The 144,179-nt window shown below is 36.2% G+C and overlaps 1 protein-coding gene across 1 annotated transcript; it reads left to right on the top strand.

Moving 5' to 3' along the window:
- Positions 1 to 25,303: 25,303 nt before the first annotated feature.
- RTKN2 (rhotekin 2) lies at positions 25,304 to 102,351 on the top strand (the record flags this gene model as incomplete). Its single annotated transcript, XM_082673000.1, has 12 exons — positions 25,304 to 25,363; positions 31,843 to 32,039; positions 47,921 to 47,979; positions 57,756 to 57,809; positions 59,060 to 59,177; positions 61,526 to 61,720; positions 72,226 to 72,320; positions 81,584 to 81,690; positions 82,656 to 82,787; positions 95,943 to 96,108; positions 100,229 to 100,336; positions 101,816 to 102,351. 12 exons carry the CDS (start codon positions 25,304 to 25,306, stop codon positions 102,349 to 102,351), a joined length of 1,827 nt encoding a protein of 608 aa, XP_082529126.1.
- Positions 102,352 to 144,179: the final 41,828 nt, after the last annotated feature.

Here is a 144,179-nt window from a genome sequence, read left to right as displayed (position 1 = left end):
GGATGTGACTATAAATAACCATCATACAATAAATGAATAAGCTATATATGTATATATATGTATATACATATATATGAATGCTGTGTACTGTATTATATATGAAAACATGATGGATGAAATGAAAACTATATACATATTAAAATATATATATTATATATCTAATTAAAGCAGATTTGAGAGCTACTTTAGATTGGGTGGTAAGAAGCCATCTCTAAAGAGGTGTCATTTAAGATGAAATCTAAGAAGCAGCCAGCCACAGAAAGGTCAGGAGATCTTCATTCCAGGAAGCGAGAACACCTAGGCCAAAGGCTCTAAGGGAGAATAAGGGACACACTTGAAGAACAGGAAGGTCAATGGCTAAAGCAGAAAGCAAGAGGGGGATGAAGTTGGTGAGGTGGGCAGGGCCAGGACCTTGTAAGCTGAGGTAAGGTATCTAGGCTTTATTCTACTCCTTGCCATACAGGATTCATTTTATTTATCCATTTGATTGTTGAGAGGCATTGAGGTGTTTCTGATGCTATGATAAAGGATTTTATAATGAAGGGGTATATCTACACCTTCCTATCTCCTTTGGAAACCCGTACCCTGCTAACACCTAACACACTCTTTGTTTAGATAATAAGAAAGTATATCTAGGACTTAATAGCACGTTTTTACATTTTAAAAGTAATATATGAAATAACATAACTATGAAAGGAAATGTGGAGGAAGAAACAAAAAAAGAAAATAATCATTTCTAGTATCCTATCACCTGATGTCCTAGATACACTCCCTTTGTCTCTGAAAATCCATTTTCCACCCTACTTTGAGCTCTGGAAGCCTGATCTGCATAGGCTGCATTAACCAGCCCCCTTTGGCTTCTGGACTCCTATTAGATTTGGCTAATGGGAAGCACCAGCCAGAGACTGGAAGGATGGAAAACAGAGAAATTGAGGCATTTATTCTCCTTGTTCACTTCCTGCTAGATCTCCATGGATTGGGTGTATCTTTCTATAAAAGGCCTCAGCTTCTGTTAGACGGCCCTCTCCACATAGCCACTTTCTGGGTTCTAACAACTATTCTCTTTAAATCCTTTCTACATCTTTGTAAATGGTCCCTTTATTAAATTCTCCTCAAAATACCTGCTCTGAGTGTGCCAATCGTAACTGTCAGGAACCTGACTGATAGACCAGAGATAATATTTTCTGTATTTATTCCAATATATTTCCAATAACTAACGCATAGTTTGGATCATTCTCCTGTCTCAATATTTTCCCATATTATTAACTATTATTTGAAAATATTACTTGCATGGTAATATTTTTCCATTTGTGATTTAAGCATTCAGTAATTATTGAACACTTAAATTATTTCCAATTTCTTGCTATCATGATGTGATGAAAAATATCAGTATTCCTACCTTTCTGATTAAAAAGCTCTTTCCTGGGCTTCCCTGATGGTGCCGTGGTTAAGAATCCACCTGCCAATGCAGGGGACAGGGGTCCAGGAAGATCCCACATGCCTCGGAGCAACTAAGCCCGTGCACCACAACTACTGAGCCTGCGCTCTAGAGCCCACGAGCCACAACTACTGAGCCCACATGCCACAACTACTAAAGCCCGCATGCCTAGAGCCTGTGCTCCGCAACAAGAGAAGCCACCGCAATGAGAAGCCCGTGCACCGCAACAAAGAGTAGCCCCCGCTCACCACAACTAGAGAAAGCCCGCATGCAGCAACGAAGACCCAACGCAGCCAAAAATTAATTAATTAATTAAAAAAAAAATAAAAAGCTCTTTCCTTACTCTGAGGTTATTAAAATATTCTCCTATATTATCATCTAAAGCTTTATTGTTTTGCCTCATATTTAGATCTACAATATAACTATAGTGGAATTTTCTTTCAGGACACCCAAGCTGTCCCAACACCATTGATTTGAGTGACCATCCTTTCTCCCTTGGATATGCAGGGCCACCGTTTTCATAAGTTATATGTCCATATATACGTAGGTTTATTTCTAGGCTTTAGTCTGTTCCATTGGTTTATTTATTCTTGTGTCAATAATACTATATTGTTTGAATTAACATGACTTCATAATAAGTCTTGATATCTAGTACAGTAAGTCCTTGTACCTCTTCTTCTAAATTGTCTTGGCTATTCTTTTTTTTTTTTTTTTTTGGCTATTCTTTTATTTTTAGGAAGAGGAGAGGTGCTGAAGGATTTCCTGTTTTGTTTTTAATTTTATTTTTTAAATGAACATACAATAACGTTGAATTTTTTGAGGGATACAGTTTTATGAATGTTAACACAACTATAGATTCATTTTATTACCACCCAAGTCCGGATATAGATGGCTTCATGACCCCAGAACTCTCTCATGCTGTTCCTTGGCAGCCACCTTCTTTCCCACCCCAGCCCCTGGCAATCACCGATCTCTTCTCTATTGGTAGCATTTTTCTTTTTCGAGAAATTCGTCTAAATGGAATCATACAGTATGTAACCTTTTGAAACTGCCTTCTTTCACTCAGGACAATGTCTTTGATATTTATCCAAGTTGTTGCATGTTCCTTTTTATTGCTGAGCAGTATTCCATTGTTTGGATGTGCCAAAGTTTGTTTAAATATTCGCCCTTTGGAAGACATTTTGGTTGTTTCCAGTTTTTACTGATTATGAAGAAAGCTGCTATAAACATTTGTGTATGGGTTTTTGTGTGAACATAGATGTTCATTTCATTAGGGTAAATATGTAGGAGTGCGACTGAGGGATAAGAACTGTATGTTAACCTTTGTAAGAAACTGTGAAACTGTTTGCCAGGGTGCTTCTACCATTTGGTATTCCCATTAGCAATGCTTGATGGTTCCAGTGGCAGAACACTTGACATTGTCTTTTCTTTTAAGCCACTCTAATAGTTTGAAGTGATGTGTCATTGTGGTTTTAATTGGCATTTCCAAGTGACTAATGATGTTGAACATCTTTTTATGTATATATTTGCCTTCTTCTCTTTGGTGAAGTGTCTATTCAAGTCTTCTGCTTTATTTATTTATTTTTTTGATTCACAGAGTTTATTTTCTTATTGTTGAGTTTAAGAAATTCTCCCTATATATTGGATACAAGTCTTTTTTGTAGGATATGTGATTTGAAAGTATGTCACGCTCATCTGTAACTTGTCTTTTCATCCTCTTAACTGTATCCTTCACAGAGCAAAAGTTTTTAATTTGAGAGAGAACTTGATGCTGGTGGTGCGCCAAAGATGACTGAAGCAATAGTTGTGGTAAAAATTCCTTGATGGCCTCAGGGCGATGTGGTGCCCGGGGTGTCTGTGATGGTGGTTGTAGGGGTCAGAAAAGGAAGGCCTGTGTGACCTTAAGTGGTCACCATCACGGTCTTGCCCTCCAGGTGCAGCCAAGCATGTGAATAGCAAGTAGTAGCAGCCAAGGTGGTGAGAGAAGAACAGATTAGAACAATACTGTCTGGGGTTTGCTGAGTGACATCTTAACAGACTTCCCTTAATGGAATTCAGAGGAGGGGGAGGTCCCTTTTGTGCAGAGTGGTAAATTAAAATGAGTTCTTTGATCCCAACACATATTAAATGGTAGTAATTTCTCCTTTTCCTGTCCTGGGTGTTCCACTTCACCAGCTGCAGCAAGTTGAGTATCCCATTAGCTTAGCACAACCGAAGAACACTCTGTCTTCCAAACTAATTACCTTGGGTTCATCTACAAAAGGCTGAAACTTTCCAATAAAAGTAAACACAAAGATATGCTTTAAACAAGCTGTGTGCGCCCTCTCGTAGTTTCCTGTCAGATTCCCAGAGAAAGTCCATTATTCCTCCAGATGAGTTTTTTGATCACTTAAACAAATAGAGCATTCCATTCCTCTCATGATTTGTCATAATGAATATTTTCAAATTAATGTATCACACAGTTAATAAGTATGGCATTATTGTTTTCTTATAAATTTGCTATCAAACTTTGGAATAAACAGGCCCATGGCAGCAGAATAGATCTATACAGTTTCGAATAGTTTCAAAGCTTATTTCTATTCCTACCATTCTAATTTCTGAAAGAATAACAGAAGCATAATAAATTCCTCCTTTCTTGAACATAATTTTTCGAAGCTAATGAGAAATATGACACTAAAAATGTTAAGGCTCAAAACTGAAATCTTTCAATATTTGTCCAACAAACATTAGCTTTTGTCCCATGTAATAGACAGTGGGATTTTCCATTGCTGTTCATGTTTTAGAGTAGTGAAAAGAAGGTGGGAAAGAGATGAGAATCTTCTTTATTTCTATAGAGGAAGATGTTTTCTATGATGAATTTAGATTGTATATAAATATAGGTCTATTCCAAGTTAATATTAACATTAAGACACATTTTAGAATAACATAAGTTTAAAAGGGGGGCTTGGGACTTCCCTGGAGTTCCAGTGGTTAAGACTCTGCGCTTCCACTGCAGGGGGCACAGGTTCAAAGATCCCGCATGCTGTGTGGTGTAGCCAAAAAAAAAACGGGGCGGGGGGGGTTATTTTGCAAAAGTCCTTCTTTGATAACATGGTCAAAGTTAATAGTCAAGATGAAGAATAAATCCGTATTTATTTTTTAATGATTTAAAAAAATTTTTAATTTATTTTTTGATTGCATTGGGTCTTCGTTGCTGCACGCGGGCTTTCTCTAGTTGTGGTGAGCGGGGGCTACTCTTCGTTGGCAGTGCGCGGGCTTCTCATTGCGGTGGCTTCTCTTGTCGCAGAGCACGGGCTCCAGGCGCACGGGCTTCAGTAGTTGTGGCTCACGGGCTCTAGAGCCCAGGCTCAGTAGTTGTGGCGCACGGGCTTAGTTGCTCCGCGGCATGTGGGGTCTTCCATACTAGGGATTGAACCCGTGTCCCCTCTATTGGCAGGAGAATTCCTAACCACTGCGCCACCAGGGAAGTTCCTAAATCCATATTTATTAAACAAAAGGTATTAAGAGATGAAATGCTCTCTCTCTTTTTTCCCTCTTTCTTTTTAAAGAATAAATAGGTGATAAATTCAGGATGATCAGTAATCTGACTGAGGTATTCTTAACCTGTCACCATAGGATCTGTCCCAGAAGAACTTTTCTTTCCTCAACTTTAACCTCCTTACGTTATTTCTGCTTCCTTACTTTCTCCTCTTCACTTTCTGAACTTTACTGTACTGCGCGGTGATGGTGCAATAGGGGCTTAGTAATTCAGCTTTTCACAGTAAGTATAGTAAACAGTTTCCAGCATGTAGGTAAATGAGTGTGAATGGATCCTTGAAGCCTCAAAGGAAAGCCAAGAGAATTTTAGCTTTCAGAATATGTACTATCAAAACAAAACAACTCAGGAAAGCACCAAATGAACTTTTGACTTTAACAACATAGCTTCTTGGAGAACTCACTTGAGAGAAAAACAGTAAAATGTATCCCTGGGAAATTAGTTGTTAACTATAAGGCAGTTAATTTTAGGGGAACATTTTCCAAATGTGATCATTTTAATTATGTTATTCAGTGTTTAAGTCTTTTTTTCTAGCAATAATTAGAAAACTGGGTAAGTTGTCATTTCATTTCATGATTGATCAAAATCAGTAATTCTTTGTTTTTAGGTCTTTATTGTATCAATTGGAGATATTTGTAACAAGAAGTTATAATAGAATAATCAGATTCTGAATCTGTAAAGAACCTTGGAAAAGTCCTATCCACCCTTTCCCTACTTCCCAGCCCACCCCCTGTTAATTTCCTGATGTGAATACAGAGAGGCTAGAACACTTGTCCAAGGCCACTGGCAGAGTTGGAAGTAGCCTAGAATTAGCCAAATGCATCAAGAGTTTAACTGCCCCTCTGACTTAGCTCATGGTGTTCTCATCATCTCAATTTTTTAAAACTTGGTTTTCATCTCACCCACTCTTGGAAAGTTTTTTGGCAGAAACCGATGCCTCTCCTTTGCCGTTCTCTTGTAAAACCATGACACGCAGAGCACATGGCATTTATCTTCTATGTTGTAATCACGGATTTCCCTTTATCTATCTCCCTCACTAGACTGGGATGACAGGTATTGTGTTCTGAAATTCTGTATCCTCAGCACCTATGTAATATCCTGGATTGTTCTAGGAAAGGATATAGAACTCAAGTCAGATTCATCTGACTAATCCTAGGACTGCTTTCAGAACTCTTTTGAAGGAAGTTATCCTTAGGCTGAAACCATAGCAGTAAATATGATGTTAGTCTGAACCTGCCTGGGGCCACTACCTGGAGCCTGATAATGAAGCCAACACTGAGGAAAACAAGAGTTGTGAAAAGAACAGATAAATATTTGTTAATATCCCTCAAGCTTCTGAACACTGCGATGCTTGAAATCAGCAGTATCAACTAGGATGCTTTTGGCTATAAATAAAGCATTCCATTACAATGAGCATTTCTTTTCCACATATAACAAAGAGTTCAGGTGTAGATTGTTCTAGCAATGACTCAATAGATCAAACTAGGGCTCTGGGCCCACACATCTTGTCCAATCACTGCAGCATCACATCTTCACACAACCATGTCCAAAGACAAGAAGGAAAAGTGGATTCTCCTTAAGGACTTCCTCTTTTTATAAAGAAGGAAAGTTTTTTAAGGGCCCTAAGTTGGCTTCTCCTTATGTCTCACTGGCCAGGATTGGGTCACATGCTCATATCTAGGTCAAGGGAGGCTGGGTAAGGGCAGATCTGTCATTTTTCACCTCCACAGTGAGAGACAGGCTCTTCCAGCAAGCAAAAAAAATGGTAGTAGGGGGAGGTAGACCACTAGCAGGGTCTAAAACACTGATTCTCCACGGGTTTTTCAGGTACATGAGGAAAAATATTTAATTTATTTAAGACTCTTTGAGTCAGTTTCTGTCCCTTACAACAAATCATGTATAACAAAATATTTCATTTTACACATTTATCTTTTTATTATAAATTTCTTAATATTTAAGATAAATTTCTTATAAATTATATACCATTTCCAAAGAAATAAAAAATTATGAAGATTATAAAGGCTATTTTTTTTTTGCTGTCCATATTTTCAGGAGACCCAAACATTCATGTATGTTAAGTAGAGCATTCATGCACTTACTGAGAAGATAATTGAGCTATTATCTCACAAATAGGGTTTTGGTACAATTTCAACATAAAATCAGTTAATATTTTATAGGATTACTCACTGTTATCTTGTTTTCAATCTCTGAGATTAGAATTTAAGATTAGTGTGCTCTTTTATCCACCACACATTCTGCAAATGCATGTCATTCCATTGCTCACTGTTTAAATTCACAGAAGAAGAACATAGAGTGTAAAGACATAAAAGCTGTACTCAGTTGACTGGCAGAATTGGGGCTCAGAAGTTTTCTGTACTTCACAAGAAAAAAAAAAAAAACTTGGCCACTTCCAGTAAAAAATATATTTCTTTAGTGTATTTTTCAGTGACTAACTTTTAAAGACTTGAACCATTTGTAAATTAGATATTCTTTCCAATTTTTTTCTTAATGATGTTGCTTTATTTTTTTCAAAAGCCAGGACAGATGGCTTTTTTATTTTCAAATTTAATTATAGCTGTACATATGAGAAGCAAACTTGTCACTGCCTTTTGCATGAATTTTCTCAAAATTTTGCAGACAATTTTATACATACTAAATTTTCTCAGGTTTCATAATGGGTTCAGAAAATAGATATCAGCAGGACAGCTGGACAAATTTGGAATGAGTAGTATTAAAAAATGTGCCTTGTACCCCAATCACAATTATATTGAGATATCGAACTCTTATGAGTATAATTATATTTTAGTGAATAAAAATATAATCTGATCAGGGAAGCAAGGTGAATGCTAATCCTAATTGCAGTTTTTTTTTTCCAAGAAACTTAATTTAATGGATGGACTATTTGTTTAGCTTCAAAACATGTTCATTTGGTTTGAGGCACACCCTGACAACAAAAAGAGTGGGTGATCATTTTTACCGAGGAGCTCTGAGAAATGGAAGAAAAAGAGACATCTAAAAGTCTATACACATAGACTTAATATAACTTGAAGCAGAATGACACTTCATGGGAAAAATCTGAGCTTTTTTTACCAGCTTCCATGAACCTTCAGGAGACCATGGCATGCAAATAATTGCAGTTTTGAACTCTCTTTAAAGTCATTCAAAATTTTTAAAAATCTATGGTATATCTCAAATCATGTTAAAAATCATTAAAATTGGGCTTCCCTGGTGGCGCAGTGGTTTAGAGTCCGCCTGCCGATGCAGGGGACACGGGTTCGTGCCCCGGTCTGGGAGGATCCCACATGCCGCGGAGTGGCTGGGCCCGTGAGCCATGGCCACAGAGCCTGCGCGTCCAGAGCCTGTGCTCCGCAACGGGAGAGGCCACAACAGTGAGAGGCCCGCGTACAGCAAAAAAAAAAAAAAAAAAAAAAAAAAAAAAAAATCATTAAAATTGATGTAATTAATGCCAACAATTACTGCCTAAAATGTGAAGACGATAAAAATATTTAGACAAACTGGAAAAAGTTGGGGAAAAAAAAATCAAGCTTGAACTTGACTGGGCCTCTAGAGTTTCTCAACCTTGGCACTATTGGCACTTTGAGCTAGATAATTCTTATTGGGGCAGGGGGCCTTTCCCATGTATTGTAGGATAGTTAGTAGTATCCCAGGTCTCTTCCCACTAGGTGCCAATAGCACTCACTTCCAGTGTGACAACAAAAATGTCTCCAGGCATTGACAAATGTCCCCTGGGGGCAAAATTGTCCCCCCTACCCCCGACTGAGTACCACTACTGTGGATCCAACTACCAATTTACAAGAAGTTCAGAGGACAGAGGAACAGGAGATGGAATCAACAAAATTTACTCTGTGGGAAATTCTGCAGATCAAATGACCTTGTTTTTTCTACAAATAAATTGCAAGAAAGAAAGAAAAAGAGGTTAAAAGAGACTTAAGAGGCATCAGCCAATTGCAATGTATGGAACGTATTTTTACCCTGATTCCTACAAAGTATAAAAATATTGTGCAACAATAAGAGAAGTAGGAACACACTGAATGGATATTTGATAATAGTATGGAATTACTGTAATTGTGAGATTGTGGCTATGTCCCTAAAAAAAGATTTTATCTTTTAGAGAGCCTACTGAAATACTTTCAGAAGACATGATATGGAATTTGGGATTTGCTTCAAGGTTGATCCAGGAGGGCTGGGGTTGGGAGGAGGGAGCAACTTAAATAAAACAAGACTGATTATGAGTTGATAGTGTTGAAGTCAGGTGATGGGTTCATGAGAATTCACTTAATTAGTTTCTTTTACTTCGGATTATGTTTAATATTTGCTATAATAAATAATTTAAAAATATTTAGACATGTGTTTTCGAATAGTTTTAGCCTCATACACTGTCCCTATAGTAACAGCTTAATTTTTGTACTGAGTTATTAATTAATAAGTTAATTGGCCAGAGAAAAACACAGTGCATTTGCTTTAATCTATATTGGTTGGCTCTATTGATCAACTTAAAATTATTGGTAAATCACTGTCTTATATTAGGTAGACAGAACAAAATCTGACACAATGCTCAGTATAGTAGTTTTCAGGTAATGCCCCCCTCAACCCTGGGGCCCCACAGAAGTACTTTCAGAAATATTTGATTCAAATTTCACTTTTTAAACACTTTTTCCAATTATTTTTTTTAAACTGTCATTTAAAATAATCCAACTTGGAGATTTACCTATCTGTTAGCATATAAGTAAAGTTAACTTGATTTTCCTGACACTGAAGAGTGAAGTTACGTCTGCCATCACTGTTTAATTGAGTAAAGAACATACTGCAATTGCAAGGTGAGTGGTTGAAAAGTAGTACAATTTCCATGACTAGTCTGTGTGAATTCAAAATTTCTCAGCGTTTTGTAACCCTCCCCAAATGCAAATATTTAAAGTACCTTATGACTGCAACTTGCAATACTAATATCCAAATATTAATTTTTTGTTATCCTTGATCATTGTATAATACTATAGAAATGTTTTCAATTATACTAAAATCATTGTGTGCCAATCAAATGCTGTATCATTTACTTTATACATTTGAAAAAATAATGCTAGAGCAAGAAGTTTGAATATCAATGTCCATGTGGAGAGAAAATCAGGAGACCTAGTGAGGCCTGGACATCAGGTTTGAGCAAACATACCAGATGCATCTGAGGCAGAACCACATTTCAAGAAATGAGGCCTTACATGTTAGAAATTTCATTCCAGTTAGAAGCCCCATAAGGTCAGGAATCACATCTGGGTTATTCACAACTGTATGCCCAAGCCATTACCAACAAATGGCTTGTGAGAGCTTTATTTCCCACCTGAATCTCCATTAGTTCCCACCAAGACACGCTAAATTCCAAATTAATTATTTGCAAAGTCTCTAATTCATAGTTTATATAAGTTTCTCGAAATGATTAAGTTATTATCTAAGCAAACAGACTCCAATTCCATTTTTAAATGTGGTAAATATTTAGAAAATGTAGAAAACACTTAGAAAAATGGCATGCTTTCCTAAGCATACCATTTATTCAGCATACTAAGGTCCATAGATACAATTTAAGAGTAGAAAAATAAGCCATGAAATCAAAGCCATTAGGAAAATATGTGCTACTTTTAGGTAATGTAGGTGAGAAAGGAATTGGCCCCAATTAACTTAAATGATAAACTTAACATTAAGAATAATTGGTTGGGGGACTTTCCTGGTGGCACAGTGGTTAAGAATCTGCCTGCCAATGCAGGGAATTGGCAGGCAACTCCATTCAAGCCCTGGTCCGGGAATATCCCACATGCCTCGGAGCAACTAAGCCCGAGCGCCACAACTACTGAGCCTGTGCTCTAGAGCCTGTGCTCCGCAACAAGAGAAGCCACTGCAGTGAGAAGCCCGTGCACTACAACCAAGAGTAGCCCCCGCTTGCCGCAGCTAGAGAAACCCCATGCCGGCAATGAAGACCCAATGCAGCCAAAAATAAATAAATTAATTAAAAAAAAAAAGAATAATTGGTTAGTAGAATTTTCAAAAAAGAATTGTGTTTTCAGGTTAATGATTCTGCTTATCTTTATCCTGCAATTATTTTCACAATTTTTTCCATTTTATTATTCATCTGTAACTTAGCAATTGCTAAATGAAGTGGTAAATTCTATAAGTACATAAAGGGAATGAACTTTCTCAAATATAGAAACTATGAAAGAGCTTAAGCCTCTGTCAAAAACCCAGCATTTCTTCAACATGCCTAAGATTCACAGGTTTAATTCTTATTCAACATTTCAGGTCTATATTATTTACTATAGCTTGTTAGATAATATGACTCTTGCTAGTATTATATCCTCTGCTAAAAGAAAATTCAAAGAGTTTGATCCTTAATCTCTTGGACTCTAGCCTAAATTAATGACAGATTTGTGTACCAAACATGAAGTCATAAAAATCCAAACCAGAGTACAAAATAATTTAAAAATTAAGGATGTTAATGTCCCCTTTTATACTTTTAGCTAAATATCTTGAAAATAAGTTTCCCCTAATCAATAGTGTAATAATGAGAATGATGTTTGTACTCTGAAGTCAAATATGATTAATTTTAGAGTAAATCAATTTTACAAAATTTATTAGAAGTAGAACTAATAAAATTACTGTGGTATTATCATATTAGTATATGATAATTAAAGAGAAAATGAGCATATCAAATTTAAAGGATCAAAACATGATTTATAATATCCATAAGGATTAATAACTTACAAGAGAATCACTCATTTCTTTAAACAGCTTTGGTTTATTAAAAACTAAAAGTGTGAAATGACTAGCACTCATTTCATGTTGACCTATTTTAGAAAAAAAGCAAGTTGATTATTAGGAAAGCAAATGAGAGCCAAGAGAAATAATCTATCCTAATTGATCATTAATTAATTTTGACTGGTTGTTCTTGCTAGACATTTGTATGAAATTATTAACATTGAAAGTACTTCAATAATTTAGCCAAGTATTTGACACAAGTTATTTTAATGATACATGAAAGACATCTTGTTAACATTCTGGAGTGAATAATGTTATTCATACAATCATAAATATGATGATCATAATAATAGATTCAGATTTGTAGTCTCATTTTTTAAATTGATTACCATGGCATCAGACCGACATTTTATCTAGTTTTGTATAAGCATTTGATATGAACCTTGTTAATTTGGGGTTTATAGCCACAGAAATAAATAATAATGATCCCGAGGAATTATTTAATTCCACATACAGAATTTTATAAAGTATATGGGAGAATTGAGACTGAGGGTGTAGGTGGCAAGGCTTTTTCTTATACTTTTCATCTGAAAAATCAACATAAAATTAAGGAGGTAAAATCCTATGTTGGTTATACTTCCAACAGAAACCTTTCTCTAATAAAACCTGAAAATGAATTCAACAACACTAAGGCTGACTCTTGACTTTAGAGAGAGATGTGACTACTGATCAAGAGCTCTATCTTAAAAGCTAGATTATGCTTTATTTTTCAAAAGAAAAATTGCTGCTACTGCTAGGAAGAAAAAAATTACTTTCTCAGTGGACAAATGAATATATTTGTTTTTTGGTTAGTGCAGCTGTACCATAGTGCAGTCAAGGAAGCGTTTTATTTAAAAGACATTACAGCTGTCACGACCCCTGAGCTCCTGGTGATTAATGAATCTTACATAAACTATGACAATTGGATATGGAAGACTGGAAAACAAGTGGCACAGCAGGATCTTCAATACTAGGCATCTTTTCCTTCTCACTCTTTTCTTTCCATTTAACTGTTTACATGTCCAGTAGGACATATAAACTTTTAGGCTCACAGCCTGAAAGAGAAACCATAGCAGGAGCCTTTCATATATTTCTGTTGATGTTGATGAACATGAGGAGATGGCCATTGGGGAAATCATAAATTGCTACCTGGGTGAAACCTTTACCAATACTGTAAGCAGTCATTTTAAAGTGATGGAAAAATATTGTGGTAGCCAACCATTAACAACCAATTCATGTCCTTCAGTAAATGTTATCATCAAAAAGGCCACATCAGAAAACCACTTTATGAAATGTTCTTTTGTCAGATATAGGAACTGCACCTTAAGATGCCTTATAGTATATATCAGTGTTTATACAAATACATAATAAATGAAAGCTAGCAATTTATCATATTACTAAAGATCTTTAGGAAGAGATTGCCAGTATGCCTCAGTAGCATATTAAAGGTATTTAATAAGAAGTAAATTCTTTGTTATTTTTATAACATTTTACAATCATTACATTGTTTCTATCCTCTTTTATAAAATTGTGGAATAGAACTAGATAGATAATCTCTAAGGCTTGTTCTAATTTCTAAAATTCTGTGATTGAATCTTTTTTGCTCTGAAAGTCCTATAGTACATTTTAGTAATAGTCACAAAAATTCTGACCTGATAAGCCATAAAGAATTGACATCAACCCAGATCTTTTTTTGCTAACATTGTCACACAATACATTTTATTCTATACCTTAGAAAAACATAGTATAGCACCTATCTTGTTCATCTGGTGATAATTAATAACCCATTCTCATATTCAAAATATGTATTGTAAGATCTTCTATTTATTTAATAAATTTAATCTGTTATTCTATTAAGATGAATTTTCTGGGACAACCTACATTTTTTCAGGGGGAAATATTTTGTTTGAATAATAAAAGGTGATTGACATTATCAGTTTGAATTAAAAAGGTGATTAACATGCTTAGTCAACAATTAGTTTGTTTCCCCTATTAATGAATTAAGGCATAGAAAAAAAAGATACACTAAGGGCTTTTAAGAATTCTTTTTTTTTTTTTTTTTTTTGCGGTACGCGGGCCTCTCACTGTTGTGGCCACTCCTGTTGCGGAGCACAGGCTCCGGACGCGCAGGCTCAGCGGCCATGGCTCACGGGCCCAGCCGCTCCGCGGCATGTGGGATTTTCCTGGACCGGGGCACGAACCTGTGTCCCCTGCATCGGCAGGCGGACTCTCAACCACTGCGCCACCAGGGAAGCACCAAGAATTTTGAAAATTCTACAGACATCTTCAACTTATAAAACTTATATTTGTTAAAACTGCAGTATGTTAAAAAGTAACTTATAGTAATCCCAATTTTGTTAACCATTATTTTAATTTTTTTAATTTTATGAATTTGAAACACAGTTAACAAAGGCAAATTTAGTTTCAGTAAATAAATATAATGTTCAAAAGAGGAAACTAATTTCACATTAGGTAATAAAATACATATCATTTTGTATGTAATTTCTATAATTAGCTTGAACATAAGAAACTATTAAGCAAAGATGCGAAGTAGAACTCAATTAAATAAAAACTATGCAGAAAAATAAGGTATTAGGCATTGGGAAGAAAATTCTTTCAACAGGGAAACTACCTCATCTTTTCTATTTAGTATAAATAGCCTTTCTCAGTACAGCAACATTTAAAAGAATATTTTGGTTAGATACTTTTCAAGTAAAAATCAAGTGTATGATTAGTACATAGAATTCTTCAAAGTATTTAGAGCTACACATTAAACCTGCATGTAAAATCTCGGGTTTTATTAATACTATGCTAGGGAGAAAGAGTGACATTGTTATACTAACATCTACAAAGCAACAAAATGAAACTCCAAAAGATGAAGATATTGTTAGGACATAAAAAATACAGATGTACATCTAATGACTATATGCTTTGGCATGCACAAATGTCCTTTCAAGAACTCAGAACCACATTATTTGAGTTACAAGTGACAAGTTTCTTGTTGATGCTATACTATATACTATTCTATATTTTACTTATTTCAACTAAAGAGTTTAGTGCATGTTTTACAAAATGAATATTTTTCTGTAAGTAGCAGAGAAATGATTTGAAGAAGTAACTCAGCATTTCATGTATAATTATTCATCACACATCATCATCATTACTGTGATAGCACCAGACAACCAAGCACTTTATAGAATTAGCATGGAGCCCCACCCTACCTGCCTGGCCATTCATAACACAGCAAATGGCAAGCCAAAAATAACATTCCCATAAGACCCAGAATTCTCTCTCACGGACAGCTCTAGTGAACAGTTTACGGTCGTCGTTAACCAATGAAGAAGAGCTCAACAGGCTCACACACTTTGCAAAGTGGTCAAAGGATTCTCCTGCCTCTAGGTTTTCAGAAAATAATAGAAACAGCATTTTTACAAGACTCTGTGATTCATTCTTTCCAATGTGAGGATCTCAATGGAAGACAGGGGTCAAGCCCTTGGAACTCAGAATGCGGGGGTGAAGGAAAGGCAGATGGAGTTTGAAAACAAAACAGTTTAATAAGCTTGACTCTGCAATTTGTGGTAAACAAGCCAACTCAGTGCTCACGTTGACATCACACAAAACAAAAATGTAATATTTTCTAAGGTCAAAATAAACTTTTTTCTTCTAAAATTACCTTTGGTTTTACTTTTGTTAGTCACAACTTTTTAACTTACAATAAAATTTCAAAAGCATTAAAGACTCTTTAAAGAAGTTTATGGTTGTAAAAGAAGGTGTGCATAGTTATTTAGCTACTTTAGATGGAAATATTACTACTTCATGCTGAAATTATCAAGTCATTCATTCCACTGTTATCTGATTTAAATCTAGAGTTTTCATAATTTCCCTAATGTTTTCTTCTTGGGATTAGGATTATATAGGGGAGAATAAACCAATTCAGTGTTGTTAATGATACTACTGGCATATATTTGCACATGCTTTACATTTTTCAAACATTTTCACAAATACTGGATACCAAAAAAAAAAAAAAAATCCAGTGACAAGGGAAGAATGATTAATCCTATATCACAAGTGATGAAACTTACACTTACAGATGTCAAGTGACTTGGTGCATAGATATTTGGTGGCAGGGCTAAGACTATAGTTTAAATACCATCTCTTAGTTTGGTACTTGTATCAATCAGGATGGGCTAGGTAATGCTGTAGTGACAAACAATCCCCAGATCCAGAGGCTCAAAACAACAAAGATATATTTCTTGCTCCTAATATATGTCCATCAATAGATGTCTGTGGGTTCTCCAGTTCTCTCACTCTGAAGCCCAGGATTTTGCACCATCCACTACCTGTAAGGTTGCCTGTCACTGGGACAGGGGGAAAGAAAATTATAGCAAATCACATACTTGCTCTTAAAGCTGCCGCACAGACACTTCTGCTCACGGTTCATCAGCCAAAGCATGGCTCATAGGCACAGTCAACTGCAAACAGGCAAACTTAGGAGCAAGGGAACCAAACCAAAACTATTTTGTGAATGTCACTGATTACAATAGTCAGTCCTATTAGGCACTAAACATTCAATTCACTCTTCTTCCTATAGGCAATATGTACTCACCTGTCCCTGAAGGAGAAAACCCAGAAGTGTCTTTCAATGAGAACATCAAGTTCAAAGAGCAGAATCTATGGGTGGTACAGTGTAGTCCCTACATCAGGAAGAAACATGCTTCATGTCTGAGTGTGGCTCTGCTTGATCCAAAAAACTTCTGAACTAAAAAGGCAAGTCATCAGTTCCCTAAACATCCAGTATACACTGGTAAACTTGTGTTCAGGGTAACCTCAATAACTATTCCCTGGAGAAAAATAGGAGACACAGCAGTTGCTGGTGTGTAGCAGGTGTGAAATCCCAGTAGGCAGATATTGTAAGGATCCTTTATCCCGAGACGAGAGAAATGTTCCTTGATTAGACCCGGATGGGGCTTCCCAGTCCAGTTATTCTCCATGGGTCTCTGTTCTAACCTTTGAAAAATGCTGTCTTTTCCATTTTCCTTTTTGGACACATTCAAAGTGAGCATCAGAATATGACCTTGTTAGGACACAGAGCAGCTTCTTCAGTGGCTACATGTGCAGAAGGAGAAAAGCAAAGATAATATGGTGAGTTTTCCTTAAAATCAAATATGTGCAATTTGACTGCTTTTTATTCTGTAATTATTTACTTCTTATATTTGTGGTGATCAAATACCCTTTCTTGTGGACTTTTATATCAGCAGCATGGTGGACTTCATGAATAATGGTTCCTCTCACTATTGAGTAATTTTGCATGAAACATAAATTTTGCATAAAATATAACTTTTGTAGCATTGCTGAGATCTCCAGAAAGAAGAAAAATCTCTAAGGGACTAAAATTAGAATAACAACAAAAATAACCAACCAAACAAAAAAACCTTGAGTTGAAACCAGAGCTGTAAGCTATATGTGCACACATGCATATGCACTCACACACAAAGCATTTTGCTTTGTCACTGGCAAGTAGGAGGATCTGTACCTGAGAACCTTATATTAAACTTAAGAATCTGGCCTGACTGGTCTTAGGTACCTAGAGCCTTTTGGCTCCAAGCAGAAGCATAGGCAAATTCTCTCTGGAAAAAAGTCGAGATTAGCTGAATTTGAACACAATAAATAAGACGATAGAATAAGGTTTAACCTCTGTCTAATTGTAGTCCCTGAATAACAGAATAGAGAGAACAGAGGAAAGGCAATTTTTGAAGAGTTAATGCTTAAGAATGGAGAAAATAAATCCAAAGTTACTAGGTGATCAATGTATATACTTAGTGAGATAAAGAGTTAAACATTAGAAACATTTCCTTTAAAATCGTGAAGAAAACAAATATACCCACTATCACCACATCATTTAACACTATAATGGCTGCCTGTCTCAGCCACTGCACTAAGTGAGATAAAAAGAATAAGGAAAATTAGAAAAGAAAGAAACAAAATTGTTATTATTCACACTGAGTCATTTACATAGAATACTCCCCCCCAAAACCTACAGACAATTTATTGGAAATAATAAGAGAATATAGCAAGGCATCTGGATATAAAACCAGCAGACGAAAATCGGTTTTATTTCTATATACTAACCACAAATCGAAGACATATTTTTAAAGCATTATTTCCAATAGCAAGAAGAGATACATGGAATCCAAAAATGGAACAAAAGATATGCGAGGCCTATGTGGAAAAAACTGTAAAACTTTAAAGACATTAAATAATCTAAATTTGCAACATATGTGATGTTCACGGATAGGAACGCCCAATAACCTAAATATATCATTTCCTTCTAAATTCAGTGCAATTCTAATAAAAATTCCAGTAGGCTTCTTTTTTATTTCTTTGGAACTTGAAAAGCTGATTCAAAATGTTATGTGAGAGTGCACAGGCCTAGTATGTTGGCTGGATACTCTTGAGACGGAGAAAACAATGGTGCATATCCATAAAGAGAACCTTAAAAGAACCAAAGCAGGAAGAGAAGGGTCTGTTTTTAGCCTAACTGATGGCATTAATGCGCCTAAAGAAAAAAGTTACCTAGAGAAGGAGCTGGGTTTGTCTTGGAAACGAGGGGTGCATATGAGAGGCTGTGAGGGAAGATGGGGAGTGGAAGAAGCAGAATTAGAAAAATTTGAGGAGGTGAGTCTGCAGGTATGCCCTCTGTTAAACATAGATGGGTCTGAGTATTGTAGCGTGATGCTATTAGATATGTAAGTCAGCGGTTTTCAAACATTTTCGTGCAAAACACCTAAAAGAATTTTTTTAAACTTTTTACCCCTTACATATTTTTAAGGCGGCATCTGTTATGTTTTAGCATACATCTAAATAGTTACAAAGGATGTAATTGCTGATGTATTAAAAAAATATAATTTAAAATTTAAAACATTTATTTAGTGTATCCAATGGAATCCAAAATGTCAAAGACCCAGCCACCATTTAAATATATGAACAACTTAATCTATAAGTTGGAAATTTTAGTGTTCCTTTTCCTACTTGAACTTGTATTTTTATTCCACTTCCTCCACAGAATTTTATGCTCATATAAAATATTTTTATGCTTGAGAGGTCTTTATTGCTCATCCTATCATGTTTCTCTGCAGCAAACATATGCATGTTAATTGGAATTTTATATTTAACTGTCAAGAGTTTTCTTTTGGGTTGCATTATTAAAATCATTAGTAGTACACAATTGATAAAAACAAAATAAGTATATTACAAATTATAATGGATCAATATTAAACATCAAAAGTGAAATTTTCCTGGCAATGAACCTCATAATGAGATGGATGAGCCCCTTCTTCCCTGCAATTAGTTTATGTATCCATGGGTGAATATTAAATAATGCTAGAATGAGCCAGCTTTCAACATCAAGTCCACATCTGGTTTTCATTTTTATAAATGTAAGCCCTAAGCTTGTGGTTCATTGCTTATAGCAACATCAATACCAATAAATTTAATTGTCCCTTTGGCTCCCAGATGGCTTTTATACCCTGGGGCATGCAGTAGGAATGGGTAAAAGTGATGCCTTTCTTTTGTCAAGTGGGAACAGGTGGCTGTGAAAAGGGGCCTTATGTGAAGCCTAGAGAGCAGGCAGGTCATAGGATGGGGAATATAAGTTGAAGATCATGATGATGATTCCTTTAAAACTGCCCAAGCCTATATAAACCCTGACAAGGTCTTTGTGTGCTATAGTTTGTGGCTCATTGATTCAAGTCCTAAAACCAATTCCTCTGGCTGATTTGCTTGCTCAGTATGGAGCCCTCTGATTTTAACGCCATTCGAATGTCCTTAGGCCTGTGTGTAATATGCATGGCACGTTAACAGTAATAACTCAAACTGCACTTAATTTCGTCCCCACCTGCTGACAGAACCTCTCATCCTTTGCAAATTCCACCCACCCAACCCCCCACCCAAGCTCCTAAACAGCGACTCTTAAGTGTTCACAGATAAACCCACATGGCCAGTTCTTGTCTCTCACTGGGCATGGGCACCAATGCATTACGGTTGTACTTTTAACTTTCACATAGTATAAAATGTACTGGAAATGAATTAAATGTAAATTAAATTTTGTAAGCCAAAAAATATGCTGTTATTTTGTCAAGTAAGTATCTGTTAAAATACCATACATTATTACCATTGTTTAACTTGTACAAGAATATTTTAAATGTTTTAGAAATATTTCTTATTATGAAATGTTTAAGACACACAAAAGAATATATGTAATATTTAGGTAAGTTACCAGGTAAACATTAAAATGAATACATGTGAACCCATCACCCAACATAAGAATTAAAGCATTACCATTACTAAAGCATGCCGGTTCCATCCCATCCCACTGCTTTTCTCCCAGAGAGTCACTATCCTGAGTTTTGTTTTTAGCACTCTCTTCCTTTTTAAATATAAACTTGTAAATACATATATAAGTATATGTATGTATTCCTAAGCAATGTATTGTTTAGATTCTCTTATTCATCTTTATAAAAATTATATATTTTATGTACTCTTCTTCAACTTGCTTTCTTCATTCAGTATTTCTAAGACTCAGGCATGATGTTACATGTATCTATGGTTCATTCATTTTTGTTGATATATAATATTCCATTGGGTAAATCACCACAATTTTTTTGCCCATTCTCCTGAAATGAACATTCGGATTGTCTTAATATTTTTGTTATTACAAGCAGTGTTGCTGGTGCACATTTGCAAGAGTTTATCTAAGGATATATAGATCTAAGAGTGGAATTGCTGGGTATTCCCATTTTCAACTCTGTTAAGATAGTTCTGATTTTTTTTCCAAAGTGATTGAACAAAGTTACATCCCCTCTACCAGTGTATAATATTTTCTTGATTTTCACTTTCACCAATCCTTAGTATTATCAAACTTATTGTTACCAATCTAGTGACTATAAAATATTATCTCAATTTTACAGGTTAAAGCTAATGATAAATTTGAACAACTTTTCACATTTTATTTGCCATTTGGATTTACTGTCCTGTAATATGTGCCTACCATAACTTTTGATCATTTTCCACTGGGACTTTTTTTGATTTGTAGGAATTCTCCCTATATAATCTAGGTATTATTTTTCAGTGGTGGGTAATATATCTTGAATATATCCAACCCTATTCACATAAGCTTTTCTCATTCAGTTCTCAGTGTTCCTCAGGTCCTGTACGTTAGCTCATAGGCACTGGTGTTTTCTTCCTGCAGTAGCAATGCCTCATGTTTATGTGGGATAGCCAGTTTACAAAGCACTCTCACAAATCTTATCTCATTTGAGTCTCTCAACAACTTCTAAAAGAGAAGTTGGGTATTATTATACTTGTTTTATAGATAAGGACACTGAGTGGCTTGCCCAAGGTCACAGGGCTAATAAGTCCTCAGACTCCGTATTCCATATCCCCCTTATGATTATATGACGCTTCGGCTGTTTATAGATGATGGCTTATTCATTTAAGCAAATGCTGCACTTCTGCTTAGCATCTTTACTTCAGTTCCTTCTTTTTTATGTTTATAATTCAAGATACAGCTCTAGTCTATGAAGTTCATTCTAAATTCATTACCGACAAGATAATGTAAGTATCCAGATGAGTAAAGGAAGCTCCAATATGATTATTTAATAAGGTTTTTAAAAAAAGAATGTCCAGGGCTTCCCTGGTGGCGCAGTGGTTGAGAGTCCACCTGCCGATACAGCAGACACGGGTTCGTGCCCCAGTCCGGGAAGATCCCACATGCCGCAGAGCGGCTGGGCCTGTGAGCCATGGCCACTGAGCCTGCGCGTCCGGAGCCTGTGCTCCGCAAACGGGAGAGGCCACAACAGTGAGAGGCCCGCGTACCGCAAAAAAAAAAAAAAAGAGAGAAAAAAAAAGAATGTCCAGGAGGATACCAGAAACCACAACAGTTACCTGTTCTGGGGCAAATCACATTTTTGAAAGTAATGGGTCTATTATGTAAGAAAGCTGATTTCAAATTCAGTATTTTTCTTTCTTTTGGCCTTTTAGAGAGTTAAAAAGAGGAATACGGTGAATAAAGAGAAGAAAAATGTACTTTAATATTTATTAGTATTATCTAAATTGGCTGTTCTATTTATGTCAAATACTGATTTTCTATTTATTTATTAATTACTAAATATTATTTATTTGTTGTATTAGCTATAATTAATACTTATAATTAGTATTAAATGTTGAACTTATAATGGGAAGTGATATTGATAGGACAGTAATTCCATCACTCAACCTCTGGCTGAAGCTCCTACACCTGGGCAGTTGAGTGAGAAACCACCTACTGTGCGAGCCCAAGTGGGTGGGCTGTTAGCTCTCAAATGAGAGATGCCCAAGTGTCACCTGTCAAGCATTTGAGACGGTGAAATGTAGTACTTCTTACTTTCTGGGAGTTGTTAAATTCGCTCATTCATTCACCCTCAAGCTGATCAAACCACTGCATGTGAAACCTTTAATCATTTGATAGTTTTCATAGATTATTCACTTTTTATGTACATCACATACACCAGAGAAAACTATGTTTGATGAAATTAGCAGTAATAAGAAAGGACCTGAGTATAAATAAAGAAATAGCATTCCTACTCTGAGGTATTTTAATCACCATAATAGTTGTGTCTTAAGCACTTCCTGGGTACATCCCTTGATGAGTAATAAAGAGATAGAACCTCATTGTATCTTCTTCTCCAAAGAGAAAAGTTTTAATAGCAACTGTCTGTTCTACAGATAATTACTAAATATGACCTTTCCTAGGTCTCTTTTTTCTAGTATAAATGCATCTCCAATTATATACCTAGTATTTACTCATCAAATATTCCTACATCAGTGTCCAATTTAAAATTTGTTGGCTTGCTATTTTATTTTTGATTAGTGGCATTTTGCTACTTTAATTAGGGTACTGAACATCACTGTCAGTACTAAGGTTTTTGTTTTTGTTTTTCTTGGGTCTTGCTTTTTTGGCACGTGGAATTTTGTTTCGTATAAAACAAAATGACTTTCTCGTGGTCTCTGATGATGGTCTCCTTTAAAATTAAAGGAGCATCTGGTTTTGGTGTGGGGATGATCCACGATTACGTTGTGACTGATCTATATTAGTTACTTGTACATTCTTTTTTTTTTTTTTTTGGAATTTCACAAGGGGAAAACTACAAGTAACGAGTTTTATATAATTAAATTTGTTACAGATTTTCATGTTCAGGATAAACGATTTTTCAACCTTGGGTGAAAAAACTTGCATCAGTTTAAGGTGACTGTGTTTTACCTTAGGACAACTGTTGCATGCCAATTTGCGCCTGCGCACACGCCTGTGTGTGTGTGTGTGTGTGTGTTTAAACAGTTAAAACTGAGTTAAAAGATGTAAATTTAAAATTGGTTGTGTATCTAATCTGCCCCAGGTTCAGTATATAAACAATTCTTTAAAAACAAACAAACAAAAAAATGGTTGGCTTGGTCCTATTTCCATGAAGTGATGGTTTCTCTCAGTATTTTGTTCTGAGTCTGAGAGCTGTGTATATGAGAAATAATATATGGCTGATAACGAGTACCCTGTGTGTATTTCTGAGTCAGGTACTATACTAGGCTCATAAGGCTCACTTTGAATAGGGGATAATTATACCACAAAGTGGTAAGCATGAGAGAGAGGTGTGCATAAGGGGAGAAGGGTACCTAATGACTCTAGAATTCAGATCTGTGTTTGGAGAGAATGAGTTGAACTCTGTATTGGTAGTTTTGAACTCTACATATTTCATAGTTGTGTGTAAGGATATGGGTCATCCCTAATGACCCATACATTCCTAATGTAAGGGGAGAGCCATTCTTAGATGGGCAGCTTCTAGTGTCACTTGGTCCAGGGCCTTGAAGAGGCAAACTACCCTTTTGAGAGAAAGGGCTTTCTTTACATTTTCACAAATTCATCTCCAAACTAACTGGTTTAAAAAAGTCTTGTGGATAATGTGACCACATAACTTAATATCCACTTTGCCTAGGACAAGACAAGATTTGTGGGACATTGGGACGACAGACCCAAACAAGGACTGTCTCAGGCAAATAAACAGTCACTTTATATATGGAATGAAAAGTGACCTAGGCCTTTAGGAGGTGAGCTGGGATGGTTGATTTGATAGATTCTACCCTCAGGAGAAAAAATTGTCAGAAGCCAGAGACTTCTGTTGCCTTTTCAAGGGAAGGACTGTGGATATTTTTTGTTGTTGTTTTTAATAGATTTGTTTATTTATTTATTTTTGGCTGTGTGGGTCTTTGTTGCTGTGCACAGGCTTTTTCTAGTTGTGGCGAGTGGGGGCTACTATTTGGTGTGGTGCGCAGTCTTCTCATTGCAGTGGCTTGTCTTGCGGAGCACAGGCTCCAGGCGTGTGGGCTTCAGTAGTTGTGGCACATGGGCTCAGTAGTTGTGGCTCATGGGCTCTAGAACACAGGCTCAGCAGTTGTGGCGCACAGTGTAGTTCCTCTGCAGCATGTGGGATCTTCCCCAACCAGGGCTCAAACCCATGTCCCCTGCATTGGCAGGCAGATTCTTAACCACTGCACCACCAGGGAAGTCCAGGACTGTGGATTTTTAAAGAGTTTACAAAGGCCTGAAATCTTTGGCACTTCAATTTTGATTTTTAAAGATTCCATGCTTTGCCATTATATTTAATTCCCAATAATTAGTTTCCCAATATGATTAAAAGGGTCTTTATATTGGTCTTTAGTGACAGCAAGAAATGGGACTCTGGGGAAATGATACCTCATTCAGCTGTCACTTTGGATGTTGGTGGGGAAAGAGTAATGAAAGAGGTTTTTTGCAAGAAATAACAGACTACTCGGCTGGGGGGGAGGGGCATCTGGAATTACAAAGAAACACTGTGGACACAAGAAAAGGGCTTGTGAAATGCCTGACACGGTGTCTCACCAGCCTGATTAATAAGGCCATGATCTCTAAGTGACCCCGGGTGACAATCTGCGCTGTGTGTGAGTGATCGCTGGGGGCCGTGTCATTTGGTTCTCTGGGAGTGAGACCACGGGTTGTCTGTGGGAGTCCAGGGACTGCAGCCTTGGGTCAGCCCACCCCGAGCGCTTTGGAGGGCCTACGGTGGGATGCAGGCCGAAAGCTCCCTGCGCAAAAGGCTGGCCTTGAAAACCAGCAGCCGAAATCGTGCACCAGGTCAGGTGCTCTCATTGACCAGTGCTTTCCCCACGATCCCGCCTACTCCTGTCTCAGGCCCGCCCACACCCCAAGCATTGCCTTAAGTCGGCCCACCGCTCCCTATTGTCCAGCGGGCACTGAGAACTCGGGTCTCCGCAACGTTCAGGCGTGGGCGGCGCGGGGCGCGCCCACTGCGCGTGCGCGCGCCGGCTCGCAGGCCCCCTCGCCCCCTCTACGCCGGGACTTGGTACGGCCGGGACGTCCCGGCGGTTGGCGTCCTCCGCTGCTCCAGTCAGGGGCGGGCTTTTCAAATCTTACCTTTGGAAGAGTGGCGGCGGCCCAGGCTGTGGCGCTGGTGATGGAGGGGCAGATCCTGAGGGGACCCGAGCTCCGCCCGGCGGGGCTTCCCGCTCAGCAGGTGAGTGAGGAAGGGAGCCGGCTTCAGGTCCTCAAGCGGTCGTTTTGCCTGGACGACGGGAAATTCCCCCCCCCCCCCCGGCCCCTTCGCGTCTCGTATTCCGCCGTGGCCAGGAACAAAGAACTAGGCGACTGCACTTTTGAGGCCTTAATGGAGCTTGGAAATCTCCCCGTTCCCGTCTCCCCACCCTCTCCCCCAATTTTCTTAGGGAGGAAACAGGCCCGGAATGGGGAAGCGACGCCGGAGTCTTGAAGCGCGTTTTGGGGCGCACCTGTCCGCTGCCCCTCCTCCCAGGATTGGGACGCTTGTCTTTTTGCAAGGGTGGGTGACGCAGGGGGAATGGGAGCCCCGGGATATCCCGGGAGCCCACCCGAGGCCCGTGGAGGACACTTGGCTTATTACTAGATTTGACGCAAAGCACAATCACTGCAGGAGCTTTGTCTACACACAGTATAAACTTGGTGGAGAGGGTGGAGAAGTAAACTGCAACCGCTGAACTCGAGAAAAAGTTGGTCTGATAGTGGATTCTTTTTGAATTGGATAGGAGAGAAGTTTGGTGTTCGGTATTTATCCATGTAAAATGTGTGTTAGGAACCTTTCTACTTAATATAGTCCAACATTATTTCTTGGCAGTTATTAAAAGTTTATACTTTCCACTCTTAACCTTTAAAGAGAACTTAAAAGATGGGACTTAGAACTCTGATGTCTTTGAGCTGGATCTCCACTTCCAGTTTACTCTCCACCGTGTTTTCCCTATTTTTAAAGTAGATTAAACCATATGAAATTCCGAGTTTTGTAGGTCAAAATTGGTAGAATATTAACAATTTTGTATGATCCCACCTATTACCTTTGCTTAGCAACGCATTTTCTTTTCTGTAAACCTTAGAACCCTCAGCAGATAGAAAATTGTTAGGAAGTCTCCATAATGCTGTGAAAAGGAAAGCAAGACCTTGAGTCGTTATGCAAAGAGGGCAGTAACTTTATCAGTAATTTATGCTGTGTTATGCCAGCATTTCCAAAAATTTCAAACATTTCGATGCAGAGTGTTTCTTTTCTGTTCTATCCTGTTATGTACTTTTGTTACCGAAATTGGGGCCCGGCTGCTGGCTGCTCAAAAGCCAATAAAGAGGCAAGATCGGTGGAAAGGAGTTTGCTTTGTTTTGGATGCCGGCAAAGGCCGGGGTCGGGTGGTGGGGTGCAGTGTTGGACGCCTGTCCAAAGGCTGACTCTGCCCCGCTGACAACCTCTGGACATGAGCTTCTGTAGACAGAGGGAGGGGCCACATGTGGAAACGGCACAGCCAGCTCTGACAGCCTTCTTGAAATTGGTCTTGCAGTGGTCTGACCAGTGTCGTCGTGATTATTTTAAGCACAGTTAACCTTCAGTTCCAGGGTTGGTTTGTTCCCATTTCTTTGAGGCTAGTTCTCGGATTCTGGCAGCTTATGTCTCGGCGCAGTCTGGTCGCCATGTAGTTAACGTCCACCTGCTGGGGGTTTCAGTACCTATCAGACAGCTCCCAGGATGTGGCTCAGAATATTACCTATAGCCCTTGAGAAGGAACTGAAGGCCCTCGACTTGGCTTACTGACTGAATTATTATTGTTTTGTCCCATTTGACTGCTTTTCTTTGCTTCTGCATATTCTCACTTCTCTGATTAAACTTATCGTTTGACTCAAGTTTTTCCACGGGCAAAAAGGCAGGCTGAGGACATGGGGGGCAAGGACCACAGGGTCCTGCTCCGTTTCCCTTTGATTGTACTAATTATTTTTTTAAATTTGATTTCTAGTGAATTGGTGATCTTGAGGTTCTTGCACTTACCATGTAGGTGTGGGTGAGGCCGATCAAGTATATTTCTTGAGCTGTGTGCACCAGTAAATGTTTTTGTATGGTACAAAAGAGATAAGAGGATAAGGTCATAAAAGAAGTTTAGCTACATGGAATGAAAAGAAATATTTAAATATACGTAACGGCTGGATTATTTACATGTAGGAAAGTACATTACTTAAAGATTCTTAGGCAGCAACAAATTAAAATAATTGAGTTGTGGAATTCCTTCTGTTTGGATCTTGGAGAAAAATTGCAAAATAGTAATAGGTTTTAACCTAACAGGAATATTGAGGGTCAGTAAGAGAATTTTATACTTGACTAACACTGTCTCTGTGTTTCCTTTGATCCTAATGAACCTGCCGTCAGATAGGGATAGCACCAAAGATTTTGAGATGGTCACTCACTAGTGTAACACCTCTACTCAAACCTTGGAGTCATCTGTGACTACTCACAGCATAGAATATTGGCTTTGGAGTCAGATTAAGGTAAAATCCAACTCTGTTTGTTGTGCAGCCTTGAATAAGTTACCTGTCTTTTCTAAGTTGCAGTTTCTGCAGTTGTAGAATGGTAAACTGCTTATCACAGAAATTTGTTGGAATTTGAGAACCTCTTTAAAGTACTTGCCACAGTACCTAGCACTCATACATGCTTGAGAGATGACTTATTTTTGTTATTATCTTTTGTCCCATTCATCTGAATAGTTGGCATAGCCACCTACTTTTTCTTACAAATGTTTAAGCTTTTGAAATTTTTATAAAAATAAAATTTGAGAAATAATATTTTCTCATTGCAGAAAAGTAAACATAGACAGAAACATGAATTTAAGAATTCTTTCTCCAATTCCATTCCCCAGAATGAGCACTGTTAACAACTTCTAGACTTTTCTCTGTATGTAAACAACTCTTAAAATACACAAAATTTCTTTTGGAAAGAATGTATACTGTATATACTCTTCTGCAATCTTTTTCATCTTGCTCTCTTAGCTAACATGGTTTAACTATACCCATTAGGTGGGTGATAGTTTCTATCTGGATTACTACAGTTTTCTTACCAGCAGCCCAACTTCGTTTGTTTTTTTACTTTTTTTTAGTCAGTGCCTAATTCCAACACTAAAGTCATTTTCTTTGTACTTCCTTTGTGCCCTTCTAGCTCTTAAAATCTAGTATATTTCCATTTTCTACATTATCTAAGTTTGCACATTTAAATCATCTGTTTCATTCTTAGCCTTGCCCTATCCATTTATTTTTACCTGCCTGACTTTAAATACCTACGAGATAAGGCTTCTCTTTGACCTGACAGCAAGCCCTTATTTAGAAAATTGAAGAAGAAATAACAAAAGGAAGGCTCTCTCCCCATTCTCCGCTCTTCTTGGAGGCTTGAATTCACACACTTCTAAGAGGGATGCATACAGGGAAACATGCTTTTGTCATGGGCCCTAGTCAGTCTTGACTCTGCCATTATGGTTGAGGCAGTGATGATTTTCGCTCCCTACTCTTCCTCTTTGAGGTCAGTAAGCATCATCATTGAATGCCACCCTCATTTCCTGATCATTGTTCTCTCTGTGGTTCGCACTAGACATCACTCCTAGCCTAGGAGCACTTTGTACCCCTTTTTAACTTAAAACAAATCCTTTGACTCCATTATGTTTTTCTTGGCTAGAGTAGTTTGCTTGACCAGAGATGTTTTCTCTGCATGTAAAGTATAGATGTGTACTATGTATTATAGTATATACTATACTAAAAGAACTTGTATGGAGAACACAAAACTGGCTAATACAATGGTCCTTTTTTTCACCCTGAATGTGTTAAAAAAAGAAACTAGCACAACATTTTAAATCAACTATGCTCCAATAAAAAAAATGCATACACTTAATTTATCCGTCTCTGTCAGCCCTCCCAGATCCACATCCACTCACTGTAGAGCAGGGGAGGTAAGGTCATAGTTTACTAAGTATGTTCATTTGGCTGGGTTAGGGATCAGCAAACCACTTCTGTAAAAGGACAAATAGTAAATATTTTCAGCTTTGTGGGCCACACAGTCTCTTTTGAAATTATTCAGCTCTGCCTTTGTAGCTTGAAAGTAGCCATAGACAACACAAACGGGCATGACTGTGCTCCAGTACAACTTTATTTACAAAAACAGGTACTGGCCAGGCTATAGTTTGCTGCCCACTGCTCTAAAGGACAGAATTCTAATATAATATCTGCTAGCTATATCTCATTTCCTTACTGAATATTTAATCTTAAAAATACTGTAATTTTTTTTAAACCCTGACTTTACATTTCCTTTCTCCACTATATCCCATGCCTCTCTACTTTTATGAAGTCTTTATCAATAAGTGAAGAAAGACAATCTTCATTTACCAGATGGAAACCTTTAGAAGTCCGAACTGATTCCTTAGTGTTGTCTCTGGCCACCTACTGGTTTCTAAAGGTTGTTGCAACTTTCCAGATGGCTGGGGAATTTCAAGTAGTGCAGCCCTGGTTCTCTGCCGTGACTGTGCACTGAATCACCAGAGGAGCTTTAAATAAAAGAGCAGGTTCCACCTCCAGAGATCCTAATTGTTTGGGGGTAGGTCATAAGCTTAGGTACTTTTGTAAGGCCCTTCCTCTCTGCCTGAGGTGATTCTAATGTGCAGCCAGCTTTAAGAAGGACTGTGCTAGTCCTTCAACTGGCTGCCTGACTGTAGTATTTAAACTGGCTGCCTGACTGTAGTATTTAAACTGGCTGCCTGACTGTAGTATTTAAAAAGCAAACTTGAATTTAATGGCACCAGATGGTATTCGTTTATATTTGAGTTGTGGGGTAAAGTTATTCATCCCACTTTCAAGTTTCTCCCTAAGTAGACTCTCTAATGCTAACCCGCCTGCCAGAGTTTATTTCTATAGACATATGGGTCACATAGATAATTCTTATAATTGATTACTAATTACATTAAAGAAGAATTTACTTTGGGACTGACAAGTCATAAAAAGATGAGATGGAGTTGTTGAAATTCAGTCATGTGTAAAGAAGGAAAAGCAGCAAATGACTACATTTATATAGTACATCAGTTTTGAGTTATACTACAAAAGAAGGTTTTTATGTGGCGATTACATGATGTAATTACAGGAGGTAATTAAACAGATCTGTTTTCTGCGTGTGAATAGCACATTTGATTGATTTGGATAATCAAGTTAAATCATCTGCAGTTTTTCTTTTTGGGTAATCATAGACTATTGCTCTAACTTTCAGCTTTTCTTTTTGAAAAGATTGTCCTTTCAATATCTGGAAATTTTGTTATTAGATTCATTCAGATTTTTGATATAAATTTTATTCCAGTTAAAAGGTAAACTATAGCATTCATTTTTTGTTTTTTTTAACTGCAGAAGCTAGGATGATCTCTTCATTTTTAGAAATAGACATACTGAAGCATTATTACATGTTTGTAGTATATTAAAGAGTATCTGGTGATTTATAGTTTTTAAAAAGTCACTGAATTTAAATCAGAAAAATACATTTCAGTTTATAGAATTTTGATGTTACATATGAAACTTGTTTATAGAGCCAGGCCATTTTAAGATCATTGTATAGAATGAAAGACTTTCAGAACTAAAATGATTTAGTAGTTTCATGGTGACTCTTAAAGCTAAAATAAATATATCCAAAAACTGTGTTCTAAATCTCTGTTCCAGGTAGCTAAAGCTTCTGACATTTTCTTAGCATAGTTCTTTCACTCTCTTGCTTCTGAGAGTTTATTTACATTGCTTACCCTAACAAATAGCCTGTTACCTCTCTGCTGTTAAACCTTAGTTCCTTTATTCAGCATCTGTTCTTTTAGAAAGTTTTTCCTTGGTTAATTTAGTGTCATCAGTTATATCTTGCCATCTCACAGTGCAACTTACATAATACATGCACGTGCTGTATTGTTCACATTGGTTATTATATTCTTGTATTGGTTTCCTGAGGCTGCCATAACAAATTACCAAAACTGAGTGGCTTAAAACAACAGAAATTTGTTCTCTCAGAGTTTTGGAGTCCAGAAGTCTGAAAGCAGGGTACCTGCAGGGCCATGTTCCTGCTGAAGGGACTAGAGAAGAATCTGTCCTTGCCTTTTCCAGCTTCTGGTGGTTGCTGGCAATACTTGGTGTTCCGTGGCTTGTAGACTCATTACTCCAGTCTCTGCCTTCATCTTCACATGGAGTTCTCTATGTATCCCTCTGTGTCTTCACTTGGCTTTCCTATGAGGCCAACAGTCATTGGATTTAGGGCCCACACTAATCCAGTATGACCTCATCTTAACTAATTACATCTGCAAAAGTATGTCCAAATAAGGTTACATTCTAAGGTTCTAGGAGGACAGGAATATGTGGGGGACACTGTTCAACCTTGTACAGTTACAGTAAGAATATATATTATTTCTCACCTTTGTTTCTGTTCTGTTTATCCAGTAGATTGTAAAGACTTCCTAATAAAGCAAGAAATTAAGATTTTGCACAGAGCCTTTAAAAGATTTTATACTATCATACACTAAAACTTTGTTACTTTCCCAATGTATTATAAAATTATAATACTAGATAGTACATTTTCCATCTATTAGGGGTAAAAAGAAATGTTATAATTTTGGGTTTTGCTACCTTTTAAAAATGCTTTTTCTCTCTCTTTTTTTTAAGGACTGCAGCATTCAAGAAAAAATACATTTAGAGATGCGAATACGAGAAGGGGTATGGAAACTCCTTTCTCTGAGCACTCAGAAAGACCAGATTTTGCATGCAGTTAAGAATCTCATGGTGTGCAATGCTCGAATAATGGCTTACACATTGGAGCTGCAGAAATTAGAAGAGCAGATTGCAAATCAAACTGGAAGATGGTTAGTGACATTGTTTACCTATGGCTTTTAATGTACTTAAGTATTTACATTAAAAACCATATAGGGCTTGCCTGGTGGCGCAGTGGTTGAGAGTCCGCCTGCCAATGCAGGGGACACGGGTTCGTGCCCCGGTCCGGGAAGATCCCACATGCCGCGGAGCAGCTGGGCCCATGAACCATGGCCACTGAGCCTGCGCGTCCGGAGCCTGTGTTCCGCAAGGGGAGAGGCCACAATAGTGAGAGACCTGCATATCGCAAAAAAAACCCCCAAAAAACGAAAAAAACAACACCATATAATTTAACCTGAAATGTCAAATCATCAAAGCTTTTAAAAATTACACTGAAGTAGCCTCTGATATCATAAACATTTTTAAGTAGGGCTCAGAGTAAACTTACTATTAAGGCAGCAGTTTTTACTGGCCAGTTTTGTTGTGTTCAGTACTTCCAGATTGTAAAATGAAGTGGTTAAGAAGCAAGGAGTGAGGAAATATTTTAAGAAGAAGGACTAAGACTGATATCTGAGTGTATAGAAATGTAAATTAAAAAAAAAAAACTAATTGCTTAAAAATAAACTGATAAAAAGATACTAGCTGAGAGTAATGGAAACTTAGAAATTGAAATGAGTGGGCAGCAAAATTAAAGATATAAATGGAATTAAAGCTATGAATGGGATTAAAGCTATGAATAGACTTAAAGATATGAATGGAAGGGAACTTAAAAATCTGGTAACACATTCCTTTCATATGTTGAGTGTAAGTTCCAGAGAGGCAAGTGACTTACTCAAGGACACTTGAGTGACACTAGTGACGCTAGAACACTAGTGAGTGTTCTAACTAGTGACAGAAGCTAATGAGAGGTTACTTATCATTTGCTAAGTTACTTCTGGTCCTTGTTCTCTCTGTCACTACATGCTGCCTTTTTGGGTCAGGTCTAGAGTTTGTGTATGAAATTTACATCCTATCCTATTTACAATGCCAAGCCTTATTTGGACCTTAGGATTGACTCGATTTAGTGGCTAGATATTGGTTTCCTTTTTTTTTTTTTTTGTGGTACACGGGCCTCTCACTGTTGTGGCCTCTCCCGTTGCGGAGCACAGGCTCCGGACGCGCGGCTCAGCAGCCATGGCTCATGGGCCCAGCCGCTCCGCGGCATGTGGGATCTTCCCGGACCGGGGCACGAACCCGCGTCCCCTGCATCGGCAGGCGGACTCTCAACCACTGCGCCACCAGGGAAGCCCTGGTTTCCTTTTTAATATAAATGGTTTCACATTATTCATTGTTGATCAGTCTTAAAGCTGTAACACTAATTAAAAGTTTCTTTTTCGACATTAGTGGCCATTGATTGGGCTGTTCATGGTACACCTCCATGAAATTCTTGAAAAGTAAGGTAAAAACACAGGTCAGAGAAAGAGATTTTTGTAAAAATAGAATATTGATGAAATCGTATAATAAACACTTACGTACGAAGTGGCTAATATTTATTAGCTTTATTCCCTTGGGATAGCTATTTAATCTCTTTGTGCCTTATTTCCTTCATTACAGTTGACATAATAATATTTACATTTTGAAAATTAAGATGATATATATTAAAAACCTAATAATACCTTTTATGTAATTAGTACTCAATGTATGTCAAACAATTTTCACTATTATTTATCCCTGGCATTATAAAATGAAATTATTCCAGTATCATAATCCAGGAAAATACTTTTCAGATACACATACACTGGACTAAGTCAGTGCTTCACCAGCTGTGTCAAATATATTACTTAGAGTAGATGATTTTGTATCACAAGATATGCAAAGCCAAAGAATAAATATGGCGTATCTTTTTATAGCATGAATTTTTAAGATAAAGCATTAGGAATTTAGGATTGTGGCATGGTTTTGGATTATGCTGCTCATCGGGATACATGTTCCTTCTCCCAGCCTTTATAACAATATGTTGTCAAGGGGCGGGACTGTTTAAGTGGAAGAATTTTAGAAGCACTGGTTTAAGTACAGTGTGGGACTAAACACTCAGTATTATATCATTTCTCACAGTTACATGGAATGTTCCTCCGGGAATCATGTCTACCCTTCATATTCATGTTCTTTAAGTATAACGAATTGTGAACTGGCCATTTTCTTTAACAACTTTCCTGAAGTTGCTGATTTGGAAAAATGTTAAATAAGCTTAATTCCTGTTGGATTTATATAACAAAGATAAGAAAAAATATCTGGGACTCTCAACTGAAGGTGTGTACAATTTTCAGTTTCTTTACTGATTATCTTTGATAGATGAAAATAGCTTTGATGCTATATTTGTTTTATATTTGAACATTTATATTTGTTCATCACTCCTTGCCTCCATTAATTATTGAATTATTTCTTTAAAAAATTTGAATATTCTATATGAATTATTTTGTTTACAACTTCATTTTGTTATGTGCAGATATAACCTGAGGTTACTGATCAAATGTAACTGGAAATTATAGTACTTTCCTTCTTACTACATAAAAATGATCTAAAGATAAAAGAGAATCCCATGATAGTTTTTTTAGTTCCTTGAAGAAAGTTATGTAAATTATGCCATTTGATTAGTCAATCCAATATTTATTGACTATCTACTACTTGTAGAACACTTATTTAGTATTGTGCTACTGTATCCAAATTCAAAGAACAGAATTTGTCGAAATGTGAGTATGTTTGTATATTCAGCAGTCAAATACCTTACCTTTAGAGACTCGGTGGTCTGTTCCTTAGCTTGGTTTTGATGGTCTTTAAGATAGAAAAGTGCTCCACTTTTACTTTGCTACCAGAATTAAAATAGCATTTTAACGAGCCTCCTGCCTACCACTAGTCTACCTTCTCTAAAATTTTATGATAAAATGTAAAAAAAATTAATACAGACAATACATCTAGACTCTTTCAAAGAAGAATCACATCAGTAAGAAATGGTAGACTCGAGGAAGGTCTAATGGAAGAATTGGGTCTGAATCTTCCAGATCATAAAGGATGGGTAGAGTTTGGTTTGTTGAGTAGAAAGAAAGCAGATTAAAAGTAAGAAAAATAGCAAAACAAAAGCTTAGGGTAAAAAATGAGCATGAATTCAAGAACATTGAAGAGATGTGTTTGGTTGAGGCTGAAGATCAAGCCAAAGTTGAAAAGGAGGTGGGTAGCAAAATTCAAGAAAGTTTACAATGACATCAGGTTAACTGGTATTGACTGACAGCCTTTCCAGGTGCCAGATACTGTGCTAGGGTTTCACAAATACCACATCACAAACTGAGAGAGGTATAAACCTCTTTATTAAAGATTTGGGAACAGGAACTTGGAAAATATTAGATAACTGTTTCAAAGGGCACACAGTGACTCTGTGACTAGGATGTGAACCCAAACGACTTAAAAGCCTGAGCCTCGCTTAACCCTCTCCAGAGAAGCCCATGTATTTTGTACTACCCCAAGTTGCCCTGTTAAGTTGTTATAGGACTTTACATTTATTTCATTGTTTATCTTTTACCATTTTATTTTCAGTGAGAAAGAGGCATGATAAAATGGGTGTTTAAGAAGTTATCTGGCAGTAGAGTATTGAAAAGGATGGTGAGACAAAATAATTGAAATAATAAATTTTTAGGGAAAATATTTAAGAACAGGCAGATAGAGAAGTGATCAAATAAGTAACTTTTGATGAGATAAATGAGATAAAAACTAGTGCATGAGTTTTGGGTTATTTTAATAGATATTTACTCAAGGTCCTCTTGATACAGTAACAACCATTCTGCAAACAGTTTCACTTATTTCTCAATTTATTATGAGTTTATTAAAGTAAGCAAATAGTCTTACTTCATTTTACAGCCTGTTTAAACTGGGGTTCCAGGAAAGAGTTAAGCCCTAATGCCCCAAGACATGCATTGTATACAATAACTTAACTTCCGTGTATTTAGAATACTACTAGTTTGGTACCATTCTTGGGAGAATTGAGAAAATAGTCATTCTCTGGTTTAGTTGAGGAACCCCACTTGAGAAATCAGGGATATAGTCATATCATTTATTCTTTTTTTTAACCACCTATCTGAGAATATTGGTAATTGGTTAAATGTTCCATTACCATACTGTTCTAATAATGTAACAGAAGCTTTGTTCTCCTTAAATGTATGTAATTATGAAACACCTTCTGGTATACTATCTATTTTTTACATCTAAATATGCGAACGATACCCAGGTTTGTGTAAAATTCATAATAGAGTCAGGGTGACTCAAAAAAAAAGTAGAATATGGAAAGTTTTCTAGGTTGAGTAGACAGTAGCTAGTGAGGGTATGGAGTGGAGCACGGACAGCTGACTGCCTTATTAGTTCAAAGGGTAGGATTACTTGGTTACAGCAGTCTGTCAGTATGCTAGTCTTTTAAGTGGTAAATGAGACTATCTCCCTGCCTTTTCCCTGCATGTTATAGCCATATATACCTACTTAAAAGACTTGCTTATATTGGTCCACTTCTTAAAAAACAGCTAATGGTTTCCATTTACTAAAATTCCTTAGGTAGGCATCGCATTCCAGGATCTTCGTGGTCTGATCTCAAACTACTTTCATAGTAGTTTACAAATTAGTTCTTAACTTTCTACTTTACGGAGTTATTTCAGCCAAATGCTTGATCTGTATCCCCAAAACAGTTCTTGAATTTTTCTGTCTCCAGTGCTTTTGCTTATACCGAAGTGCCCTATCTTCCATTCCCATTTCATAAGACCTCTTTTGCTCTGCAATACCCTACTTGCATCATCAAAGTTTCCTTTGAAATTGTATTCAGAAAAAGATCATTTCTTCCTTTATGCTCATAGTAAGGACTCAAAAAATGATTATTTGCCTCCTTTTAGTTCTAGTAGCATCTGAACCATGAATATCTCACTGTAGTATACTATATTCTAATATTCTATATTCCATTTATGAGCATGTATTATCAATTAAATTATAAACTTTTAGGGGCAGGGACAATGTTGGTTCTTACTTATTAGATGAAGAAGTAGAGATGATATCACCGCTCATTTCATACGGTCATTTTCGAGGATTTAGTGGCTGGAGCTTGGAGGCAACTCAACTAATGTTGATTCTTTTCTCTTTCTTCTTTGTATCCCCAGAACACCTAACAGTGCTATATAACTATTTAAGAACAATTTAATTTGTGCTTCATAACGTTTTGCCTCCTCCTCCCTTCCATGTGTATGATGAGCAAATAGGGCTTATAATTTAATAACAGTTAATTATATGGCAGTTACTCATTTTTCTTCTTGTTACTTTCTTCCATGTTCTTAGGTTCTTCCTGTTTTTGTTGGCCTCTGTGCTTGACATGTTCCAGTTTATCATTTACTATTTTCTACTTCGTTCACTTTTTTAAAACCAACTTTTTATTATGAAATTTCATATGTAAAAAGTTTAAGAATAGTATAGACGTCATGTATATTCTCCACCTGGAAGGACCAGTTAATAGTTTGCCATATATGTTCATCCATTCTCCTTCTCTATCTTGGTACTCATACACACAGACACATGCTCACACACATATGCATGCATGCATGCATGTACACATATACACATTTTTCTTTTTCTGTGTTGAACCATTTGAAAATAAGTTGCAGACAACATGGCATGTATATCTCAGTAGTTCAGCGTATATCTTCTAAAAACAAGAACATTCTCCTATATAACCAAAATATGGTTATCATATATAAAATATTGACAGTAATTGCATAATCATCCACTAATATTCAGTCCATATTCAATTTTACCTAGTTGTCAAAAGAAAATTCTTTATAGTTCCTTTTCCAAAACCAGAATTCAGTCAAGATTCATTTGGTTATGTTTCTTTAATCATTTTACCTTTATCTAAAAACTCCTTGCCATTGATGCTTTGAAGAGTCTAGACTTTAAAAAATATCCTTTAAAAATATTCTGCACTGTATATTTGTCTATTTAGGGGAGGGAAGAATTTCTGCTCTACCCCTCTTGGTTCTTTTGACTGGTGTAATAATTAAATAGGTACAAGACAGATTAATAGGAGAAAAACAAATTTAATTTCGTACATATGGTGGTCCCATAGGTATAAGACTCAAGAGGTGACCAAAGCATGTTGTTTATACACCTTTTTAGACAAAGAGTAAATTATTTGTGAAGATTTGACAAAACAAAAGGGTTTGGGCTTGCAGTAGCAAATTAATGAAGAAGTAATAAAGTTTGTTTATACAGCTTCCTCTGCCCCAAACTCTGTATCTCTGGTAATAAGGATGCCCTCCATCCGCCAGCATAGGGAGGATATCTTCCCATGGGAGCTTTGTTTCCTGCTTTCAGGGGAACAAAGGAGGGTTAGTGTGTTCTTCTTGCATGGGCTGTTTCTCAAGTGACTTGATTTCATTTTATTTTTAATAAATTTATTTATTTATTTATTTTTGGCTGTGTTGGGTCTTTGTTGCTGCACGCGGGCTTTCTCTAGTTGCGGCAAGCAGGGGCTGTTCTTCATTGTGGTTCACAGGCTTCTCATTGCGGTGGCTTCTCTTGTTGCGGAGCACAGGCTGCAGGCACGTGGGCTTCAGTAGTTGTGGCACGCGGGCTCAGTAGTTGTGGCTCACGGGCTTAGTTGCACCACGGCATGTGGGATCTTCCCGCACCAGGGCTCGAGCCCGTGTCCCCTACATTGGCAGGAGGATTCTTTACCACTGCACCACCAGGAAAGTCCTCTCAAGTGACTTTAATTCAAAATAGTCAACATTCCACTTTGGCATATTTTGGGGTAGCCTCCCACAAACCCCATCATCTAATTGTTTCTTTTGGTATTATTGAACCTTTTCTCACATTCCCTGTTTTTGCTGTAACTGGAAGTTGGATCAGACTTAATCAGACTCAGGTTAAACATTTTTTTTCCTAGAATTTTTCTTGGTTAGGTTGGGTACTATATATGCTGCCAGTGTGGTACAATGTGATGTTTGTTTTTACCGCTCTAAATGATGCTGAGTTTGATCCCTTGGTTTAGATGGCAGTTGCCACATTTCTCCTCTGTGATATAATGGTTTTCCCTTTGCAATTCATAAGTAACCTTTGGGCTATTATATTGGGGCTGGGAGAATATTCTGTTATCCAACAAGCTTTCACTTAATGACTGTATCCATTTATGATCCTTGCCTAAATTATTAGGGCTTTACAAGACAGTGATTATCTAATTCTATTATTTTTTCTATACTTTTTAGCTAATATTCTTCTGTAAGGAAGGCCATTCCTCTTCTTTCTCTCTCCACAGATTTGTGGATTTTTATTTATTCAGTGTTTTATCATTTATAGTCATTAATAATTTTGATAGATTAAATTTTCCTAATTTTGTTCAATGGAAGTTCCGTCAAACTGGCTTCTTTTTTCTTTTGACCTGCTTCTATATAAGTCTTTAAGAACTTTCTTACTTTCCGGCCCAAAAGGTGACCCAGGGTTGCCTTGTATTTTCTGTGCCTTAGACCTAGAGTCGGCCATTTCTCTAATGACTCCTGATTCCCTTTAATGGTGAAGAGTACTTTGAAACCAAGATGTGGGCACTAGGTGTGCTCATTGTTATTGGGGATCACTTCTTTTAGGCCTTGAAAAGGACATAGCTATGGGAAAGACTTTTTTAAAAATCATGAGTTTATATTGATATTTATAGGCTTTGTTTTCTTGAATTACTTTATATTTGTATCTCTTTTTCTTATGCTGAAAATCTTAATTGCTAACCAACAGTAATATATTTCCTTATTTGTTTTATATGTTTCTTATTTGTTTTATACTATGATTATATAAAATAGTTTCATAATTATAGTACCAATATGATTGCTGACATAAACCCACCTGGGCAAGTTCAAGATGTCCTTGTAGTTCTTTCCCAATGTACAGAAATTATGGAAACTTTCCAATATACAGAAAAGTTAAAAGAATTGTACAGTGAAGACTGATATATCCATCACCTAGAGTCTGCAGTTAATATTTTACTATATTTACTTTATCCTGTATCCTTTTATTTATCTGTCAATTCATCTTATTTTTTATGATGCAGTTCAAAGAAAGTTCCTTTTTGTGAGTGTGTATGTGTGTATACATACAAATATACATACATTCTTGTGGATAAAGGGTTAGGAGACTATGTTTAAAAGTTACTTAAAATGATCTTTTTCTCTCTGTATGGTTATGTTATCAGTTTCATAAACAGTCATTTGTTACTTGTGTCAGTTTGGGGTTGCCTTTTTTTCCCTCTTTGAATAAATCATGCTTTCTGGATATGTTGTATTTCTTTTTCCCCAAAGCTGGATTAGTAGTACCTGCCTCTGTCCCCACTTCAAGAGGCAGCCACTGTTCTGCTTTTTTTTTCCCCACCGTATGTTTTGCCTGTTCTAGAACTTAATACAAATGGAATTGTCCAGTGTGTACCCTATCCTTTTCATCAGCATAATACTTTTGAGATTCTTCAGGTAGCTAGCATGTATCAGTGATTTGTTCCTCTTTATTGGTAAGTAATATTTCACTGTATGAATATACCATGGTGCCATTTCTTTCCTCTGGGGTTGACTTTTCTCTAATTTCTTCCTGGTTTTGGTTGCTTGCCAGTCCCTTCAGGTAGTTGTTTTTTAATAGTTTTTCCATATTTTATATTGTTTTCTATGGGAGAATTTCTCTGATACAAGCTATTCCAACATTACCAGAAGATAAATTCATTTTGTTGCATCTTGAGCAAATAAATTTTTAGTTTTTTCTACTTTATGAAATATTTTGAAATTTTCTTTCTGACTTAATATGGTCAGTTTTCATGACTGTCATGGGCTTTTGAAGTTATATTTCATTTTTCAGAGTACGAAGTTCGATATGTATATATATATATTTATATATATGCAAAAGATTTATGTTATTGATTATGTTTTTATCTTTTGACCACTTGAACTATCTTGGACTGAAAGAGATAGGTTAAGATTTTTGTTATTAAGGTTTTGCTGTCTTACCCTTGTATATCCTGTACTTACTGTTTTATGAAACATTTGGTACTTTAGTACTTGTTATATATTTATTGCCAATTGCAGCCTTTAGCATTATAAAAGTGTCCTTTTGTTGTTGTTGTCCTATAATGCTTTTGGATCTGAGTTCTACAGTTTCCTGATAACAAGATCATATACCCTGATTTCTTATTGTTTGCATTTGTTTGGTGTATCTTTGCCCATCTCTTTAGTTTATTAGCCTTTATGAATTGTTTGGTTGAAGGTGTGTTTCTTGTATTCATCCCAGAGTTTGGTTTTACATTATGAGCCTATCTGAAAATCCTTTTACTAGAGGAGTTAAGCATACTTACATATATATTACTGATATATTTGGTTTCAGCTTTGTCATATGTTCTTTTATGTTATGTTAACTTACGTGTATTATAATTATAGCTTGTCTTTTACCCTGTGGTCTGTTTTCTTTTTTTTAAATATTAATTTATTTATTTTTGGCTGCGTTGGGTCTTCGTTGCTGTGCGTGGGCTTTCTGTAGTTGCGGCGAGCGGGGGTACTCTTTGTTGCGGTGCATGGGCTCCTCATTGCAGTGGCTTCTCTTGTTGCGGAGCATGGGCCCTATCTAGGCACATGGGCTTCAGTACGTGTGGCTCGCAGGCTCTAGGGCGCAGGCTCAGTAGCTGTGACACATGGGCTTAGTTGCTCCGCGACATGTGGGGTCTTCGCGGACCAGGGCTTGAACCTGTGTCCCCTGCATTGGCAGACGGATTCTTAACCACTGTGCAACCAGGGAAGCCTGGTCTGTTTTCTTTATTTAATTTAAGAAGAGTTTTATTGGTCATAGAAGTTACTAGAACTTTATATTTATAAACTATATACTGATAACTTTATAATGACCTTAGTTCTTTTTTTCTTAGGCTTTTCCTATTTTGTTTTTCTGCTTTAAACGATATCATTTTGTTTCCACTTAATATTTTCTGTGTAGAAATCAATGAACTTACTCTATTTTCCCATGTCTTTCTTCTCTACCTTTCTTTTTTTTTTTAGGGTTGTATTTCTCCTTTGGTAGGTGGATAGTGTTTACATACTAATCTTGTACTTGTAACTTCACCTTTGTTTTAGTCTTTGATCTGCAATTAAATATATATAATGTTCACTACCTGTCCTTTTGTTGTACTTTCCAAAATTATCTCTTGTTTAGAGGAAACTCATGAGCTAGTAGATTCCACAACCTGAGTGCAGTTTTCTTCACATTCTTGCATGTTTCAAGTGCTTTTCTTTAGTGTTGGTACCTAAAGTGCAGCTTGGCTAGATACAAAATCCTTGGCCAACACTTTCTTTCCTTGAGCTTCTTGAATACCTTGCTCCATTGTTGTCGTGTTATCAACAAATCTAATGTCTAATTTTTTTTTCCTTTGTGGACTGATTTTTTTCCCTGTAAATGACTTGGTCTTTTTATCTGGAAGCTGAAAGATGTTTTCTTTATCTTAAAGGCTGGTAATTTTACTGGAATGTGACTACGGCTGAGCATTTTAGCTCATTTAGTGCCTTTTAAATATGTAGATTCAGTTCTTTTATTTTCAGGTTTTCCTGGAATTAAAGCCTCCAGAAAACATTAATTCTGTCCTATCTCATTATTTTATTTTTCTTATGTAAGGACTCCAGTTGCACACAAGTTGGATCTTCTTTGCCTGTCTTCTATGTCTTTCACTTTTTCTTTGATGTTTTTAAACTCTTTATTTTATTTTTGTTCTTTTGATTCTTTGGGTTCTCATCCACTGTGTCCCTTAGTGTACTTTCAGTTTTATATTTTTGTCCTTGGGCACCTTGTATTTACTCTTCATTTTAGAGATGATTTAATTTTTTCCAGCTTCTTTCCTTGTTCTCTTATTTTTTTTCTTCTTTTTGCATTATTTACCTGCTCTTTATCCTTTACTAATGTGAGGTGTTAGATTTCAGATTCATGGTTTCTCTCATATTTGCAATAGCTTACTTAGCTACACTTAATTTATTTTGGAGTATCGTGTTACCTTGTTTGTTATTCTATATTTTTTGGAAAGTTTTTGATGGGGTATTTTTATCAGCTGAAGCATTCTGATTGTTTCTACTTTCACTTTATAATAGCTTTCTATGGGTGTTTGGATCCTTTTTTGTTGTTGTTCCTAATGAAACAAAATGAAATACGTAGGATATAGCATTTTCCTGGGCCAAGTGATGGTGGTGGGGAAGGGGTTGGGTAAAAAGGCTTACTTGGTTTCTTAGTTCAAGAGTGTTTTCTATTATTGGAACTATGAAAAGTAGTTTCTTTAATAAATGGTTCCTTTTGGGATGTTGGTTGGTTGGTTTTCTGATACTTTGATACTGGTTTGTTTCTTAGGGTTTTTAACTTAAGCTGCTTTCTCCTTCTTCTCCTCTTCCTCCTCCCCCTCCCTGTCCCTCTCCCCTCCTCCTCCTCCCTTTTTTTTTTCATGGCCCAGTCTTCAAAGGATACCTCCCCTATTGCATGTCTGTCTTCTCCACAAGACTAACAACTTCTGAACCAGAATTATTTTGGAGCCCCTACCAGTGCTGTGGTAGCACTGGTTTTATATCCATTCTCTTTTCTTATGATCTTCTAGAGGAGATCATAAGTTGATCTTATTTGCGTTTTGCAATACCAGACTCTTTACTTGTGTAAGGCCTCCAGGAACTGGTTTTGATGTTTTCAGTTGTCAGTTTCCTCTCTTACATGTAAATTGAAGTTTGTGATAGTCTCTTTTCTAGTTATGCTGTCGGTGTGGGCTGTAGATGATTTTGCTTTCCTTGTTGACGTGAAACCTTTTGTAGGATTTCCTGGAGAGATTCCAGGTTAGGTGGCTACCATTATTTTACACAAACTGGAAAGTCATACTCTGATCACTTTAACAAATGATTTAGTGCCTCTTCCACATAAGCTCCAAGTTTATACTGAAGCCAAAAATACAAACACTCACAAAGTAATCCTAGTATTTGTGTAGCATTTCTAAGAATGATTCAGAATACATTAAAAATATTGCATTCAGTAGCTGTGAGGTAAGTAGATACTTCCTGCATTTTACAGATGAGGTTGCTGAGGCTAAGAGATTAACAGCAACTCATTAACCAGTTATTGATGGATAAGAGTCACACCTAAGACTTTAGTCTAAATCTACTGCTTGCTCTACCAAAAAGACATATCCTATTTTACTTCATTTAGTATTCACTAAGTCTTTACTGAATGCCTTAGAATGTACTGAGCTGTATACCAGGCACTGGTGATTGAGCAGTGAACAGAATAGACAAAAAAATCCCTATTCTTGCAGAGCTTACATTTTAGCAATAATATTCTCCTCTGCCCCAACCCACTAGTCTATCTCTTGCCTTAACTTCTTAAAACTGTATTTGGCTTTGTGAAAATAATACTAGTCAAAGACATTTATAGTACCTAATTTTAGGTATCATTCACCATAATTCTGATTTTAATAATGCCACAAAAACTAGTTTCTCATACTCCAATTGCCTAGTTTAATTGCTTATATACTACAATATAAACAAAAATAAAAATGTGGGTTGCCAGTGAAAATTATGTACTCCTGGTATTTCTACAATAAAACATGGTATAGTTAAGACATTAATTATTTTATTTTTTTAAACTTTATATTGTTTGGTATCTGTTGAAAAGAGGTTGTTGTCTCAAGGTTTGAAGTAGAAAACTCATCTTCCCAGCTTAACATAGTTATGAAGGTATTAATTTTATACCACATAGTTTTAGGATGGTTTAAAAGTCCACATTAAGCATTTCTGTGTGTTTTAGTTTTCACTTATTTGCACAAGAGGTGAAGAATTTTATAACCTGCTTTGAAATAATAGAATAGTATTTAGAATTCTTCTAAATGCTTTGTTAATATAAAATTCTTTCATCATTGTGTTATTTCTCATTGTATCTTGTTAATTCTGGAAAAGAAATGCTATTTTAAATTCCCATATGGAACAATATAAAATAGGATAATATGTATTTACTTGGCCAATTTTAATACAGATTTTTGAGCAACAAAGTGGCTGATTGGCACCCTCTGTTGGTCATTTTATTTACCTACAGGCAGAAATATAAGTTAATAAAACAAAGTTAAAAGTTTGTCTTATATATTTTTATCTCTATCTTTTAAATTACAAGTCTTACCAAAATAATGCTCTAAACTGGGTTCATAAGAATAAGGTACAAAAAAAAAAGAATAAGGTACACTATTATTTAGCTGTGCTTTTGTTTGAATGATTTTGTGGTTATTTGCTTTTTCCTCAGACTGGCTCTCTAACTGTAGCATTTAGAATTGACATTAACATTGCAGATTTTAAAACAACTATTGATTTAACTGTAGCAAACTGTTAGCTACAGTAGCACATTATTAAACAGATAATGTTTAACAATTTATTGTCAATTTGGATTAATTAGAAAAACATCACATTTTAGCACCCTAAATAGCAGTTGAGTTATTTGAAATGAAAATAATTCAAGCTTCTGAAACATGAGTCTGGATTACTTTAGTTCATCTCTCAATTTTTTAAAGAAAGAATCATTCTGTAAGATTATATGGTTAATTGGATTTATATTATAATTTGATAATATTTGTATATAATAAGTTTGTTGACAGGTCCTGAAAATGCCTATGCAAGTAATTTTATACTTATAGGGGAGAAAGCTATACTCTGCCAGGTGGTTGAATAGTTTGGAGGGGAAAAATTTTTTTGGTAAATGTTCAGCAAGTTTGCTTTTGGTGATTCTAGTATTTTAGAATTTCACTTGTCTGCCAAAGCCTCAAGTTTAATCCAATTTAATAATGCCTAATGGATTTCAATTTTAACATAATTTATGACCTATTCCATAATACTCAAGTTACTCACTGTATTAGAGCTTCCTTGTATTTTTTCACTGAAATAAATATTTTAAGAATTTATATTATGCATTGCTCATATAGAACGTGTTTTTAGAAGTATTACAAATGCCAACCAACTGTATTTATATTGTATTTCTTGTACCAATTTGAGGAAATTGAGATTTGTGTTTGGTTTCTAGTGGGCCTTTCAGTATATTATTTTCACCACAACATAGTAGACTATTCAATTGAATTTTTCACTCTGATGAATTAATAAGCCAGCTAAAATTCTCCAACGTGACAAACTGAACTTGAGTATAAAATACCGAACTTGACTCTTTTTAAAATTTATGATTCAACAAAACATTATTTTGAAATAATGAGTACTTTTATTTTTCACTGAGTGAATTTCCTTTTAACTTAAATACCAGTGTGACCATATGGTAATTAGATAGGATCCTGAAAATTTATGGCTGTAAGTCCACAACATTACTTTAGTTACACCTAGTGCTTGATTCTGTAAATACCGTATAAATGTCCCATATAAGCTTATCGACTTCAATACATCAGTAAATTCTTTTTGCTCCTTTGGAATATATTTCACCTGTAATACTTATGTGCTTAATCCACTAAGAGAGTAAAAAATGATGGGATGATGTATTTTGTTTTCAAATTTGGATGCATGATAATGAATATATATGCAATCTTTTTAACAAGGCTACTGAAATGTGTTAAGGTGTGTCACTCTCCTGAAACTTAGTTAGATACACTTCAAACTCCCACCCAATCTTTCTCCAAAAGCCCTTTTAGAATCAAAGCAGTATTCAAATGAAAAGTTTCTATCTTACCACGTATTTGAAGTACCTAGTTAAATTAACTGGCAGTTAATTGGCTAACCAAATTAAATAGAGGCCAGAAAAAAGTGCAAAGAAGAATACTCCTGGATACATTGCTCTAGAAATGGAATGCTAATCTCTAAATGCAGGTTATTAGGAAATAGGATATTGGATAACTATTCAGAGATGGGATTGATTTGGTCTAATAGAAGATAACTATTTTGAAAAAAATTTTTTTTTAATATTTAAGTATTTATTTATTTGGTTGTGTCGGGTCTTAGTTGCAGCTCGTGGGCTCCTTAGTTGCAGCTCATGGGCTCCTTTGTTGTGGCTCACCAGCTTCTTAGTTGTGGTACGTGGGCTCCTTAGTTGTGGCATGCAAACTCTTAGTTGTGGCATGCACGTGGGATCCAGTTCCCATACCAGGGATCGAACCCAGGCCCCCTGCATTGGGAGCATGGAGTGTTAACCACTGCACCACCAGGGAAGTCCCTGAAAAAAATTTTTATGATAATAATATAGTCTACAGTCAGAACTGGAAGTGTCTTATATCCCAAGAATTTCCTTTGAGACCTTTTCTATTGTCATGATAATGTTTTCCTCTCCACATTTTATTCTCTCTAGAGGGCTACTCCCTTCCTTTGCCAACTTAGTTCATTTATTGTTTCAGTGTATGCTTAGCTTTTTAGAACTTCAAGGAAATGAAATATGATATTACCACACATGAATATGTAGCAGAGAGTAATTTTTTAAATATTTGTTAGATTTTATAAGGATAAGATACTCTTTGGCAGCATGTTCATGGTTGGGAAGTTCATTAACTTTTTCAGGCAACTATAATCTGGTAAGCTAGAAATATAATTTATGAAATGGTGATGCAAGGTATTATACTTCCTAGGACCTGTACAAATATTGCACATCTTGTTTTTAAATGTAAGAGGTCACAAAAGCCTTTCATTATATAATCATCAGGGAATGTAAAGCTTGTATGAAAAAAATCAAAGATAATGGCTCTATATATTTCTTTTAAAGCCAGCTACTGTTGACTAAACATCATAAAGTTTAAGTGAAATAGTTTATGTTAACTGGAAGTCATTATTATTCAAAGATGTGTTTATTTTTAATATTTAGGCATTTGTGAAAGTTCGTTAAAACAATTGCTTATTAGAGAAGATCCTTTTTTTCATTAGGGTTTTTTTTCTTTTGACAGTGATGTGAATTTTGAAAGTAAAGCACGAACAGCATGTAAGGGAAAGATTGCCATATCAGGTATGCTATATTGGATCATTTTTCTATTGCTGAATAAATTCTATAAAGTAACTTCCTAGAGTTAGTGGGGCTTTTTAATTCCCTATGTCCATTTTCTCTTTTCATTTTATTTTGCATACCTCTATCAGAATATTTGTTCTAAAACACTGTTTTCATCATTATGCTCTACATTTGTGTAGAATTTTACAATTTGAGAACACTGTTTCATGTATATTACATATATTATGAAGTTTTCTCCTTACTGCAACACTGTGTAATAGGTAGGGTAGTTCCCTTTTTCTATAGACTCAGAGGTTAAATGACTTTGGTTGAGCTGGGCTGCAAACTCAAGTCTTTTGACTCCCCATTCCGTTTTTGCTCAGAAGTTTCAATACTGTGTTTAACATTTGTCTACTCCAGAATTTCCATGAGGGTTGGAACCTTGTTTGCTTTGTTCATCACTATATACCCAGGAGCTAACACAGTGCTTGTACGTAGTTATCACTCAGTGAATATTGATTGGATGGATGACTACACTCCATTGCCCATAGGATAGAGACTAGACTTCCCCCTAGAGTTTTCTATTCCCAAATATTTTTCTAGTCATATCTTCCACTACTCCTATACATAAGCTGTCTGCTTTAGCGAGACATTTCTCTCCCTGTTCTGTCAACACACCCCATGTTCCTAATACCCAGTTAGCTCTTGAAATAACTATATTATCTTCAGGATCTATTTGCTCATCTATAAAGCCTTCCCTGTTCCCTGCTAGAAATGTTTTTCCCTTCTGTAATTCTTAATGCAGTTTGGAGACACTTTACCACTAGATGGCACTTATGCTGTGTTGTCTCAGTTTCTCCAAAGTGTTAAGGAAGCTAAAGACAATGGCTTGGAGATGCCACAGATTGAAGTGAATAAATACATGGCTGACTCATGTGTATACTAGTTAGATAATGTACCTTTTATAAATATTATCTCATTGGTACGTTTTGGAAACAACAGACCTCCAACGGTCCTTAAATAATAACTACTTTGTTTCATTGGCTAAAAGCCTCAGGGAGGCTGCTGCTGTATTTCAGGCCCTCTTATCCAAGGAACTGTTTGGTTGTTTTGTTTTTTTTTTTCCCAAGGAACTGTTTTTAAAAATGTCTTCATGTTAAAAATTCTCCTACAGGAAGGATATACCTGAATTTTACATATGAAATAATTGTCCTAAATCAGAGGAATTACCCTCAGCAAAAATTCTTCAGAAAAATATCTGAGCTATATATAAAAATCCATTGCTTGTTTTATAGTTATTTATGTTTTCATCTTTCCAATTATGAATGGAATAAAACATGTTTTATATCTTATTTATCCTTTTGATGCCAAGCATAGCACTTTTACATATTAGTTGTTCACTATGTTCAATACATTTTAATGTGAAAAAACAAAATATTATAGATCTTTAAAGGGGGTTTTCTAAAAATACTTAAACATAATCCTCCATTCCTTGCTTCTGGTGTAGTGCCACTCAGTACACAAATGAGAGGTGTTAAATTGCTGTTGAAGACTGAATGCCATGATAAAGTTAGCCTCTACTGTCATTTCATAATAGTTTATTGACTGCAGCAATCATGAAATTAGCATTAACTCTCCATTTAGAAGAGTGTTTAAATAAAAACATTTAAAGTAGAGAAAAAACTATTTTCTTGACCATGAATACTCAAGTATAGAAATTAAACTTATTTCTGCATGTGTTTCTTCTTTTTAAAAGATCATTTTAAATTAAATTAAGGAGCCAAAAGTCTCAGAAAATGGGATACATATGTAATTTGTTTACATCTTTGCTGAGGCTTAATTATATCTTGTCTGTATATTTGTGAAAGATAAAAACAAAGAACATTAAAAACTAATTCACCTTTGTAAATTCATTTTCTTTTGACATGGGAATGAAAATGTGACTTTTGTTTTGATCAAAATGAATATTTGCAACAAAGTTTCATAATGTTTCTGAGATTACATTGATTTCCAGGAGATACCGGGAATTTCTGTTTCTAGCTTCACCACTCACTGGCCAGATCTTTATAAAAGTAAAAAGAATAATTGAGGTTTATCCCGATTGTTTCTGCTCAACACCAAATAATTGCATATGGTAATTGTCTCAGCCTATTCACTAACTACTAATTCGATGACTAAAGCCAAATCAGTTCACAAAGTACCTCGGTTTTCACTTTTGAAAACGATAGACTTCTAGGACCTGATAGCATCAAGTTAGCGATCCTATTATGGCTCTTTCACTTTACCATTAAAGTGTCAATTAAGACATTAAAAAAAAGACAAAGGTAAGAGTACTGTAAATTAAAACTGAGTCAACCATTTGCAAGAAGCTGGAAGGAATTTCTACTCTTCGAGACTGAATTTTAAAATGTAGCTAATGAGTTACACATCTTTTGCCATCTGAACAGTACGTGACCACCTGGGAAATAGATAAGAAATGTCCACCTTCTCCTCTTGAGGATCTGACATAGCTAGGCATGGGAAAGGGCAAGACTGACCAATAGGCCATGGTTGTACAGCAAAGTAAGTAAGGGTCCATGTTCCTTCCAAGATAGTGTAAATAGTTAATACCACCCTACTAGAAAAAGAATAGCTGTGAAAAAGAACAGTTGTGAACTGCAGTGAGTCAGCAATTCTGGTCAAGCAAGAAGCAGGCCCTTTGACAGGACACCAGCCAAGTCATAATTATAAAACAATAAAGGTGAGCCCATTAAAATCAAGAACAAAATAGCAATGTCTATTATATTAATATTACAACAGAGTTTTAGAAATTTTAGCTAAAATAGTAAGAATGAAAGATGAAACTACTGAAAATAAATAGATAAATTGAGTACTATTTGAAGATAATAGATTGCAGACCTAGAAAATATAAGGAAATTTACTGAAACATTGTTTGAATTAATAAAGAATTCAGTAAAAGTGGCTAGATTCAAGATATATACATAAAAAGTTGTAGCTGCTCTCAACACCAGCAAGAACGAGTTACAATAAAAGCAGCAAAAAACAAAAACATTAAATACCGCATGAATAACCTTAATAAAAATATGAGGGTAACTGTATTATGCTACTCTATGTAAATAGCATATTGTAAAGTTAACAGTTCCCAAGTTACTTTGGATACTAGAATTCTAATAAAACATTGGAGGGGGAATTTTGACACATTATTTCTAAGATTTACTTAAAGAAATTAGCAAGAGAGAATAAAATGTTTTTGGAAGGACATATTTCTGACAGATGGTAAAGTATATTATAATGTTTCAATGGTTATGATGGTATGGTATTGGTATCAGGATAGATAACGATTCAATTAGATCTATAAAGCATATAGCCAAGGAAAGAACACTTACTCAGAACGGCATATATGATAAAGATGGCATCATTCAATCAGTGAAGAAGAGAAGGCCTATTAAATATATAAATGGAGCTAGAACTGTTTTTATAAGAAGAATATTTATATGTTTACCTCACATACTCAAAAATCTTATAAATATTAAATAATTTTTTAAGATTCTTTCATTCATTCATTTATTTGGGCTGCATTGGGTCTTCATTGCCACGTGGGCTTTCTTTAGTTGCGGCAAGGGGGGGTTATTTGTTGTTGCCGTGCATGGGCTTTTCATTGTGATGGCTTCTCTTGTTGTGGAGCACGGGCTCTAGGCTCACGGGCTTCAGTAGTTGTGGCACACAGGCTCAGTAGTTGTGGCTCACAGGCTCTAGAGCACGGGCTCAGTAGTTGTGGCTTGCAGGCTCTAGAGCACAGGCTCAGTAGTTGTGGCGCCTGGGCTTAGTTGCTCTGCGGCATGTGGGATCTTCCTAGACCAGGGCTCGAACCCGTGTCCCCTGCCTCGGCAGGCAGATTCTGAATCACTGCGCCACCAGGGAAGTCCCTAAATAATTAACTTTTAAAAGTACAAACCATAAATATATTTTAAAAAAGAACAAGAAAAATGGGCCATGGATACAAACATATTCACTGAACTGACCAGTAAGTTTATTAACATTTTTCTTAGTCAAGAAAATGCAAATGTCCAGTGGCTAAGACTCCATGTTCCCAATACCTGCCTTCAATCCCTTGTCAGGGAACTAGATCCCACATGCCACAACTAGAGATCCCACATGCAGCAATGAAGATCCTGCGTGCTGCAACTAAGATCCGGTGCAGCCAAATAAATAAATAAATATTTTTAAAAAGAAAAGAAAACGTAAACAATTAAATCCTGTCACTTGACTATTAAATTAGTAAATATATGTATATTTAATTGAAGTACAGTCAGTTTACAATGTTGTGTTACTTTCTGGCATACAGCAAAGTGATTCCGTTATACATATATGTGTGTGTATATATATATATTCTGTTTCATATTCTTCTCTATTATAGGTTATTACAAGATATGAATATAGTTCCCTGTGCTAAACAGTAGGACCTGTTGTTTATTTTATATATAGTAGTTTGTATCTGCTAATCCCAAACTCCTAATTTATCCCTCGCCCACCCTCTTTCCCCTTTGGTAACTGTAAATTTGTTCTCTGTGTCTGTGAGTCTATTTCTGTTTTGTAAATAAGTTCGTGTTGTATTTTAGATCCAAAATATAAATGATACCATATGGTGTTTGTCTTTCTCTTTTTGACTTGCCTCACAGTATGCTAATATCTAGGTCCATTCATATTGCTGCAAATGGCATTATTTCATTCTTTTTTATGGCTGAGTAGTATTCCATTGTATTTATGTACCACATCTTTTTTATTCATTCATCTCTCAATGGACATTTGAGTTGCTTCCATGTCTTGGCTGTTGTAAATAGTGCTGCTATGAACATTGGTGTGCATGTATTTTTTCAAATTATAGTTTTGTCCGGATATATGCCCGGGCTGGGATTGCTGGATCACATGGCAACTCTATTTTTAGTTTTTTGAGGAACTTCCATACTGTTTTCCATAGTGGCTGCACCAATTTACATTCCCACGAACAGTGTAGGAGGGTTCCCTTTTTTCCATACCCGCTCCAGCATTTGTTACTTGTAGACTTTTTCATGATGGCCATCCTGACCAGCATGAGATGGTACCTCACTGGTCAGGTAATTTTTGTAGTTTTGATTTGCATTTCTCTAAAAAATAGTGATGTTGAGCATCTTTATGTGCCTGTTGGCCATCTGTAGGTCTTCTTTGGAGAAATGTCTATTTAGGATTTCTGCCCATTTTTTGATTGACTTGTTTGTTTTTTTTATTACTGAGTTGTATGAGTTGTTTATGTGTTTTGGAAATTAAGGCCTCATGGATCGCATCATTTACAAATATCAATACTTTCTCCCAGTCCGTAGATTGTCTTTTCGCTTCGTTTATGATTTCCTTTGCTGTGCAAAAGCTTTTAAGTTTGATTAGGTCCCATTTGTTTGTTTTTGCTTTTATTTCTATTGCCTTGGGAGACTGACCTAAGAAAACATTGGTATGATTTATGTCAGAGAATGTTTTGTTTATGGTCTCTTCTAGGAGTTTTATGGTATCCTGTTTTATATTTAAGTCTTTAAGCCATTTTGAGTTTTTGTGTATGGTGTTGAGGGAGTGTTCTAACTTCATTGATTTACATGTAGCTGTCCAGCTTTCCCAACATCACTTGCCAAAGAGATTGTCTTTTTTCCATTGTATATTCTTGCCTCCTTTGTTGAAAATTAATTGACTATTGGTGTGTGGGTTTATTTCTGGGCTCTCTTTTCTGTTCTGTTGATCCATATGTCTGTTTTTGTGCCAGTCCATGCTGTTTTGATTACTGTAGCTTTGAGGTATTGTCTGAAGTCTGGGAGAATTATGCCTCTAGCTTTGTTCTTTTTCCTCAGGATTGCTTTGACAATTCTGGGTCTTTTATTGTTCTGTATAAATTTTACGATTATTCAAGTTTGGTATAAAGTGACAGGGGTTAATGTGACAGGGATTGCATTAATTCTGTAGATTGCTTTGGGTAGTATGGCTATTTTAACAATATTAATTCTTCCAATCCAAGAGCATGGTATATCTTTCCATTTCTTTAAATCATCTTTAATTTCCCTTATCAGTGTTTTTATAGTTCTCAGCATATGTCACCTCCTTGGTCAGGTTTATTCCTAAATATTTTATTTTTTTGATGTGATTTTAAAAGTGATTTTTTTTTTAACTTTCCCTTTCTGGTATTTCATTGTTATCGTAAATAAATGCAACAGATTTCTGTATGTTAATCTTGTATCCTGCTACCTTGCTGAATTTGTTTATCAGTTCTAATAGTTTTTGTATGGAGTCTTTAGGGTTCTTTCTATGTACTATCATGTCATCTGCATATAATGACAATGTAACCTATTGCCTTCCAATTTGGATATATTTTATTTATTTTTTTCTTGTCTGATTGCTGTGGCTAGACTTCCAATGCTATGTTGAATAGAAGTGGTGAAGGAATTCCCTGGTGGTCCAGTGGTTAAGACTTTGTGCTTTCACTGCTGTGGGCCCGGGTTCAGTCCCTGGTTGGGGAACTAAGATCCCACAAACTATGAGGTGCGACCAAAAAAAAAAAAAAAAAGTGGTTAGATTGGGCATCCTTGTCTTGTTCCAGAATTTAGTGAGAAGGCTTTCAACTTCTCACCATTGAGTATTATGTCAGCTGTAGGTTTGCCATAAATAGCTTTTATTATGTTGAGATATGTTTCCTCTATACTCACTTTGGTAAGAGTTTTTATCATGAATGGATGTTGAATTTTATCAAGTGCTGTTTTTGCATCTATCGAGATAATCATGTGGTTTTTGTCCTTTCTTTTGTTGATGTGGTGTATCACATTGATTGATTTGCATATGTTGAACCATCCTTGTGACCCTGGGATAAATCCAACTTGATCGTGGCATATGGTCTTTTTTATGTGTTGTTGGATTTGGTTTGCTAATATTTTGTTGAGAATTTCTGCATCTGTATTCATCAAAGATATTGGCCTATAATTTTCTTTTTTGATAGTGCTTTTGTCTGATTTTGGTATCAGGGTGATGGTGGCTTCATAGAATGACTTTGGGAGTGTTCCCTCCTCTTCAGTGTTTTGGTATAGTTTGAGAAGGATTGGTCTGAGTTCTTTGTATGTTTGGTAGAATTCCACAGTGAAGTCATCCAGTCCTGGACTTTGTTTTTCAGGGAGTTTTTGTTTTTTGTCTGTTTGTTTAATTAATTATTTTTTTGTTAAATTTTTGGCTGTGTTGGGTCTTCGTTGCGGTGCACGGGCTTCTCATTGTGGTGGCTTCTCTTGTCACAGAACACGGGCTCTAGGTGTGTGGGCTTCAGTAGTTGTGGCACGTGGGCTCAGTAGTTGTGGCTTGTGGGCTCTAGAGCACAGGTTCAGTAGTTGTGGCGCATGGGCTTAGTTGCTCCACAGCATGTTGGATCTTCCCGGACCAGGGCTTGAACCCATGTCCCCTGCGTTGGCAGGCGGATTCTCAACCACTGCACCACGAGGGAAGCCCCTGGAGTTTTTGGTTTTGGTTTTTTTGGAGATTCTATTTCACTTCTAGTGATTGGTCTGTTCAAATTATCCATTTCTTCTTGATTCTTGATTCAATTTTGGTGGGCTCTGTGTTTTTAGAAACTTGTCCATTTCTTCTAGGTTGTTCAGTTTGTTGGCATATAATTGTTCATAGTGTTCTCTTATGGTTTTTTGTATTTCTGAAATATCCATTCTTTCTTCTCCTCTTTCATTTCTTATTTTGTTTATTTGGGTCCTCCCTCTTCTTGGTGAGCCTGACTAGAGGTTTGTCCATTTTGTTTACCCTTTCAAAAAAACAGCTCTTGTTTTTATTGTTTTTTTCCTATAGTTTTTAAATCTCTATTTTATTTATTTCCTCTTTGATCTTTATTGTTTTCTTCCTTCTGCTGACTTTAGGTTTAGTTTGTTCTTTTTTTTTCTAATTCTTTCAGGTGGTAGGTTAGGTTATTTATTTGAGATTTTTCTTGTTTTTTGAGGAAGGCCTGTATTGCTATGAACTTCCATCTCAGGACTGCCTTTGCTGCATGCCACAGATTTTGAATGGTTGTGTTTTTACAGTCATTTAAACTTAATTGATATTTTCAGGACATTATATCCAAAAAAATCCAGAATATACATTCTTTGCAAGTGCACATGGAACACTCTCTAGGATAGACCCACATACTAGGACACAAAACAAGCCTCAGCAAATTTAAGAGGATAGAAAGTTTTTCAAGCATCTTTTCCATGTACAACGGCATGAAACTGAAAATAAACCACACAAAGAGAAACAAGAAAAAACAATTACATGGAGACTAAACAACATGGTACTAAAAACCCAGTGGGTCAGTGATGAAATTGAAGAGGGAATTAAAAAATACTTTGAGACAAATGACAATGAAAACACAACCATAAATTAGTAAATATATTTTAAAAATTATTGTTGGATGAAATGTATGTAAAGTGTTTAGCCAAACTTTCTACCTGGTTGGGCAGAATAGGGATGGAGTAATACAAAGATGTTCTAGAAAGGAAATTGGAAATAGGCACTAAGAACCTTAGAATGCTAAACAAATAAAAATGTAGACAAAAGATCATGGGATCTAAAAGTGAAGCACATCATAAAGGTAGCCAAATAGCTTATGTTCAGAAAGATTTATAATTATTTGAAAGTGGCATAATTAATAGGTATGAAAAATATGCAAATAAACTTCCTAAGTGTAATAAGGAAATGTCTTAAACAGAAAATTTCCAGAAAGGTTCGATATCGTTTTTGTACTGAGTACAAAATTAAAAATTAAAACTAACTTCACTTTATCATTGAGATTTCTACTGTGCTGTGTTATGCTGTAATCACACATCTTAATCTATTTGGTAATACCTTAATTCTCTAACTTTGAAACTATGCAGATAGCATAAGAATGTCAGAGGAAAATTGTTACTACATAATGTTAACCTAGTATTAAAAGTAAAGGGAAGAATGGAGAAAACTAGGAAGGCAAAATTTTGACTGTGTCAAAGCTCTAGATTAATTTCCGGAATAAAGATTGTTAACACAGTCACTTTGGAGTTTGAAGAACGTGTGAATGAGAGAAATATGTTTAGCTCACTTTTAGAACGTACGCCCTTTTCTTGGCCTGAAAGAAGTAATACATTCCTCTTTTTAGTTTTCTTAAGGAAAATGCTACAGTTTGTAACATGAATCTACAAAGATCTGCAAATTCTTTTGTAGACAAGTTAAATCTTCTTAATGGAGAGATCTTGGATTTGTTTGTTAAGAGCTGGGTCTCTCCCAGAAACCAATGATCTTAGACAAGTCAATCTTAGACAACTTAATTTTCTTCATCTTTAAAGTTTGCATAGTGGACAAAAGTTCTAAAGTCATTTCTACCTCTACTATTCTATGATTTTGAAATATATTTAACTACATTTGCTGCTACTGCTTACCCAAAATAGAAATTGAACACTAGGTTACCCAAATTTCACCTATTTCAAAAACATAAATCATGAAAAGAAAATTTTATGGCATAAGCTTATTACAGACCTTTCTTAATCAATTAATTTCTTGCATAGTAGTTGGTGGGTTTTTTTAGTAAAATAAATATAACAGATTTTATATTCCTAGTCTAAGCTGTTTTTAAGAGAAAACATTATTGTGTTTGAATATTTAAATAATAAATAAATATTGGCTTTAATGGTCAGAATCCATTGTGGAATTCAGAGGTTTATTTCACTCTTAAGAAATGAAATTTACCAAAATTATTACTTGTCATTTCTTTTCCCCTTCCTCTATAGATATTCGTATACCACTAATGTGGAAAGACTCTGATCACTTCAGCAGTAAAGAACGTATGTATGATTTTAATTGTAATTGAAATATCTTCTGTAATATGTAGTAAATTTGAGATTATTAGGAGAAAAAACTGCTTCTCCAGTGAAATAAATGGATGTCATTTGACAGAATAAGCAGAATCTTGTTGATAGGAACCTGTGCAAGGATGGTGAGTAACAGGTAATAGAGAAGGGAATTGTGCAATGGAAGGAAATGTTTGAGTCATGGTAAAGGCAACATTATTTGACCAAGATCTTGGAGATCTTTCTGCCTTGTTTTCTTACTTCAGATTATTTAACAGGATGTAAGAGGAAAAGATTTTTAGCTTGATCTGATTGTTTTCCCCTTCAGCATTTTATGGCTTCATATAGTCTTAACAAATCCATGCATTGTGGGTCATGGAAATTAACCTCAAATGATTTTTAGCTGTTAGAGGCAAAGCAGAAAAGATGATAATCCTTTATCTTTCTTGTCTATTGTGATAGCTTTGTTCCTCATACTTTAAAATCTGAATCACATTGAGCACAATTAGTTTTATATGAAAAATCCAGAATCAGATTAGTACATTTGTTATTCAATTAGGAAATATAAATTACTTTACAAAGGAATACATGCAGGTATTAAGTACATCTTCCTGATTGCAGTAGAGAGTTAAGTTTTTCTGAAGAGGTACATTTTCTCAGTAATGAGGTTTCAGTCCTTTAATCACCTAATACTTCTTAAAAACATCATCAAATTAGAAGGCCCAGCAGCTATGGTTTTTGTGTTCACATGTCTACTTTTTATTGTTTTTGTGGTTTCCTCCCTTTCAGTTTGGTGGAAAATGTTTTGCTGTTAATGTGCTTGCTCCTAACCTCTCATAATAGAAAACTTATTTTTCTTAAAATATACTTGGAAACCAAATGACAGGGGTAATAGTATGTACATAAAATAATAAATTTGCTATTAATTAAAGCTTAAAGAGTTTTCTAGGAATAAAATTTGTGAGTTTGGTGGGTACTTTTAGGGTGCTGAGAGGCCTCTATTTTTAACTTTATTTTTTGATACTCCCTACTTTAATTGTTGTGCCTTAGTTGGGCAAGCTATTAATATATATTGGCAAAACAGTCTCTATAAAAAGTTAAAGGATTACAGTGTACAATGTATGAAAATAAGAATCTATTAGCAAATATTTAGACTAATTATTTTCATTTTCAAGCAGATTTTAACATAATATAGGCATGATTCATCACATGAATCATTGTGTTATGTTGTTTTTCTTCTCTAGGATCACAGCGCTATGCCATTTTTTGTTTATTCAAAATGGGAGCTGAAGTTTTTGATACTGACATGGTGATTGTGGATAAAACAATCACAGATATATGTTTTGAAAATGTGACCATATTGTAAGTATTTTTTAATCTTCATTGAATGAAAAGAATCTAAAATTCTACCTTTTTCAAAGGAAGGCAAATTTATTGGATTATTTCTGAAGCATTAAAATCTTTAAATTGATTTTGAACATTGCATTGTTCAAAATAAGCCCATCTCTGCATTTGAGATTTTTCCAGTGTAAAATAAAGTGGAAATCATGTAATATTAGTAGTAACACTATGAATACAATGGAATCTCATTATAACATTATTTTATGTAGAGTGAATTTGGGCATAAAAGAGGTTCTTACATCTCATATAGGAGATTTGGTTACAGAAATACCAAAATAGTATAACAACTTTATGAGATAGTTCTGAAATATGTACCATAGGCAAAGTACTTTGGTAAAATTTTGAGATATTTTTTTTCTTATGGTGCACTTCCATGTTTTCACTCCAAAACAATAAAAAGTTGGGTGATCCTCAGGGCTGTTTTTATTGCCCCTGCTCTTTTACAGGCTCATTTTATTGTGGTCATAATATAGAATCAGAAAGAACTCCTCAGGTAGCCATAGAAATCATTTTTAACTAACATAAGTTTTTCCTGGCCTTTTTTTCTATTGGCCTAAATCAGTATGTGATTTTTATTTCTTACAGGATTTCAAAGACAGTATCTTTGCATCCAAATATTAATAACTACTTAACTATTAAAATCAATATACATGTTTTTTCCATCTTTAGCTATGGAGCTATATACAGTTGAGATTGAAAGTACTAGTTTTGCCACTCATGTAGCATTAAAAAAATGATTGCAAACCATGTTTTGTGGCTTTGGTTCAGTGTCCCATAAGGAATTGTACAGCACAGAAAAATATAATACATTTTTCTGAGTTATCAGCAGTAGTGCAGGCCATCTTATAAGCTCTGTTGAACCAAAGAAATTTACTTAGGATGCCCCAAATATTGCCAAATGTTTACATAACTGAGACTTAAAAATAAATATTTATTATTTACCTAAATATACTTATTTCCATTATCAACTATTACTAGTGCATCTTTTCCTGCCAAAATCATCCTGTTAATGGACTCTTTTCTTCACATCACTTTGCTATTGTTTGTTTTTACCACAAAGACAAAAATCATAATTTTTTTCACAGAAAGAACAATGCAAGTTACTTGGGAAGACAACTCATGATTTATAATTTTTTTTTAATTCTGTAAATATTTTAAATTGTTCTAAAAATAACTGCTCACAGATGTTCTAAATGTTATTTTAAAATGTGCTTTTTGTTATGATTGTTTTAATAAGTATTCAATATTTATGAATCTCTGGTTTTTCTCTAAATATTGACATTTGTTAGTCATTACCAGGAATACTGTATGTTTCAGAGTTGCCAAATAATAAACTATAAAAATATTTGGAAGTTATTCCTTGGATTTATTCAAACTATAGTTTGGCTATTTAAATCTTAAAAAGTCTATGCTGTGTTTTTAAAATCTCTGAGGCTGATGGATTGTCCTCTACAGACAACATCTACTGCTGATGGACCTCCTTTGCGATTTGAAGTATATTTTACTGTTACTAACATCACCACAATCGTTTATAGTAAAGATAGTTCACTGTGTCTGAGAAAGAGCAAAGCCAATCTTGGCATTGCAGATTTTCTGCATATTGGTTTAATAAATACATACTGAATATCTTTTATGCTAGATTAAGAATACAAAGATTACCAAGACATCACTCCCCCTCAAGGAGTTCATGCCTTGAAATATATCTCTTTATATTCATTTTTTTGTTTGTTTTCTCCTGTACAACTAAATAGTGAAATGTTATTTCAGAGTTATTAAGTACAAAGGTGGAGCGGGGAGGAGGGGCGCGGTGTTGAGTGGACTGTATGACTCTTTATGAAAAAGGCGTGAAAACTAAAGGTTTCAGCAGAAGAAAGCTTTTGTTTCTTTTAATTTTCTTTGTGTTCTTTGTTTTCAAATCTTTTTCCTTTGGAGGAATCGTGATTTCAGGAAATCATACATATAATGTAAATACCTTAAAAACAGCTATATTATAGGAATGAAAAGGAGAAATAGCATTGGCAACGAAATGACCAGGGCATTTTATTCTTTTCCTTTAAATAATTTGCCTGTAAATATTGGTTAAATTGAGTTAAGATTGCCCTACTTTAGAAGCTGGTAGCTCTCGAAGTTGTAGTGACTCTCTCAGGTCATTTAGATACTAAATAAACACTGGGATTTCTATCTCATTAACATATATTAACATAAACCTGTTCCAAATGCTGCTTTTAAATGTTATGAAAACATCACAGGATGTTATTTTATTTTCTACTGAGTTAAATTTCTAACATTATGATTGTCCTTGTTTTTAGTAATGAAGCAGGGCCAGACTTTCAAATAAAGGTGGAAGTATATAGTTGCTGTACAGAAGACTCTTCTATAACCAACACACCAAAAAAATTAGCTAAGAAACTGAAGACATCTATAAGCAAAGCTACAGGGAAGAAAATAAGTTCAGTGCTTCAAGAAGATCATGAAATGTGCTCGTCCTTCAGTTCTGCTATTTAGTAAGTTTTCTAATACAATATTTACAGCGATACAGTATAATTATGTATTTGTGACATTTTAAAGTATTGTATATGGAGAATATCTTTACATTTTAAATGGGAAAAAACATCCTGAGGCAGGAATATAACTTGGTTGTCTGACATTTACCCAGCTGAGTTATCCTTAATACCTTCCTTTGAAAGTAGAAAGTTGGAGCTTCCCTGGTGGCACAGTGGTTAAGAATCTGCCTGCCAATGCAGGAGACACGGGTTCGAGCTCTGGTCCCGGGAAGATCCCACATGCCGCGGAGCAGCTAAGCCCGTGTGCCATAACTACTGAGCCTGCGCTTTAGAGCCCACAAGCCAAAACTTCTGAAGCCCGCGCACCTAGAACCTGTGCTCTGAAGCAAGAGAAGCCACCGCAATGAGAAGCCCGCGCACCGCAACAAAGAGTAGCCCCTGCTCGCCGCAACTAGAGAAAGCCCGCGTGCAGCAACGAAGACCCAACGCAGCCAAAAATAAATAAATTAATTAATTAAAAAAAGAAAGTAGAAAGTTGGGTGACAGTGTGCTTTCAGTGATTTTGAATTCCAGTATCTAGCAGAAAGATGAATTATTTTTCTTGAAAAGGGACTATCTACATGTTAAGTTGTTTGCTACATATCAGTCTACTAATTGGATTTCTGCATATGTCATGCATTAGTCTTAAAGATTTTAAAAAATATTTTATTTCTTTATAACAAAACCACATTACCATTATCACATCTAACAAAATAAAAAATAAGTTCTGAATATCATCTGATGTCCAGTCTGTGTTCAAATTGCCCCAATTCTGAGGAAGTTCTCTTCTGATCTATGCAAGTCAAGATGCAAACAAGGTCTACAACATTGCATTTAGGTGAGTCTTTTAATCTTTAACAATTTCCCATCTACTTTTTTCCTTGCCATTATTTATCGAAGAAGCCAGATCTTATAGATTTCCCATATTTTGAATTTATCTGATTCCATCTTTGTGGTCTTTTTAAACATCTTTTTCTATCCCCTGTGTTTCCTACAACTTGTAGTCAGATCTAGAGGACTGATTAGTTTCAGGTTCTCTTTTAGGACAATGTACTTTCTACTGTATCCCATTTGGAGGTCTTGTCTCACTTTTACTCACGTTAAACCTGACCAGTGGGTTCAGGTGTTGTCAGCCTGATCCATCCATTATAAAGTTCCCTATCAATCTTTTATCTAATGGTGTTAGCAGCTATTGCAGGTCATTCATTATTTCATTAGGGGTTATAATTTGGTGACTTTCTAAATTTGTCCTTTATTTATTTATATTTTATCTTGATTCTTTTCTCTCTTTTTTAAAAAAATTATTTATTTATTATTGGCTGCGCTGGGTCTTTGTTGCTGCATGCGGGCTTTCTCTAGTTGCAGAGAGCAGGGGCTACTCTTCGTTGCGGTGCACAGGCTTCTCATTGTGGTGGCTTCTCTTGTTGCAGAGCACGGGTTCTAGGTGCGCGCACGCGCTTCAGTAGTTGTGGCTTGTGGGCTCTAGAGCACAGACTCAGTAGTTGTGGCGCGTGGGCTTAGTTGCTCCATGGCATGTGGGATCTTCCCGGACCAGGGCTCTAACCCATGTCTCCTGCATTGGCAGGCGGATTCTTAACCACTGCGCCACCAGGGAAGTTCTGCATTTATTTTTAAACCTAGAATTCTCTCAAAGAAGAACTTTCTTTTGTTAACTCTCTGGATATAAATGCAAAAAAATTGGTAGAGGAGAAGGAGGAAAAAAATACTCGGTTCCTTCATTTTAGAATAATAAGTTGATGTTCTACCATGGAGGTGATCAATGTTTTGTTTTATTTGAACTCTTGTATTTTTATATATTTGTGTTTCAGTCTATTACAGTTATTCTCTTTGAAGCCAATTTGTCCCATCTTTGATCAGTGGGGAACCTTTAAGCTGACTCTGCGTCCTTTTGACACAACCTAATCTCTGATTAGCTTCTTTGCTCTCTGGCCAGGGAACATGTTCCATGTTCATCTTCTGTTTTTCTGCCCACAGTTGGAATCACCATCTCTTCAAGAAGCCCTGGTTTCTTTCAGATACTTTCTTTAAACATTGTGTTTGCTTCTTTACAAGTATTTTTATCTTTTATGTTTCTTGGGAAAACTGTTGTACAGGCTGCATTCCTAGAATTTCTTTGCATGTCTTGGTAGGATTGGCTCTTCAGCATGTAAGTAATTTTACTGTAATTACAAAAAGCAAAATATTTTGGGTGTAGATCCTGGAACTATCAATCATCAAAATGTAACTAAATAACTCTTTTCATATCAGATATATTACATGTGAAAGTGACTTGGGACCCTAGCATTGTGGCTTTCAGTTTATTTTGATTGAGAGCCACAGTAAGAAATACATTTTACATTATTACTGAATGCACAGTAACATAAGCAGACAGATTTCGTGAAGCAATACTTAGCCCTTGCTATTTATAGTATAGTCACTTGACTTTTTTTATTCTAGTTATTTTCAGTTTCTTTTAATTCAGTTTATGAATCATTAAATTGATTTCATGATTGTTGAATGGGTCCCATCCACTGAAAAAAAGAAGGCATAGAAGATGTAAATCTTTGCTAATATAAATGTCATTAAAAAGGAGGGAGGGATACCCTTTCATTTTCTTCCTTTAGAATTAAGGCCGTCTTAAAACTTTTGTAGATTAAGGTGATAATCAAGTATTTGCTGGAAAATGCTTTAATTCAACTATAAGGTAATGGAACTCTGTCTTTTTGATGATTGAATGAACAATTGTATTTCTAGTTTGAAGCATAGATTTTAGAACTGAAAGAGATAATCACCAAGTTAGTAGTTTTAAAACGTTTTTAAGCAGCAAAATTCTTTATTTAAAAAAAAAAAAAAACAGGACCAACATAGGCAGAACACTCTATGACATAAATCACAGCAAGATCCTTTTTGACCCACCTCCTAGAGAAATGGAAACAAAAACAACAGTAAACAAATGGGACCTAATGAAACTTCAAAGCTTTTGCACAGCAAAGGAAAACATAAACAAGATGAAAAGATAACCCTCAGAATGGGAGAAAATATTTGCAAATGAAGCAACTGACAAAGGATTAATCTCCAGAATTTACAAGCAGCTCATGCAGCTCAATATCAAAAAACAAACAACCCAATCCAAAAATGGGCAGAAGACCTAAATAGACATTTCTCCAAAGAAGATATACAGACTGCCAACAAACACATGAAAGGATGCTCAACATCACTAATCATTAGAGAAATACAAGTCAAAACTACAATGAGGTATCACTTCACACTGATCATCGAAATATCTGCAAACAATAAATGCTGGAGAGGGTGTGGAGAAGAGGGAACCCTCTTGCACTGTTGGTGGGAATGTAAATTGATAACAGCCACTATGGAGAACAGTATGGAGGTTCCTTAAAAAACTAAAAATAGAACTACCATACGACCCAGCAATCCCACTATTGGGCATATACCCTAAGAAGGAGTCATGTACCACAATGTTCATTGCAGCTCTATTTACAGTAGCCAGTACGTGGAAGCAACCTAAGTGTCCATCGACAGGTGAATGGATGAAGAAGATGTGGCACATATATACAAGGGAATATTGCTCAGCCATAAAAAGAAATGAAATTGAGTTATTTGTAGTGAGGTGGATGGACCTACAGTCTGTCATACAGAGTGAAGTAAGTCAGAAAGAGAAAAACAAATACCGTATGCTAACACATATATATGGAATCTAAAAAAAAAAAAAAATGGTTCTGAAGAACCTAGGGGCAGAACAGGAATAAAGATGCAGATGTAGAGAATGGACTTGAGGACACGGGAGGGGGAAGGGTAAGCTGGGACGAAGTGAGAGAGTGGCATCGACATTTATACACTACCAAATGTAAAATAGCTAGTGGAAAGCAGCCACATAGCACAGGGAGATCAGCTCGGTGCTTTGTGACCACCTAGAGGGGTGGGATAGGGAGGGTGGGAGGGAGACACAAGAGGGAGGTGATATGGGGATATATGTATATGTATAGCTGATTCACTTTGTTATAAAGCAGAAACTAACACACCATTGTAAAGCAATTATATACCAATAAAGATGTTAAAAAAAAAAAAAACAGGACCAGTAGTGTCCTGAACAAGTTACATTATTTCCTGGGCCTCAGTTTTCTCATGAAAGGTAAGGATGCTTAGACATAATCATCTATTTTTAGAAGGCTCCTTAGAGACATTTTAGGGTTTCATATACCTTTCAAGCATGTAAAAACAATGACTGGGCTTCTCAAACAGTTTAAAATTTCATTGTTTGGCAGGGAATACTTGATTTTTCTATCCTGTCATTTATTATTTGTGTGACCCAAGACGGATTAATTTACTCTGGGTTTTTATTTTTCCCTCTGTAAAATGGGAATAATAAAAATGTAATAATATCGAACGCCATTGGATTATTATGAGACTCAAAAAGGTAATTCATGAGCTTGGTATGTAGTAAGCATTTAATAAATGTAGCTGTTACTATTATTGTTACTATTTTTACTGTTCTGAGACCAGTGCTTTTTCTGAAATTTTTTTTCAAATTCATGCTGAAGCACTTCAGTTTAGAAACCTTCATAGGATTATAAAATGTAGACAGATATTTTAAAATTGAAAAACCAATGTTTATCATTTCATAGAAGATAGTCTAAGTGATGTTGGAACTTGTGTTTAACCTATACTCCTCTTCAAAGCCTAGAGGTGTATTTGAGAGTAACATTATTGCTATTAAGCTCTTTGTAATAGGGACTGCCATATTTGTCTTGAAGTGTTCATTCTCCTCTTCAGATTTGTCATTCTATTTGGTTTATTTCGTGAATCCAGACACCAATTTTCCTTATCAACATTTCCCATGAAACTTGCATGCCATTTGCTTATTTATACCATTAAAGCTGATAAAAAGATAGGGTAAAGCCTTTTATAACATATCACCAAATTATATTCTTCTAATACCAGCATTCTTTTGAGCTTCTGGTGTGAATGCCAAGTATACTAGGTTAAACTCATAGCCCAGAACTACTCTTACCTGATACTTCCTTAAGTGACCACTTCAGCACCCTGATAGGAGTTTGAGAATAGCATTAGTAATCAGAATGCATAAGAGGATCAATTTTTATTTCTTTAATAGTGATCTAGTTCAATGAGAAGATTCCTAATATAGCTTTTAATTTTTAACCAAAATGGGCAAACTATATCTTCTCTAATTATATGGCATGTGCCCAAATATAGCTGTTCTTCCTAACAAAAGAGTGCATTTTTTTCAGACTACCGTTTAAGGTAGTCATTTATTTTTTCATAACATTTTTGGAAACCCCGCTCCATCAAATGTTACAACAATTGGCCTATTTGCTTTTTTAAAAAAATGTAGCTGATTAAACTTTTGGGAACTCAATATTAGGGTTGGCTAAAAAGAATGAGAGTAATGTTTTAGTAAGAAAACGTTATCCTGACAAGAATGTTTTAAAACTGAGATCATTGTTGATTTTGGAAGCATTGACATTGTAATTAGTCATGGTTTAAAAATGAAGTAACTTGAAATATCATCATAAAGTATTGTTTGATCTGAAAGAAGACAGTGAACATTTTTGGTAATTTTTAGCATGCTCCCTGGTGTGATTCATTTACTCATTTTATTTGTGGAATTTAGCTTACTGAAATTCCTGTAGCTAGATTTTCCCAGTGTTTCTAATAGCTGAATTAACTATTTTATGCTCCTTGAGAACCATTTAGTACATTATTCTTCATTGTATAAATTGTAATTTTAAAGAATTGTGAAAACTAGTAAAATTGAGAGTGATTATTTACTGGACAAAAATGTGTATTAAAAAAAAATAAGCCCCAATACTACATTTTAAATTGGATTGAAGTTACAAAACAAATATCCTTGGGCAGAATAAGTGGATTATTTATGTTTTGAGGAACAGTGGTGTTAATGGTTTGGTAGTGTGAAAGATAATGCAGTGTTCAAAAATAACTAAGGAATTACTCACCTGTTGGGTATAATTTTGTTTATTCATTCATTTAATCATCTTAGAAATTATAATTCAGCAGTTATGTCACATGGTACTTTGGATCTAAACGTTAGTAAGTCATGTTTCCTGCACTCAAAATTCGTAAGAAAGTATGAAGGTAGTAAGTAAAGTATAGTGGGATTCTGTTTCCAGTGTACCACTTGCTAGTTATAGGCAAGTCAATTACATTCTCTGAACTTCAGTTTCATCATTTGAAAATATGGACCGAAATATCTGCCCTGCCTACCTTAAGTAGCTATTGTGAACTCTTAAAGATATTGCATGTTAAAGTGCCTTAAACTGCACATAGGTAGATGTAGTATTACAAAGCTTTGCATGTCTCTGATTTTGGGGGGAGGTTTTCATCCTACCACCACTTCACAAATCCTATGGCATTTATTATTTCATTACAAAAGTAATATAAACTTGAGAAATAGAATCTAGAAGAGAAAAAAATGTATTCATAGTTCACCCTAAATCAAATACTTTTTATAATTTTGAACTGATATTTTTCCTCCAGGTTTTAAAATTCCTAGCCTTGGGGATAGATATTCATAATTATACTACACATTCATATACATGCATGTATATACACACACACATTTTCTTCTTGAGTTATTACAGACTCTTCACATGATCATTTTAATGACCACTATCAACCGTCTCTCTCATAGCTTATTCTTAGGGGAGGTTATCAATAATGTTTTTTGTATTGTTATTTTAAGATGTGTAATTCATTGGAAATAGAGGCAAATGTATTACATGTTTACCTTAAAGTAGTTGAGGAAAAGGTGTCTTAGTTACAATTACTTTTTAAGGCCTGAGAAAAAAATTAAACATATACTTGGGTCATCACATAATTTTAGCCTCTTTTGTCACACAGGTTGTCACCTCTCCAGCGCACTCAGTGCAAATGAGCTTTATTAAAAGTTATATTAGCTACTTCCTGTGCGCACTAAAAGCAGTATTTCGTACTGCACTGTGTATGGAAATGATGCTATTCCTGAAGTGACGCATACTCTAATGTTTTTAGTGGTCAGCGAGAATAAATTACATCACTCCTAAAAATAAAACGCAAAGTATCTTCATTCTCTTTCTCTCCCAGTCTCTGCCTCTCACTATTTCAGGTATTTTTCTTGTTGGATTTAAAATACATACAGACTGTCCATCTAATACTTTGACCTCTAAGTTTGATGACCTCTTTGCCTCCAGTGATCTTGTTCTCATGCCTATTTTAGCCATCCACCCCACAATTGTACCCTAGGTCTTATCTGGTCTCTGTAGTAGTGTCCCACACTATCTACCACCTCCCACGTTTCCAGCTTTCTCCTTTCAGTACTCTGACTCCAACTTAGCTCAAGTTCTATGATTTACCATTTTGTTCTTTCCTAGCATTTCTCTCCTTTTGTCATACTTACCTTGGAAAAAATTCAACCTTGGTTAAATCCTGCCTTTAGCTCTTCTGCACCTGCACTCATGAGGAATAGATGAGGAACCTGGAGAAAACAGTCATACGGACTGGTCTCACTTTAGAGGGATCACTAACCTTAAGTGAGTTCCAGTATGTGCAGTCCTACTAAGTGTCCGTAGCCCTCCACTTTACCTCTCGTCAGAGTATTTCACATTGTGTCACTCTCTCTTATGAAACCTCCAATACCCACTCCTCTCCACTCCTTATTCAAAGCTGATGACTTCATTTCCTATATCATTGATGCTGCTGAAGTAATCAGAAGAGAACTTGCATATCCTCCATCAACCAAATCTATCAGCCTACCTGCATCTGTATATTTATTTGCTGCTTTCCTTCCTTGTAACTGCCTTTGCTCCATCTGAGGCCACCCACCTGTACACTAGATCCCATCTTCTCAAGTACACAGAAGTAGGCTCCTGCACATGTCCCCCACTTCTACTACATCTTCAGTGTTTCTTTTCCTGCATCATTTCCAAAAACATACAAACATGCTGAAATACCTCACATTTCCTCTGCCCCATTTAACAGCTATCCTTTACAGAAAAGTTTTTTATATTCTCTATCTCCACTTTTTGTCCTCCCATTCTCTCTTGAACCATTTCAGCCAAGTTTCATCCATCGTTCAGAAACTGCTCTTGTCAAGGTCAGCAGTGATCTACATGTTGCCAAATACCATGGTCATTTATCATTATTCCTTCTCCTGGACCTTTCAGCATTATTCAACACAACTGATCACTCTCCTGAAACACTTTTTGAACTTGACTTCCAGGATACCACTTTCGGGGTGTCTCTTCTGCCTCAGTGACAGTCCCTTGCCTGTCTCCTTTGTTCATTGCTCTTCAACTTAATCTGAAATGATGGAGTACTTGTGTCCCAATATTCAGTTCGCACATTTTATTTAACTAACTTTCATTGAATTTCATCTATATACTGTTAACTCCCAAATTTAATTTCTTGAATAGTTTTTCCTCTCCTAACTGCAGATTCATATATCCACCTGCCTACCCTACAACCCATTCTCAAACTTAATCTGTTCAAAACTAAATTCTTACTTCCCATATCCATTCTTTCAGTCAGCCTCCTTGCAGTTAATGACAATTCGCTTTTTCTGGTTGCTCAGGCCAAAAGCCTTGGAGTTGTCCTTGACTCTGTCCTTTCTTTTACATCCCATGACCACATTGGGTCAACTTTAAGACTATATCAGGCATCTTAGCACTTCTCACTACCCCATCAACTACCACCCTGTTCCAGGCCTGCACCAGTTCTGGACTGGTGAGGTGCAGTAACTTTCTAGTTGGCATTACCATTTTCAATCTTGGCCTCTGTGGTCTGTTCTCAACATGGCAGCCAGAGAGATCATTTAAAAATACAAGTCATATCATAGCATATGCCTCTGCTCCACATCTACCACTTGCTTCCCATCTCACTCAGAATAAAATCCAGGATCCTTATCATGCTCTACAGGGCATGCCCTACTGCAGTGTAGAGTGTCTGCCCCTTCTTACCTTTTAGACATCTTGTCTCACTCTCCCTCACTGTACTCCAGCCACACGGCCGTCTTGTTGTTTGTCAGATACACGCAGCATCACTTATCCACTTACTGTCAGTAATCTGTTCCTGAAAATAACATGTTTTGCACTAAAATGCTGATAGGGAGTCTATTTACCATTATTGTAAGTAGGAACAATTGTAATGTAGTTGCATAAAACCTATGTTATCAGTTGACAAATTATCATGTTGAGATCATGTTTAACACATTGTGCCCTGATCACCAAACAACTCATATGATTGTTAATAGGCAGTTTTGTGTGTAGTAATATTTACTCTTCATTCTAATTGCTGTTCTCAATTGCTCCTATTCTTTCTCCACAGTTTTTAAGAATACTTCCTCCACTTTGGGGGGGCACTTTTTATGTAACAGTAGGGAAAAATAAGAGCTAATTATGGAAGGCACTACAGAAATTTGTTCAGGATAAGTGAAAATAGCAGAGAATGGCCCACACTGAGAATGAGGCTAGTGCCTCTTAGCTTTAGAAACAGTGGAGATTTGTTGATACTTAGTGGACTTTCCCAGTAATCTACACAGGAGTCTGAATTATACCAGTCATATTCAGAATGTAACTTAAAATTCTACTCGTGCATTGTTTTGTTAAAATTTTTTTGTTGAGTTTTGGAGAAAGAAACATAAATTTTCCTGTGTAAACACTGACAAAAACATTGGCTGGTGAGAGATACCTCTGGTCTATATTGGTTGTATATTAAAAACCAAGATATATCAAACCAATAAATCAAATGCTTTAAGCCTTAAATTTATACAGTAATGTATGGCAATTATTTCTCAATAAAACTGAAAAAAATACCCAAAACCAAGAGGCATTCTCCCAGGGAACAACATTCCGTGCGGTATGCCATTGTTTATTAAAGAAGTGCATGCATGCATTGCATTCTTGCTACATGTATATATATATATTTGTGATAGAGATTTTATTACATATTTAGTAAGAGACAAAGAAGGTTTATGAAACATATCACCTGGCCCAATTAATAAAAATTCTCATCAGACTTTATATGGTAATTCTATTTTTAATTTTTTGAAGAATGACCACACTGTTTTCCATAGTGGTTGTACCATTTTATGTTTCCATCAGCAGTGCACAGTGGTTCCAGTTTGACCACATCCTGGCCAACACTCGTTGCTTTGTTTCTTTTTATTTATTTATTTTAGTAATGGCCATTCTAATGGGTGTGAAGTGGTTTCTCATTATGGTTTTGATTTGTGTTTTCCTAAGGATTAATGATCTTGAGTATCTCTTCATGTTTTTATTGGCCATTTGTATATTTTCTTTGGAGAAATGTCTGTTTAAGACCTTTGCCCGTTTTTTAATCGGGTTGTTTATTTTGTTGTTGTTGAACATCTAAATATTTTATGTAGTGGAAAATATACTAAAATACTTAAAACATGTCTTTTTTCTCACTATTAGTGGTGCAAAGTACAGTTTGCTAGCTCATACTACCCTGAGCTTGGAAAGTGCTGAGAATAGCTTCAAGACCCATAATCTGTCTATTAATGGGGATGGTAAGTACAGTCTATATTTTACTTATTATACATGTTATGTCAATATATGTGTGGTGACAGTAATAATTTTTAATTTTAATATGTTCCCCTGAAGTGATTATTGGCTTAAATAATGTAGTCACGAGTAACTCTGTGGATTCTTGAAAATATGTCTGTCCCTTTTCCCCCAAAGCAGAAAGTTTATTTTTCTCTTTCTACTGTTTGCTAGAGATTTGTCTGTGAGGCTTGCTTGGTGAGAACAGAAAGGTTTTGCATATTCTGAATCCTTGTCTTTGACTTGAAATTGGTGACTTTACCACTCTTCTAGTTGTCAAAGATGTATCTTATTTTTAAATTTGAAATTGAGGAAGCCAGTAAAAGCATGAAGAGCCATCTATCTTTACAACAAAAGGTATAAGGAAGGTAGTATATAATTTTATATATTATACTTCAAAAAATGAAAAAGAATAAGTAACCCAAATCATATTTCCAAACTACTTTCCCAACATTACTCTATATTTTTCATCATAGGTAAAAATAATCTTGGAGCGTGGACAGTGCTCCTGCTGTTTTACAAATCTTCTAATCACTTACCTCCCTTCTTCACCTTGCTATATATTTCTTTTTAATAAACTATAACTACAAATTATCATCTAGAGAAGAAGGTTTAAGATTAATTTAGCCCTACCTTCCCATATATCCCCTGCTTGCTACCAACAGAAGGTAGGCATGAGTGGTTCTGCGGATCACTCATTACGTCAGTGTATGTTATGTCAATGTATGTGTAAACACTGACAAAAGCATTGGCTAGTGAGAGATATCTCTGGTCTATGATGGTTGTATATTAAAAACCAAGATAAATCAAACCAGTATTTTACATTCAGTATCAAATGGTTTATAACCCATATTATATGATATTAAGTATTTGAGTTTAAATCTACCATCATATTCTGTGTTTTCTGTTTGTCTTACTTATTCCATGGTGGTTTTCTCTTTCTTGCATCTTTAAGGATTGATAGTTTTATCATTTCAGGTTTTCCTTGTTCTAATTAAAGTTATAATTCTTTTTCTCATCTTTTAGACATTACCTCTAGAAATTTTATTAATCATACTTAAGTCTAAAATTAAAAGATAATTTTACCTTTTTCTCAGATCCTGCAAGGACTTTAGAATAAACTCCATTTCTTTGACCTATGTGCTGTTGTTATACATTATAATTCTGTTTGGTTTTTAAATTTCACAAGATGTTTTATACACTTAATATTTATTTAGATTTGCCTGCATGTTTCCATGTACTGCTTGTGTCTTATACCTTACATCTGGTATTATTTTCCTGCTGCTTGAAGTGTAATCCTTAGAATTTATTTCAGTTTGTTCTGCTAATATCATACTTTTTAGTTCTTTGTGTATGTCTGAAGATGACTTTGTTTAGCTTCATTCTTGAAAGATATTTTTTACATGATGTAGAAACTTTAATATTTTACTTTGTGAATATTAAAGATATAATTCCAGTACCTTCTGGCATCTCGTACTGGCTGTCGAAAATCATTTGTCAGTGTGTTGCTTCTGTGAAGGTAACTTTTAATTTTCTCTTTGTCTTTGGTTTTCTGAAGCTTCACCGTGCTATAGGTGTAAAATTGAATTTTATTTATGCTGCTTTTGGACATCCTTGATCTTCTTTAAATTGATGGATGTCTTTCATTATTTCTGGACAAAATCTTACTTGTCTATTCAGGCAGCCTCTGATCCATTCTATTGCCTTTCTCCCTGTAGCATTCCTAGTAAACCTATGTTAGTCTTTCTGACTGTATCCTCTATGTTTAGTACCCTTTATGATGTATTCCTCATCTTTTTGTCTGTCTTTGCTGCTTTTCTGGATTTTTAATGCACTATCTTCTGTTTCCTTTATTCTCTTTGCAGCTCTGTCTGATCTGCTGATAAATCTATATACCAAGTTCTTCATTTCACTTATTGTACTTCTTATTTCTAGAAGTTCTGTTTGACTTTTTCAAATCTGCTATGCCACTTCTCACTTTTTATTCTCTGCATATATTGTTAATATTATCTTTTAGGTTTTTATTAAAAGAGTAGGCATAGCTGTTTTATAGTCTATGGCTAATGATTCAGATATATAAAGTCCTTCTTGATCAGTTTCTCTCTTTTTTTTTTTTAACTGGTTCTCAGTCATGATGTCTCAATTTGTTGCACGTCTAGTTATCTTCATGTGCTTGTCATTGTAATTGAAAGTCTACATAGAGGAATAAATTAATGCTCGGTGTCTCTTTTTGCATCTCGCAGGCACCTGGTGAGACTATCATTCTGGCCTCACTTTATGCAAAGACCATGTCTGAGTTTCTCTGCATCCCTTCATCCCTACCTCCGGGCAGTGGGAATCCTGGGCAGTTAGGTTGGTTTACTCATGGTTCACCACTGTTGGTGATTCCTTTGGGATATCAGTTTAATATGAGGAGAATCGTCCCATTAATCTGCCTACATTGTTCAGGTCCCAGACTGTGATTTCTGTTCTGCTTCCCTCGTCTTGCAGGATCATTAAGTCATAAATTGAGATTTTCTGGGATTGGCAAATGCTCTCAGGACAAACACAGCTTCTGTGCTCATTTAACTCACTGGTTCTTATTTATCAGATTTGTACTGGAAGTTTATTATAGTTTTGTTACCTCTTTCTTGCTCTGGGGAAAAGTTTTAAAATATTTTGGTTCAGCATTTTTAGTAGTTTTCAGTGGGAAGATTGGTCTGAACAATCTAATTAAGCCTTCTATCACCCAAAACTTGAAGTTTGCAATAGTATTAGCATTGTCAATTTTATCAGAAAACTTGGCAAATTAAGTTTGTTTAATTCCATTTGTGTTAGTTCTCTAGAATTACCAATATTATCACCATATGTTGAGTGCCTATTATGTGCCAGACATTGTTCATTGAAATATTATTCAACCTTGAAAAAGGAAATTCTGCAATATGTGACAACATGAATGATCCTTGAGGACACTATGCTAACTGAAACAACCAGTCACAGAAGGACAAATACTACCTGATTCCACTTATATGAGGTATCTAAAATAGACAAACTATTAGAAGCAGAGAGTCGAATGGCAGTTCCTAGGGGCTAGGAGAAGGAGAAAGGAGGAGCTGCTAATAAACAGATCTAAAGCTTCAGTTATACAAGATGAATAAGTTCTAGAGATCTGCTGTACAACATTATAACATTTGTTAACTCTACTGTATTGTACACTAAAAATCTGTTAAGAGAGTACATCTCCTATTACATGTTCGTACCACAATAAAATATAAATAAATAAATGAACACTGTTAAAGCAGTTTTTATTCTTAGTCTCTGTGAGACGTAGTTATAAGGGAGCATCACAGTGAAGTGATTAATAGTGGAGACTGGAGCCATCAGCCTTAGGTTCGTATTCTAGTTCTAGCACTGGCTAGCTGTGTGCTTTCACAAGTTCCTCATTTTGTTATCATTTATATTTTACAAATGAGTAAAATACAGCTTAGAGAATGTAACATGCCAGATTATGTAGCTAGCCAGTGGTCGAGCCAGACTTCAAGTAATCTAGGAAAGGCTGTGCTCTTTCTGCTATGCATTCCGGTTAGGCATGATTACTGATAAAGCACCTAAAGACTCAAAATACTATTGATGTGTGAATAATGGAATTGGTGATGAAAGGTCCCATTCTTTCAACCAAGTCACCTGAAAGGTTGTGGAAGGGAATAAAATTCACAAAGAAATCATCGATTTTAGCAGTGTCACGTCTTCAGTGTTCTATAAGATATTACTAGATTCTCCTTTAATAAAATGCTCCTGAGCAAATAAGCATGGGAACTATGTGGTATACTTCTTTCTTTGAGAAACACAATAAAGACTAGCGTTAAAGACTGTGAAAAGACCTGTGCTTACAGCAATAATACCCAACCCCTGTTGACATTGGAACTTGTAGATTCCACAGAAAAAAATTTCAAGAACACTAACCTATATGCCTAACCCTTTTGATGTGATAGGTATATCTCTAGAAATGTGTGTAAATTAAAATCTTGTAAATCAATTATATTTTGAAAAAAAAAGAAAGCTTGTAATTAAAAAGAAACAAAATTTTATACAGAAAAAAGCCACCCTCGGATTTATTCATTAATAAATCTATGTTTAATAGGGTTTCCTAAATAAATTTATGTCAGTGTCTACCAAATACTATAAAATAAAGAGGAAATACAAGATTTTTGAAATTTATAACTCAACTTTATTACTTGTGCTAGTTTAAGGAAAAAGCCAAAATGATATCCTAAGGCTTATATTTGTCATCAAGAAATTTTTATACTTTTTACAAAACAATGAAACCACATTGTAAAGATTGACTCACATGGAACTGAGATGTTATCGATTCTTTCTCTTGCCTATGTTTTGTTTTTGTTGTTGCTGTTGTTTTTAAACTCCATTTTGCTCCCCATCTGAAACTACAGATGAATTAGATAAAATCTTTAAGTAATGAAAAGTCAAACTGCTCTTTCACTTCCTGTTTCATTTCATCTTGTCCTAATACCACCTTTGGTTAGAAAAGAAGAATTAAGTATTTTGATTAATGTGTTGCACAAGGGCAGAAAGACAGCATTGAGAAATGGAAAGGATATGGTTTGGGGAGTGGGAGTGCCCTGGATATGAAATTATGAGAAACATCTTTTACATGCCAGACACAGTGATAAATGTCATGCACACATTATCTTATGTGATTTCACAGCAACCCTAGTACTTAATAGGTAGTATTTTAAGAATGAGAAATTGATACTCGGGCAAGTTAAGTGAATAGCCTAGATGCTGTATTTCTTGTCAGAAGTAGGGAGAAAAAGCTGTGACTGTGCTTTATTCCACAATGGTCATGAGCTGTAGAGAAACCTATGTAGGAAGTAAGAGGTGATTGCAGTGTATGTGGCACGTGATCTGTAGAGCAAAGAATTTTACATCCAGTATATCTTTTCAAGGTCTGCAGTGAGGAAGGAATTATTTTTCTTGGTGTGCCATGAAATCTGAACTTATTTCACTAGAGAAGCACACTGTTACATGTGGTATTTAGGTTCCAGATACATTATTGATTGTGACTGGTCTGAAAAACTAATCATTTATGATTCTGTTTCTTTAGGAGGTGGATCCTAACTTAAAAACAAGCCTTTCATAAATCTGGGTTTGCTATGTAAAGAAATTCGCTTTTGGGGCTTCCCTCGTGGCGCAGTGGTTGAGAGTCTGCCTGCCGATGCGGGGGACGTGGGTTTGTGCCCCGGTCCAGGAGGATCCCACATCCCGTGGAGCGGCTGGGCCCGTGAGCCATGGCTGCTGAGCCTGTGTGTCTGGAGCCTGTGCTCCACAACGGGAGAGGCCACAACAGTGAGAGGCCTGCGTACCGCAAAAATAAATAAATAAATAAATAAATAAATTCCCTTTCAAACTTTAAACTCATAAATCACAAGGGTGATTTCAATTGTATTACGTAGATGCATGCTTTTATAGAATTTTTATTTCATTTCCTGCCTATTTTACAAAAGGAGATTCTCATTTATGTATTTATGTCTGCATTTTTAAATCATTGACTTTATTGTATTTATACACTTATTTCTCTCAGATCAAACCCTTTGTTTCTAAAAGACAGCAGCTTTAACAAAGAGTTGAATAGTCCCAGACAATTTGTGGTGTGCTATTCTTTAGTAGAATGTTGAGCAGGTAAATTGTTAAAAAACTGTTTTTGTGTTAACTTTGTGCTCTTCATTTATGCTGGTCTTTTTCATTTAACTGATGTGTCAAGCCTTGGCTACACTGCCTCTATATATTAAATAATTGTATTTTTACAAAAAATGTTTTATTTTCCGGACTTACTAAGACCTTTTGGTCAATGATAGTAACAGCCAATGGTTAGTCATTTAATAGGCAGTTACCAACATGGGTGCAGTGAAAACTTTACAGATATTTTTTATGTGGTCCAGTGTGAACATAGGACCGTATGTTGCATTTTTATTTATACCCCAATACACAGAATAAATTATGCAGTGCTTTCCTTCCATACAGTTATAAAGGTTGTATACCTGCCTGCACACTACATTAAAGGACTATCTTAATGTTTTTTGAAAGAACTTTTTTAAACAATTGCAGACTTACAGAACAGTTAAAAGTTGAATATCAAGATTTTTTTCCCCAAAAAATATATGAGAACAAGTTGCTTACCTGATGCTTCATTACTCCCAAATATGTTAATACCTGTTCCTACTAAAAGACATCTGGCTACATCACTACAGCTATTCAAGTCAGCATTAATACATTACTATTATTTCTACTAATACAGACACCATTCAAATGTTACTCCAATAATGTCCCTTATGACAAAAGGATCCAGTGCAGATTCACGCATTGCATTTAATCATCATGCTTCTTTAGTTTCTTTCAATTTAGATCAGTTCTCCAGTCATTCCTTGGCTTTCATAACCTTGACATTTTTAAACATCATAGTTATTTTGTAGAAGTTCCCTCAGTTTGGGTTCGTCTGATGTTTTCTTGGACTGAGACTCAGGATATGTGTCTTTGGCAGAAATATCGCAGAGGTGATGCTGCGTTCTCATTGCATTCTGTCAGGTGGCATCTTTTGATTCATCCCATTACTGATGATGTTCACTTGATTAGGGTGGTGTCTGTTAAGCTTCTCTACTGTTAAGTTACTCTTTTTGTTTTCCTCTTTGTAATTAATACATATTTTATGTGTGGGAGGGGGATACTTTGAAACTAAGTATATTTATTAGACTTTCAACTTATTCATTGATTTATTTATATCAACATGGACTCATGTTTTACAGTTTTATTCAGTGCCTTATAATCTGCTAATATCTTGTTTAAGATTCAGATTGTCTCCATTTTGGCCAATGGGAGCACATTCAAGATGGCTTCTGTGTCTTTTTACATGTCCTCCTCATTCATTGAGTACTTCCTTACGTAAGGCATAACAAGATATTTCAGGCTCATCATGTACTTTCCCTGCCTCAGTCCTGGAGTCATCCGTTTCTCCAAGGAAGACTGGTTCTTTTTAATAGAAATAATATTTAGAAGACATGATCTGAGCTATAGGTATATTCATTGCTATTAGACTGTCACTATTAGGTGTCACTTTTCCTAGGCCCTCTCAGTGGACGTACATGTATATATATTTTGTCATGCATTTCTTTTTTAAAATTTATTTATTTATTTTTGGCTGTGTTGGGTCTTCATTGCAGTGCGCAGGTTTTTCATTGTGGTGGCTTCTCTTGTTGCAGAGCACGGGCTCTAGGTGCACGGGCTTCAGTAGCTGTGGCATGTAGGCTCAGTAGTTGTGGCTTATAGGCTCCAGAGCTCAGGCTCAGTAGTTGTGGTGCACGGGCTTAGTTGCTCCACAGCATGTGGGATCTTCCCGGACCAGGGCTCGAATCCATGTCCCCTGCATCGGCAGGCGGATTCTTAACCACTGCACCACCAGGGAAGTCCTGTCATGCATTTGTTCTTTTTTTTTTTTAACATCTTTATTGGAGTATAATTGCTTTACAGTGGTGTGTTAGTTTCTGCTGTAAAACAAAGTGAATCAGCTATACATACACATATATCCCCATATCCCCTCCTTCTTGCGTCTCCCTCCCACCCTCCCTATCCCACCCCTCTAGGTGGTCACAAAGCACCGAGCTGATCTCCCTGTGCTATGTGTCTGCTTCCCACTAGCTATCTAGTTTACATTTGGTAGTGTATATAAGTCCATGCCACTCTCTCACTTCGTCCCAGCCTACCCTTCCCCCTCCCCGTGTCCTCAAGTCCATTCTCTACGTCTGCATCTTTATTCCTGTCCTGACCCTAGGTTCTTCAGAACCATCTTTCTTTTTTCAGATTCCATATATGTGTGTTAGCATACGGTATTTGTTTTTCTCTTTCTGACTCACTTCACTCTGTATGTCATGCATTTCTTAATCTCTGTATGTTGAAAACCGTGAGTTCACACGAGTATGTCTGGTTCTAATCCAATACCAAAGAGTTCATTCTGCACATTTGTAATTCCTTCCTCTGACAGTGAGAAACCTGTCTTCTATTATCTTTAATGCTTTTTATTCTTTGGTCAGTCTCCTTAAAAGCAACCATTTTCCATCTTTCTCACATAACTGCTTCTCTCTCCTGCCGGGGCTCTGACTCCCCTTCTGGGCTGCCCCTGGCCCCACAGGGATACTCCTTACCTTGCTCAGGCTCACACAGCGCCCCCAGGGCTGCCCTCCTCAGCCCATGTGAACACCGTCCTCAGCCTGCTGTGCTCTGACACCCCATACCCGGCTGTCTCTCTGCTTGCATTTCCATCTCCCCAGGCTCTGACACACTGGTCTGGGTCACCAAATGTGTGAATGGTCCCCTCGTTACTCTCAAACTGACTCCCGTGGTTGGACCGCCCCCCGCACTCTTCTTAATTTCCCTGGATTCGGACACCTCACTTGGGCAGCACCGCACACAGATACCCTCCTTACTCTACCTGGGCCCCTCCTCCCCACGCCAGGCCGGCCACTGAGCAGAGACCCCTTTTGGGTTCTATATTCCCCATGTGATCCGTCCTCCTCAGCCCCTTCAGGCTCTGATTCCTCATGCCAGGCAGCTCTCCCACTCACCTTCCTTACCCTGACTGGCCCCAGCACCCAGCTCTGGCACACTACTGCTTCCCGCCCGCCCCCTGCCCAACTCCTGGCACAGATACCCATTGTGGTGGACTCCACATAATGGCTTACACCTGAGTTGTTCAGTAAGGGAAGGGACAAGGGGAAAGGTCAAAAGGGTTATTATTAAATTCTTATCATAAAGTTGTGCCCTGAAGTGTTTTATTCAGAGCATCACTTTGCTAATTATTATAATGAAAATCAGAGCAAAAAGTAGAATTTGACAAACAAAAATCACTTTATTAGGATGTTTTTTAAAATACATGAGTTTACTTATATGCCCTGAACTACCTCCATTGATTAATTACTTTAAGATCAAACAAGAGATCAAGAGACTAAACGTTCCATGTCTACTCCAGGTGATAGCATGCTGTAAACTATCAGTTTAATACCATCCTGTCCTGACTGCTTTCTTTTATTTGATTTTGTCATTGAATACAGTCATTTGAGCAGGATGAACCTTTACATATGTTCTTATATAAAGCAAAAAAAAAATTGTAAAAATAATCAAAATGTATAATAATGACCTGAAATAAACATATATTTATAACTTGATTTTTTTCTCATTTAAATAGAAGAGTCCTCGTTTTGGCTTCCCTTATATGGTAACATGTGCTGCCGATTAGTCGCCCAACCAGCTTGTATGGCTGAGGATGCGTTTGCAGGATTTCTTAATCAGCAGGTTAGAGAACTTTAAATATCCTGCAACAATTATAGCTCTAATTTTGATCTTAATATCCTGGCAGTTGTTTGGCATTCTGATATTGTGAAGTATTTTTTTTTTAATAAAGTCTTCTCTTAAATGACAGTTTTCTCCTTGTTAGACATCAAATGTGGGGGGAGGGTGCAGCTGGGAGTGAGAAGGTAGGGAAGGGGAGGGGTCTGATGCAGTTTTGATGGCTAAGGGGCTACCTCTTCCAGGTTCCTCTGCTTCATTAATAGCAGTAACAGGGTAATCAGTACCAGAGGACTCCTTGTGGAAACTGATGAGGACTGCTCAACACCTTTCACATGAAGGCCTTTCTGGCAGACAGCTCTTGGCACAGTTTAGGCCTCTGGGCTTCCAAAGCTGCCTCTGTGCCACCTACTCCTAATTTATTTATAACCATAGTTATTTGTATTCAGTAAATAATTAATTATGGGCCTCAATGAATCAATAGCTTTTTAAAAAAGATTCCATTAAGAGGAAAGAAAATTTGCATTCTTACAGGGAAGTCAACATTTTCCAGTGTTCTTAGAACAGTAAGGGAATATTTTGAATATTCAATTATTTTGAATATTCAGTTATTTTTATACTTTTCCTGAGTCAGTACGTGAATTGCTGTGGAATTCCAGTCACTAATTTTTAATAGACTAGCTTCTCTAAAACTGCATTGATTTATGATTTTATGTATATAAAAGTTATGTGATAATTATTACCTCTATTTTGCTTAAAACTTTTGAGAATTCCACACCTTTCTTCTCTGATACAAACTTACTTTTTTACTTTGGGCTATTGACTTATTGTATCGTAAATTAATGGGTAACTCTATCACATTAAAACATTTCAAAAAACTAACTTTGCTAATTCAAGTATTTTGTTGAATTTAGAGTTAAGATGATAAATAATGATATAAAGTTGAGAGTTTCTTGATTTTTCTTTTTCAGCAAATGGTAGAAGGTCTGATTAGTTGGAGAAGGTTGTATTGTGTTTTAAGAGGGGGTAAACTCTATTGTTTTTACACTCCAGAAGAAATCGAAGGTAAAGTGGAACCAGCTTTGGTAGTGTCCATTAACAAGGTAAATAAAATGCTATTTTGAAAATAAAGGTATAACATTTTATGAAGTTTGTTCTTTTCTATTACAATTCACACTGTTGTCATCTTATTTACAAAAAGGGAAGGACTGCTAAAACTAGGTTAGTTCGTAAAGATATTCTTATTTTTCTTTCCATTTATAGAGCTTATCTGGTAAAGGAAATACTATATATTTCCTACGAAAACATAGTAATTGGAATCTATACTAGCAAATAGATTTTAAAGCAGAGAATGTAACTCCACATTAACAGGGTATTTAAATTTTTTAGGAATTTATTTAATTAAGAGATTATAAAAACATAAATTGTTAGCTCATGTTAACGATGATGCTCTTTCTAGTTAATACTTAAATGAACCCATTAAAAAGAAATTCCTGAGTATACTTTCTGATTTCTTATGGGGCTAATGGGCAGTTGTTCAACCTTCTGCCAGGACAAGAAAGCCTCACATTCTGTTGAGAATACCACATACACATAAATATACTGGTTTGATACAAAGGAAATTATAAAATTTTAGTTAGAAAGTTTTCACTCAAAAATCTGTAGGAAAAGTTTTCAGTCTAAGGCAGGCTTATTTTCTTTATCTCACAATCTTAATTTGTTTTCATCTATCATCCAAGTCTAGTGTTTATTAGAGGGTTTTTTCCCCTCTTTTTATAGCATTCCTACTCTAGAGTTAAAATGGCATTTCTAGAGTAGAATGTCATGTTTTCTGCCTATGGACTGCAATTAATTGTCTTAGTTTTTTTACTTTGCTTACCTGCAGAGTGGTTAAAGTGAAGTATATGATAAAATATGAGCCATCACATCTGTTAACTGTAAGATACATGTTCTACTTGCCTTTAAGTTATCTTTTGAGGAAAAATGTAAAGTTATATGTCCTGAAAAAACATGTAGATACTGGTCTGCTAGTGTATAAGGATTTAGTTAATTTCTGTGATCTTTGCAATAGTAACATTTGATCTGTTTCTATCCTGCTTTTAGAAATGACACTACCTTTTGCTCAAAGGAAATCCTTCAGTGAGACCTTTTTACTATGTAATTAAGTCCACTTAATTTGTCTGTTTTGTGTATAAGAAAGATTAATGTTGCTCTTAAATAATATACCTCAGTATTATAACATAGTGAATTTATTTTCATTTAGAAAATTAGGTTAATGAAAGTATAATTTTATTATTGGAAAATTGATACAATTTTTTCATTGTTTTGTTTTGTTTATGCAGTGTTCATTCCCCCCCATAGTCTTTTGAAAATTTCAAATGTACAGAAAAGTTGAAAGAAGAGAAAAGTAAAACCTGATACCCATCACCTAGATTCTTCAGCTATTAACATTTTGCCACATTTGCTTTCTCTCTAGATAGTTAAAAAAAAATTTTTTCCGAACCACTTGAAAGTAAGCAGCATACAGCATAACATTTCTTTCCTAGAATATGTCAGCATATTTCTCCTGAAAACAAGGACATTTCTTTCATAACCATAATATTATTATCACACTCAATAAATTTATTGTTGATAAAATAATATTATCTAAGACACAGAGCAAATTGCCCCAGTTATTCCCAAAATATTCTTTCTTATTTTTATTTTTTGTTTTATCCAAGACCCCATCAAGGGTCACAGATTGCATCTGATCACTATGTCTTTTGTTTCCCTTTTACCTAAATTGTGCCCTTCTCTTGCCTTTTTTTTTTTTGGTTTTTATGACACTAACATTTTTGAAAAGTCCAGGCAAGTCCCCAAATCTGTTTTTGACTAATTGTTTCGCTAGATTCATGTTAAGTATTTTTGGCTGGAGTTCTACATAGATGATTTTGTCTAACCTTATTTTCACTAGGTAGTAAAAATGGAATCCTACCAATTTTTTTCTTACATGATGCACAATGGAATATGGATAGCTATAAACCAAATTAAAATGTAATCTAAGCAAATGAGATTTTAAAAGTTTGATCTGAAAACAGTCTTCAAAGTATTCATTTTACCTATCTCAACCCTTTAAGGGAGGCAGAGCATGTAGGTCAGCCCTGATTTACAGGTATCTTATTTCTGTTTTACAAGTGACAAAACATACTCAGAGATCAGATAGAACTTGTTTAGCTAGTAAGTAGAATTATATGGCTTACTCTTTCCTAATGGGTAGAAAAAAATAGATAAAAATTCATGGATTGTTTATCTGTTTCTTCATAGACATACTGCAAGACAAGATTTGGAAGGCAAAATTAGACTTTTCCCTATCTCCATATCCACTTTGTATCAGTTTTGAAAGTAAAAAGTAACTCTGAAATGAAGTTCTGAGTCCAAAGCCAAGTTACCTGTAGGCAATGACTTAGGCATGTATTGAATCTTTACCATTCAAATTTAAGAGGACAATTATAATAGAACTCCTCTGTTATTGTAGTCAGTGCATCTGTATTTTCTTATTTGATGACAAGAGTCTAATTCCAGAAAAGTAGTTAACAGTATCTACATGGTCTGACTAAATTGACCTTTTTCAATTGACTCATTTTTCCTTGTGGTAATAAAGGTGATGGCCTGGCAACCGATGGGATTCTGTAGTCAATCGACTCCATTATTAAGATGACTGAAATCAGCGTACCTAGAAATCCCAGTGGTGGCTCCACTATTGAGCTTTACAGATTCACAGGAAAATGGTTTGTCTAGTAATTTGTATAGACTCGACCTTAGACTTGGCGGGACAGCGTGGGCTGTATTTGACCCTGAGGACTGATGACATAAATATCTCTTCCATCAAATATGACTTTTGTCTAAACTACCAAAAAGAATTTTAATATTAAACCATGAGGTAAGGTTAAGGTTGGGAAGAATAATATAATTTAGTTGCTTATCTCAAAGATTAAACTGATGACAAAGTGTTACATTCTGTAGCTTTGCGATATTTCCGTCTTAATTTTCTCCAGTGCCGGTTCCAGCACTGATTCCTGCCCTTTCTCTTTAGAAACTTTTCCCTTTGCATTTCCTACTTCTTTTTTTTTTTTTTTTAATTTTTATTGGAGTATAGTTGATTCACAATGTTGTGTTAGTTTCTGCTGTACAGCAAAGTGAGTCAGTTATACATACACATATATCCATTATTTTCAGATTCTTTTCCCGTATAGGTCATTACAGAGTATTGAGTAGAGTCACCTGTGCTATACAGTACGTCCTTATTAGTTATCTGTTTTATATATAGTAGTGTGTATATGTCAATCCCAATCTCTCAATTTATTCCTCCCCCTCTTTCGTCCCTGGTAACCATAAGATTGTTTTCTACCTCTGTGACTCTATTTCTGTTTTGTAAATAAGTTCATTTGTACCATTTTTTAAGATTCCACATATAAGCAGTATCATGATATTTGTGTTTCTCTGTCTGACTTACTTCACTTAGTATGATAACCTCTGGGTCCATCCATGTTGCTGCAAATAGCATTATTTCATTCTTTTTTATGGCTGAGTAATATTCCATTGTATATATGTACCACATCTTCTTTATCCATTCAAATGTCAATAGACATTTATGTTGCTTCTGTGTCCTGGTTATTGTAAATAGTGCTGCAGTGAACATTGGGGTGCTTGTATCTTTTTGAATTATGGTTTTCTCTGGGTATATGCCCAGGAGTGGGATTGCTGGATCATATGGTAGCTCTGTTTTTAGTTTTTTTAGGGAACCTCCATACCATTCTGCATAGTGGTTGTACCAATTTATATTCCCACCAACAGTGTAGAAGGGTTCCCTTTTCTCCACACCCTCTCCAGCATTTACTGTTAGTAAATGTTTTTGATGTTGGCCATTCTGACCATTGTGAGATGATACCTCATTGTAGTTTTGATGTACATTTCTCTAATAGTGATGTTGAGCATCTTTTCATCTTTTTTGGCCATCTTTGTCTTTGGAGAAATGTCTATTTAGATCTTCTGCCCATTTTTTGATTGGATTTTTTGTTGTTGTTGTTATTGAGCCGCATGAGCTATTTGTATATTTTGGAGTTTAATACTTGGTCAGTCATGTTGTTTGCAAATATTTTCTCCCATTCTGTAGGTTGTCTTTTTGTTTACGGTTTCCTTTGCTATGCAAAAGCTTTTAAGTTTCATTAGGTCCCATTCGTTTATTTTTATTTTCATTACTCTAGGAGGTTGTTCAAAAAAGATCTTGCTTTGATTCATGTCAGAGAGTGTTCTGTCTATGTTTTCCTCTAAGAGTTTTATAGTATCTAGCCTTACATTTAGGTCTTTAATCCGTTTTGAGTTTGGTTTTGTATATGGTTTAGGGAGTGTTCTAATTTCATTCTTTTACATGTAGCTGTCCAGTTTTCCCAGCACCACTTATTGAAGAGACTTTCCTTTCACCATTGTATATCCTTGCCTGTTTTGTCATAGATTAGTTCACCATAGGTGTGTGGGTTTATCTCTGGACTTTCTATCCTGTTCCATTGCTGTATATTTCTGGTTTGGGGCCAGTACCGTGCTCTTTTGATGACTGTAGCTTTGTAGTATAGTCTGAAGTCAGGGAACCTGATTCCTCCAGCTCCATTTTTATTTCTCAAGATTTCTTTGGCTAGTCAGGCTTTTTGTGTTTCCATACAAATTGTACAATTTTTTTGTTCTAATTCTGTGAAAAATGCCATTGGTAATTTGGTAGGGATTACACTGAATCTGTAGATTGCTTTGGGTAGTATAGTCATTTTGATAATGTTGATTCTTCCAATCCAAGAACATGGTATATCATCCATCTGTTTGTGTGTCATCTTTGATTTCTTTCATCAGTATCTTATAGTTTTCTGAGTACAGGTCTTTTGCCTCCTTAGGTAGGTTTATTCCGGTATTTTATTCTTTTTGATGCAGTGGTCATTGGGATTGTTTCCTTATTTCTCTTTCTGATCTTTTGTTGTTAGTGTATAGGAATGCAAGAGATTTCTGTGTGTTAATTTTATATCCTGCAACTTTACCACATTCATTGATGAGCTCTAGTAGTTTTCTGGTAACATCTTTAGGATTTTCTATGTAGAGTATCATGTCGTCTGCAAACTGTGACAGTTTTAACTCTTCTTTTCCAACTTGGATTCCTTTTATTTCTTTTCTTCTCTTATTGCCATGGTTAGAACTTCCAAAACTGTGTTGGATAAAAGTGGCGAGCGTGGACATCCTTGTCTTGTTCGTGATCTTAGAGGAAATGCTTTCAGTTTTTCACTGTTGAGGGTGATGTTTGCTGTGGGTTTGTCATATATGGCCCTTATTATGTTGAGGTAGGTTCCCTCTATGCCCACTTTCTGGAGAGCTTTTTTTAATCATAAATGGGTGCTGAATTTTGTCAAAATCTTTTTCCACATCTACTGAGATGATCGTATGGTATTCTTCAATTTGTTAATGTGGTGTATCACATTGATTGATTTGTGTATATTGAAGAATCCTTGCATCCCTCAGATAAATCCCACTTAATCATAGTGTATGATCCTTTTAATGTGTTGTTGGAGCATTTCCTACTTTTATCTCAGGTTTCCTTTGAGCCCTTCCATTCACCTGAAAACTTCACTCTTAATAGTAAATGCCACTGGTCTCGTTATTTAACTATGTCAAACACCATCTCAGTCAAGAAATCTATTTGTTACTTCTAAAAACATGACTGTTATCTAATTATATCTTATATTAAAGTAATTTTTACTTATTTTTCTCAGCTTATAAGATTATTCAAATTTATAGAAAAGTTGAAAAAAATACTACAGTGAACACTTGTATACCACCCAGATTTAACCGTTAACATTTTGTCATATTTGCTTTATCTATTTTTCTTTTTTTGGGGAGGAGTTTAAGCACTTTATACGTTATTTAATTTTTTAATCAGCTGTTATGGTGGTATGGTTTACATAAAATAAAATTCACCAGTTTTAAGGGTACAGTTTGATAACTTTGACAAATAATATACAGTTGTGTAATCATTACTATAATCATTATTGGATTATAGTTTTTTAAATCTTTTTTTTGTTTTGTTTTGTTTTGTTTTTTTGCGGTACGCAGGCCTCTCACTCTTGTGGCCTCTCCCGTTGTGGAGCACAGGCTCCGGACGCGCAGGCTCAGCGGCCATGGCTCACGGGCCTAGCTGCTCCACGGCATGTGGGATCTTCCCGGACCGGGGCACAAACCCGTGTCACCTGCATCGGCAGGCGGACTCTCAACCACTGCACCACCAGGGAAGCCCTAAATCTTTTTTATGAGAACATTAAGTCTACTCTCTTAGAAAATGTCACTTATTCAATAGTGTTATCAACTATAGTCACCATGTTTTACGTTAGATCTTTGGACCTTATTTATCTTATAGCTGAAAGTTTTGTTTTGTTTAGCTGCAAGTTTATAAAGTCTCTTATCTATATTTCTTGCTGAGCCATTTGAACATAAGTCTCCAACATTGATAATTCATCCCTGAATACTTCAACATCTTCCTTTTAGAAATAGGAGCCTCTCAAATTATATAAATTTATATATATATATAAAATTATGTATATGCGTATATATATATAATTACAATACCATTATCACAGCTAAGCAAATTAACAGTAATTCTCTTATATCATCTAATATCCAGTCCATAGTCAAGTTTCCCCGTTGTCTCCAAAATGTCCTTTTAGCTCTTGTTTTCAATCTAGGACTATTCGAAGCTTGTGCATCCTTTGTACTTCTTCTAAACTGTAAATTAGGTCTAGGGGCTTGATTAAATTCATTTTAAACATTATTATGAGAATATTTCATGGATAATAACAAATACTTTATGAAGAATTCTGTTCAGAGGCATATGATGTCAAGTGTCTTACTATTGGCAATGCCAGGTTTAATGACTTGGTTAAGGTGGTTACCACTAGCTCTCTCCACTATAAAGGTAAATTTTTGTCTTTACAATTAGCAAGTAGTCAATGAAGTGATGCTTAGACACAGTGTGACTATCTTTATTGTTCAGCAATCTTTCACATAAGGGTTTTAGTGAACTGATTGCCCTTACCTGAATCGGTCATTACATTGGAGATTGCACACGTTCTTCTACTACTGTCCTTCCTTCTGTATGTGTTAGCTGGCATTCTTTTGTAAAGGACTTTTTCTTATCAACTAGGAATGAATTACAGTCTTTCCTGAAAAGGCTGGGTAAATGTTTAATGTTAATGACCAATTTTCAGAGTAAGGAGTTGTGTTATTACATGTTGACATTGTATTGTTATTGGCAATATGTATTGGAGTGGAGTTACCCCCTGCAGAAGTAGCACATGAGTGTCGTTTCTGTTGTCCCACACCACCTCCAATATTATGATAAACTCATAGATTTTAAACTATTCAATCTACTCAGTGTTTTAAATTACTTGGGTTTTAAATATAAGGTAGATGTTTTAATTATTTTGCTTACTTTGTAAATTTCTAAGGGACATGTACTATTAGAGTATTCTTAAATAAAGGGGATCATTGATAAATGCCAACTTGGTTGGATAGTGTTTTTGTTTCAGTTTTTAGTGTATTTCCAGTGCTGGGTCTCTAAGATCTTTTTATGCTTAATAATGTTAAATATTAAATACAAAGTTTCTTTCTTTTGGCTGTCTTTCTCCTCTCATGATTTAGAAAATAATAATTTTGCTTAATGCTGCTTTAAAAATTATGTGAAAACATGAATTTTACAGTTGCTAAGGTATATAAATAATAGTTCTGCTATTTTGATCACGGGATCTGTTCTCTGACTATAATTCTTGTCCTTCTAAATGGCATTTCCTGTAAGGCTAAGTCAGTTCATTAATTTTCAGAGGGAGCCATCTGTGGAAATAGTCACATTAAGGAAAGAAAAGCCTAAAAGCTATCCCCCTCCTCTTTTCAATCCAAATTTGAAAGGATGATTTACTTCAAAGTGATTGCTTCAACTTCAAAAAACTTCCCTATGAATGTTGTTGAGCTAGACATTCTCAATAAGGGGTACTTAACTGGAGCCACTGAATCTCCTGTACGTTGTAGAAAGCATTTTATTAGCCAAAGTTTTATCCATTGCCAGTGGGGTGGGGATTGGAATGGAGAAGAAATGTGAGTCTTTGAGATCAATAGTCTTTTCTTGATCTAAATAGTATGCATCACTTCATTTTAATGAATCATAAAATCTGTACCAAACAAGTCAATAACACTAGTTGGTGTAATAGTCCTTTGTTAAATTGTCTTGAAATTGTTTTTAACCATTACATTTATCATGGACCCTAGCAAGTAAAATTACCATGAAGCACATGGGATTTTCTTCATATTATGTTAGTCCTCTTAATGCATGTATCACCTATTCAGATTGTCCCTTATTAAATACAGCAAAAAGAATTTTTTAAGCAGTCTTTTCCTTTAAGAGTTTACATCTGATTTCATTGACATAAATTGAAAATAACTATATCACTAATACTAATCAGACCTAATGCTTGGTTTAATTTATGGCTATGCTTTATATACTTCAAACATTCCTTGTCATATATTGTAGAAGGTATGCTTTCTTTGTCATTAGAATACATATAAGGTCTAAAGCTTGTTTTTAGCCATCAACAATTTTGTCTTCATCCCTGGTTAACAAGACTTTAGACCAGACACCTTTCAAAGAACTCATTTATCTTTACAACATGTTTGTGAGGAAGGTGTGAGTGAAATATTATCTCTGCATTATAGATAAGAAAGCAGGCTCTTAGTTTTTTGTACTTGTATTTTATTTTTTAATTGTTTTTTTGAAAAATTTCAAGATAATCTATAGAAAGAATAGTATAAATGAACCCGTCTGTACCCTCACACATTTCCTCCACCATTGGATTATTTTGAAGCAGATCCTAGCAATCATATCATTTTACTTGTAAATATTACAACTGCCGTACTGAAAATTTATAGCCGTACATGAAGTCAATATATCATCAAAAATCCAGACAGTGTTCAAATGTCTCAGTCTTGTAATTTTTTAAACAACTTTTTGAATCAGGATCCAAATAAGGACCATACATTGCATTGATTGATTAGTTCTCTTAAATCTCTTAGTCTGTTGGCTTTTATTCTACCCCTCTCTTTATCTCGCTCTCTCTTTCCCCTACACATATACACACACAATTTGTTTGTTGAAGAAATTTGGTCATTTATCCTACAGAGTTTTTCAGAGTCTAGAATTTGCTGATTGCATCTTCAAGTTGTCTTTTTTCTTCTATTTCTGAATCAGATTTAGGTTTGTTTGTTGGTTGATTAAGTAAGGATATGTCTTAGTACTTTTATCAGGAGGCATATAATAACGTCTGGGTCTTCCACTCACGTTAACATCCACTGATGAACGTTGCTTAGATTCTTTATTTCATTAGGGATTGCAAACTGCTGCTATTTTAACATTCTTTCTTCATTTATTAGCTGGGACACCTCTACTTCATCAGCTGTTAGGTTGAAGGACAGTTTTTACAAGATACCCAAGATAAAGGTTTGATTTTTTGCATTTATATACTAGTTACCAAATCTATGAGGCGGTTCCCTAGCATCCTTCAGAGGTGACCAATGAGTTAGTTTTTAAATATCATTATGAATTTGTGGATTTAAAGACTTTTCATGCATCAGTCCATTACCATTGTAATTCTTATTGATGCTCAGATTGTCCCATCCTTGGCTACTGGAAGCCTCTTCAAGTTTACTTTTGAGTCCTTTTGGTACAACCCTAGTAATCTTTGATTTCTGGTAGGACAAGATGTTCCAGGCCCATCCTATATATTTCCTGGCCCAGGCTGGGGATAAGCCATTTCTCTAAAGAGTTCTGATTCCTTTTATTAGGAAAGAGTATTTAGAAACTATAATCTGGGTATGTAGTAGACATTTTTAAAGTCATATAGTCAAAAGTAAAGTAGGAAACAATTTATAAATCTAGTTCTGATCTGGTAATTTTCCATTACTACAGAAATGGAGAGGTTGAAGTACAGTTTTAATTCAAAAATAATGAAAAACCTAAAAGAAACTTTCCTTTGACTTCAGAGTTAATTATATTTTGTTACAAAATTGACTTCTCAGATTGTACCTTTCTTGACTTCACTTGGCCTTCTTGGGGTAACCATCGTCTCATGCAGTGGAAAGTTGTAGTTCAATATGTGCCGATTGACAAAAGTAGAGCCAGCCAAGGATGAAAATTTCATCGTGAATAATCTCAAATCTATCTACGTATCAATAGGAGTTGGTTTTAAAGCCTCCCAAATCAAATAAAAAGGTTTGGAATTAGCAAAAACAAAACAAGAAACTGACCTTGCAGAGAACGCTTATCTCAGAACATGTTTCCTCATCTATAAATTAAAGAGCAGATTATCTCTAGGATCTGAGTCTATCAATGTAAAACTTTTTAGCATTATCTGAGTTATTCTTTTGTTATTCATTTATTCATCAAATATTTTTCAATCACTTAGTGGGTACCAGGCAGTATTTTAGTTGATGTAAATAATGGGGGCAAGAATACCAAGTTGCTTGCTTTCATACCCTGCTGAGAGGAGATACTTATCTATACATTGTGTGAGCCCATAATGATAACAGTCCTAAAATTCATCTTGTGTTTTCTAATCCATTCCTTGTTTGGGAAGTGAAGTCCTGAGCACTATTATTGATACTTTAGCCATAGTGAAAAAAAAAATTGCACGAACTTTCTGACATTATCAGAAACTTTGTTTACTCACTTTTTCTTTGACATACAGTTTTTTTGGTTGAAAAAATTTCCCATTAGTTAAATTATTTTGGATGATAAAATATAGAGGTTAATTCAGATGATCTGTGTTTCATTTGCACCTTTTAGAAACCTCTCGTGTTGTAAAAATTTAGCGGTATTTATGGTTACCAGTGTTAACGGAGTGTACAGTATTTATATACTATTGTATTATTTTCTATTAGAAGGATATACATGACCCAGCTTGTCAGATTTTCTACATAGCTATTTTTGTTTGAAATGGTATCCTGGTATTATTAATAATTGTACCTATTCATCTGTAAAAATTTCAACTTATTTAAAAGTTGAATCCATTTTAATTCTATATACAAAAGGTAGTCAGAAATTTGTATTAAAATGGATTTGGGTGGAGAGAATCACAATTTCAGCAACAAGAATACTTCATATTTTATCATTCAGGTTTTTTTTTTTAATACAGCAATAGAGGGTTGTCCCCCCAGCCCTCCATCTGAGTCAGCTTTCATTTAGTCTGAAAGAAGCATATCAAAGATTCTTCTGAGAGCTTAAGTCATTCTCTGCTAGTGATAATAAACTTTATATTTAAAGAGGTTGATTACATGTTATCAGGCTCCAAAGATGCCATTTAGGCAGCATTTTTAAATACTGTGTAAGTAATTACTTTAAAAAGTTAATTCACAAAGTTTATTACCAAGGAGTATAAAGTATAAAGGAGTATAAAAAGACCCTATTATGATAAAATTACAGTGTCGGCCATAAGTGTTAACAATCCTCTGAAGACACTCGCATTCCTGCTTTTTAAAAAATGACAGGATAGACTGTCTCTAAGTTATCAATCCTTATATTTTGGGATACTTGAAAATTTCAAAGTTATGTTGCTACTTTATATAGCATACTTTTTCTCAAGTGATTTTTGAATAGGAGTTCCTTCCTTCAGAAAAGAACTTCTTATGTAGCCTGTATGGTGTTCACCTGCCCATATTTACCTGTTTTTCAGGGAGTGAACAGCTTTTCTTCCAAACTCTTTCCAACTTCTATAATGTCCACATAGACATCATTAAATGTGTATTTTGGTGTGTGACTCTGCACACAGACTTTCTTCACTCTAAACTCAATGAAGTGAAGAATTTCTTCCCACTCTGAATCAGCTCTTGTAACTGCTAGCCAAGTATTCTTCTGCACGCATTACAGTAAGCTTAACCATACTGCTGTAGAGCTGCTCTAGCCGATACAGTAGCCACTAGCCACCAGTGGCTGTTAGGCACTTAGGATGTGGCCAGTCCAAGTTGAGATATGTTGTAAGTATAAAATACAGACTGGATTTTGGCGGCGTAGTGTGAAAAAAGAATGTAAAGTATCTCAAATTTCTCTTATCAATTACATGTTAAAATAATACTTTGAATATATGGGTTACAAAAAATACATTATTTTAAAATAATATATTAATTAATTATTACATAATTATTTCCACCAGTTTCATTTTACCCTTTTTAATGCGGTTACTAGAAAATCTTAAGTTACTTACATGGCTCACATTATATTTCTAACGAACAGCATTGCTGTAGAAAATGTCATGTCAATCATTATCCAGGCAGCCAAATCACTATCTTTGCTTAATAGATAGGTCTATTCCAGACTTTCTTTTCCACGATTCCTTGGAAACTACATGTAGTTGCTCGCTTATCATGTGACTTAGCAGTGCCTGTGTGTGACTTGGGAATAGTCTCTTCTACACATAGACACAAGAAGGATCACACAATGTCATACCTAGTACCACTCAGAAAAAAGGTTTAGACTATCAACGTGTATGAAACCATTGCCTTTGTTGTAAAATGTTGCATTCATCATTTAAAAAAATAATTTTTACCATTATAAAGGTTATATTACTTTATGGATCTTTACCTATGAGCTTTGTAAATGAATGTTACATATGAAATAAGTGTTAATGATGAAAGCCTAATTGTTTACTGTAGTAAACATTAAGTTATGGTTTTACTGCTTTAACTGATAACACTGTATACTATGCATGAGTATTAGAATAAGAAACATACTTTACTGATTCTTCTATTTTATTACTGTTGAAAACACAGTTAACATAACTCAGAGTTATAACCTACTGTACTTGTTTTATTGCAAATTTTAAGACGTATATAAAAGACAGCAAACTCCTACTTAAACTAAGAGATAGACACAGAGATTATGTTTTAATCTCATGTAATTTAACATAAGTGCTATATGTAGTATACTTTGAAATATTACTCAGTATTTTTAATATCAAGCATTTTTAAAATAACCTTCTAGATATGAGCTTGAATATTGAAAATTCTCAAAATTACATATTTTAAATTTCAGACGATCAGCAATAAGATTGTAATTGCATCTGGTATAAATATGGTAGCTAAGCAATAAAACATTTATTCGATCATTACAGAAATAGTCTCTTGTAAAACAACAGTTTTGTCTTAATATTTAGGAAACCAGAATTCGGGCAATGGATAAGGATAAAAAGAAAAGAATCCATAATTTCTCTGTCATCAACCCTGTTGCTGGACAGGCTACAACTCATATTTTTGCAGCTGACAACAGAGAAGATCTTCAGAAGTGGATGGAAGCCTTCTGGCAGCATCTCTTTGATCTTAGTAAGTTGACATTTGGATTTTCTAGTAGTATATTCGTGTCGCATGAGGGCTGTACATAGCAATCTAAATATTAAGATTATATTATAATTGTATAGCTTGTATCAAGAATTTGTTATGCTCTTGAATAAAATGGTAGTATATCATCAGTGCATTGATGCTTTTTTCTCTCCGTCTTTCCCCAGTGCATGACTGATTATAGTATAGTATACCTTTGAATTCCTAGTATACTTACCTGTTACTTTTAAGTTCTGGTCTCTAAAACAACTAGACCACATTTTTTCAAAATATTCGGTCAAACTACCTAAGGCAGTGTGTTTGATCAAAGGAATAATAAACTACATGAGGAGTAAAAAACTTCTCTAGGGTAGTGATGATCATAAAATATTGAAATGTTCAAAAGGAGATTCATTTTTATGTAGGCTTCTGTTAACTCTCAATTCATTATTATATCATTTTGGACATCATCCAAAGAGATTTTTTTTTTTAACTGCACATATGGTTTTTCAGTTTCAATAATACAGTTCAATGGCATGGATTATAAAAACAATGTGATAGTAATGTAATAGAGTCCTAGTATGTAAAATATGTGAAGTTCTAATATTCTCAATTTAAGGAGGAATTTTATCAACAGGAAAATACTAAAATTGTATATTGAAGATGTAGACTATTGATAATGGCTGTTTCTAAGCAAACTAAGCCTACTGTAGATTCAATCAGAATTTTATGTCTTTAGAATACTTTTCTACAGAACTGAAAAGTAGAGCCATTTCCAAACAATAGAAAGTTATTTCTGCAACTCCTAGAAATAATCCTGGAGATATTTTAGGACATTTTAGGAGCTGTTACCGAGAACTCTAAAAACAGTTAATATCTGCAGTCCTCAGATTAATTTTTATAAGCCTTCTCTGATCCATGGCCTGGTCAGTTATTACACTGATGGTTGAGGAGGGGGAAGAAAAGGGATCTAAATTTATTGATTACCTTCCACATACCATATGGCTTCATTTATTTTTCATAACAACCCAGTGAGGTAGAAATTTTTTCCCACTGCTCTAAAGATGAGAAAATTGAGGCCTGAAAAGGTTACAGGTTTATTGCAGGGAACCAGAGGACTCTCTGCATGGCTTTCTTGGATTCTTTATAACTTGTTTTCCTTAAATACTGTCCTTTGACACTCAGTAGATATTTAAATATTTCTTCCAGGCTTATTAGCATGCGCTACATTTCTTTATTTTAAAATTTCAGCTGATCTTAGGTGTGTAACTTAAAAGACAGCAACTTCCTTTCATTTGCTGATCACAGCTAAAATTTTAACCGCTTTCCTAAATGCTCTGATTTAGAGAGTCTGTCTTATAAAAAAGACTGTGTTACTTTTAGAAATGATTCTGGCATTTTATAATTTTTATGTAGACAAAAACAGGAAGGAGGAGTAAAGGAAAGTAAAAATGCCAGAATATTATAGTCTGGATATCAACTACTATTAGATGATCTCATGTTTTCATTCCCCAAATTATGTAAAATAATTTATCATGCTAAAAGAGGGACTTAGAGGGATAAGAATCTCATGACATTTTTATAGTGTCAAAGTAATAAGAAAGTGATGACGACTAGGTTCTCAGGTCTGGCTACTTTTTTAGTATTTAATGCTTTGGGGATAAAATCTGCCAATCTGTCTAATTTTTAAAGTATAAATTCTATTACATTTGCTGTTTAGAATTCATTGTGTAAGATATGAAGGTATGAAGCAAAGATGGAAGGGTTTATACTATCCTGAAGATTGACTTGTACTTTAAAATTTTTACCCTCCTAGTGATAAGTGTAACCTCTTGTGATCTTAGGTGAAATATGATGTGTAGAACAAAGTAGAGGATAGATATCCAGGGCAGAATAGAGTAACAGTAATTTAGTACTTAGAACAAATTTCAATTACTTGACTTAGCTTAAGAGTATAAAATCGTGAGGGTGAGATAACTGTAAATCATGGGAAAACACTAATGGAACTCGGTGTGTTTAGCCTGTGGAAGAACAGCCTAAGGAGTGAAGGTTAGGAGGCAAGGGGGAGGTAATAGCTAATTTTTAATATTGGAGAGCTAACAAACATGTAAAAGAGGAATGACACTTGCTTTGGATGATCAAATAGGGTAGAGCTAGGAATGGTGAGTCAAAGATAAATTTTTTCAAATATTTAATAATATAAATACTGAGTTAAATAAGCAGCTTAACTTGACTGGGAACATTGTAACAATAAATATGGTGGGAAACATCTTCAATATACAGATTTTATGTGAACAAAATGTATCCATTTAATATTTCATATTGGGCCTTTATTTTTATGTTAGCATATTAGTATTACGTTTAACTGTGCATGGTAAAATTTATTTACTGGTAAAGTAAATGTTTAATTGTAACATCTTGACCAGTGAACATACCACATTTATACCTATGACTCTGTAATACATGGGATAATGTGGCTTTATATTCCAGTTTTCAACATGATTAGTATTCTGCTATCAGTTTAACAATGAAGAGCTTTCATCTATCAATATAGAAAAAAATACTGCACTACATAACTTGTCTAAGGTTTGACAGAGAATTGTTTGCTGGTTTAAAGTGTTTCATTACTTTCCCAGTAGATAAGGCCTTTTTTTCCTGCCCCCAAGAAGGAAAGGCTGGCTTTTACATATTCATCTAAAAAAGTAGAAAGGTGGAATAAGTTATCGGATCTCAGATCCTACTAGATTTAAATTCTACAGGGCAACCTCTGAAGCCTCAAACTCAAGATTTTATTCCCTTTATAAACTGCTGTGTGAGTTATTTTGAAATTTTTACCATATTCTATACTTAGCATTGTAATAAAACATACTGAAAGGTTTTTTTCATGCTTCTTAACTATTTTTTATGTTTCTAAGCATACTGAAAGGTTTTTTTATGTTTCTTAACTATTAGGTGGTGGATTTTAAGTTTATGCATATATTACCTTATTAACATGACAGTAAATTAGACTTAAATCAACAAAAATAGATAATTTGACTAAACATGAAGTGTCTTTAATTTTTAAGCCATGGAAAATAAGTTGGATATTGAATATGGAGGTTGAGAATTAATAAGAGAAATATAGATCATAAATCATTATAAAAAGGCACGTGTATATTACATTTACTTTTCTGCTAATGTAAGATAGAATATAAGAATGGTAAACCTCCATAACTTACTTTTATAATGAATATATAGACACATAGTTTCTAGCACAGCTGTTACCCAGCGTGCAGGTCCACAATAAAGACGGAAAGGTTACATTTCTTTTACACCCACTCAGGAGAAATAAATCTGAGAATTTTATTTTGAGATGAACATAGTAAAACATAATTACAAGAAAAATTAATGTTGTCCACACTTTTGAATTTTAACTTAATTGAAACAACTTATTCAAGAGTATTTTTATTATTATTCTGAATGCCTAATGGCTTTATTTAACGTGTCCGTCCTAAAACAGATTAGATCCAGTTAGAATTTTGAGTGATCTGTCTTTATGCTAACAGGTTTTTATATATCCTAACTAAAATGAAAATACAGCATTTTTCTAGTTTCCTGATTTTTGAAAGGGCATGATAATCATCTTAAGAGATCATTTTTATATAAGCAACTCTTATTTCTTAATTAAAATTTTCAAAGTTAAAATCATTTTTGAGAAGCACTACTCCTTACGTTTTTTTCTACTTCCTGCTAGGTAATTATATTTCAGTTAATTTTTACCTTTCAACTGTATTAAATACTGGATGTTTTTATTTAATATTTAAAATGAGAGAATTTATACAAACCTTTGCTGTAAATAGAGATTTCAGTTATTGACCATCTAGTGAAGTAGTATAGTATTTAATAGCCTACAGATCTTAGCTTAATATCTGTTCATAGAGATTTATATTTAAACTAGAGTACTTTTATGCCTAGACTTAGACTTTGAAATCATGGGAAGTACTAGGATTTTATAGCTTCTTTAAGATAATGCTTTATAAATTCACTTACTTTTCAAATCAAAAAATGTGTTAATATCTGTTGAAAATTAAATATACATCTTCACATTTATGTTTTAAACTAGCGTGCCTTTTTCTGTCTTTCTTAGGCCAATGGAAGCATTGTTGTGAAGAACTTATGAAAATTGAGAGTATGTCACCACGGAAACCACCTTTGTTCTTGACAAAAGAGGCAACCTCAGTCTACCATGATATGAGTAAGTGGGGTTTGTCTTTTCTAAGCTGCAGGGTAACAAAAACAACATTGTCCTTACTCAAGCAGCTTATTCTGTTGACATTAAAATGCTAAAATTTTCAGGGCACAGTCAAAATGAATGAAAAAAGACTATGATTATAGTCTAAGGAACTCATGTTTAATAGATGAATTAATACAAAATTAATGAATACACATTTTTCATAGTTTGAATGCTTAAGATCAAACAAAAATGTTAAGGCTTCAAAATGAATAAGGGTGTACTGAAAATAAATATTAGCTAAGTAGCTGATGAAAATTCTGAAATGTAAACTTGAGATTCTAAAATATAATTATGTTCAGTAATTTTTTTCCATATTTTATTAAATTTGTTTTAAAGTAGCATTGATAAATGAATATTAATAAATGGACCCTTTAATCTCAGGCCAAAAAATTGGTTAAGTTTAATACTTTGGAAAATTTAAAATTTCTAGACTCATTAATATTCCATTTTCCCACACTTTGAAGGTTATTTGTCTTTGTGGGATTGCCTCAGTGAATAGTGTTGTGAATAAGCACAAGTCAGAGCTAAATTCTGGTGTATTTTTCCACCAGTGTCCCTGCACTTACATATACCTTAAAATGTTGGATTTAAAATGAAACATTTGAGTTTACACATTTGAATATGTCATGTAATAGACGTTTATCTGTGTTCTATTTTTCCCAAGGATCATAACCAAAGTGGTATTAAGGCTTCACTCTGTTTCCATGGGTTTTTTGTTTTGGATTTTTCCCCTATTACAGAGACCGCTGGTCTACAGGAAAGAATACTAATCCAGTTACATTTTCCCAGTTTACATATCAGGGTTTTATAAAAGGGAATCCACTCTTACCTAGAAGTCAGAATAGATTTTAAATCCAACAAAAGATATTTTATAAATACTTAACCTGTAGAATTCAAAAAAATTCTGATGTAGCTCCACTCCTTTGAAAGCTGGATTTTACACATTTGTTTAGGAATATCTTTAAGTGTGTGTGTGTGTGTGTGTGTGTGTGTGTGTGTGTGTGCGCGCGCGCGCAGTGCACAGTACATGATTTCCTTATTTTTTTATTTTTTTTTTGCGGTACGCGGGCCTGTCACTGTTGTGGCCTCTCCCACTGCGGAGCACAGCCTCCGGACGCGCAGGCTCAGCGGCCATGGCTCACGGGCCCAGCCGCTCTGCGGCATGTGGGATCCTCCCGGACCGGCGCACAAACCCGTGTCCCCTGCATCGGCAGGCGGACTCTCAACCACTGTGCCACCAGGGAAGCCCGATCTCCTTATTTTTTGGTTCCATTAGTTCGGTTATTTTTACAAGTAAACACATTAAAAAAAAAAACACTTGCTTATCCTAGTCTGTTTTTGATAACTATTTTTAGATAACATATTGTAATAACTTTCTTGGGCAAAGCATATACTGCTTTTGAATTTTTTTCCATGTATTTTTTCTTAAAATTATTACAGGCATTGATTCACCTATAAAACTTGAAAGTTTAACTGATATAATACAAAAAAAAATTGAACAGACAAATGGAGAGTTCCTTATTGGTCAGCATGAAGAATCCTCACCACCTCCTTGGGCCACACTCTTTGATGGTAATCACCAAGTTGTCATCAAGAAAAAGGTATTATCTCCTGCAAGCAAGCAGTTACATGATGGGAAAGGGAAAAAGAGACGAGCTCCCCTTCCTCCTTCTGGTAAAGCTGCATTCAGCTTAAAAACACAGAGCAACACAGATCAATTGGTTAAGGACAACTGGGAAAAGACAAGTGTATCTCAGACCTCACCTTTGGATACCAAATTATCGACCCTAATGCATCACTTACAGAAACCAATGGCTGCTCCTCGAAAACTTCTTCCTGCCAGGAAAAATAGTTTAACTGATGGTGAGCACACAGACACTAAAACCAATTTTGAAGCCAAGCCAGTGCCAGCTCCACGGCAGAAATCTATCAAAGACATTTTGGACCCTAGATCATGGTTGCAGGCACACGTGTAGAAAACCCTTAACGTCTAAGACATTTAACAAAATCTGTAACTGTGTGGCTTAATTCAGAAGCACTATAGATGTAGTAATATGTAATTATGTAGGTAAATATGACAGTGATTTACATCAATAATTAATAAGCTATTAGTTGTAAAAAAATGTTTTATAATGAAGAAATGGATTTCTCTAGCAGAGTGCAGGAGGCAGTTTCTAGACAATATCCCAATTATTGGAAGGGTTAATTTATTCCTAAGTTAGTACCAGGCAGTGAACAAGCACTAGGCAGAAGAAAGCATTAAAATTTCTTCGGGGAGGGATTGTCTAGTAATTTAAAATGTGTTAAATAAGAGCCATATTCTCACTGTGAGGATTTTAATACTAATGGAATGTTTCAAAAGTTTTATTCAAACCACAAATTATAAAATCCACCCAAGAAAATTTCTTCTTAGCATTCTGGAATTCTCATCTAATGGTCCACTGGCTCTCATCTATTGTTTAACTCACTACTTAACTCAGTGACCTTTCAGATTCCTGAGATACATTTTTGAATATTAAATTCTTCATTTTTAAAGGGAATATGTAATGTGCTGTTCAAAGTTGTTTCCTTGATGAGCCCTGAAATCCTGTTGACATTAACTCTCATAAGTAAAGCAAAACATTTTTTAGTTTAAGAAACAGGTAGATGAAATATACTTTACTTCCACTTTTCTACGCATGGTACTAATTTCTATTGTGACATTGGCATTTGGGGAAGTGAGTAGCTGATTAACACCTTAAGATTCATTCAGTACTTATTTAAAAAGCAGATGGCCGATTCAAAATATCAGAAAAGTTGGCCATGATAATAATTTTCAGAATTAATCCATCTAAAAAATTTTAATTAGATTTCCCTTTTCTAGTAAGGGTTCATGTCTGCTACTGATATTTGTCATTAAAAGTCATACTCTTTCAATAATGACATTGGAATCATTTCCATAGGAGGTAATTTCCATAGCAACTAATCATAGTGACACAAACAAGATTATGAAATCAAGTGATGAATAAATAGCAACAGAATGAATACCTCAAAGGAACAAAAAAATCCATTTTCTTAATAATTATGTTTCTTATAAACAACAGCTAGACAATCTTAAAAAATCTAATCAGAATTTCCAAGTAAAATAAAACAGTTTCCTTAAGGTGTCAGCAACAGCACTAAAAATCTCAATTCACACTGAACCCTAAATGTCATTGCAACAAATGAAAATATAAGAATTAAATTACTGCCCTGTGTGTAATCTCTAGAGATCTTTTTAAAGCTTGTAAGAACTCTATTTGGATCAGAACTACATTATTTTAAAGTAAAATGAACACTTGACAAAAAATAACATTAATTTAAATGGAGCCTTTCATTATTTTTAGATAGCAGAGTCTTTTTTCATTTATGTAGAATGATGTAACTGCCAGGTTACTTTTGTGTTTACCCAGGACTCCTAGTAAGAATTGGGACTCAAGGGAGTAATGATACAAAAGGTCTCTTGTGACTGGCGACACCAGGATAGACATAGCATTTGATGAGAAGGAAATCCTATATGCTTGCCTGATAGAATTTAGAGACAATCAAGTGTATGAAAACCTAAAAAGGTAGGATTAATTTGTTTTTTCTAACTAGAAGGGTCTCGTAAATCTCAGTTGTGATTGCCGATTCAGTAAATGACATTAAAAATCTAATGGATATTATTTTTGTTTATTTTTTAAACCACACTGCTGTTTTTGACAGCATTTTAACTGTCGTTGCCACTAAATTATTGAGCTAGAAGATGCTGCAGGAAAAATTGTTTCTGAAACTGGCATCTAAGCATTCTTGTATTTTTGGGGTTTTTTAGTTAAAGCCTTCCTTAGAACAAACCAGTGTTAAAACTTCTAAATTATATGCTTGTCATTTCTCCTTATGCGTATTATATCAAGAAGGATTTAAGTTGTACAGGAAACAGAATTTGTTCTTAGAGAAATTACCTAGCAGTTGTGCCCTTAGGGGGCACTTTGAAACAAGTCTGAAGCCCATCTTCCTAGAAACATTTAGGCGAAGTCTGACCAAGGACCACCTCCCCCCAAAATTATTTAGGCTGTTTCTGGGGTCCCATCTTAACTGTATGTTACAAAGCCTTTAAAATCCGACTGTAGTCTTCAGCTGTACTTCTTTTGACATGGTACTCATTAGATGTTAGTTCTCCCCACTCTCCACTCCCCTCGAAAGGTATAATAAAAAGTTAAGGATCCTTCCCTCCTTCCTTCCCTCCCTCTCCCTTCCTTCCACAGTTAAACAAAAATCTAAAAATACAGAGTTAAACACTTTGTCGAGGAGTTTGTCAAAAGAACTATTTGTTTTCTCATTTCCTAAACCGGAAGTTTATGACAGAGAAAAATATACCATGTAATAAAAACATTTCAGCTTTTTATGAGCTGGCTTTTTACATTCCTTGTTTGTCCTTTTCATTTGTTTCTTGATATATGAAGACTAATAAACTTGAAACAAGGAGTTAGCTGTCAGATCTTGATAATAATGTTATAATTGGAGATACATAATAGAAAGAATAGGTATTTTATTATAATTCAGATGATCTGATAATAATAGCTTAAAAAATTACATTTCAAGCTCTGGGATATAAATTACTTAAAACATCATTAAGATAGTATTTTAATTGCTACAAAGTAATGAGCTTTTTATTTAAACATCTTGCAAGGACAAAGAAAGCATTTTGTTACTATAAATGCACACCTCCTAAGGTAAACAGTCTTTAAAAATATCAGACATGCCAACTCGTGTTTAGTTTTGTTAAATCCTCCCTAATTGTCTGCAGTGCCCCCCTGACTTCTTTTAAATGGACGTGCATATATGTGGAAAATTAAATCCATTTATTATAAATGCCTTATCTTTACCCTTTAGGTTCCTACTAAATGTATTTTACCGGGTACTGTTTATTAAAATGGAAGCTTCCTTGATTTAGAGACAGTGCATGTAAGGTAGGTAAGCAGTCAAGTATTTCTTTAGGCTTATGTTCAGCTCCTCAGCCACCTACTGAGAAGTTAATTAATTCAGTACAAAATGAAATTATAGGGCAGTTTGGTGCAGTTTATGTTAAATGCCATTTGAATGTAATCACCTGTGTTACCTTGAACGAGGAACAACCATACTAGATAGAGATAGAATGCTGCACCATGAGCAAGAGAAGTGCTTTGGCAGGAAAAATATCTGTCCCTGTGGTTAGAATTTATCAAAACTCATTGTCTTTTTAAAGAGTGAATTATTGAGCAGTAATTAAACTTTAACTGATGACCATTTATATTCTCATAATTCTCTTTGGTGTTCTATTAGTCTTAAACTATAATGTAGATAGAGTTGACTTTTTGCATTTACATTTCAAAGACATTACTATTTGTAAATGTTTACATGTTTATGTGTAACTGCTTCATTGCTAATAATAGTTATAATAAAAATGGTTTATTCTGTATCATGCATATTCTAAGTTAATACTAGAAAAGTGTTACCTTTGTTTTTTTTTGTTTTTGTTTTTGTTTTTTTTGCAGTACACGGGCCCCTCACTGCTGTGGCCCTTCCTGTTGCGGAGCACAGGCTCCGGACGCACAGGCTCAGCGGCCATGGCTCACGGGCCCAGCCGCTCCGCGGCATGTGGGATCTTCCCGGACCGGGGCACAAACCCGTGTCCCCTGCATCGGCAGGCGGACTCTCAACCACTGCGCCACCAGGGAAGCCCCTTTGAATTTTTAAGAGACGAGACTTCAGTTGAAAATATGGTCAGATATGTTATTTTCTATGACATACTTATATCATTGGCATTGTTTATAATTTTTATTTTTTAATTAAATGCGGGTCAAGCTTCTGGATTAGAAAATATTATATCATGGATACATATATATATATATTTTTAAGTATTAGAGATTGATAAGGAAGCCAAGGTCATGTGATTAAAACTTCTATATTTTAGAAGAAGTGATTCATGAAAGCATTTTCTAGATTTTTCCTTTAGGTACCCCCTCTGGGCTATAGACTGGTAGAAGTAAACAGTGTTGTGAAATCAGGTTAAACAGAGAAAGACATACTACCCAGCAGCTGGTGCTAATTATTGTAAAACTAATATTCACAAGCCTTGGTATAACTTACATTTATTACAGTGTTGTACATAATCCTCTTACACTGTATTCTTCTGAAAATCCATTGAAGTATCCTTGGTTTTTAGGTTAGTGGTGCATAATTTCCCCAGAGCTTAAGTTACTCTGATAATAAATTAGGGACCTAGGATACTCAGTTGCTGTTAGCCACAAGGAGACTCATTTTAATGCACCTCCCTCAGTACTTAATTTATTCCCATGGAGCACCTCAGGGAAGAGGGAGAGAAATGAGCAATCCTGGCTCAAATATATTATTTCAGCATTTTACTTCTAAATCTGTAGTGTGACCAGAAATATTTAGCATTCCTTTTTAGAAGAAACATCCCTTTCTGTAAGGAGAGAGGACTGCTAATCAATGTGCTCACAGAAGCAAAATACCTTAAGTTTCCAATAACATAAATTTAACTATTAAAGAAATATTAACATTTTTATTTACCTCAAGATAGGAAAAAATACCAATCCTGGCATGTTTGATAGGCAAAGTCATTCCAAATCTTGGTAAAATTGTGTTTTAAATTGCAGCCATTTGCTTTGAGAGATGTGGTAATCTCTTAATGTAACTACTAAAGGAGAGATAGAGTGAAAAGATCTTATATATACATAATTATGCTATATCATAAACATGTTGCAAGATATCCAAATAGATCATTTTGCTGAAAATGAAAACTTTTCTGAGTGTTGTATCAAGATATATTTTATTTTTGTTTACTCAAAAGAAGACAAATTTTTTGTGTGTGTGAATGGATATATTTTTGTTGAATTTAGCCAACTGAGAAACATATTTTCAACTTAATTAGTTGCAGCAATTTTAATTTTACCTTAAAGGGGAGAAAAAGTATCAAGAGTTATCCATCTATTCACCTTAAGTATTAAAACATATGTTTTATATTTATTACATATAAAAGTAGAAGTGTATACATACATATACATACATGTACCCTGTCAAATCTTCAATCCAGATATTTTCAATTAATTTTAAAAGATTCCTTTAAAATGTGCTGCCAGTGCTAGCAGAGTCAAAGTCCAAACCTCTTTCCACAGTTCACAGGAAACATCACAACTCAGCTTCAACTGCCATACCCTTCTAGGCGCTTTCCTCTTATGGCTCTCATCTTTTGGACGTTGCCTCAACAATCTGTGCTGTTTCTACTTGCTCTTCATTTCTTATGCTGTCCTCTCTTTGCCTAGAATATCTTTTCTGCTCCTCTTCTTCATGCATTCTCCTCTCAACCCACAGTCAACAAATTTTATTCATTCTTCAAAATGGTAGCACCACTAAATTCACAAAGACTTTGTACCCTCCTCAACCTCTCCATCTAGGTGAAGTTATACTCCTTCCTCGTGCTTTATATGTACCTCTATTTATAGCCTGAAGTCCTTGTTTGTATTTTTGTATTCCCCTATGTATTAATTTTATGAATTTGTTGCTCCTGCGTAACAAATTACCATCAACTTAGAACAACACCCTTTCATTATCTCACATTTCTTTGGAATAGAAGTCTGGATGGGCTTCAATGGGTTCTCTGCTTAGGATCCCACAAGGCTTATATCACGGTGTCAGCCAGGCTAGGCTCTAATCTGGAGGCTCTGGGAAAATCCGCTTCCAGTCTTTTTTAGGTTGTCAGCAAAATTCAGTTTCTCATGCTTGTTGATTGGCCAAGGGTCACTCTCCTAGAGACCACCCTCCAGTCCTTGTACGTGGCCCCCTCAATCTTCAAAGCCAGTAATAGCTCATTAAACCTGACACATCCAAATTCTCCTTAAGGAGGATTTGAATCTGTCTGACTTTTCTATCCACAATCAACTGGAGAAAACTGCCTTTTAAGGGCTCATGTGATTAGATGTAGCCCACCAGGATAATCTCCCTTTTGATTAATTCCAGGTCCACTGATTAGTAACCTTAATTACATCTGGAAAAATCTCTTTTGACTATAATGTAACATAGTCATAGGCATGATATCATATTCATAGGACAGGAGATCTTGGGGGCCATTTAAAAATTCTGCCACCTACCGCAAGTTAGATTTTTCAAGGGCAGGGAGCGTGTGTTATTTGACTTTTAACCCTGTCATAATAGTAATGAGGGAGGATTATTGTGTATTTATTATATGTAAGGTATTGTGCTAAACACATGAATTAACTCATTTAATCCTTAAAATAGTCCTCCTAGTAACCCCACTAAACAAATGTAATGTAGGAGACTTGCCCTGGGTCACACTGCGTGGTAGTTAAGAGTGTGATTTCTGGAATTAGACCTTGATTAAATTCTAGCTCTGCCATGACGTAGCTGTGTGATGGTGCTGTTTTTTTTTTTTTAACCTCATCTAAGTTTGGGGGTTTTTTTTGGTGTTTTTTTTTTTTACATCTTTAAGCTAAAAATAGTACTTACCTCATAGGATAGTTGTGATTACTCAAAAAGATAACGCATGTAACACATAGCCCAGGGCCTTCAATTGTTTTTATGACCCGACATGTAGCATGAAACAAATGTGTGGTATGTGTATATACATACATATATATCCTTAAAAGAAATTATAACCCTTGTCCCATTTTTATTTTTTGCTTGATGAGAACATACTGGAATTACAGTACATAAGAATTTAAGAGATACTTAAGATATGTCCATATACTCACTGTCCTAATATAAGAACCCTATGTTATGCACTCCTGGGGTTTATAAGATTAAGAAGAATACTTGGGCTTCCCTGGTGGCGCAGTGGTTGAGAGTCCGCCTGCCGATGCAGAGGACACAGTTTCGTGCCCCGGTCCAGGAGGATCCCACGTGCCGCGAAGCGGCTGGGCCCGTGAGCCATGGCCGCTGAGCCTGCGCGTCCGGAGCCTGTGCTCCTCAACGGGAGAGGCCACAACAGTGAGAGGCCCGCGTACCGCAAAAAAAAGAAGAAGAAGAATACTTATTCCGGAGAAGTTCACATTGTAGTTGGTGGGATCAACTGTATTAGAGAATATTGATATGGATTACTGCTTAAACTTGACTCCTGTATATATAACATAGATGTATCTGTATACAGACATTTAAAACAATCCCTACCTACCATCAGTGAACTTAAAAAATTAGTTGAAAAGGTTAAATAATACATAAAATAACAGTGGGCAATATAAAAAAACAGTCAGTGTAACACAATTAAGCATCTGATTTTAAGTGCTATGAGAGATCTGTGAGGGGCATGAGAACTTTTACACAGCAATTTTTCGACAAGAGCAAAAGGCCTTGTATCTTTTTACTACTAAAATGATGAATTAAGCAGTGCAAAATTATATACTATGAATATCTTTGCTGTGAGAACAAGTCATATTAGGAAGATTTTTCAAATCTAGGGGAAATAAGTGAAATAGAATTCAATTTATCCAACAGGCTCCTGGAGGAGTTTAATTTTATACCATTCAAATTTAAGGGAGATTAGTTGTCATGGAAGTCTGTGGAAAGGAATGGATTGGATAGGCAGTTAGCCTATTGTTAAGAATCAACAAGAAGATTAGCATGGCTGAAGTAAAAGTGGCAGTAGGGGAAAGGTAGGGTATGTTGGACCACATGCAAGACCTTAATGCCAGTTCAGAAACATAAGTTAAACTAAGTACGAGTAGTTGACAACAGGACTAGAGTTGGCAGAGTTAGTGGAAAGAGCACGCAGCTTATGAATTGGGAGAATTGGATTCTAGTCCCTGGTTTACAATTAACTAGCCATCTTGCCTTGGGTAAGCTATTATTTACCAGTTCAACTTCATTATCAGTAGAACCACTGAAATGGCTGTTGGTGTTTGTCTCGAACTCATCTAGAGAGCCCTAGGTTCCTGAGTTGATGCCCTTAGAGTCTGCAACCAGTGGGGGTGATGCCAAGTGAGTGAGTCTCTGGGGCTCCCTCTCCTAAACCTCCTGAATCAGGTAGAGCAGCTCCAAGTTGATCTGTTTAATTTTAAACCCCATGAGGTAGTATTATACTAGCCACCGTTTTACAGATGAGCAGTTTGAGGCACAGAACAGTTAAGTAACTTGCCCGAGGTCTCATGGTGAATGAGACAGGATTTGAAAGTAATCAGTCATCATCCAAAGTGAGTGATCAACCTCCTCATTGTACTACAACCTCTAATAAACGTGAAATAACAAAAAAACATTGAGAGCAAGTTTTGCCAGCCTAACCTGAAAACTGTTTTTCCCTAGTGATGTGATCACTGGAGTATCTCTTTGTATTAAAGCCCCCCATGAAAATCGGTTTCATTCACAGTTACATCCAGCCTGTACTATTCTGGGCATCATGTCTGGCCCTGGGAGGTATTTGGGAGGGGAGGTTTGGGTATATGTAAACCTGACTCTACTAGCAGGCCGTGGAGAGCATTATAATAGAAATATGAAAGGGAGGAAAAGATAAATTCCATCCAGGAACATCTGGGAGGATGGGTATTTGAGCCAGGCTTGAAGTATGAGTTGGTTTTTATTAATTACATTTCTTTTTGGTAAAAAAGCAACAGGTGATAACTTAAGCAAAAGCAACAATAGCAAAACTGGTGGGGGACTTTATTGAAAGGCTATTAGAATCATCCAGAGGAATGAAGGGGGCCTAAGGAAGGTTGGACAGGACAAGTCAGGGTCCTCAGCAACATAAAGATTGAAAGAGTAAAGTTTTATTCTCCTAGAGTAGTGACTACATCAACATATTAAAACTTTTTAATATTGGGGTGAAAACATGAATCACAGAACTTAACATCTAGAACTGTGGTTCTAAATCAGGAGTAATTTGTGTTCACCATGGAATATTTGGCAGTGTCTGGAGACATTTTTGATTGCCCCGACGGAGGTTCAGAGTGCTGCTTGAATCTGGTAGGAAGAGACCAGGGATGCTGCTAAGTCTTGTAGGATTGGGCTCTGCAGATATGGGAAAGGGCATTCCGAACAGGGAACAGAAAGAACAGTGGAGCAGGAGGATCACCGTGGTTTAAAATATGTCCACAGATTCTTTCACACTTCTTCAAACGTAGAACGTAATTCTCCTCCCGTTGAATTTGGACTTAGGGATTCACTTCTAATGAATAGAGTATGGTGGAAATGATGTCGTGTGACTTGTGAGGCTAAGATATGAAGGAGAGTTTATACCTAAGCACTCTGTCTTGGATCACTGACTTTGAGGGAAGCCAGCAACTACACTCCCATCAGTCCTGGAAGAGACCCATGTGGAGAGAAACTGACACCTCTGCCCCACAACCAGCACCAACTTTCGAATGAGCACTCAGAAGCGGATCCACAAACCTAGGCATGATGGCAGCCTCTGGAGAAATTCCAAGCCAGAACCACCAAGCTAAGCACCTCCTAAATTCTTGACCTGCAGAAATTGATAATAAGATAATAAATATTTATTATTGTTATTTTTAACATCTTTATTGGAGTATAATTGCTTTACAATGGTGTGTTAGTTTCTGCTTTATAACAAAGTGAATCAGCTATACATATGCATACATCCCAATGTCTCCTCCCTCTTGCATCTCCCTCCCACCCTCCCTATCCCACCCCTCTAGGTGGTCACAAACCAGTGAGCTGATCTCCCTGTGACATGCGGCTGCTTCCCACTAGCTATCTGTTTTACATTTGGTAGTGTGTATATGTCCAAGCCACTCTCTCACTTCATCCCAGCTTCCCCTTCCCCTTCCCCGTGTCCTCAAGTCCATTCTCTACATCTGCGTCTTTATTCCTGTCCTGCCCTTACGTTCTCCGGAACCTTTTTTTTTTTCTGTTAGATTCCATATATATGTGTGTTAGCATATGGTATTTGTTTTTCTCTTTCTGACTTACTTCACTCTGTATAACAGACTCTAGGTCCATCCACCTCACTACAAATAACTCAATTTCGTTTCTTTTTATGGCTGAGTAAAAATAGTCCATTGTATATATGTGCCACATCTTCTTTATCCATTCATCCGATGATGGACACTTAGGTTGCTTCCGTGTCTTGCCTATTGTAAATAGAACTGCAATGAACACTGTGGTACATGACTCTTTTTGAATTATGGTTTTCTCAGGGTATAAGCCCGGTAGTGGGATTGCTGGGTCGTATGGTAGTTCTATTTTTAGATTTTTAAGGAACCTCCATAGTGGCTGTATCAATTTACATTCCCACCAACAGTGCAAGAGGGTTCCCTTTTCTCCACACCCTCTCCAGCATTTATTGTTTGTAGATTTTTGATGATGGCCATTCTGACGGATGTGAGGTGATACCTAATTGTAGTTTTGATTTGCATTTCTCTAATGATTAGTGATGTTGAGCATCCTTTCATGTGTTTGTTGGCAATCTGTATATCTTCTTTGGAGAAATGTCTATTTAGGTCTTCTGCCCATTTTTGGATTGGGTTTGTTTTTTTGATACTGAGCTTCATGAGCTGCTTGTAAATTTAGGAGATTAATCCTTTGTCAGGTGCTTCATTTGCAAATATTTTCTCCCATTCTGAGGGTTGTCTTTTCGTCTTGTTTATGTTTTCCTTTGCTGTGCAAAAGCTTTGAAGTTTCATTAGGTCCCATTTGTTTATTTTTGCTTTTATTTCCATTTCTCTAGGAGGTGGATCAAAAAGGATCTTGCTGTGATTTATGTCATAGAGTGTTCTGCCTATGTTTTCCTCTAAGAGTTTTATAGTGTCTGGCTTTACATTTAGGTCTTTAATCCATTTTGAGTTTATTTTTGTGTATGGTGTTAGGGAGTGTTCTAATTTCATTCTTTTACATGTAGCTGTCCAGTTTTCCCAGCACCACTTATTGAAGAGGGTGTCTTTTCTCCATTGTGTATTCTCGCCTTCTTTATCAAAAATAACGTGACCATAGGTGCGTGGGTTTATCTCTGGGCTTTCTATCCTGTTCCATTGATCTCTATTTCTGTTTTTGTGCCAGTACCATACAGTCTGGTTTACTGTAGCTTTGTAGTATAGTCTGAAGTCTGGGAGCCTGATTCCTCCATCTCCGTTTTTCTTTCTCAAGATTGCTTTGGCTATTTGGGGTCTTTTGTGTTTCCATAGAAATTGTGAAATTTTTTGTTCTAGTTCTGTGAAAAATGCCATTGTTTGATAGGGATTGCATTGAATCTGTAGATTTCTTTGGGTAGTATAGTCATTTTCACAATGTTGATTCTTCCAATCCAAGAACATGGTATATCTCTCCATTTGTTTGTATCATCTGTAATTTCTTTCATCACTTTCTTACAGTTTTCTACATACAGGTCTTTTCTCTCCTTAGGTAGGTTTATTCCTAGGTATTTGATCTTTTTGTTGCAATGGTAAATGAGAGTGTTTCCTTAATTTCTCTTAGATTTTTCATCATTAGTGTATAGGAATGCCAGAGATTTCTGTGCATTAATTTTGTATCCTGCTACTTTACCAAATTCATTGATTAGCTCTAGTAGTTTTCTGGTAGCATCTTTAGGATTCTCTACGTATAGTATCATGTCATTTGCAGACAGAGACAGCTTTACTTCTTCTTTTCTGATTAGGATTCCTTTTATTTCTTTTTCTTCTCTGATTGCTGTTGCTAAAACTTCCAAAACTATGTTGAATAATAGTTGTGAGAGTTGACAACCTTGTCTTGTTCCTGATCTTAGAGGAAATGGTTTCAGTTTTTCACAATTGAGAACAATGTAGGCTGTGGGTTTGTCATATATGGCCTTTATTATGCTGTGGTAAGTTCCCTCTATGCCTACTTTCTGGAGGGTTTTTATCATAAATGGGTGTTGAACTTTGTCAAAAGCGTTTTCTTCATCTACTGATATGATCATATGTTTTTTCTCCTTCAGTTTGTTAATATGTTGTATCACAGTGATTGATTTGCGTATATTGAAGAATCCTTGCATTCCTGGGATAAACCCCACTTGATCCTGGTGCTGTTGGATTCTGTTTGCTAGTATTTTGTTGAGGATTTTTGCATCTATGTTCATCAGTGATACTGGCCTGTAGTTTTCTTTGTGACGTCTTTGTTTGGTTTTGGTATCAGGGTGATGGTGGCCTCGTAGAATGAGTTTGGGAGTGTTCCTCCCTCTGCTCTATTTTGGAAGAGTTTGAGAAGGATGGGTGTTAGCTCTTCTCTAAATGTTTGATAGAATTCGCCTGTGAAGCCATCTGGTCCTGAGCTTTTGTTTGTTGTAAGATTTTGAATCACAGTTGTAATTTCAGTGCTTGTGATTGGTCTGTTTATATTTTTTATTTCTTCCTGGTTCAGTTGTGGAAGGTTGTGCTTTTCTAAGAATTTGTTCATTTCTTCCAGGTTGTCCATTTTATTGGCATATAGTTGCTTGTAGTAATCTCTCATGATCTGGCTAATGGTTTATCAATTTTGTTTATCTTCTCAAAGAACCAGCTTTTAGTTTTATTGATCTTTGCTATTGTTTTCTTCATTTCTTTTTCATTTATTTCTGATTTGATCTTTATGGTTTCTTTCCTTCTGCTAACTTTGGGGTTCTTTTGTTCTTCTTTCTCTAATTGCTTTAGGTGTAATGTTAGGTTGTTTATTTGAGATGTTTCTTGTTTCTTGAGGTAGGATTGTATTGCTATAAACTTCCCTCTGAGAACTGCTTTTGGTGAGTCCCATAGGTTTTGGGTCATCGTGTTTTCATTGTCATTTGTTTCTAGGCATTTTTTGATTCCCTCTTTGATTTTTTCAGTGATCTCTTGGTTATTTAGTAGCATATTGTTTAGCCTCCATATGTTTGTATGTTTTACAGATTTTTTCCTGTAATTGATATCTAGTCTCATAGCATTGTGGTCAGAAAAGATACTTGATATGATTTCAATTTTCTTAAATTTACCAAGGCTTTATTTGTGACCCAAGATATGATCTATTCTGGAGAATGTTCCATGAGCACTTGAGAAGTGTATTCTGTTATTTTTGGATGTAATGTCCTATAAATATCAATTAAGTCCATCTTGTTTAATGTATCATTTAAAGCTTGTGTTTCCTTATTTATTTTCATTTTGGATGATCTGTCCATTGGTGAAAGTGGGGTGTTAAAGTCCCCTACTATGATTGTGTTACTATTGATTTCCCCTTTTATGACTGTTAGCATTTGCCTTATGTATTGAGGTGCTCCTATGTTGGATGCATAAATATTTACAATTGTTATATCTTCTTCTTGGATTGATCCCTTGATCATTATGTAGTGTCCTTCTTTGTCTCTTGTAATAGTCTTTATTTTAAAGTCTATTTCGTCTGCTATGAGAATTACTACTCCAGCTTTCTTTTGATTTCCATTTGCATGGAATATCTTTTTCCATCCCCTCACTTTCAATCTGTATGCGTCCCTATGTCTGAAGTGGGTCTCCTGTAGACAGCATATATATGGGTCTTGTTTTTGTATCCATTCAGCCAGTCTATGTCTCTTGGTTGGAGCATTTAATCCATTTACATTTAAGGTAGTTATTGATATGTGTGTTTCTATTACCATTTTCTTAATTGTTTTGGGTTTGTTATTATAGGTCTTTTCCTTCTCTTGTGTTTCCTGCCTTGAGAAGTTCCTTTAGCATTTGTTGTAAAGCTGGTTTGGTGGTGCTGAATTCTCTTAGCTTTTGCTTGTCTGTAAAGGTTTTGATTTCTCTGTCGAATCTGACTGAGATCCTTTCTGGGTAGAGTAATCTTGGTTGTAGGTTTTTCCCTTTCATCACTTTAAGTATGTCCTGCCACTCCCTTCTGGCTTGCAGAGTTTCTGCTGAGAGATCAGCTGTTATCCTTATGGGGATTCCCTTGTATGATATTTAATTTTTGATAGTTTGATTAATATGTGTCTTGGCATGTTTCTCCTTGGATTTATCCTGTATGGGACCCTGTGCACTTCCTGGACTTGATTGACTGTTTCCTTTCCTGTGTTAGGGAAGTTTTCTACTATAATCTCTTCAAATATTTTCTCAGACCCTTTCTTTTTCTCTTCTTCTGGGACCCCTACAATTCTAATGTTGGTGCATTTAATGTTGTCCCAGAGGTCTCTGAGACTGTCCTCAATTCTTTTCATTCTTTTTTCTTTATTCTGCTCTGTGGTAGTTATTTCCACTATTTAATCTTCCAGGTCACTCATCTGTTCTTCTGCCTCAGTTATTCTGCTATTGATTCCTTCTAGAGAATTTTTAATTTCATTTATTGTGTTGTTCATCATTGTTTGTTTGCTCTTTAGTTCTTCTAGGTCCTTGTTAAACGTTTCTTGTATTTCCTCCATTCTATTTCCAAGATTTTAGATCACGTTTACTATCATTACTCTGAATTCGTTTTCAGGTAGACTGCCTATTTCCTCTTCATTTGTTAGGTCTGTTGGGTTATTACCTTGCTTCTTCATCTGCTGTGTGTTTCTCTGTCTTCTCATTTTCTTAACTTACTGTGTTTGGGGTCTCCTTTTCACAGGCTCTAAGTTCATAGTTCCCGTTGTTTTTGGTGTCTGCCCCCAGTGGGTGAGGTTGGTTCAGTGGGTTGTGTAGGCTTCCTGGTGGAGGGGACTGGTGCCTGTGTTCTGGTGGATGAGGCTGGATCTTGTCTTTCTCGTGAGCAGGACCATGTCCCTTGGTGTTTTGGGGGTGTCTGTGACCTTATTATGAATTGAGGCAGCCTCTCTGCTAGTGGGTGGGGTTGTGTTCCTGTCTTGCTCATTGTTTGGCATAGGGTGTCCAGCACTGTAGCTTGCTGGTTGTTGAGTTGAGCTGGATTTAGCGTTGAGATGGAGATCTCTGAGAGAGCTTTCACCGTTTGATATTACGTGGAGCCGGGAGGTCTCTGGTGGACCAGTGTCCTGAACTCAGCTCTCCCACCTCAGAGGCACAGGCCTGACACCGAAGTGGGGCACCAAGACCCTGTCAGCCACACGGCTCAGCAGAAAAGGGAGGAAGGAGGGAGGAAGGAAGCAAGGAAGGAAGGAAGGAAGGAAAAATTAATAAAATAAAAAAGGGCTTCCCTGGTGGCACAGTGGTTGAGAGTCTGCCTGCCGATGCAGGGGATGCGGGTTCGTGCCCCGGTCCGGGAGGATCCCACATGCCACGGAGCGGCTGGGCCCGTGAGCCACGGCCGCTGAGCCTGCACGTCCGGAGCCTGTGCTCCACAATGGGAGAGGCCACAACAGTGAGAGGCCTGCGTACCACAAAAAAAAATAAATAAATTAAAAAAAAAATAATAAATTATTAAAAATTAAAAAAAATTGAAAAGTAATTTAAAGAAAAGAAAGAAGAGATCAACCAAACCAAAGAAACAAATCCACCAGTGATAACAAGCGCTAAAAAACTATACCAGAAAAACAGGCGGAGCCCTAGGAGAAATGGTAAAAGCAAAGCTATACAGACAAAATCACAAGAAAGTCCATCGCCTCAATTTGGGATGATTCGTTGTCTATTCATGTATTCCACAGATGCAGGGTACATCAAGTTGATTGTGGAGATTTAATCCGCTGCTCCTGAGGCCACTGGGAGAGATTTCTGTTTCTCTTCTTTGTTCGCACAGCTCCAGGGGTTCGGCTTTGGATTGGCCCCGCCTCTGCGTGTAGGTCGCCTGAGGGCATCTGTTCCCGCTCAGACAGGACGGGGTTAAAGGAGCAGCTGATTTGGGGGCTCTGGCTCACTCAGGCCAGGGGGAGGGAGGGGTACAGAAGAATGTGGGGTGAGCCTGCGGCAGCAGAGGCCAGCATAATGTTGCAACAGCCTGTGGCGCGCCATGTGTTCTCCTGGGGAAGTTGTCCCTAGATCACGGGACCCTGGCAGTGGTGGGCGGCACAGGCTCCCCGGAAGCAGGGTGTGGATAGTGACCTGTGCTCGCACACAGGCTTCCTGGTGGCTGTAGCAGCAGGCACCTTAGCGTTTCATGCCGGTGTCTGGTGTCCGCGCTCACAGCCACGGCTCGTGCCCGTCTCTGGAGCTCCTTTAAGCAGCGCTCTTAATCCCCTCTCCTCGCGCACCAGGAAACAAAGAGGGAAGAAAAAGTCTCTTGCCTCTTCGGCAGCTCCAGACTTTTTCCCGGACGCCCTCCCGGCTAGCTGTGGTGCACTAACCCCTGCAGGCTGTGTTCACGCCGCCAGTCCTCTCCCTGCGCTCCGACCGAAGCCCGAGCCTCAGCTCCCAGCCCCGCCTGCCCCGGTGGGTGAGCAGACAAGCCTCTTGGGCTGGTGAGTGCTGGTAAGCGCCAATCCTCTTTGCGGCAATCTCTCCGCTGTTCCCTCCGCACCCCTGTTGCTGCGCTCTCCTCCGCAGCTCCGAAGCTTCCCCCCACTCCCACCACCACCGCCCCCCCCCCCCGTCTCCGCCAGTGAAGGGGCTTCCTAGTGTGTGGAAACCTTTCCTCCTTCACAGCTCCCTCCCACTGGTGCAGGTCCCGTCCCTATTCTTTTGTCTCTGTTTATTCTGTTTTCTTTTGCCCTACCCAGGTACGTGGGGAAGTTTCTTGCCTTTTGGGAAGTCTGAGGTCTTCTGACAGCCTTCAGTAGGTGTTCTGTAGGAGTTGTTCCACGTGTAGATGTATTTCTGATGTATTTGTGGGGAGGAAGGTGATCTCCGCATGTTACTTTTCCGCCATCTTGAAAGTCTCTCAAATGTTTATTATTTTAACCAGTAGGTTTTGGGCTATTGGTTTCCATGGCAGTATATATTTTTAAAAAGCATAAAAATATAGGGTATGCCAAGGGCTTGAAATGGTTTAATTGTGTATGGTTGGGAATTAGTGAGAAATAAGGTTGACTAGGCAGGTGAACTCAGGTCATGGAAGGCCTTGAATGTCAGGCTGAAGAATTTACCTTTTGTTTGGTAGCTGAAGAAATCTGCCATATGGGCGTAGTATATCCAGATCACATCTGGCTTATTCTCTGTTAGAGTAGCAAGGGAAGAAGTAACTACAGTTAGTATTGGGGTTCATGCACATCATTAAATTGTCTCTAGAAGAAAAACAACCTATAAATGTCAGCACTACATGTTAAGTTCATGGAGGGCAGGGGCCATTTTATCTGTCATGCTTTGTCAGTATAAAGGTACTGAGAAGATCAAGTCTCCCCTGGCTTTATAAAAAATTTTTTGAAGAAGAGAGAAACCTCTCACAGGTGTCCAGGTCACTAATGTGACACCATTGAGTTGATTTTTCTTACCTGCCAGCCTTTTTGCAAGGGTAGGGTGACACATTAAATTGCTTCCACCTGCAGCATCTTAGCATGACTGGGTTTATCAAGTTCTCTTTTCAGTAGGCAAGAAGGAAGGAGAGGCCTGAAGGGCTGTGAAGAGTGACACAGAGGGGTGAACAGATTGAAGGGAGGAAACATTCAGGGGCCCAGAGCAAACCTCATCGGCATGCGTCCACACCAAGGGGTTTGAGTGGATTCCATGATTCCTCCTCCCTGCTGGGGGAAATTCAGCTGTGTATTTGGTTTGGTTTGGGTGGGGTTTTGTTTGCTTGTTTTTATCATTTGTAATACCAAAAGTGTTTTTTAAATAGTCAGTTATGAGAGCGGAGCTGTTGTCATCCCAAAATCAATCACTCAGGGTTTCTCAGGGACATTAGAATAGCATGCCCGGTGTACTTCAACACCTTTACTATGTCATGTAGCAAACATCCCAAGAAATTAAATTCAGTAAAAATTTGGAGATATGATTACACTTGAGATGGATTTCAACCCAAATCAATTGCTAAAATAAAAAACTGAGACTGGAGAACTCAGAAAGTATAGGACTAAATGTACCACAAGTCTTATCAACTCCAGTGTAAATAGTCTGTTTAATTTTCTGCCGTGAACTTCCTGGGAAGCAGTTGATAACTTGTTCTTCACTGAAATTTTGGTGCCCTCTTCCCTCCACCCTATATAATTAAAAACAATACTATACCAACCCATAAAATATAAATATTATACTTGTGATGGAATTAATATAGTTTCTTTTTTCTTCTGTGTGTGTGTGTGTGTGTGTGTGTGTGTGTGTTGTGTTGCTACTGAGTAATCCAGTACTGAGCAGTCAAAATGTAAGGTTCTAAAAGGCCAATTAACTGCAAAAAGAAAGAAGAGTTAATCTATAGCTCATCAGCTTCTAAACTGAATGTCCAGCAATACTCATTATGTAGGCCTTTTAATACATAAAACAGGTCAAAGTGGAACTAGTCTGGAGTGGGAAGGGAGTGAGGAGCCCTTGGCTTCCTATCCTACCTCGTCACCCATTTCACCTCCTAGCAGTCTCTGTAGGACCTTGGGGTTTCCCAGAACAGTTTGAAAACTGCTGATCTAGTGCATTGCTTGAGTCTTGGTGAAGTATTGCTGGACATTCAGTTTAGAAGCTGATGAGCTATAGATTAACTCTTCTTTCTTTTTGCAGTTAATTGGCCTTTTAGAACCTTACATTTTGACTGCTCAGTACTGGATTACTCAGTAGGCAAAAATAAGCAATGCTCAATCCAACAACACACACACACACACACACACACACACACACAGAAGAAAGAGACCAGACTTTTTAATAAGAAAAAAAGAAACTATATTAATTCCATCACAAGTATAATATTTATATTTTATGGGTTGGTATAGTATTGTTTTTTAATTATATAGGGTGGAGGGAAGAGGGCACCAAAATTTTCAGTGCTTGAAGTCTTCCAAAGGCTTCCTTCCCCACTCAGTAGCCGTCAACTGATTCCCGGGGCCATGAATCAAGGAGAGAACATAGCTCCTTAAACCACACAGGTCCTTCTCTGTCAGGGCTGGTAGCCACATTCCCTGTTGTACCAATGCCCATTCCAGTTAGCAGACAGAAGAATGCAAAGATGTTCACTGTGCCCTGTCTGCCTCCATGGTTGCAAAGTCTCCATATTTGTCCCCTTCAAGTCAAGAACAGTTTCCCTCATCAATTCTGTTTCTCGTAAATCACTCACTTAACTTGTCCTTTAAGCAAAACTTTACATGGATTTGTAGAGAGGAACCTTTTGGGGAACTTCTCAATATCTAGATGCATTAAGTAGAAACTTTCACTGAATTATAAAATATTTCCCCAATGTAAAATAAAACAAGCACAAAATAAAAGTTTATATGTTAAGAATAGGTGAGCGTGAGATCCCCTAGGCAGGGCAGTCAGGCATGGAGGGGAGAAAAGCAAAGGTGTGATGGCCCAGCTCCCTCCTGTGGTTAGTCACGTTTTACAGTCTCCTTCCATTGCAGTGCTAAAAGTGCACCACCCTGGGTTCCAGTCCCAAAGGTGCTGCCTTCACCGACCCGCTTTAGGTCAATACCTAACTCTGCTAAGCCTCAGACCGTGTAAAATGGTAATAATAGAACCTTCCTCAGAGTGTTGTTGCAAGCATTCAATGAGAAATTGTAAAGCTATCTGTAAAGTTCCAGGAAAATAGTAAGTGTCCAATAAATGTTAGCTACTAAGGCTATTAGTATGGCAGCCACTGAGGTGGTGCTGAGCGCGAACAATACCTGATACACTGTTTAGGAAACAACACAGCTTGGGGTGGCTGCAAGGTGAGGAGCCACTGGTCAGGTACCATGGCTTCTCTTGTTAGGTTCACCTGGACTCCTCCTTGAAAACCAGCCCAAGAGCTCGTCCTTTGAAGTCTCACTACAGTTTGAAAGTGAGGCAAGTCTTTACCAAAAGCATTTTTTTTTAATTGAAGTATAGTTGATTTACAATGTTGTATTAATTTCTGCTATATAGCAAAGTGATTCATTTATAAACATATAAATTCGTTGTTATATTCTTTTCCATTATGGTTTATCCTGGGATATTGAATATAGTTCCCTGTGCTCTACTGTAAGACCTTGTTGTTTATCTATTCTATATATAATAGTTTGTATCTGCTAATCCCAAACTCCCAATTCATCCCTCCTCCACCCTCTCTCCCCCATGGCCACCACAAGTCTGTTCTCTGTGTCTGTGAGTCTGTTCCTGTTTCGTAGATAGTTTCATTTGTGTCATGTTTTAGATTCCACATATAAGTGATATCATATGGCATTTGTCTTTCTCTTTCTGACTTATTTCACTTAGTATGATCACCTCTGGGTCCATCCATGTTGCTGCAAATGGCAGTATTTCATTATTTTTTATGGCTGAGTAGTATTCCATTGTATATATGTACCACCTCTTCTTTATCCATTCATCCATTGATGGACATTTAGGTGGTTTCCATGTCTTGGCTGTTGTGAATAGTGCTTCTATGAACGTAGGGGTGCATGTATCTTATTGAGTTATAGTTTTGTTTGGATATATGCCCAGGAGTGGGATTGCTGGGTCACATGGCAACTCTATTTTTAGGTTTTTGGGGACCTGCCATACTGTTTTCCATAGTGGCTGCACCAATTTACATTTCCACCAACAGTGTAGGAGGGTTCCCTTTTCTCCACACCCTCTCCAGCATTTGTTATTTGTACACTTTTTAATAATGGCCATTCTGATGAATGTGAGGTGATACCTCATTGTTGTTTTGATTTGCATTTCTCTAACAGCAATTTGAAGCATCTTTTCATGTGCCTGTTGGCCATCTGTATGTCTTCTTTGGAGAAATGTCTGTTTATGTCTTCTGCCCGTTTTTTGATTGGGTTGTTTGTCTTTTGTTATTGTTGAGTTGTATAAGCTGTTTGTATATTTTGGAAATTAAGCCCTCGTTGGTCGCATCATTTGCAAATATTTTCTCCCAGTCCGTAGGTTGTCTTTTCGTTTTGTTTATGTTATGTTTCCTTTGCTGTACAAAAGCTTGTAAGTTTGATTAGGTCCCATTAGTTTATTTTTGCTCCAAAAGCAGTGTTGGAATCAGAGGTGGAGGAACTGATGGAATCAAATGCTTATTAGCTTAGGACTCAGTGCCTAAGTCAACTTGGAGAGGCTGCCACTCAAAAATGTGAGTTTTTATTTTTACTGTGGAGGTCATATTTATGATAACTTCTAGAAGCAAGAAATGGCAAGTTAAATTATCATAAGACAAAACAAGAGTCATCTGAAGTTGACACTTAAATCAGATATGTCGGTGGCAAAATTAATTAGAACATGGAGGCAAAAGCAATGGGAAAGATTTTAGCAAGATTTCTGGGGAGTTGGGGATGGTGATGGTGGGGGAGCCTGGACTGACCATTGACCAGCGGTTTACCTATTAAATCTGACAGGCGTTTGGCCAGTGAATGGTAATATTCATTATGAGGCAAGAGAATATCTGGTAAAACCTATACTTTTATTCTCTCTTCAGTAATTAACAAGGCCTGTTTGTTTTCTTTACTCATCTCTGGTTTGAGATCATCATTAAATAATTATAAAATATAAACAGAGTGCTAGCATCTTGGGTGTCTTTGGTTTTTGAGAAATCTTTCTCTAGGGAATATATAACTTCACAATCGCTGTACTTATTTTAAGTTCTTTAGGCTGGAAAGGAACCTCAAAGGCAATCTACTCCAACTTCCTTCCCAAGGCAGAAGCACTCCCCTAACCCATAATATCCATGTGTGCCAGCTTCTAGTTGACATGATTTTTTTTGTTTTTTACTTTTTAGATTGTTTGTGTTTAGAATATTCAGACTGATTTCTTGTAAGTTCCAGTTCTAAGAAAGGTCCTCTTACATATTTTGATGGCTCATTTTTCTTGAAACTTGCAGCTTTCCTCTGACTCCCCTTTGTGATTCTGACTGGCAGTGACTTTCTAGTTTTCTTCTCACCTTTATGGGAGTAAAGGTGATTTTTTCCAAAATATTAATAATGAACTACATAATCTCCAGAAACAGATACTGCCAGCAGTCTTCAAATTCCTCTTCACATAGTATCTCAAATACTATATTAAAACAGCTGCACAAAATTTAAAATACAATATGGCATTTCTCTGGCAGAATATAAGCTTCATAAGGGAAAAGACATGTGTTTTCTTCTTGTATTCTTAGCACCTAATACAGTACCTGACACATAATAATGGCTTTAGAACAATTCTTAAGAGGCATTGAATGAACGTTCTGTAGAGCTGTCGCTGTTTATTATTTTCCATTCAGCATTTACAGGTACCTTTCTTTTAAAGACGTCTGCTGTTTACATAGCCACTTCATTGTTCATTAGTACATGACTCTGGTAAGCGTATCTCCTGTGAAGAGAAATATTATAACAAATTATTACGGCATTCAGTACTGGTATTTCAGTTACTCAACTAATCCACCCACTGATAGAGTGAACTGAATTAAATACTTTGAAGAATAAACTCAGGTAAATCTTGATAAAAATCAAAGGCTGAGGAAATCTTGTTTGACAGAAGTCATGAACAAAAATGCTAAAATGAATACTGTTTAGGAAGAAATCCTCATTCTACAGCAGACTAAATGAAGAGTAGTAGTTCAAGAGTATCAAAATGCCTATGTGATCAAAAGGCAGAAACAGCTTCTTTTTACTATGTCTCTTAATATTCCAGGACTCATAATATCCTGCCTGCATGAGCACCTGTCTTTGTGGTAATTCAGAGTATTTGAACACCTTATCTAATCCAACCTCAAATTTCCTGTGAGGTAGGTAAGCACTGAGGGCTCTTGGTACTGTTTTCAAGATGAGGCAAGTGAATTAGAGAGACTGTTTACACACTCCAAATTTCACAGAAACTTAAGGAGGAAGTGAGGGTAAGAATTAGCAGTTAATTCCCAGTCATAGAAATCAATATCAGAGCTTGAAAGGACATTGTTGATAACCTGGCCCAACATGGGCTTTCCTGATGATACTTACTTGTGGTGACTTGATTCATTTCACCAACCACACAAATTTTGTGTAATTTTTAAATCATAAAAATAATATAGAACATAGTTTTATGTGTGTGTGTGTGTATATATATATATATATATATATAAATACACGGTATAGAAGGGTATTAAATTTTAAAAACAAACAAAAGATATGTATTACTCCCTCCTTTCACATCTCAGTGCCACTTTTGAAGATTCTCATTACCCAGATGTAGCTATTAACAGTTTTTAATATATATTTCAAAAAAATTTTCTAAGCATTTTAAAGTATGTGTGTGTATACATGTACACACACACACATGCAACTGTATGTTCCACTTTCTATTAAATAGCTATCCTTGGAAATGTAATAGTCATTCCAAACTTAACATGACCTTCTGCTGTTCTCTCCCAACCTGATGTTCCCAGTTTTCTCCATCTGGTGAATATCAAATTCATCTTTCCAGTTGCCCAGGTCAAAAATCATGAAATCATCTTCAGCTTCTCTCTTTCCTCCCTACTCTATGTCCAGTCCATCAACAAATCTTATTGAGTATATGTTAAAAATATATCCAGAATCCAACCAGTTATCACCATCCCTGTTGCTTCCACCCTAGTTCAAACCACCATCATCTGTTGCCTGAGTTGTTGCAATAGTCTTCTAACTGTTCTCCCCACTTCTCTTTAGCTTCCTGTTGTCTATACTCAGCATAGCAGGCGGGCATCCTGTGAAAACACAATTCAGTTATATCTCTTCCATATTCAAAAACCATCCATGGACTTTCCCTGGTGGCACAGTGGTTAAGAATCCGCCTGCCAATGCAGGGGACGTGGGTTTGAGCCCTGGTCCGGGAAGATCCCATGTGCCACAACTACTGAAGCCCGCGTGCCTAGAACCCCTGCTCTGTAGCAAGAGAAGCCACCGCAAGGAGAAGCCCATGCACCGCAATGAAGAGTAGCCCTTGCTTGTCGCAACTAGAGAAAGCCCTCCTGCAGCAACAAAGACCCAGCGCAGCCAAAAATAAATATAAATAAATAAATAAGTTTATTTAAAAAAAAAAAAAACATCCAAAGGCTCTCCATTCAATTCAGAGTAAAAGCCAAATGACCTGTAAGACTCTACATGATATCTTGACCCCTTACCTCTCTTACTTTATCTCCTGCTCTTCTTGAGACGCCTCACTCTCTTTGCTTTAGACATACTGGCCTTTTTGCTGTCTTGAACATTCCAAGCATGTTCCTGCCTCAGAGCCTTTTGCACTTGCTGTTTCTTTTGCCTGGAATGTTCTTGCCCGACTTATCCTCCCTTCCTTCAAGTCTTAATTTAAATGTGACTTTCTTAATGAGTCCTTCCCTAGCCACCCTACTTATAATTGTTACTCTGTTCCCAAGCTCATACTTTCTACACCCTTCCTTGCTTCAGTTTTCTCCTTAGAATTCATTTTTACTTATTTGTCTTACTAGTTATCAATCCCTCTGAGATAGATGGCTTCCAAATGTAACCACATTAACTTCCATCCCACATACTCTTTTCTGATGTGACATTGCTGCTCCCCCCCACCTTCAAGAGATGGAGTCTGTTTCCCCTCCACTTGATTCTGGGCTTCCGTCTTCTATGTTTGGAATGCTTCCACTGGAGGCCAGTGGCCACATAAGAAAACCAACTACCCTGAGACCACCAAGCTTTAAGGAAGGCCAAGCTAGTGGAGAGAAGCCACATATGGATGAGTACCCCAAGGCTCCAGACATGGGTAAAGTCTTACTCTAGACTGAGCAAAGGCTTCTTGAACTTTCTAGCCCATCATAGCCATCAGCTGAACGGAGTCAAGTGATTGACCCATCATCCGACACGATATGAACAGAACTGTCAAGCCAGGCCCTAAATTCCTAAATCATAGAATTGTGAGGAAATAAAAAGTTTGCTTGAAGACACTATGTTTTGGGGTAGTGTATTAAGCAACAATAGATATGTGAAACATTCCCATACTAGAATGTAAGCTCCATGAGGACAAGGATATTTACTGGTTTTGTTGACTGCTGTATCCCCAGTGTATCCAGTAGTACTTGGAACAAGTTAGGTGCTCAGTAAACATCTGTTGAGTGAACGAATAAGTAAATCAAAGAGAGAGAGAACATCATGAAGGGAACATTACTAGCAGATCAGTATTTCTTTCTAATGCCATAAAACAGTAGGATATGGGTCCTAACTATGGCCATGATGCTGCCCACAGGGCCAACTTCCCAGGCTGGCCAGGACACAGAGGGTGCTCAGCACTGCATCTCAGGAAAACCAGGTTCACAGACATTGTCTTCAAACTTTTTATTTGAGATATTAAATCAAACTTTTAATTAACCAAATAAACTTTTAAGATGAAGTTTGTCTTTCTAAATATAAAAGGAACACAGATACATGGCAAAAATTTTAAACATCACAGGAAGTTTGTGCCATGAAAAGTGAGTTTCATTTTTCTCCCCGTGTTAACAGTTCCTTTGGTAATAGTCTAGAAAATGTCTCGGCACAAGTGAGGCCTAAAGATTATCCCATTCTGTTCCTTGCTTTTTTCACTCTACACAGTATATTAAAGAAGGTTCCCTAAATGTACCAAAAACAGCATTTAGCCCCCATTTACCGAATACCTACTATAGCCACCATCCAATGGCCCATTTAATCCTCACAACAACCCAGTAAGGTAGATAATATCATTTTATAGATGGAGGAGTTGAGGCTTGAATAAGTGACATAACTTGTCCAAAGTTAAACACTTTGGAAATGATAGATTCAAGGTCTAACTCCAGAGCTATGCTTAACTTCCTTCCTCTACCGCCTGTGTAGCAGAGATGGAACTCATCGAGTTCTGCATTGTTATATTCCATTGACACAACCTTTTGGGCATTTTAGGCTTGAGCAAATGACTAAATATATTGAAGGTAATGGGAGCCAGGTTTCCCACTATTGGGGAAGGGAGTTTTAAGTATGGAAAGGGAAAGAGTAGAATATACCCCTTCATGTTAGATTGGAATTGGAAGTATCACTATGAACTCATTTTTATTACATATCTATATCTTAGCTCTGTCCACTGGGAAGGCCTAGATATAAAGACATACCAGTAGCAATGAATGTGCTCAGATCTTGCTTCTAAATACTATTCTCCACTAAAAGGAACCAGAGTTCCTTGGAGAAATGAGTGAGTCTGTTGCTGGCACAGGGACAGCACAAGATAAGTCTGGAACATTTTAACGCACCAGAAAGTAAGAAAGTGCTCCCAGTAGTCAAGCTGGAACCATTTGAGCAACCAAATAAAGTAGTCTTGGATTATAACACACAGTATAAAATAACTATTCATGAATTCATACTGACAAAAATAAAAGAATGAGTAAATAACAAAGGAGAAGAATTCCAATATACCTTTATATATGTTATATTTATACATTTATAATTTACATAGATACCCCTTTCTCAAGGAAGTGGGGCATAACTCCCCACTCCATGAACTGGGGCTACACATAGTGACCTCCTTCCAAAGAGCACAGTATGGAAAGAAGGAAGAAAAGTGTGGTGAGATGTGATAAACACTACCTCATCTAGGTGAGCTCTTTCACTTGGCCCAGTATTCCTTTGACATACCTCATACATTGCATTTTTGTTTGAGTACTTCCTCGTTTTCTGGTACTACAGAATTCTCCAGGCTCATCTGTGTATTTCCAGCCCCAATCCTAGAATCACCGATTTCTCCAAGGAGCCCTGGTTCCTTTTACTGGGGAATGGTTTTAGAAACCAAGATCTGATTGCTCACTGTGCTCATTGTTACTGACGTATCCTTGCTTCTAGCTCTCTCTGCTGACAGAATAAGAAAATGTATGTGTATATACTAACATATGTATGTGTTTTTCAAAGAATTTGTGCATTTCATCTAAGTGGTCAAATTTATTGCCATAACACTGATAATTTCTTATTTTTTCTGATCGGTTTGGCTAGAGATTTATTAATTTTTTTATTTTTTCTGATCAGTATGGCTAGAGATTTATTAATTTTTTTTTAAGAAGATGTTGGGGGTAGGAGTTTATTAATTAATTAATTTATTTTTCCTGTGTTGGGTCTTCATTTCTGTGTGACGACTTTCTCTAGTTTTGGCAAGCGGGGACCACTCTTCATCGCGGTGCGTGGGCCTCTCACTATCATGTCTCCTCTTGTTGTGGAGCACAGGCTCCAGACGCACAGGCTCAGTAGTTGTGGCTCACGGGCCTTGTTGCTCCACGGCATGTGGGATCCTCCCAGACCAGGGCTCGAACCCGTGTCCCCTGCATTAGCAGGCAGATTCTCAACCACTGCACCACCAGGGAAGCCCTATTAATTTTATTGATCTAAAAAAATCAGCTCCAGGCTTCCCTGGTGGCACAGTGGTTAGGAATCCGCCTGCCGGTGCAGGGGACATGGGTTTAAGCCCTGGTTCAGGAAGATCCCACATGCTGTGGAGCAACTAAGCCCATGTGCCACAGCTACTGAGCCTGCACTCTAGAGACTGTGTGCCACAACTACTGAAGCCTGTGCGCCTAGAGCCCATGCTCCACAACAAGAGAAGCCACTGCAGTAAGAAGCCCGCGCACCACAAGGAAGAGTAGCCCCGCATGCAGCAACCAGAGGAAGCCTGCACACAGCAACAAAGACCCAATGCAGCCAAAAATAAATAAATTTATAAAAAATTTTAAAATCAGCCTTTATTGATTTTTTTAATTGCTTCTTTGTTTTCAAGGTCATCAATTTCCACTTAATTCTGTATTATTTTTCTTCTTCTCCTTTGGATTTCATTTGCTCTTCATTTTCTACTTTCTTAAGGTGGAAGCTAAGGTCACTAATTTGAGACTGCTTTTCTTTTTTTTTTTTTAACTACAGGCACTTATTGCATGAATTTCCCTCTAAGTACAGCTTTACCAGCATCTTACAAATGTTGATAATGCTGTGTTTTCATTTCATTCAGTTCAAAATACTTTTAATTTTCCTTTTTTATTTCTTTTTTGATCATAGGTTATTTAGAAGAGTATTATTTAGTTTCTAAACATTTTAAGATTTTCTGCAGATCTTTCTGGTATTGATTTTTAGTTTAATAGCACTGTGTCAGAGAACATGCTTTGTATAGCCTGAATTCTCTTAAACATGTTGAGTTTTGTTTTATGGCCCAGAATGTGGTGTCTCTGGATGAGTGTTCCATGTACATACACTTAAAAAGAATGTATATTCTACCGTCATTGGGTGGAGTGTTCTATAAATGTCAATTAAGTCCTGTTGTGTTGTTTAACTCTTCTATGTACCTGTTATCCACCTTTTGTCTACCTGTTTAGTCAGTTATTGAGAGAGGGATATTGAAATCCCTAACTATAATTGTGGATGTATTTATTTCTCCTTGCAGTTTTATCAGTTTTTACTCATGTATTTTAAAAATCTGTTATCGGTTTCATAAAAGTTTAGGATTTTCATGTCCTCCTGATGAACTAACTGATCCCTTTATCTTTGAGAAATGACCTTTTTTCTTCTTATTACTATCTTTGCTCTGTAATTACTTCATCTGATATTAACATAGCCACTCTTACTTCCTTTTGATTAATGTTAGCTTGGTACCTCTCATTTCAGCCTTTTACATCATTTTACATTTAACCCCATTTGTTCTTTATGTTTTAAGTGAGTTTCTTATAGGATTAGACAGTTAAGCGCTTGCTTTTTAATCCAATCTGACAATCTCTGCTTTTTAATTAGGATGTTTATTTAGGTCATTTACATTTAAGATGATTATTTATATGATAAAGTGTAAATTTTTCATTTTGCTATTGTTTTCTTTTTTTAAATATTTACTTGGCTGCGTTGGGTTTTCATTGCAGCATGTGGGATCTTCGTTGCAGCACGCAGGATCTTTCAGTGTGGCGTGCAGGAGTTGTGGTGCACGGGCTCAGTTGTTGCGACATGCAGGCTCAGTAGTTGCAGCATGCAGGCACAGTTGTCCTGCGGCATGTGGGATCTTAGTTCCCCGACCAGGGATCAAACCCATGTCCCCTGCATTGGGAGGTGGGTTCTTAACCACTGGACCATCAGGAAGTCCCTGCTATTGTTTTCTGTTTAAGCCATACATCATTTCATTGTTCCTCTCTTCTTTTTTTTTTTTTTTTTTTGCCTTCTTTTAGATTAACAGAGTATTATTATTATTATTACATTTTATCACCTTTGTTGGCTTATTTTTATTATTATTACATTTTGTCACCTTTGTTGGCTTACTAACTCTTAGTAACTCTTGTCGTTTTAATGGTTCTTTTATACTGTAATAAAGACCGACTTGTTAGATTAGCAGTTGAATTTCTCTTTTATATTACTGCCTAACTTTTAAAACAGAAATAACATTTTTGAGTATCTACTATGTGCCAGGTACTGTTCAGCACTTGTAATATCTTGTAATTAGCTCATGTAATACAAGAAGACTGTGAGGTATGCACTGTTGCTTTCATTTTACAAAACAGGCCTGAGAGGTTCACTTGCTCAAGGTTACACAGCGAGTAAATTGTTGAGTCTGGATTAACCTACCCTCTCCTTAGCCCTGTATCTCTGAGTCTTAGTAAATTCACAGTGGTGATCTCAAATCAATACTGTCTGATTTGAGATCACCACTGCTTCCTTTGAAAATTTAGTTTTATATGATTATTTTTATTCTTTATTATTTTAACTCACAAATCTATTTGTGGTAGCTTAACAGTTAAGGGTTTCCTTGCATTTTTAATTTTATGTGATTTGGGAAATTTTCATACCACGCGGCTCCGGCCATGGCCTTCTCAGTTCCTGCAAAGTAATCCATCAAACAGAAACCAGAGCATTTATTGTTGTAAGTATTCTTCCACTGGAGGTTATACTGAACTCCATAATTTCTGAGGTTGTTTACCAACTTTACCAGTCTGCATTTAAAAATGCTCCCAAGAACTAATTACTTAAAAATCATAACTTGTTTATAATTTTTTAAATTTGGTGTTTTCCCATTTAATATGGATGTACATTTTCTTGTTGCCAAGAAGATGTTATACCAAAAGAATAAGATTCCATTACTGAATGATTTCAGCCAATATGAATGTATGTTTAGCAGGTTGGTATATAACTGATTTTCTGAGTATGTGCCAAGGTCCGCAAATCCTTGGCAGTAGTGGTAATAGGGGTATCTCTGAGACCCCTTCAGCAATATGAGAAAACGAAACAATTTTCATAATAACACTAAAAAGATAATTTGCCTTGTTGACTTTGTTGACATTTACACTGATGGTAAAAAAAAAAAGAAAAGAGCACTAATGGATAAAACTGCTGGCACCTTAGAGGGAATAACAGACTATACTTAGTAGTCATGTTTTCTTCACCACCATGTGGGAGAAAAAAGACAGTTTTGTTAAATGTCCTTGATGGATCAGTTAAAAATTATTAATTTTACTAAACACTGATGCTTGGTTACATGTGTTTTTAGTGTTCTGTCTGATGAAATAGGAATTATGAATATTCCTATATTTCATAATTAGGAATATGAATAAAGCACTTCTCTGTACCAAAGTATGACAGTTGTCTCGAGGAAAAGCACTTACGTGGTTGCTTGGGTTGTGAGCTCAACTAGACTTTTTTCATGGAACATTTTTACTTAAAAGAACAAGTGACAGGCAAATTATGGTTATTTAGACTTGGTTATTTGGCAGACATTTTCTCAAAAACGGATGAAGTCAGTCTGTTTCTACAAGACATGCAATTGACAGGATTTTTTTCCAATGCTGAAATTTAAGCTTTCAAGTGAAAATTAGAATTTTGGAAAACTAGTATCTGTTACCATGAATGTGACAGTTTCCCAATACTTAAAAACTTTTCTGAAGAGATTGGTAGTGATATTAGAAGCTGTGATTTTTGTATATTGTATAATGAAATTCATCAACATTTGGAATATCTACATAACTCTGTCAGCCAATATTTTCCAAATGACCCATGCATGATGTTACAAAATCCTGCACAGGTAAAATTGCAAGATAAACCAATGGATACTATTGTAATAGAGTACAAAATTTCCATTGATATAATTTCAGATTCTAGATTGCATCTGTCTCTTGTCAGATTTTAGCATAGTATCAAAAAAGATCTACGATTATATTAAAAGGCTAAAATACTCCTTTTTTTTTTTTTTTAACTATGTACATATCTATGTGAGGCCAGTTTTCTACATACACTTTAGCCGAAATAACATAGATTAAATGCAAAAGCAGGTATGAGAATCAGGCTGTTTCTTATCAAGCCAGACATTAAAGAGACTTGTAAAAATGTAAAATAATGCTACTTTCCTCACTAATTTTTTATTTTTTTAAATATAGTTATTTTTCATAAAAATTTTAATGATGTTAACATATAATGGGTTTTTTAAATGAATTAGAAATTAAATATTTTTATATTTCTCAGTTTTAATTTCTAATAGTAAATATTTATAGCTACAGTGCACATAAACACTGTTGGGGTCTTGGAATAATTTTTACGACTCTAAAGGGATTCTGAGACCAAAGCATTTGAGAACTGACAGTATAGATCTTCCAGCTCACACTGAGCCTGCCTCTCTGACAACTGACCCTCCCTCTATCCACAGCAGTTGTTTATTTACCTAAGCTACAATTCTTCCCCTCCTCCCCCCTCCTCTCTAGTGTACTGGGGGCCAGGAGGAAATGGGGAGACTGAATGGATACCTGACTCCAGCAAGGCCTGTCTTGTTCTCTTACAGTTCAGGTGGGGCTAAAAGAGTGTTGGTGTCTCTCCAGTGCCTGATTCCATAATACATGATGTCAGTTACCACACAGGGCCCAACTTTCCACCTAGTGGAGGAAATAAGAGCAGAAATTGGTTTGCAGACCGAGAAGTGAATGAAGCAGATAGACAAAGAGAAGTCGAGATGAGAGGCAGAGCAAAAACATAAATTCCTAGGGTTTCCCACAGACCTCCAGCTTGGTTCCAGTTTATGGCTGAGTACTGGCTTGGGTTCTATGAAAGAGCCCAGTATCATAGTAATAAATAATATCTTTTCCTTTAGCCGGCTTGAGTGGGTTTCTCTTACTTGAAACCACATGAATCATTTATAGCTAATAAAGTAGGAGTCGTGATCCGTTATCAAACTTTATAAAGTTTATGATCTGGTATACATTTCAGAGTATATTAGGCTAGAAACACAAAGCCAGTTTCCTGGAAATGCAAATGTACTATTTTTATATTGGAATTAAAAGGAATAATTAGCATAGGCTACATATGGATTAATTCCTACCTTCAAAGAATTAGGACTCTATCAAACATTCTTACCACAAAATTACGCTGAACAAAATTTAGTCTTTCTGTGATTCAAAAGAATTTAGAATCTTTTAATGCTCCAGGGACATTACCATTTTATAAATTGCACAAAAAATTCTCATTATTTCAGCTTTCTGGTAGTTTGGATTCAGAATAAATGGGAATTTACTGCAATACTTTGAATTATTAAGTTCTGAGGAGCTCAAAGTACTTCAAATTCACATGAATTATATCATTTATCTTTCTCAACAGTAGAATGAAATTTACAAATGGAAACAGCAATGGGTGGATTCAGGCTACAAAGTCATGTTTCTCAATGTTCAAATGAGTATTTCTTCTCTTGGGCTATTCTGAATGGATACTGGCTTCTTTTTCCACTTCAAAATATGATTTTTTTCAGCTAATGATCAAATAGGACTAAGGCCAGCAGCAAAGAATTTGGGCTATAATTTTATTTTATTGTTAAGTACATAGTGATTTGATTATGGGTATCGGCTCATAAATTTTCTGATGAACCTTTATTTTCATGAAAAAGGAAAACTCAAACGTAATGGTGAAAAATCAAATGCATCTACATATACTTCTGGCTTTCACCAGGGCTAAAAATATGCTTTAAGATGTACAGGAAATAAAGTGTTTTAATTTTAAAAACTTTTGCTGTAGTGTGCAGCTTTGGCCATAGTATACTAGAGTTTGATTTTCTATTTATGGATTATCTATGACCAAATACAATATTTAATATATAAATGACCCTCTTGCCATCCAAGCTCCCTCTGAACACCTCTCTCCCTTAAAATGTAATTAGTTTCTTTCTGCTGCTAAAAAATTTAACGCTTTCTGAAGCCAAAGCTTATTTCTATATCACCTGCTGTTTTGGAGTATCTGTACCTTTCCTCCTTCCTGCCAGTTAGCATGGATAATCAGAAGCGAACCGTAAGGAGAAATCTTCCATTTAGAACACATCAATTTGTACTAAGTCTAATCTAAAAGATTAATATGGAGCATGTGGTACATTCAACAGGAAAATGGCATTTAAATATTAATACTAGACAAATACATTCTTGCTGCTATCTTTGATAATTTATAAGTCATACACTTCTAGAAGGAAGTAGATCACTTTTTTCTTTTATGCTGTTACTCAGTAACATTATACAGCAACATGTAAAACAAGGCACCATTTTCCTAGTCAGATTTGACAAGGGAAAGTGAAAAATTTGGGTCCAATTTCAACCTCATTTCCTTACAGCCTAGATTTGTGTCACATGCTTGATCCTAACTGGTGCTTTCCAAATTAAATGTATATTTCTCAAACCAATATCTTAAGTGGTAATGTTCCAACAGTCCAAATGTCGATTACCAAAACAAACATTTGTTTCTCTAGCGAGTGTTTTCACACAAAAGCATTTGATTCACGTACTGCAGCAAACAAACATTTGCTTTAGGCAGTTGAGGCAGCCAAAAGTTCTTACAGAAACATTTCACAGGCTGGCTGGCATCCCTCCCTGGAGCAGGGCTTGCTGATGTCCGAGAATGCTTGTGAAGCCGGTTGCTGACCAAGAGAATCCTTTGCAAGACATTTAGGCCATGAAGAGGCACAAGCATTTTCAAAACAAATCTTATGAGAAAATGTGCTTCTAATTATGATGTTTCTATTAGAAAATTTCTTCATGTCTTCACAAAGCTACATTTGCTGATATAAATTCAGCCTTTGATGTAATCACAAAACCAAATTCTTATGAAAGTTCACAAAGGCAGATTTCACATAAAAACTCATACAGTTCAGGAATCATTATTTATGCAAGAGCCCATGAGAGTTTCATTACATAAATAGTCCTATTACTACATTAAAGGCTATTTTCTCTCTGAACAAGATGTAGATTATATGCGTAAATATGTTTTTCTTAAGTGCGTGTCTACTTCACTGTAAAGATGCAGCTTCCACATAAAAACCTCTTATTTTCCATATTATTTGAATGCTATTAGAATGAATCAGTATTTCTGAGGAAGTCATTTACTTAACTATATGTTCTTTAAGGCATGGGGAAATTGATTCTTAACTTCTGCACCAAAGACAGAGTTTCCTAGCAACAGGGTGAAGACTGATTCTTTGAATAGTTCTAAGCTGAGAATAGTTACTAGCTGGTTTAAAAGCAAACTAAGAGAGGTTATTCTTAGATGAATGAATGATTGAAAACACACACAAAGTGTCACTTGGAGTATATTTGATAGAACACATGAGAAGTTGGATTGCTAAGCTAATCAACTTGCAAGAAGAGTTTACTGATTACTTTCTATGGATTTGATTCTATTTTGACATTGCTGCGATGGGGCAGATATGATGCAGGTATGCAACCATAATCATTATAGTAACAATTGACTTAGCATGTATTATGGGCCAGTGCATACAGGTGAAATAACTTAAAAAATAGGTAGAGAATGGCTGATCAAGGTCCAACCCAGGTCTGTCTGATATTAAAACCTTGTAAACTGTACTGCCTTTACATGGGAAGCCCAAAGTATTTCTTGTCTTCCAGAAACTTTCAAGCTCATTGTAAAGAAAACACGCCCAAAAGATTTAGGGACTCGCCTAAGAGAGTAGTTGTTTAAGGATTAATAATATTAAAGTAACAAAAGCTTGCTTTTATTGAGCCTTACTTGGTGTCAGGGACTGTGCTAAGGACCTGACATCATTAAGGAGATGGAGCTTGGGCTTGGCCTCAAAACGGGTGGGCAAAGATAGAAGCCAGGTCCTTTGAGAGGATGAAACAGCATGGGGGAGGGGGTGCTATGTGGCATCTGTCAGGCTTGGGGTGACAGGTTGGTGTGAGGAGTGGCACTGAATGGGTAGGTGGCCCCAATTATGGAGGACCTTGCAAACCAGACTCTAATGCAGACATTTGACCCAGGAGAGACATGTGGACTCATTCCATGTTCTTAAACATTGGAGACATGATCGTTCCCCCCTGTAATTACTAGGATAAAGGGAATACAGTTATGCCCCGCTTCTCAGAAGTTCACTTTACACCACTTTGCTTTAGCAAAACACCTACACTAACACCTGTTTCTGAAAGCCAAAAGAAATCCAAAGAGTATTTTCACTTTTACAAAAAAAAGGGGGAAAGTGCAGATAGCATTCAGTATGTGTTTTGCAGTGAGCCATTATAGAGGCAGCTCACAGCGCACCCCAAGCAGTGAGAATAGCAGTGAGAACAGCACCGCCAAGCTCCTTCCCGGGGACTACACTCAGCATCTCAGCATGAAGCTGGCATAACTTGAACTGAGTCCATGAGCATCTGTGCTTTATCTTGATTTATTTTGTGCATTTGTTAGCAGAATGTGTCCTAAGGTAATTGCTGCTCCACTCTACGCCATTTCTGCTTATGAAAGGTTTCACAGGAGCACTCTACTTTCAGATAGTGGGGGGAACCTGTATGGATTTTCTGTTGAAGTAGCTACTGCCAATGTTCTCTCTGAAAGGCTTGCCAATTACTCTACCACCAATATGCCAACAGGATTTTAGAGTTTTCCATCTGCCATATTTTCAAACACTTTAATATTTGCTAATTTTTTCTTTAAAAGTGATATCCCATATTTTTTGTTTTGCACATCTTTGGCTTTGGATGTGATTGTGCACCTATTTATATATAAAGTTAATTTACAGTAACTGGCCATTTACATTTATTTTTCTGTGAATTCATGTTTGTATTTCTTTTCTTATCCTAGTGGGTAGGTTTTTTTCTTGTTGATTTGTGGAAACTCTTTATATATTATGTTTTCTGTCTCTTTGTTTATCATATATGTTCAGTATTGTCTCAGGGTATTGTTTTTCTTCCAACTTGGATTATAGTATATTTTTTCCATATACATTACTATTTATGTAGCTAAAGGTAAAAATCTTTTAAATACAGATACTAGGCTTCATATGCCTAGAAGGAAATGCCAACATTATAAAAAATATTCCAGTATTTTCTCCTAGAACTTAAATTTTTTGATACATTTACATTTCTACACATTGGATACATTTGATCCATCTGGAATATAATTTGGTTTAGGTGTGAAGTAGAAATTTATTTTCATTTTTGCTACTGATTTGAAATGTCTGATTATCATATGTTAATTTTCTATACATGGGTCTGTTTCAGATTTCTGTTCTATTTCCTTACTCTATGATGAAATGACACCATATTGGTTTAATTACTATCATTTTATTAAAATGTCCTGTTACAGTATAGCACAGTGGTTAGGAGCCTAGTAGAGAAGAGCGCAGACTCTGGCACTGAGACAAGTTGCTCAGTCTCTCTGTTCCTCAGTTCCCTATCTTTAAAACAAGGATAATAGGGTGGTCATGAGGATTTTATAAGTTTCTATATATAAAGTACTTAAAACAGTGCCTGGCATGTAGTAAGTATTTGTAAAGGTGTTGACTGTTATTATTTGTCATAATTTCTCAGCAAAATTTTCTTGCTTGTATTCTGCATCTCCTGGATGATTTTTAGAATCAATCCCTAAGAGGGCTTATCAAGAGATTCTCAAAAGACCATTCCCTTCTTACGAGGAACTCTGATGCCACCTGTTAAGGTAATTTCATTTTCCCCTTGGCACATAATAAGCATGTAATAAGTGGCAATAACTTCATTGTTAAAGTTATTATTTTGGAAGGAACAGCAATAGTGCAGAAGTGAATACATTTTCCTCAGATGTGTCATTTTCCTCCACCTGCTTGTAACGGAATCTATGTAGAGAAGGGAGAGAAAGCTGGGGAGTGGGGGATGGAGGGACGGTGCCCAAGGAGCAGCTTCTCTTACATTCCTTTGCAGGAATTTGTAAGTAGATCTCTTTCTTGCTCCCTCAGCATTCTTCTGTGGCCCTTGCCTTTAAAGAACTTTTGTGGAAATCAGAAAGGGCTGTATTTCAGCCCCTTCCTCCCCAGCAGGCATGTTGGATCCTCAGAGATCCGGGGGAGATGAAAACTCCCAGAAACTGCACTTGGGGATTAACATAGGCTTTAGCAGAGAGATACTCAGTTGTTTAGCTAAAGCAGAAATCAGACTGAAATGCCTACAGGTGCCAGCAGCCAATGCAAATCAAAGGTAGTCAAACTATTCTCTCATGAACCTCCTGAAAAATTTTCGGAAAACCATGTACCCTTATCAGATTTTAGGTTAACATCTAAAATTCTTAATAGTGAGCTTAATAGTTAGTTTTACAAGGTAATTAGTGGTGCACTGTAAACGGTGACATTTTAAAATAAAAGCCTTATATCACTCTGATAGAAGTTAAACCCCACTGCAATTTGATAACCACCATCAACCATAAAAAGGTACACCAACAAATTTTATTTGACAAACAAATTTTACTTCCTTTTTCTCCTTGAACTTATTTTTTAATTTCTCTTCTCCCACAAAATTTTATTTGAATATAATGTTTGATTTAAAGTGTTTTATTCATCACACTTTCAGACTTCTCTGCCACATAAATTAAAATACAAATTGAGAGTTTATTTCCTGTGACCGTAAAGAGCATATGTGTTAAAATCTTTTCTTCTGGAAAAATTGATTAAAACAGCCTGAATATACTTATAAAGTTGTTATGAATACCTGTTAAACATAAAATTTTATTTGAAATGCATACCTGTATGAGATAGGTGGGTTTTATTTTTTCCAATTAGTTCGTATATGCGTAGGTGAACATTACTTAATGCTAGAATGAGATCGGGTTCAGCACCAAATCTGTTCCTGTGTTTGGTGTTTATAGATGTAAGGGCTGAGAAACCTCGTTTATAAAAACAGGTAAACGGGAACAGGAAGCATTTTGTTACAGCAACGTCAAGATCAATATTTGGAATTGTCTCATCGTCACCCAGGGAGTTGTAACGCCCCGAGGCAATGCACCACGGTAGGATTTGAGATGGGTAGAATGTGTGCGTTTGTTCTGCCTGGCGGGTTGGGTTCTCCGGAGGCAGATGCTGAGACAGAAGGTGAGGGCAAGCGTTCTGGACTGGAGAGAACTTGGTGAGCACGTGGCCAGCCCAGGAGGCAGCTCTGAAGCAATTATTGCCCATTAAAGGTGTGCTGGTGACAGGCTGAGGTGGCGGGCCCCGATGCCGCCACACGCTCAGTCACCCAGGTAGGGTGGGCCTTTAGTGGACGAGGCCAACCCTGAAGGAGCTTGCCCAGGGGGCCAGTGTAGTCATTTCCTGGGGTTGCCATAACCAATTGCCACAAACTGGGTGGCTTAAAAGTGACAACTTTATCCTCTCAGTTCTGGAGGCCAGAAGTCCAAAGGCAAGGTGTTGACGGGCAGTTCCTTCTGGAGGCTCTGAAGGAGGCTGCTCCGTGCTTCTCTCCCAGCTTCTGCAGGCTCCTGGCGCTCCTGGGCATTCCCTGGCTCAGATCTCTGCCTCTGTCTTCACGTGGCCTTCCCCTCTGTGTTTCTGTGGTTCCCTACTTTTCAGTTCCTTCTAAAAAAACACTCCTCATTGGATTTAGGGCCCTCCCCCCATAATGTAGGATGATCTGAAGACCCTTACCTTAATTATATCTACAAAGACCTTTATTCCGTGTAAGGCAACAATCTGAGGCTCCAGATGGCTGTATCTTTTGGAGGTCACCATTTGACCCACTACAGGCAGCTAGTGCTTTGTTGAAGGGGGTGTTGAGCAGTGTATCTTGGTATCTCCCACATTTTGCAACGTGAGAAAAAGGTGATTGTAAAGGGAAGCTGAGAAAAAGAGGGCAACTCTGAGGCTCAGAAGGCAAGCAGTTTGCCAATCAGATCGGCCTTAGAAATGAGAGCATATGGAAGCTGAGTGTCTAGAAATTGATACTCCTTGGAAAGCCTTTGTGTACCCCAGGGTGACAAGTAACCCAATTTGAGGATTTAGTTCCAGCTGACTGTTTCCTTGCAGGAATACAGGCCTCAGGTTCCTAGATCTCCAGTTATTTAAGAGAATGAGGAATTCACACTTTAAGTGGTATCTCCTTATTTTTAAATGTTGTCAACTAATTCAAAACAAACAAACAAATAAAACCTGTAGAAACCCAAGGAAAAAAATGTTGTGAGCTGAATACATAGCCACTGAGATAACCTGTGCTCTATGTTTCTATCCCTACTCCTCCCATAGTAAGTAAAAGAAATATCAGTGCATCTTCTTTGATGGCCACCAATTTACCATCTCACCTGGAGAGCTGCATCAGTCAGGGTTCTCCAGAGAAAGAGAACCAATAAAATATGTGTGTATGTATGTGTGCGTGTGTATATATATATTTATTTATTTATTTATTTATTTATTTATTTATTTATTTATTTATTTTAAGAAATTGGCTCATACGATTGCGGGGGCTGGCAAGCCTGGAATCCGTAGGGCAGTTTGGCAAGCTGGAAACTCAGGCAGGAATTAATGCTGTGGTCTTGAGGCAGAATTGTTTTCTTCTCCAGGAAAGCTCAGTTTTTGCTGTTAAGAACTTCTGGTTAATTGGATGAGGCCCGCTCACATTACCGAGGGTAATCTCATTCACTTAAAGTCCACTGGTTTTATTTTATTTTATTTATTTTTTTAATTTTTATTTTATATTGGAGTATAGTTGATTAACAATGCTGTGTTAGTTTCAGGTGTACAGCAAAGCAAATCAGTTATACATGAATCTATTCTTTTTCAAATTCTTTTCCCATTTAACTTATTACAGAGTATTGAGCAGAGTTCCCTGTGCTATACAGTAGGTCCTTGTTGGTTGTCTATTTTAAATATAGCAGTGTGTACGAGTCAATCCCAAACTCCTAATCTATCCCTCCCCCCAACCCTTCCTTCCTGGTAACCATAAATTCATTCTCTAAGTCTACGAGTCTGTTTCTGTTTTGTAAATAAGTTCATTTGTATCCTTTTTTCTTTTAAGATTCCACATATAAATGATATCATATGGTATTTTTCTTCCTCTCTCTGACTTACTTCACTTAGTAGTATGATAATCTCCAGGTCCATCCATGTTGCTGCAAATGGCATTATTTCATTCTTTTTTATGGCTGAGTAATATTCCACTGTATATATATACCACATCGTCTTTATCCATTCATCTGTCAATGGACATTTAGGTTGCTTTCATGTCTTGGCTATTGTAAACAGCACTGCAATGAACATTGGGTTGCATATATCCTTTTGAACCATGTTTTTCTCCAGATATATGCCCAGGAGGGGGATTGCTGGATCATATGGTAGCTTTATTTTTAGTTTCTTAAGGAACCTCCATGCTGTTTTCTAGAGTGGCTATACCGGTGTACATTCCCACCAACAGTGTAGGAGGGTTCCCTTTTCTCCACACCCTCTCCAGCATTTATTGTTTGTAGATGCAAAAATCCTCAACAAAATACTAGCAAACTGAATCCAACAGTACATTAAAAGGATCATACCCCTTGAACAAGTGGGATTTATCCTAGGGATGCAAGGATTTTTCAATATCCGCAAATTAATCATTCTGATACACCACATGAACCAATTGAATAATAAAAATCATATGATCTTCTCAACAGATGCAGAAAAAGCTTTTGACAAAATTCAATACCGATCTATGATTAAAAAAAAAAAAAACTCTCCAGAAAGTGGGCATAGAGGGAACATACCTCAATATAATAAAGGTCATATATGACAAACCTACAGCTCATATCATACTCAACAGTGAAAAGCTGAAAGCATTTCCTCTAAGATCAGGACCAAGACAGGATGTCCACTCTCGCCATTTTTATTCAACATAGTTTTGGAAGTCCTGCCACGGCAGTCAAGAGAAGATAAAGTCAACTGATTTTAGATGTTAGCTGTATCTGGAAAATCACCGTCACAGCAACACCTGGGTTAGTGTTTAATTAAATAAGTGGGTACTATAGCTTTGCCAAGTCTACTCATAGAAGTAAATTATAAGAGCCATTACCTACTGTGTTGAATTGAACCCGAGATGTAGAAGGGATCATACAAGTCACCTGGTTCAGTAGCACCTCATAGTACAGAGGAGGAAAATGAGGCGCCGGAAGATGAAGCGACTTGTCCAGGATCACACAGCTGGCCTGGGAATGCAAACTCAAAGCAACGCTCTGGCCTCTGAGCACAGTGCTCTTACCACTGTTTTACCTTCATGTGCCTCAATGTCTCAAGGCCAAAATCATGGCATTTCAGACGGACAGAAAGTCCCTCAGAGGTTATATGGTACACACCTCTCATTTTATAATGAGGTCTATAGCCATTATGCTTATAGCCTCAGTACAAAATGAGAATTTTGATTCCTAGTGAAAGGCATTTTATACCACACTGCATAGCCTTTCACACTAGGCAGAGATGATTGTACTTAAACTCGTCTCTGTTAAGTTTTTCTTTCAAAACATCCTCTCTAATAGAAGCTAGTTTGCTTGTCATTGACTTCCCGTGAGTGTGTAATGGTCAACAAAACAAAACAAAGATGGTACCAGTCTGATTAATTTAAAAGTTGTATTGGTTGGATGCCAGTCAATATTTTTCCTGAAATTTTTGTGGATATTGACTATATTTCTAGAACTGCAAGACCAAGAATTCAGCAGTTCCCTTATGGATAATCCTTTACGGATAATAACCCCCACCTTTTCTGCTTGTACCAGTTATTCTCCCAAAAGCCCATAGGACTGGCTCCGTTTTATTAGCTCATAACAAAATAAATTTAACTCTAATCAATTTTATATCGCATTACA

Source organism: Grampus griseus, assembly GCF_964374135.1.
Source record: "Grampus griseus genome assembly, chromosome: 16".
In the NCBI taxonomy this organism is placed as follows: domain Eukaryota; kingdom Metazoa; phylum Chordata; class Mammalia; order Artiodactyla; family Delphinidae; genus Grampus; species Grampus griseus.
The sequence above is the reverse complement of the archived record's forward strand: the minus strand, read 5'-3'. Positions and strand labels throughout refer to the sequence as shown.